At 41.8% G+C, this 144179-nt stretch overlaps 2 protein-coding genes and 2 long non-coding RNA genes across 6 annotated transcripts; 2 read left to right on the top strand and 2 right to left on the bottom strand.

Moving 5' to 3' along the window:
* Positions 1-76032: 76032 nt before the first annotated feature.
* LOC140632428 (uncharacterized) lies at positions 76033-81245 on the bottom strand. Its single transcript, XR_012029978.1, has 3 exons — positions 80059-81245; positions 77230-77845; positions 76033-77099 (listed from the first exon to the last, which is right to left on the bottom strand). It is a non-coding gene; the product is annotated as an uncharacterized lncRNA (long non-coding RNA).
* Positions 81246-84951: 3706 nt separating this feature from the next.
* On the top strand, positions 84952-87081 carry LOC140632427 (uncharacterized). Its single transcript, XR_012029977.1, has 3 exons — positions 84952-85006; positions 85377-85481; positions 86418-87081. It is a non-coding gene; the product is annotated as an uncharacterized lncRNA (long non-coding RNA).
* Positions 87082-88128: 1047 nt separating this feature from the next.
* On the bottom strand, positions 88129-121552 carry FAM114A2 (family with sequence similarity 114 member A2). The gene is made up of 14 exons (XM_072824414.1): positions 121477-121552; positions 116699-116943; positions 116234-116333; positions 115521-115613; positions 114187-114278; positions 113561-113695; positions 112917-113075; positions 112160-112283; positions 106441-106520; positions 98541-98663; positions 97896-98035; positions 94667-94739; positions 91307-91360; positions 88129-89458 (listed from the first exon to the last, which is right to left on the bottom strand). Exons 2-14 carry the CDS (start codon positions 116927-116929, stop codon positions 89357-89359), a joined length of 1506 nt encoding a protein of 501 aa, XP_072680515.1. The 5' UTR covers positions 116930-116943; positions 121477-121552; the 3' UTR covers positions 88129-89356.
* On the top strand, positions 121478-140952 carry MFAP3 (microfibril associated protein 3). Of its 3 annotated transcripts, none has more exons than XM_072824415.1 (4): positions 121520-121625; positions 127373-127737; positions 133362-133826; positions 136629-140952. In XM_072824415.1, the coding sequence occupies exons 3-4, from the start codon at positions 133532-133534 to the stop codon at positions 137420-137422; spliced, it is 1089 nt and encodes a 362-aa protein (XP_072680516.1). In that variant the 5' UTR covers positions 121520-121625; positions 127373-127737; positions 133362-133531; the 3' UTR covers positions 137423-140952. The 3 variants fall into 3 exon arrangements, with proteins under 3 accessions (XP_072680518.1, XP_072680516.1, XP_072680519.1); XM_072824418.1 differs by lacking the exon at positions 127373-127737 and adding an exon at positions 129035-129143 and having other exon boundaries at positions 121585-121625; XM_072824417.1 differs by lacking the exon at positions 127373-127737 and having other exon boundaries at positions 121478-121625.
* The last annotated feature ends 3227 nt before the right edge of the window (positions 140953-144179 follow it).

The following is a 144179-nucleotide window of genomic DNA, read 5'->3' as shown; positions in this document are numbered from 1 at the left end:
AGTGGAAAGAGCATGAGCCCAGATAGCAGGACTTGATTCTAGTCTTGGGTCTGCCACTACCTTGCTTTGTGATTTTAGCTTTGTCTATTCCCTACTAACTCATCTGTTCATGAAAAGCATTGCTAAGACTTCTTCTGGCACCTTTCTATGCATTCATCCATATGGTTGCCATGTCTTTATGTGATTCCAAGTTTAAAAAAATGAAATTTCTTCCAGGAATAAGATGCCCCCTCTCTCATCCCATAGGTTGTCAAGGGTAACAATTCTTTAATTCTTTCTGTCCTTTCGCAGTTTTAGTCCATTCAGGTTACTATAACAAAAATATTATACACAAGATACTTAAACAGCAAACATTTATTACTCATGGTTCTAGAGGCTGGGAAGTCTGAGGTCAAGATGCTGGAAGATTTGGTGTCTGGTAAGGGCCTGCTTCCTGGTTTATCTTCTATGTTCTCACATGACAGAAGAGGCACAGAAGCCCTTTGGGGTTTCTTTTAGAAAAGCACTAATCCTGTTTATGTGGGCTCCACCTCATGACCTAATCATTTCCCAATACCAACACATTGGAGATTAGGATTTCAACATATGATTTTTGAGGAGCTGAAAACATTTAGGCTATGGCACCCACATATAGGCATCCCTCTAATATGTTTCAGATAAAGAGAGAATCTCTTTCTTTGACCACAATTTCCAATACATCACTAAGTCCTGGTATTTCTGCCTCCATAGCTGAAATCCATCCTCTTGGCCATATCCTAAGAACTATGTGATAGCTCCTCACTGGTCCTCCCACTATCCCCTTTTCACCCTGCAATTCATTCTCCACACATACCCAGTGTTTTTTAAAACTTAAATCTAATGGGGTTTAGTTGTACCTACATACTTAGATGCAACTAAACCCCATTAGATTCCTCCAGTAAACTCACTACTGAAAAAAAAAAATCCAAATTCTTTCCCTTAGTTTGCAAGGTCTTTCAGAACTGGCCCAGCCTCTCTGTCTCTCTCCATAAGCATTATTCTCTTCCTTGGTCCTGAAGCTTCTGCCTCAATGGGTTCCTTCTGTCCATCCAGAAGTCTTTGTACTTCCTGTCTCCTCTACTGAGAATATTCTTCCCCCACTCCTTTGTATGGTATACTTCCTACTTTTTTAGATATAGTCTCAAACATTACCTCCTCAAAAAGCCTTTCCTGGCCACTCCATGTACAGGAAAATCAATCAAACCCAGTCTCTCTTTCTTACACACACACACACACACACACACACACACACATCACAGTTCTCATGATCATTTCTCCTTATTTCTATCAAAGCACTTGCCACCCTGCAATTATCTCATTAGTTTGTCATCTGTCCAGTCTACTAGAAAAATGTTCCATGACACGAGAAACCTGTCTGTCACCCTACTCCCAGTACTTCAAAGAATATCTGGTAAATAGTAGACATTTAACAAATGTCTGTTAGATAGTGAATAAGTAAAGGAATGAATTAATCCACCACTGTTTCTCTTATTTCTGTGTCTTTTAATACTTGGATAGAGAGCAGGGAAGGAAGGGACAAAACAGAAATAGAAGGACACTAAAGAGTAATGACCATGATGGTGAGAATTCAAAAAACAGGACAAGGAGAAGTGGTTAGCTCTCAGAGTTGTACTCAACATAAAAAAAATTCCAAGTTTCTAATAGTCCAACCCAGAAATGGGCTGTCTTGTAAGTGATTCACTCCCTCAGAGTGTGTCTGTGTGTGTGTGTGTGTGTACAGGAGCTGCACAGACACTGCCAGGGCTATTGCAGATGGGATTTACACATCCTAAGGGAGCCTGGGCTAGGTGGCTTTAAATGATGAGCTCCTGGCTGGAGCAGCCCCAGACCGGCAAGGATGAAAGCACTAAAACTCTAGCGAGGTGCTCCCTCCTCTAGTAAATACACAACATACGTTCAATTAGTTTCTCTGCTCCAAAAGAACTGTCTCTTAGTGCCCTCAGCAATGAGATCTTGCTAATTGAAAACATTTCCCTCTATCTGCTTGAGAGAATTGGACTAAACTAGGCTACTGAAATGTAGTACATAGGGCGAGAGACTAACTGGGACGGGGAGACACAGTAGAGCAGAAACACAGTCTGGGGCAGTGGGGACAAGGGTTGGTAGGTTGATAGGTCTCATTTCAGAGACTCTGGAACTTTCAGTCTTCAGACAATGCATTTTACGAGAAAATGGGTATATCCAGCTTAGGGGTAACATTTTTCCCCTTCTCCTTGGAATGATTCATTTCAGCACAACAGCAATTATAAAAATAGGACCTCTCCACCCACTTGTAAGGATACCAAATTGTGACCCAACCATCTTGCTTCTGAAAGAGGCAGCATTGGTATTTGAACTGTAGATGGTAACTTTGAGACCTAAGCTGGATAAGAGAAATAGCCATCAGAGTTCACAGAGGCAGCAGCAATAAGAGCAGTGACAGAAAACAGCAAGAGTAGCAGCCATCGTGTATTAACTGCCCTGGGCCAGCCTCTTTGCAATCTGGTCTTACAACACTGAGTCCTTTCATAATATTCATGACAATTCCATGAACAAGAACCATTATAAGCCCATTTTACAGATTAGGAAACTGAGGCCTTTGGATTTAAGAGCTTGCCCATGATCACACAGCTAATAAGTGATAGAGGAAGGAGGGCCCCTGGTGTGCCTCAAGAACCAATGCTCTGAGCCACAGAAATAACTGTGGGGGACCAACCAGGCACTCCCCACAGGCTATTGGAGCTACTGCTCTTCCCAAGACCTGGCTCTTCTCTGACATCAGGGTTTTTGAAAAAAAATCTAAGGTCCAGAAGATAGTCACTGGTTCTTTGATAGAAAAGAGAAATCTTTGGAAAATAATGTCTTTTGGTGACCATGGAGGATCTCTCCTCCTATCTTTTAAGTACTTCTTTCCAACTGTGATGGCTAGTTTTGTGTCAACTTAGCCAAGCCATTGTGCCAATATTTGGTCAGATATTATCCTGGCAATTTCTGAAAGGAAGTCCATGGAAGAGACCTACATTAAATCAGTAAAATTTGAATAAAGCAGATTGCTTTCCAAAATGTAGGTGGGCCTCATCCAATCAGTTGAATATCTGGCTAAAACAAAAGGCTGACCTCCCTGCCACCTCCCATCAAGAGGGAATTATCCCAGAAGACTGACTTCAGACTTCATCTGTGTTCTGTTCTGAATGTTTGTGTCTCCCCAAAATTCTTATCTTAAAACCTTTACACCCCTCCCATGTGAAGGTATTAAGAGGTACGGGCTTTGGGAGGTAATTAAGATTAGATGAGATCACGAGGGTGGAGTCTTCACAAGTGGCATTAGTGCCCTATAAGAGTCACAAAACAACTTTTTCCTCTTTCTGCTCTCCACCAGGTGAGGATATCATGAGAAGGCACCATCTGCAACCCCGAATAGAACACTCACCAGAACCCAACACTGTCAGCACTTTGACCTTGGACTTGTAGCCGCCAGAACTGTGAGAAATAAATTTCTGTTATTTTAAGCCACCCAGTTCATGGCATTCTGTTACAGAAGCCCCAACACTCTAAGACAGTCTATAATATTAGCTCTTCCTGGTTCAATAGCAGACTGACCTTAGATGCAAACTGCCACCTCTTCCTGAGTCTCCAGCCCACCAGCCTCCATCATCAGAGTGTGGACTTGCCAAGGCTGCATAGTTACATGAGCCAATTCCTTAAAATAGATCTTTCTTTCTAAATATACACACACATGCTATTGGCTCTGTTTCCCTGGAGACCCCTACTATGCTAACTGAACTTTCTGATCACAGAAGAATTACCATGTTCCATCCAACAAGTCAATCACTTATCCATTCATGTCAGCCACATGTTTGATCTTATAGGACCACACTGCTCAAATTGAAACGTGCTCAGGCATTACCCAGGGAGCTTATGAAAGTATAGATTCATATGCAGCAAGTCTGGGGCAGTGCCTGAGATTCTGCATTGCTTTAAGGTAATGCTGGTCCATGAACCATGCTTTAAGTAGCAAGATTGTAGGGACAAAAGCAGAAAAACACCTGAGTGTGCCCAGAAACTTTCTTAATCTATCACTAAGTCACATTTTTAAGACACATTTTTTAAAAGAAAATTAAATTTGGTTTTCTGGTTCAATCCTATCTTGGCAACATTGCATCTTCAACAGTGTAAACTGCTGCTCACCTTGGCCCAAAAAAGCTCTGTCACATTGTTCTCCAATCCTACCCCCTTTCCTCTTAAAAAGAGACCAACATTTGGCAATGCATAAGGAGAAAAACACAATTAAACCCCAAAGAAAAAAACCCCCACAGTCCTTCCATTTCAATTAGAATCAGCGGCTGTTGGAAATAGGCAAATTTAGAGCTGTAATACCAATGGAAACAGTGAATTCTCAATTGTGATCAAAGGCTTCATTTAGCAGGCTGAAAAGCAAGCATGAGCTTAATTGAACAAGAGAGAGATCGCCTCCAAAGCATCCAGGCATAATCAAATAGCCTTGAAAAATATAATGCATCAGATGGAGGGGAATTAGCCCTGGGCTCCAAATGCCCTCGCCTGGCCTATAGAACACCCCCCCAGCATCAGCAAGGAGAGACCTCAGGGGTCACCTGGTCCCACTCCCCAGGATATGTGATAATCTACCTTAGACCAGGGCTTTCAAAACCTTCACTATAATGCACAGAAATACATTACATTTACATCCGGCCCAGTGTACACACATCACAGTAAAAGCTTCACAAAAATAACTGGTATCACTTCCACATGTAAAGTCCTCCAGTACTTGTTCTTATTTTTCATGCTTTTAAATACTGTCAGAAAGGATGGATTTCAAGTCTCACTAAGGGGTCATGACCCACAGTTCAAAAAACACTACCCTGGGCAGCCCAGGTGGCTCAGCAGTTCGGCACCTGCCTTCAACCCAGGACCTGATCCTGGAGGCCCGGGATCTAGTCTTATGTTGGGCTCCCTGCACGGAGCCTGCTTCTCCCTCTCCCTGTGTCTCTGCCTCTGTGTGTGTGTGTGTGTCTCTCATGAATAAATAAATAGAACCTTAAAAAAAAAAAAACACTACTCTAGGGTCCCCCAGATAAGCAGCCAACCAGCCTCTTCATCTAACAATTGAGTCCCCAGCATCCTCCAAGCTCTGCGGACACTGCTTCAAAATCACAGGCAGGTGGAGGAGACAGGTGTTAAACAAATGATCATGCAAGAACATATTTAACACTACAGATTTAGGCAAATGTGGAAAAAGCGCATGATGGGAGATCATAATGGGGGCACCTATTTGGGACTAGTAGGATGACGAGGTGGACCAGAGTCCCTATTGAAGGAATTTTCAGCTGGGATGAAAGGATGAGTAGAGAGCAGCCAGGAAGAAGGGGAGTATTCTAGGCAACTGTGTCCCATTCCCGGAGGGGGAGGGGTGGTTAGTTATCTGGGGTTATCTGGGGTAACCTTAAGTGGTAATAAAATACCACCTGCCCAGCTCAGGTTCATCAAGATTTCACCATCCGTCAGACTCTGGGCCAGGCACCTCACAGTATCACTAGATCTTAGTGGAGTCCAACTGCTCCGGTCTGAATCCCAGCCCCAGCCCTTATAAACTGTGTGACTTGAGGCAAGCTAGTTCAGATTTCTCATTTGTAGAGAAGGGATTATTCATGGTGCCTGCCTCATCAAGTCATTGCTAGAATTAAGTGAGTTAACACAAATGGAGGGGCTTAGGAAAATGCCTAGTGCGCGGGGAAGTACAGAATAAATTGCTAAATAGAGACGGACTCAAAATCCTTAACAACTTGCTTCAGTAAGCACCACTTGTCTGTTGGCACATGAAAAGAAACCCATTTGCCATCCCTGAACTAGCTGATTTCCAAAAGGGTTATTTTTTTGTCCCCATTCTAATATTTTAAATCTAGCAGAACAGAGGGCTGAATTTCTCCACCCCTCAGGGCCCTGGAGACAAAGGAGACAGGAGACAGGGAAAAAGGGAACCAGTCTGTCTCCCCGCCCCTAGCTGCCATATCTGAGCCTGCAGTCATCACCAATCTCTCCTTGCTGATGAATTTTCTAGTTTAACACCAACGATACACTTGATTTCTCCAGAGAACTATAATAACAGAATTACAGTACATTTACTTGATGCAGAAAACCTCTGGCTAGATAGTAAATTCTAGGCCTCACAATGTTGAAAAATCTTCAAGCTTTCAAGAGGCCTAAACAGATCCAAAATGCCAGGTTCAAGTCACATCAATAATTAAAATTAAATTATTGTGCTGAACTGAAAGTCATCTCCAATATCACATTTTTAAAAATGGTTCTCCAAAGATAAACTCAACCTTGGCTTCAGGGAAGCATCTATTATAAAACCACAGAATCAGAGACAGGAAAGCAAGCTGTTCCCATTGTGCCTTTGCTGTGTCTAATTCCCCATGATGGACAAGGGCAGGGATGCTGGGCTGGGCATTCAAAACAACCACTGCTGGGAAGAAGTGATAAAAATGAGAGGCAGACTTCACATTTGTAGGGCTTGCTGTGGTTACTGTGTATACCCATTTTCTCTGTTGGTCCTCTCAGTATCCCTGCAAGGTAGATGCAGCAGGCATCTCTCGTCCCATTACACAGATGAGGCTTCTAGTAGCAAAATGACTGGAGTCAGGACATGTGGCCAGTCAGTGGCACAGATGGGATGAAAATTCAGGTTTCCTGGAATAGAGGAAAGATGGGAGGAATGGAAAGAAGTAGGAAAAAGGGAAATAACTTTCTTTCCAAAATAGCAGAAAAAGAATATAAAAGTTTAAAAGCAAAAGGCATTTTTGCAATGACTATGAGCTGTTAGAATTATGCTTGTTCCTATGCATTCTTTAGACAATGTTATTATGCTGTTACTGATATAAAATAGCTACCAATAGTGAACAATTTATGATGGGCTAAATATTGATCTAAACATTTACATGAATGATGATGATCCCCATGTAATCCTCACAACAACCTTCCAAGTAGAAATTATCATTTCACAGTTGAGAAACTCGGGTTCAGAGAGGTAGATTGTTTGCCGAAGCTCACACAGCTAGTAGGAAATAAATGGACTTGATCTTAGTCTGATTGCCAAGCCCATCTTCTTAAGCACTTTACTATGCTGCCTCCAAAGATACCCAGCGGGAAAAAGGTAAGCATGAATTGACCAAGCTGTAGCAAATGAGGGACCTCCATATCAACCAAGGATTAAACTAAATGCTACCCAGTTCCTGTGTACCCTGCAGGCAGCCTTAGTGAGCTAATAAAATTGTAACCTCTGTTATTCATTTAACAAATACTTTTTAAGCTCCAACTATGTGTCAGGCACTGTGTTTAACACTGGGAACATAGCAGTGAAAAAATAAAAATCCCTGCCCTTATGAAATGCCCATTCAGTAGAGGAACAAACAAAAGCAAAACAAGTAATACAAATATTTTTTTAAGATTTTATTTATTCATGAAAGACACAGAGAGAGAGGCAGAGAGAGAAACAGACTCCTTGCAGGGAGCCCGATGCAGGACTCAATCCTGGCGCTCCGGGATCACCCACTGAGCCAAAGGCAGACACTCAACTGCTGAGCCACCAGAGCATCCCAAGTAATACAATAGGTTAGCTGGTTGAAAGTACAACAGAAAACAGCAGCAGGAAAGGGGAAAAGGATGCAACTTTTTAAAAGATGGCCAAGGAGAGTTTCAGAGAAGAAGAAGGTGATCATTGGATGAAACTCTGAAGCAAACAGTAAGCCATGTAGATGCTAGGGAAAGAATATTCCAGGGCTGAGAACAAGTGCAAAGGTCCTGAGGTGGGAACAACAGAAGAGATCACTAGAGAATAGAGTAGTAGGAGATGATGTCAGAGCACACAGAGCCGGGTGACATGTGGGGGCTTGTCGGCCATCATTAGGACTTGGGCTTTCAGTGAGAGGGGAGCCATTGGGGGTTTAGCAGAGGAATGACGAGATCTAAGATCCAAGTCATATTTACAGGATAACTCTGGCTGCCACTTAGACAACAGATTCAGTGGGCAAAGGTGGAAGCCAGAAGGCCAGTTAGGATGTAAGGGGGATGGTGGCTTGTTACTGATAATTATTATGATGTCAGAATGGCTCTTATTCATTCCTTGCCAATACCTTCCCATAAATTACTTCGTCTTCATAAAAATTCCTAACAGTAGATTGATTATATGCTGTTAGATAAAGAAACTCAGACTTTGGCTTGCTTAAGTGGCTTGTTCAGGGTCTTACTTAAAGTCCCTCAGCGAGTTCCTGGCACAACTGTATCTTAAATCCAAGATGTTTTCCTTCCACATCCAGGACCGAAATCCCCTCCCATGCCGCTTCCTTGCCTCTCTGACTTCTGCAGTATCCGAGGATAGCCATTTGACCACCATAGCTGCTTGGCCAGGCTGTAAATGACATTGATATGTATCAGATAACCCAGATCCCAGACAACACAGAAAACAGAATCCAGCAAAGGAAAAAAAGCCATCGAGACCCATCCTCACAGCGGCATGAGCCTCTTGAATCAAGCATAACGGGAAGGGAGAGCCAGAGAGTCTTAGGATGTAAATTCAGTGTTTATTCAGCACTTCTTTGTGCCCAGACAATATGAGATGCCATTTGGGGAAAAGGATGAAATAAAATTCCCTGTTGTCAAGGAGATTATGATGCTGTAGGTAGGAAAGACAGTGTGCATGCAACCCCGAAGAGATGACCTGTCACACACACAGACAGCGCATTCAGGGGTCAGTAATAAGGCTTGAGACTGGCCAAATCTTCAGGGAAAGGAGCAGCTTGAGAAAAGAACCCTTCTGGATGCTTTCCAAAGGTAGTCTCCAAATTCCACAACTTTCTGTATTTTTAGAGGTGTGTTTACAACCATCTTAGGAAAGCCTTCAAACACTGTTGATAACCTGTTGGCCTGCCATGCAGCTTTCATGGGTCCATTATTCCTTTCCTCATTAGTTTGTCTCTTTGAGGATCCAAAACATACATGCTACCAGAAGTGGGATTTTCAACATTAAGGCCAAGAAACCAAGCCAAACAAGTCTCCTTAGAAGAAGACCAACAAGTGATTTTACCTGTCCAAACTATAAAGCTCTCCAGTGGCCTTCAAAGTCAGGAGTTGGTAAACTATGGCCCATGGGCTGGCCCTCCTTGTTTTGTAAATAAAGTTTTATTAGTATACAACCATGCCCTTTGGTTTACAAGTTGTCAGTAGCTGCTTGATGCTGGAACAACAGAGTCAAGTGGTTGCACAAAAACCACATGGTCCACAAAGCCTAGAATATTTACTCTCTGGCTTTTAAATCTGCTGACCCTTGTTGTTTTCCAAAGCCCTCATTCTAGATGTAGGAAAACAGAGGTCCAGAGAAGTTTAGGAAACCAGTGAAGTTTATTCGAGGAGTTGTGTATCACCTAGTGAAGATAAGAGCAAGTCACGTGAGAGCTGGTCATCCTTCAGGCACGCGGTTGTTCACTCAACGGGTATTTTTTGTCATCCTATGCTTCAGGCCCTGGGTGAAAATGCTGCCATACAGAACAAATATAAAGCGCTTGCCTATAGGGTTCCTACCCTTGAGGGATTAGGGGAATCCAGCACATTAAAAAAGTAAAGAGGAATAACTACAAAGTGTGCACAGTGCTAGGAAAGAAACTAAGAATGACAGGGCAGGGTGTCATTTGAAGATTGGGGAGATATTTTGGACAGAAGATAAGGAAAGGCTTTTCTGAGGAGGTGACATTTGAGCTTGGCCACGAGAGATGAGGCAATAAAGAGTAGATAGAAAAGCATTCACGTGGAAGGAACAGCAACTGCAAAGTCCAACAAAGTCCAACTAGGGTGGCAGGTGCAAGGAACTGCAGGAAGGTGTCTATGGCCAGAGTACAGGGGGAGAAGAGAATGGCCTGAAGTCAGGGTGGAGGAGCAGAGATGCCAGTGCTGGGTCATGGCAGTGAGTGTGAATGACCAACTCTTGCTTGAACATATTTCCCCCATAGTGACGCATCACCATCTTCTTCTTCATCATCCCCATAATGAAGTCTTCAAAGGCCCAGGAGGAGAAAATGTGGTCCCTGGATTTACTTGTATGCTACAGAAAGCCATGCTGTGTTAATTTCAGAATTCTTAACTGTGTTCTACACCAGAGCCCTCCTAACCATAGCCCACCAGTGCTCTCACCACAGAGCACTTCTAAAGACTGTGAAGGAAGGCCTCACCTTCTCTGGCCCACAGGCAGCTCTCCGTCCTAGTTTGGAGAGGTAGATGCCCTGGTAGTTAATTATCTGTAACCTTCCACATCTGGATTTGAATCCTAGCTCTTTCAGCATGACCTCACACAAGTAGTTTACATGTTTCTGGGCCTCCTAGAGGGGGGTAGTGGTGGTAATAATAGCTATGTCCCTGAGTTCCTGAGAGAATTAGGTCAGACAAGATGGGCCTGAGCCTTTGCACAGTACCTGGCACATGCTCAATAATTTGGTAAATAATAATTACTAGGAGTGGGATACATAATGGTAGAGCTTACCACTGGATCTGTCTTGTGGGCCAAAGACAGAGAGAGGTCTCACCGCTAACGAGTTGTCAAATATACCAATAGAGAACTGAAGTCCAAAGAAGTCAAGTGACTGGCCCGAGGTGACACAGCATTAGAAGTCTGACATGCTTCCTTGGCCCCTCAGTGCCTACTTAGCCTCTCATTACTTTTCACCAACATGGCAGCCTCAGTTAATATTTGACTATCAACTTCCACGCAAATGCCAGTGCACTTTGAACACAGGGGTGGGGACAGGATGAAAGAGGTTATTTGAGCATCCCTGCAGAATTCATTTCAAAAGAGTCCAGGTGAAGTACCTGCTACATATCATAGGTACAAAGTTGGATCATTCATGCTCTCTATACCCTTGAGGAACTCACAGGCTTGTAGGAAATACAGGTGTTGCAATCAGTTATAATCTTAGGGGATACAAGCTCTACAAGACACAGACAGATGAGAGAATTATTTCTTGTGCCCAGGGGAGCCAGGGAAGGTCCCAGAGAGGAAATGCCACCTGAACTAACTCTCAAAAAGTATTGAGGATACCAGGAGGAGTTTGGTTTGGCTCAGCAGAGAGGGCAAGAGCCAAGTGCTAAGTTTGGAAAGACGGGCACAGCTCATGGAGGGCCCCAGAAACCTGAACCAAGGGGCTTGCATTTGATGGGCAAAGGGAAGCATTGGGCAGGGGAATACTCAGCTCACAGTGACATTCAGCAAGATCACTCTAGCCAAGGGAAGAAAGGTTGGAGGCAGCAGGGCCAGAAACAGAAGCAACAATTCAGAGCATCCACTATAAATCCAAACCTAAGCCAGGTCAGTCATGAAGAGCAGAAAAGGAAATGCATTCTGGAACCACTGGGCAGAAGAATCAGCAACATGTAATGACAAATGGGACTTGGGGACAAGGGAGGGAGAGAAGGGACATGTGGTAGGCTGGGCCTGCCTTTCACCAAGATGGGGAATCCAGAGAAGGCACAAGTTGGGAGGGAGGGATGAGGAGGTCAGGACCCAGCAAAAGCAGCCACCAAGCACAGGGGTTTCCAGCCATGCTGTTTTGCTTTTCACTCTGTGAGAATGTCTTGTAACACCTCTGTGGCCTAAAGCAGATGAAACCAGAGCCACTCCAGGTGGATGGGAAGAGTACCCAGCTCCTCATTGCCCCCAGGAGAAGTGAGAACCTTTCAGCCCTACAGATCTGACCCAGCAGCATATTGGCTGTGCCCCGAGACCAGGAGAATGCCGTTGGGAGAATCAGTGCTGTGGCCTATGGGGCTCACCCAGAAGGTGAGGTCCTGCAGCAAAGGCCCATGGGATGCTGCAGCAAACCAAAATTAGATCCAGGGCCTTGGATGCAAGTTCATTCTCCACTACCTGACAATAGGTGCTTTACCTGGTCCTATCCCTCCCCTCAAAATTATGCAAGTGTAAGGTTCTGATCTATGCAAGGAGAGAGGCAGAGCTGTTTGAGAGCTTTGGCTGGCTGGAGGCAGGCTCTGCAACAGCTCTGTTCCCGGGCCCTTTTCTTCCATTTTCCTGTACCTGGCTTGTTGAGGGAAGCCACCCTAGACCCCTACAGCTGTGCCCTCCACCAGCTGGGGCAGGGAGCCAAGGCTGTGGCACCACCACCACCACCACACCAGGCTGCCTTCCTATTTTCCTGGGGCCTGATTATTTTAAGCCGCCGCTGAGGCCTCACCGGGCTGTGCCCAGTGTTATCTCCTATGCACAGTCACTGCCTTGTTAAAAGGCAATCAGAGGAGCTGACTTTAATAAATGTTAACACCCTCGGTATGAAGTCTGGCAATTAAAACTCCTCCCCAGGACCTCTGAAACAAGCCTGTGGAAAATCCCCCATCTTAATAAGCTCCTGTCATCAGAGGACACTGAGAGAAAGGAAGGATAAAAGGGAGGCGTTAAAAGTTTCCAAAGGGAGGAAAGCAGCCAGAAAGGTTCTTCTTTCCCAGCAGGTCTGGGGCAGAATCTGAGAATTTGCATGTCCAACAAGTTCTGGGTGACATTTGAAGGCTGCTGGTCCAGGGACCACAGTCTGAGAACCACAGATCTAGCCCAATACCATCACATCACAGGTAGAAAAACCAGACAGAGACTGGGACTAGTCCAAGATCTTACAATGACTGGCTGTAGCCCCAGCTCAAAAAAAATCATCATAAGTTCCTTGAGAGTGAACCTCAAACATGTTTTAAATGTTTTTCCCCCTATAGGTACATAGTGTTTATTCATCGCCATCAGCACCATCATCATCATTATCCTGAAATGAGATCTTTGGAAGTCAAGGGAAGACACAGTTGGTGGTTGGCATGCTGAGGAATGGGCAACCTGCCTCATCAACACACATGAAACCAAATTGGAAAGAAGTTCCCCTTAAGTGAGTTCTTTGATATTTCCAAATGACAAGGTTCTTCCCTTTGTTTCTTCTTCCTTTAGATCAGATTAAAGATGGAGATTTTCAAGACCATCAGGCATCATCCAGTCAAATCTTTTCACTGAGGCCCAGCGAGGGCAGGAGGTTGTCCCAAGGTCACATAGCATGTTGAGCAGCAGAATAGTTTCCCACTTCTCAGTCCAGCACTTCTTCATCCCCTGGGTCCTCCTAGGATCCTCACACATGAGAATGCTCTAGTCTAACCAATATTCCAAAAGTCAGCCTCTCCAGAGTGAGGGAGTGAGGCGCTGTCAGCCCACATCCCCGCAGGCATCACACACGCTCATTAAGGCTGTAAAGTTGCATTTTTCTGTACCACGGAGAGCGCTCTCCTCCTGCCCAACACCCCTGGCTGAGCCATGGTCCTCCCACCTCTGGGCTGTCACAGTGGGATTCATGGGGGTTGGTTATTATTCCTTTTGTCTGGAACTTAGGAGTAAAATCCTCTCAGCTAAAAAAAACGTAGGATTCTGGGAACAGAAGGCAGTGCCATGGAGTCATTAAGAACATGGGCTTGTGTATTTGTTTCCTGGGGCTGCTGTAACAAAGTACCACAAGTTGGGGAGTAAACAACAGAAGTTCACTGTCTGCCAGTCCTGGAGGCCAGAAGTCTGAAATCAAGGTGCTGCCAGGGTTGGTTCTTTCTTAGGGCTGTGAGGGAGACTGTCCCTGGCCTCTTCTTCCAGCTTCCGGCAGTTTACTAGCAATATTTGGTGTTCCTTGGCTTGTAGAAGCATCACCCCAATTTCTGCCTTTCTCTTCACATGGCATTCTCCTTGTGTGCACATCTATATCCAGATTTCTCTTTTATGAAGACATCCTTCATTCTGGATCCGGTATGACCTTGTTTTAATTTAACAAATTACATCTGCAATTCCCTATGCCCAGGTAAGGTCACATTCTGAGGTGCCACGGGCTAGAACTTAAACACATATTTTGGGGGGACACCATTCAATCCCTCACAGCTTGGATCACACACACGATTTGCCTCGCTGATCTCCTACCTGCCAGCTAGGAGATCCAGAGCAAGTCCCAGCCCTTTGAGCCTCATTTTCCTCAGCTGCAAAAATAGAGGATTGATTAAGGAAAACATACACAGTCACAAAATGGCATCCAGTACCCCAAACTGGTAAATCTGGGGAACGCTAGCATGGCCAGAGCTCCAGCTCCACTGCCTGCCAGTTCTATGGCCATGGGTGTTTTAACATATCTTTAACATCAGATTTCAGCTTTTCTCATTGTGAAAATAGGGATCACAGTTATATGAATCCCACAGTTGACAATAAGAGCTGTTTCATAAGAAAAGCACTTTGAATATTATCAAGTAGGGCCCCTGATACTGGCAGTGGCTATGGAGAGTGCTAAATAAGCTCTGTGGGGAATAGTGAGTCTGCACCACCGGGAGGGCTAAGCCACCTATGCAGGACAATGAAGGGCAAATTTGCAACTGCAAGTCAGCAGCCCCAGAAGCTTGCAAGCAGCAGGAAGCTGACCCCTCAGTGGGTTCTGGGCCCAGGAACTCTGGGAGAGACATGCTCTGGCAGAGGTTAATTCACCCAGATCCTGAGTGCTAGGGGTGAGGCCCAGATGGTCACTTCCTCTGAGGCTGGGGAGAGACGAGGGGGAGCAGCCTGGGGTCTGCCTTGCTCACTCCACCTCCCTGCCATCCACAGAGCTCTGCAACCTCTAGCTGGCCCATCAGTGAAGGGAAGAGAGGGGTGGGGCCTGACACCAGGTCGGGAGGCAAACAGACCTGGTTAGAATCCTGACTACATGACCTTGGGAAAATTTCCTTCCTCTCTGAGCCTCAGCTTATCAGCTGTGAAGTATAGATGGCTGCAGCACCTGCCTCATTCCTGGAGAGTTAAGGCATGTAAGGAGTGGAAAGTGTTTAATGTTATACCTGCTCCGTGGAAAGTACATTTTTGTTGTTGTTTCAAATTTTTATTTAAATTCTAGTTAATTAATACAGTGCAATCAATATTGGTTTCAGGAGTAGGATTCGATGATTCATCACTTATATACAACATCCAGTGCTCATCATGTGAAGTGTCTCCTTACTGCCCATCCCCCATCTAGCCCATCCCCCACCCACCTCCTTCCATCAACCCTCAGCTTGTTCTCTATCTTTAAGAGTCTCATATGGGACAGCCCCAGTGGCACAGCCATTTAGTGCCACCTGAAGCCCAGGTGATCCTGGAGACCTAGGATCGAGTCCCACATCAGGCTCCCTGCATGGAGCCTGCTCCTCCCTCTGCCTGTGTCTCTGCCTCTCTGTGTGTATGTATCTCTCATGAATAAATAAATAAAATCTTAAAAAAAAAAAAGAGTCTCATATGCTTTGCTTCCCTCTTTTTTTCTTCGCATGTATTCATCTGTTTCGTTTCTTAAATGCCACATATGAGTGAAATCTTATGGTATTTTTCTTTTTCTGACTGACTTATTTTGCTTAGGATAATGCCCTCTATTTCCACCCACGTGGCTGCAAATGGTAAGACTTCATTCTTTTTGATGGTTGAGTAATATTCCAGTGTGTGCACACCACATCTTTATCCACTCATCAGTCAATGGACCTTTGGGCTCTTTCCATAATTTGACTTTTGTTGCTAATGCTGCAGTAAACATCAGAGTGCCTGTACCCCACTTCAAATCTGTATTTTTGTATCCTTTGGGTAAATACCAATTGCTGGGTGGTAGGGTAGTTCTGTTTTTAACTTTCTGAGGAACCTCCATACTGTTTTCCAGAATCAAAGTATTTTATTAAAGAAAGGAAAAGAGAAAGAAGAAACAAGTTCCAATAGTAGAAAGAGTTTGGGTCTAAGAATTATGAATCTGCCACCAACTTCCTATGTGATTTTGGACAAGTCACCCAATCTCTCCGGGCCTCAAGCTTCTGTAAAGTGAAAGGATGTGCCTGAATGGCTTTCCAGGCCTGATATCACATCTGTTATCAGAGACTGACTTGGTCACTGTGAAGCATGTCAGAGCCCCAGAGGAGGGAGGGTCCCAAGAAAGCAAGGGCAGCAGAGGAGGGGCAGCTGTTCTAAGGGTCAGGGATAGCCAGGCTCCACCTAGCACTCCCCTGCCCCTGGAGCTCATGGACGTAGGGCCTCTCCCCACTCTCCCCTGCCTGCATCATTTCAGTCCAGTCTGATCCATTCAGAAGGACCTCTTTCTGCTCCTCAGATACCTAAGGCAGTTCCCACCTCAGAGACTTTGCACATACAGCTGCTATGTCTCCACATGCACTATGTGTGCACATGTGCACTTACACACACACACGCGCACGCACACACACACCACTCTCTCTGTCTCTCCAGTTCCACTCCCTGCAGGAAAATTCTGTCAACAGCTGCCTGAAGGAAAAAGCCCCTAGAAGTCAGGCAGCCCTTGCCTTTGTTCCAATGTACCCATGCCAAGGAAACAGCATCACCAAGAGCTGCCAGCAAGGGAAGCACAGATATGGAGAGGCAGGAGGGATACACAGCTTCCTGGAAGGTCAATTCTGGCCATTTGGGAACAAACTCTGTATCCCCCAGATGAGACAAATCTCATCGTACCAGGGCTGGGAACTTGTGCTTTGGAGAACCCATTAAGAACCTGAGCTTCATAGAAAGTCCAATGAGAGTTCAAGTTCACACCCAGCTACTGATTTAGGGTTTAGAGCTGGGACTTTGGGGTCAGATCCAGGAAACTTTAACTGAGAGCCTCTCATACACCAGGCAGTCTTTCAGACTCTTGGGACCCAGCAGGGAAAATCAATGGGCCAGGATTACTGCCTTCCTGGAACTGACCTTCCAGCAAGAGATGATAGACAATAAACATAATAAGAATATGGTATGTTTCAAAAATGTAACCAAGTGGGATGTATCTCCAGAATAATCCAAGGTTAGTTTAGCATCTGAAAGTCAGTAAATGTAATATACCATATAAATAAAATAAAGGCTCAACATTGCTAATCATCAGGGAAATGCAAATCAAAATTGTTATGAGCTGTCACCTTACACCTGTTTAGATGGCTTTTATTTTAAAAATAATAAAGGTAATAAATGTTGGTGAGGATGTGGAGAAATTGGAACTCTCGTGCAATGCTGGCAGGAACACAAAATATTGTAGCCACTCTGGAAAAGAGTATGGATTTTCCTCAAAAATTTAAAAAGAGGGCAGCCTGGGTGGCTCAGCGGTTTAGCGCCACCTTCAGCCCAGGGCGTGATCCTGGAGACCCGGGATAGAGTCCCATGTCCGGCTCCCTGCATGGAGCCTGCTTCTCCCTCTGCCTGTGTCTCTGCCTCTCTCTCTCTCTCTCTCTCTGTGTCTCTCATGAATTAAAAAAAAAAAAAAATCTCAAAAAAAAATTTAAAAAGAGAACTACCATATGATACAGCAATCCCACTTCTGAGTATATATATCCAAAGGAAATAAAAACAGGATCTGCACTCCTATGCTCATTGCCACTTGACTCACTATAGCCACTACATGAAAGTAACCTCAATGTCCATCAACAGATGAATAGATAAAAAAAATAAATAGTATATACACAATGGAATATTATTCAGCCATGAGAAATAAGGAAATCCTACCATTTGCAACAACATGGAGGGACCCTGATGGCATTTATGCTAAGTGAGAGAAGTTAGACAAAGAAAGAAAAATACTGTATGGTATCACTTATAAGTGGGATATTAAAAAGCTGAAACAGAGTAGAATGATGGATACCAGGGGCTCAGAGTGGATAAAATGGAGAGATTGGGCCAAAGCATACAAACTTGCAGTTAGAAGATGAGTCCATTCTGGGGACCCAATATGCAGTGACTATACTTAACAATATTGTATTACAAAGTTACTAGGACACTAGATCTTAAATGTCTACCACAAAAAAGAAATGACAATTATGTGACATGATGGAGGTATTAGCTAAAGTTAGTGTGATAATCATATTGCTATATATAAAAATATCAAACCAACACCTTAAACTTAAACAATGTTTTATGTCAATTGTATCTCCATTTTTAAAAAGAACACCTGATCCAGCATGTTCCCCAATATTTCCAATATGTTCAGCTCTGGAGGTGCCTGCAGAAGGGCTGAAATATCACAAGGACAATGGACACTGTTTAAATCAGAGCAGTGCTTGTCCTGGTTCTGTCACTAACCAGCCCTGGAGCTTCTGAGCTCCAGAAGTCACCTCTGAGTTCTAAAGTACCCTCCAACCTCAGTGTTCAAAGATTAAGTATCAGAATAAAATATAAATCAAATCATGTCACCCAGACCATTGTCCTGGACTTTAAGTCCTGAATAATTTGGCTTCTGCCACTCTTCAGCCTCATCTTGACCACTGTTCCCTGTGACTTTCTGCAGTTCCTTCAATACACCAAGCCAGTTCGGAGTCTCTGCATTCACAGCTCTCTCTGCCTGGAGCATAGGCCCCCAGCCCCTACCACAACCGGCCCCTTCTCGCAAGCCAGGTCTCCACACTAAATCACCTTCTCAGAACTCACCCTCCGATCATCCACATAAAACATGACACCACAGGTTTCTTACCACTTACTAGTCTCTAAAATCCATATTTATTTTCTTTTTTTTTTTTTTTTTGGCTTCCAACCAATCTTCTCTACGAAACTGCAGATTTGATGAGAGCATGGACATTCTCATTCAGTACCTGGTGCTCACAGATTTTCAATGATTATTTGGTGAGTAAATGAATGTTCTTAACTGAGCAAGAACCATAATCATTAAGGAAGAATTCATTTGTCTGATGAACTTATTGACATCTAGCTGGAAGCTGAGTCCTGAGGTCACAGGGTGGATAAAATTTGATCGGGAGGAAGGCAGGAAGGTCACCCTAGCATCCGAGTCTCAGAGAGTAGCAGAAATAGGGTTGCTATAAGGGCAAAGAGATTGTTAAGGTCTAATCCCAGACCCCTGTCCCTTATCCCCACAACATACGCTCTTACCAACTCATGTTTGCTCCAAACTCTGCCTCCCGCAAAAAAAAAAAAAAAACAGCTTAACAGCTGAGCTCCCCAACTCACACCATAAGATTCCAGATAAGGGGAAAGATCATTTGTTACAATTACTGAGTAGGAGCTTCCATACGGCACCCTGCTGAGAGCAGGGAAGCAAGACGGATCAGAACAGACGGCTTATTAAATTATCCACTGCATCAACTCAGTGAGCAATCCAAACGGCTTTATTTCTTTTCCCTGTTTTTTTTTTTCTTTTTTTCCTATCCATGGGTTTTTCACATTTGCTTTCTTCTCTCCACTGTTTAGGACTCCCCTTAGGTGTTCAGATCACTGCTTTCCTTCTGCCAGCTGCTGTCTTTTATCATCTACCTCCCTAAAATGTCCCTGTCATGTGGGGGTAGGTACAGCAAGAGTCATGTTGCTGGTTGGACTCAGCTTTTGATGTTAGAAGGCCCACATTCAAGTCTCGGTTCTTTTGTGTGATCCGGAGCAAGCTGTGAATGTGTCTGAGCTGTGGTTTCCTCGTGGTTTAAGGTAGGGGTGATAACACAACTACCTTGCACCCCAGGATGGAGCATAGCTTAGAGAGAGGGACATAAGTCAACCTGTTTTCCAAACTGCCAAAAGGGGAAACAATTGTAAGCTGTCTGGACCATGTCAGCCCTTCATCTGGGACATAAAATTATCTGAACAAGTGTTAGGACCAGTTCTGACTCCAGAGTACTCTAGAGAAATGCTCTCCAGAAGAGCTTTTCATTTTGATTAATGGGTATCCACGATATAAACAAATTGGTGAAAGAATGTGTTGGTCTACCTACCAGTTACTCCCACTTTACTGTGAATCTGGTTAAAGGCATCATTTTCCTAGGTGAGTCCTACGTGGAAGAGAGAATAAACCTTCTGATAGAGCAGGTAGGAAGGAAAGGAATGAAAGGAAGGAAGGAAAGGTTAGAACCTAGGAATATTACCAAAGGGAATTTGGGGGGAGGGGCAGAAATCATCCCCTAGATGCTATCTGTGTGACCTTAAAGTAAACTCAAATCCTCAGATTCCTCATCTAAAAAATGAGGATAATAGTATCTACCTCCGTGAATTATCATTAGAATTCAATAAGATGAAGTCCCATAATTTCAGCAGGACCCAGGGGAATGGCTCAGACTACTTCATATGACAGCAGCTGGAATAGCTGAGGTGGGAACTAAAGGACTTACTTTTAAGACGACTCACTGACACCAGTAGAACACTAATGCCAACCTGTGGCAGGGAGCTCAGCCAGGGCCGTGGGACTCAGTTTGTCTCCATGAGTTGAATGGGCTTCCTGACAGCATGGTGACCAGGTCACAAGACCGAGCATCCCAAGAGGCAGGATGGCATGGCATTTTTATGACTGAGCCACAGAAATCACAGAGCATCACATCCCCTGTGGTTTGTTCATCCAAACACTCACAAAGACCAACCTAGGTTCAAGGGCAGGGGATATGGACTCCACCTCCTGATGTGAGGGGTTTTTTTATTTAAAGATTTTTTTTATTTATTTGAGAGACAGAGAGACAGAGAGACAGCATGATCAGGGGGAAGGGCAGAGGGAGAGGGAGAAGCAGGCTCCCCAGTGAGCAAGGAGCCCAAAGCTGGACTCGATCCCAGGACCCTGGGATCATAATTTGAGCTGAAGGCAGATGCTTAACTGACTGAGTCACCCAGGCATCCCTTGACATGAGATTATTAAGATTCAGAGAAGCATATGGGATAGAAAGATCTTTGCAGCTTTCTTTGAAAACTACAATCTACCACACCTCCCAGGTGCCACTTCCCCAGACAGTCTTCCCTCATTCTTCACCTCCACCCAACATATTCCCTCCCTTTCTGCCCAATGTTCTTGTGGCATTCACATTACCCTGAACCTCTCACTACCTTCTTACTATGGAAAATAAATGGCTCAAAGATGGCAGTACCAAAGCAATTAAAGATGCCTCACAATTTGGTCCTGCTGTTACTATTTGGATATACACAAGTCTAAAATATAACTTTGTTCATTTGGAACCTCTTGAACCCTCAATTCCTTCATCTACAAAACAAGAAGTAACAATAACTACATTTCAATGAATTTTTTGAGAATAAACAAGTCAAACTTCATGAAGCACTTACATATGAGTAAGCTTGGCTTCTAATAGACATGTTAGCTGTTATTCTGATGTCACAAAATTGGAATTTGCAACAATTCATACAGAAAGGAGATTTATCTTAACCTAAAAACATTCTTGTTTTATAACCAATGAAAGTTAAAAGTACAGAGAATATCAAAGGGTAGAATAGAAAGGGAAAGATACTTTAAATATTTATGGCACAACAGTTTTAAGCCTTTCACATGGAGGAGACGGGGCTTACATAGCACCTTCAAAGTTGAGTTGGTTTGGGAGGGCTGTGGGGAGAGCCCTTCCACAGATGGCAGAGGAGGCATGAGTGAGTCTAGAGAAATAGGCCAGTCTGAAGAGCATGGGGGAGGATACTTGCAGGGCAAAGAGAATTATACCATGCTCAGCAGGACTGCACAGGGAGACAGAGAACATTCCAGCCATCTTCTAGCTCTTAAAGTCTCTGCTCCTCCATTAGCAGAGCTTCTTTAGATTACCAGCAACAAAGTCTGACTTAGGCGGTCTTAAATCATGGCAGGAACATAGTAAAGAGATACTGGAATATCAAGAAGGGCAGGAGGCAGTTTGGCTCTAGGGGCCTGGACAGCAGGGAGCATGTGTGGGCTTCTTACCAGAGTGCTGCCATTATGGGAACTTGGCTCCACCCACCAAAATATGTGCCTTCAAAAGCCCAGGGCCAGATGGCTTCCCAGGGGAATTCTATCAAACAATTAAAGAAGAAACAATACCTATTCTACTAAAACTGTTCCGAAAGATAGAAAGGGATGGAATATTTCCAAACTCGTTTTATGAGGCCAGCATCACCTTAATTCCAAAACCAGGCAAAGACCCCACCAAAAAGGAGAATTATAGACCAATATCCCTGATGAACACAGATGCTAAAATTTTCAACAAGATACTAGCCAGTAGGATCCAAAAGTATATTAAGAAGATTATTCACCATGACCAAGTGGGATTTATCCCCGGGATGCAAGGCTGGTTCAACACTTGTAAAGCAATCAAGTGATAGATCATATCAACAAGAGATAAACAAGAACCATATGATCCTCTCAATAGATGCAGAGAAAGCATTTGACAAAATACAGCTTCCATTCCTGATCAAAACTCTTCAGAGTGTAGGGATAGAGGGAACATTCCTCAGCATCTTAAAAGCCATCTACGAAAAGCCCACAGCAAATATCATTCTCAATAGGGAAACACTGGGAGCCTTTCCTCCTAAGATCAGGAACATGACAGGGATGTCCACTCTCACCACTGCTATTCAACATAGTACTAGAAGTCCTAGCCTCAGCAATCAGGCAACAAAAAGAAATAAAAGGCATTCAATTTGGCAAAGAAGAAGTCAAACTCTCCCTCTTTGCAGATGACATGATACTGTACCTAGAAAACCCAAAAGACTCCACCCCAAGATTGCTAGAACTCATTCAGCAATTCAGCAATGTGACAGGGTACAAAATCAATGCCCAGAAATCCGTGGCATTTCCAAACACTAACAATGAGACTGAAGAAAGAGAAATTAAGGAGTCATTCCCATTTACAATTGCACCCAAAAGCATTCCTTTGGTTAGGAATAAACCTAACCAAAGAGGTAAAGGATTTACACCCTAAAAACTACACTACACTTCTGAAAGAAATTGAGGAGGACACAAAGAGATGGAAAAATATTCCATGCTCATGGATTGGAAGAATTAATATTGTGAAAATGTCAATGCTACCCAAGGCAATTTACACATTTAATGCAATCCCTACCAAAATACCATGGGTTTTCTTCAGAGAGTTGGAACAAATAATCTTAAGATTTGTGTGGAATCAGAAAAGACCCCGAATAGCCAAGGGAATATTAAAAAAGAAAACCATAGCTGGGGGCATCACAATGCCAGATTTCAGGTTGTACTACAAAGCTGTGGTCATCAAAACAGTGTGGTACTGGCACAAAAACAGACACATAGATCAATGGAACAGAATAGAGAACCCAGAAATGGGCCCTCAACTCTATGGTCAACTAATATTTGACAAAGCAGGAAAGACTATCCACTGGAAAAAAGTCAGTCTCTTCAATAAATGGTGCTGGGAAAATTGGACAGCTACGTGCAGAAGAATGAAACTAGACCACTCTCTTTCACCATACACAAAGATAAACTCAAAATGGATGAAAGATCTAACTGTGAGACAAGATTCCATCAAAATCCTAGAGGAGAACACAGGCAACACCCTTTTTGAACTCGGCCACAGCAACTTCCTGCAAGATACATCCATGAAGGCAAAAGAAACAAAAGCAAAAATGAATTATTGGAACTTCATCAAGATAAGAAGCTTTTGCACAGCAAAGGATACAGTCAACAAAACTAAAAGACAACCTACAGAATGGGAGAAGATATTTGCAAATGACCTATCAGATAAAGGGCTAGTATCCAAGATCTATAAATAACTTATTAAACTCAACAGCAAAGAAACAGACAATCCAATCATGAAATGGGCAAAAGACATAAACAGAAATTTCACCAAAAAAGATATAGACATGACGAACAAGCACATGAGAAAATCCTCCGCATCACTTGCCATCAGGGAAATGAAAATCAAAACCACAAAGAGATACCACCTTACACCAGTGAAAATGGTGAAAGTTAGCAAGACAGGAAACAACAAATGTTGGAGAGGATGTAGAGAAAGGGGAACCCTCTTGCACTGTTGGTGGGAATGTGAACTGGTACAGCCACTCTGGAAAACTGTGTGGAGGTTCCTCAAAGAGTTAAAAATAGAGCTACCCTACTACCCAGCAATTGCACTGCTGGGAATTTACCCCAAAGATACAGATGCAGTGAAATGGCAGGACATCTGCACCTCCATGTTTCTAGCAGCAATGTCCACAATAGCCAAACTGTGGAAAGAGCCTCGGTGTCCATCGAAAGATGAATGGATAAAGAAGATGTGGTCTATGTATACAATGGAATATTGCTCAGCCATTAGAAACGACAAATACCCACCATTTGCTTCGACATGGATGGAACTGGAGGGTATTATGCTGAGTGAAGTAAGTTAATTGGAGAAGGACAAACATTATATGGTCTCATTCATTTGGGGAATATAAAAAGTCGTGAAAGGGAATAAAGGGGAACGGAGAGAAAATGAGTGGGAAATATCAGTGAGGGAGACAGAACATGAGAGACTCCTAGCTCTGGAAAACTAACAAGGGGTAGTGGAAGGGGAGGTAGGTGGAGTGATGGGGTGCCTGCGTGATGGGCACTGAGGGCAGCACTTGGCGGGATGGGCACTGGGTGTTATGCTATATGTTGGCAAATCGAACTCCAATAAAAAATATACAAAAAAATGTGCCTTATTTATCTACCATGTGTGTTTGGTGCTGCAGATACAGAATAGACACTGTTTCATGGCAGAAGATATACTTGGTGGTTAAGACCCCAACTGGAAATGAGAGATACAAGCCTTCAAATTCCAGTTCTACCTCTTCTGTGCTGTGTAACTTTGGCCCTGCCTCCTCAAGCTGCAGGGAAATTTGGCTTATAATGGGGCCTATCTTATATATAATGACATAACTACAAAGCTTACGTGAGAGCCCTCTTAATAGAGCCTCCACAAAGTGCTTTATGCCCAGTGAGCCCTGTGTCTACAGGGCTATGAGTTTTACTATATCAAAAGGAAAAAGTACTCTATTGTCACTTTTACTTGCCAGTGCCAGTATGATCCAGGACCACAAACATCAGAATCACCTGGGAAAACCTGTTAAGAATGCAGCCCCTAGCCTTACCCCCAGATCATCTGATTCAGCAGATCAAGAGAAAGGTCTGAAGTCTACATTTTTAAGCTGGTCCCCATAATCTAAGTGATTTTGATGCATAATTAGTATAAGTACCAGTGCTTTAGACTAGAAAATACTCTTACTTAAAAGCAAGGAAATTGATAACTATGGAAATGACTCAACTTGAGATCTCACAGTGAGAATTACTGGGCATATTAGTTTTATTGTGTGCATAACAAATTGCCACTACCTTAGTGACTTGAAACAACATAAATCTATTATTTCCCAGTTTCTGTAGGTGAAATGTCTGGGCACATCATAGCTGAGCTCTGTGCTCATATTTCATTGGACTGAGATTGAAGGGTTGACTGGGCTGCCATCCTTTCCATGGCTTTGAGTTGTCTTTCAAGCTTACATAGTTGTAGGGAAAAAATACAGTTTCTCACAGTTCTAAGACCATGGTTCTCATTTCTTGCTGCCTGTTGGCTAAAGGTCACTCTCCTCTCCTGGAAGCCATCCCCCATCTCTGCCACATGGCCCCCTCTACCTCTGAAGCCAGCAATAGAACTTCTTCACATTGAATCTTCCTCATGGTTTCAGGATCTTACTCCATCTCTAACTTCTAGACCTGAATTTAAAGGACTCATGTGGTTAGGTGAGACCCATCCTTTTGGTTAACTCAAAGCCAACTGATAAGTAATCTTAATCACATCTGCAAAGTCCCTTTGCTAGGTAACATAACATAATCATGAGTTTGATAGCCAGTCATATTCACAGATTTCATCCACACTCAAGGAAAGGAGATAACACAAGAGTGAGGGTTAACAGGGATCATTTTTGAATTCTTCCTTCCACATTGGAACTATAACCCAAGACTCTGACAAAACACAACTTCATCAGTCATGCTGACTAAAAAATTCCTAAATCGATTTGTCTCTCCAAACCAAATAATGCAAGAAAAGTTCATCAGTGTAAGATATGCTTATAATTGTGAATTCCAGGCATGCTAAGGATGTCAGCTGTAGATTCCTTGAACAGCCACTTCTCTTGGTGAATCTGTGTGAATAAATTGGTAGTCCATACACTCACCAAATGGAGGGCAGCTAACACACCTAAGTTGGATCTTACACTGACCATCCAAGCCAAGCACTTGCAAAATCAAGCACTCAAACAGAATCACTAGAAACCCAGCCTACTACCATAGAAGAAGACCTTAGGTCTTCTATGTACATTGTCCCATTTAAGAATCAAAGCAACCTTATGAAATAAATAGCCTCATTACCATTTTATAAATAAAGAATCTGAAATTTTGTTATGCAACTTTCTCAAGAAAAACATAAGTAGCAAGAGGCAGCACCAGGATTCAAACCTAGGTAAGGTAATTCTAATTTTATACCACAAGTTCTACCCACAGACACAATATCAATAAATGTTGGGGGGCGCCTGGGTGACTCAGTCAGTTAAGCATCTGACTCTTGATTTCCACTCAGGACACGATCTCAGAGTCATGAGATCAAGCCACACATCAGGCTCCTCACTGGGCATGGAGCCTGCTTAAGATTCTCTCACAGCCGCCCCCCCCCGCCCCCCCGCCTAGTGTGTGCTCTCTGTCAAAAAAATAAATAAATAAAATAAATACTGGTTCTTTCTTTGTGACTTCAACCATACAATGTATTAAAAAAAAAAAAAAAACTTAACCAGCAAAACAGGCCAGTTGTCCCTCATGCAATCTTAAAAAATAATAAAGTACTACATTTTGTTCTTGCCCTAAGTAAAACTAAATCTCTCCAACAGTGTCAGATGTATTACTAATTACACAATTACATTATGCAGTCATGCCGGTAATAAAATTCTTGGAGTGCTTTCAGCAAATTCAAGTTTGGGGAAAATAATGGCTTGCTTTAAAATTATTTACTAAATTAAGCAATTCTTTACTCAACATTGTTTTTAATAATTCAAGTACAGGATGTTTTATTATGAACGTTTCCCAAAAACAAGTTAAAAAATAATTCCATTCTTATTAGTATGCATGTGGTTGCTCCAGTAAAGTATTTTTTAAGAAATATTTAATGTTTCTGCTTTGCCAGGGAGTGGAGAATTTTTCACTCTTTCTGTGATTCTTTCAAATGAGATTAAGTTGCCTCTCCTTCCTGCCCCTAAAACTGGCAGAGCCCAGGAGGAAAGGCCACAGTTTCATTTACTTCCCTCAGCATGTGAGCACAGATGTTTGCAAATCCTTGGGAGGAAGGGGAAAAAATTGCCATGAAAGGTTTTTTACCGCTTTCCAAAGATAACTGCAACATCCCTCATCCCACACTCTGTTTTGCAATATGATTTTGGCACCTCATCAATAAGAAATAGAACCTACTTGATCTCTTAGACCAGCAGAATATGGCAGAAGTAAAGTGGACCCAGCCCTAACCTGGCCCGGCAGATTCTGATTCCTTCCTCTTAGAACACCCACTGTTGAAGTAATCACTCCCAGAACCTCACCACCATACCGTGACACATCCAAGCCACACAGACACACCATGTACAGAACTCTGGTTGATAGCCAGCTCATACTGCCAACCATGTGAGGGAGTCCTTTTGGATCTCCAGTCCACTCAAGCCTGCCGATGCCTACAGCCCCAGCCACCATCTGACCGCAACTACAGGAGCAGCCCCATGTGAGAACCACCCAGCTGAGCCCATTCAACAAAAACATGAGAGAGGATAACTTGTTGTTTTAAGCCACTGAACTTTGGGGAGGTTTTCTTTTCTTTTCTTTTCTTTTCTTTTCTTTTCTTTTCTTTTCTTTCTTTCTTTCTTTCTTTCTTTCTTTCTTTCTTTCTTTCTTTCTTTCTTTCTTAATGCAGCGATAACCAGATACCCTTTTCCCTTTAGTCATATGCATAAACCAAGACAAGTCTTGGTCACTAAATCAGTAACTATGTACCCATGAAGGAACAATTAGAAATTTGTTTCTATTCTTTGGGCCTCTGTTTTCCTATCAATGAAACACAGAGGTAGGACTAGATCAAGGGCCATAACCTAGAAGTTATCATGGGTAATCATTGGTAAGAGACAATACTTCTAAAAACCTGAAAGAAGCTATACACTTACATGTGATGAAGCCACTCTGGCTAACTAAAAACCAAGTTTCCTTGTTGGGACTGTAATTATATGATCTAGTGTGTCATTACTATTTCATTCTGCTAGTCAGAAGCTGGTTAGCAGTCACAGATGGCTTCGATAGCTAAAAATGAATAAAGAATTAAGTTGCTGAATTCATTTAGTTTGTTCAGCACAAAATATTCATTTATCTTTTTGTTTTAAAATGTGAGCTACCTGGGGTGTCTGGGTGGCTCAATCAGTTAAGCATCTGACTCTTGGTTTCAGCTCAGGTCCATGATCTCAGGATTGTGAGATCATTCCACACATTGGGCTTCATGCTGGGTGGGGAGCCTGCTAAGGATTCTCACTCTCTCCTTTTTTCCTTCCCCCTGCTCATGCTCTTTCTCTCTCTTAAAAAAAAAAAAAAAAAAAAAAAAAACCTATAATAACAATAATGTGAGCTTCCTAGATGGGAAAGGAGTCCTCAAGGATGAAAAAAAAAACAATCACTAAGCAATGTGACCAGTAATGATGCTCATAGCTATCATGTATTGACCATTTACCATTGACTGGTCCACATACAATACTGTTACAAGTATTAATTCATCTGATCCTTCAAATAACCCATGAAGTCAGTACTATTACCATCTCCACCTGACAGAGGGAAAAACTGAGACAAGAGACCAACCATGTGTGTAAAGACACACAACTAGTAAGTGGCAGTGCCGGATTCAAATCCATCAAATTTCAAAGTCTATATTCTACTGTCTCCCAAAAAAATCTATATTTGTGTCTAACTCAATTAAACACTCCCAAAGACTGTTCCTTTCACCTCCCTTCCTCTTAGTTCATGTCAGGAGGACAGTTGGTGTTTGCATAAGTGTGCAGGTCTTTGTCATGGAATAATATTGGACTGATTAGTGTTTCCTGGGACTGGTCGGCCTCACTCAGGACTGAGTTGTCTCACACTGCTTGGGGAGGGGGTGCAAAGGTGCAAATTGGTACTAAGCCTTTGGAGACTTATCTCAACATTTAATAATGTTGGAGATGTGACTATACTCTGTCCCAGAAATTCTGTTCCTAGGTATATGTCCCAGAAAAATTCATGTACATGTAACAAGGAGGTATTTACATGAAGGTTTATCATAGAGTGTTTATCGCAGAAGCAACCTAAACATCCATCAAAGAGAGAATGAAAAGGTAGACCGCATATTATTGTCATTCATGGGACTACTATACAGTATTTAAAGTGAATCCATTAGAACTACATGTTTCAATATGGATAAACATCAAAATAATAGAAAGGGAAAAGGCACACTGCAGAATGATGCATACCATATGGCCTATTTCTATAAAGTTATAAACTTTTTAAGTGGTAAACCTTTACATATTACTTGTACACACATATATACATAGGGAATATAAAAAGCATTATGGGAATATTAAACTCCAATCATGATCATGGTTTGCTCTGGGAAGGGAGGAGAATGGGGAATGGATTAACATAAGAAGCTTACAATTTATTTGAAATACTTTATTTCCAAAACTTGGTGGTACGTACATGGATGTTCATTATATTGTCAGTTCATCTTAGATGTTTGAAAGATTTCATAATTTTTTTATTGCGCAGAGACCCAGCTTCCACACCATACCCGGCCTTTTCGCTGTAAGAATTCTCTACTTAGTCATTTCTCCACTGCTGCCACCCTCAGGCCCCTAATCTGAGTTCCTTCTTTTCTTTTAATTAAAGGATACTATTTGTTTAGAGTTTAAAATGCAAACAGTAGGGAGATGGTTTGCATTTTAAAAGAAGCCCAAAGTAAGAAGGGTTTTGAAGACCTAAAGAAGTAACCTTATAATGAGAATGATTCTCTGTGGGTTCTGATGAGCCTCTGTTCAAATTATATTCGGTCACTCTACTCACTGGCCCCACATGTGGATCATAGAACCCATACCCTAAGCTGATGAGACCATCCTATTCCCCTTCAATACAGTGATGGGTTCAGGGGTAGACATGTGATCCAAGCATGCTCTGAAAGAAACTACCCTTTGCTAGGAATGCTGGCATGGAGATATGGCTCTTCCCTGCTGGGTATAAACCGGAGAATATGGTATGTCTTAATTTGCTGCTCTCATCTTGGAACCTGAATGCAAGCTTAAGGAACAGAAAATGGAGTCAAGAAATGAAAAGAAGTAAATTAGTTCCCAATGACATTAAGCTCCAATATCAGACTGTCCCTGAAGCCATCCCTATTCCTGAACTTTAAATGACCTAAACCTTTAAATTTTCTTTTTTTGTTACTTGAGAAGTTTTCTGTCACTTACAATGGAAAGAATCCTTCCCACATGGGAAGGTCACCAAGCTTCCCTTTGATTTCCTTCAGTTGCAGGGACTGCTCTATCTCTTAGTATTTCTTCCTAGTTCATTTTTTTTCTTTCCTCTCCAAGCCACTCCAAGGGAGACATCAAGGGACAGCTGAGAGAAGAGAGGAAATGACAGATGTGAAGAGTGAGACCATCCACAGCTGCTGGGCTGGCTGACATTTACGGAAAGTGTTAAATCACTAGGGTCTTCCAGGTTGTTTAATATCATATATTGATTTGCTTTTGTTTCCCTGAAGGGAAGAAGGGTTTGACGAACAGCCAGTGTTCCCACAAGAGCAAGTGCCAGAAGGGTTTTACCGAACACAGAAGAATGGAAAGTCGGAAAAGAAAAGAAAAAAGGAAGAATGATGGGCTGTGAAATTGGAAAATAATATGTACTTCACTGGGGCTGACTTGGCCCTGAACAAGCAGGTGAGGAAGTTGAAATTTATCTTGGACATCTTGCCACTTCCTCTAATAGCATCTGTAACCTCTTTCCTACCTCACTGCTCCTCTCCCCACAGGGGTGCCATCTTGATTCTTCTGGAAAACAAAGGTAATTAGAGTTGTTCTTAAGTATTTTTCACACATTCAGCCCTTGGTCCTTTCACATTCTCTCATCTAATAAGGATTTGTGAGGTGTCTATCATGTGCCAGAGTAATCTTTTTATTGTTATTGTTGTTGTTGTTCCTTTTAGAACACAGTTTGAATTTGTAATTAAATTTGTAATTATAATTTAAATTGCTAATCCCTTCTATTTCTGAGAGCATCTGGTCTTCACAGCGTCCCCACATGGTAAGCACACAAGAGATTGTTCTGCTAGACACCAAGGGAGAACCAGAACGTCCACTGTGTCTGCACACCTAGTCCAGTACTCAGCATAGAGCAGGAGCCCAGTCCGCAATTCACAAATGAATCACAGGAACATCCTCTTCACGGAATAGGAAGCACAAAAACTCAAAAAAGAGACACACCAGCCCAAGTGAAATCCATGTGGATTCAAACCCTGGATTTTTAATACTCCCTTAACCCAATACTGTCTCCTGCTACATCCCATCCCATCCTACAGCACTCCACTTCACTGTAACCTGCCTAGCTGCAGTCTTCTATCTTTCTTCCATGCCAGGTAGAAAGGAGGTAGCATGACACACATAAGACACGCATAGTATCCTCTGCCAGACATTCATTTGATGAGCACCACACCACAGAGCAAAATGAGAGGGGCTGACAAAGGAGACTTCCTCATAGATCCTCTGTCTGGGTTTCTTTTGACCCACTCAGATCTAATTTTCTGGATACTGTCAACATCATCGTCATCATCATCATTATCATAGCTGATGCTTTCTGAGCTCTTATTTTGGATTAGGTACTATCCCGAGCTACGTCACATGTATGAACTCCTTTCCTTCACCAACAACCTTATGGGGCTATGTTATAATGATGAATATGGATGAATTATCCTCTCTTTGCCAATGAGAGAAGCAAGGCTCAGAGACAGGTATAAGGTTATATAGCTACTTTTTGGCAGATCCTGGATTCTGTGAATTCAAGTCTCTCTTATGTTCCCTACTCCCACCAGGGCCTGTACTAATCAATAGACAATTAAACAAACAAACAAAAGACATCGGATTGTCCAGCACAAGCAGCCCTTCACTTCTCACCTGCTTCTTTTTCCTCTGTAACAAACTTGCTGTGTGACTTTGGGCAAGTCATTTAGTCTCTCTGAGCTTGAATCTCTATATCTGTACAAGTGAGGAGCTGAACTAGAGCTGTCTGGCCTCAAAGTGTCCTTCCAGCTCTGTCATGTTTTCTGATTCCTTCCTTTCTGTTCAAATGCCACCTCTAGTTCTGGAGAATGAAGAATGCCATGGTAAAAATGAAAAATACCTAGCATTACCTCTTTGCAGGAATCCTTAAATGAGACTGAAGCATGTTGTTGTAGGAAATCACAGAATCCTAGAGAGCCAAGAGAATATTCTAGTTACAAATTAATTATAAAAAATCTAATAGCTATCATTTATGGGGACATATATTGTTCCACTGAGCTCTTGAACAACCTTGTAAGATCTGTGATCATATTATCCACGTTATACAGAGGAAGAAACGGAGACACAGACTGGTTAAGTAACCTGCTTAAATCTCCACAGCTATCAAGTATTGGGATTCAAGTGGGCCTTACTCCAAAGCATCTCTCATAAATCTCATCCAAGTGTCCAACCCAAACAAGAATTTGTCTTTGAAAATCCCAATTAACAGGCTCGTGTCTGAAGAACTGCAATAATGAAATTTTTCTGAAATATTCAACCTTTTAGAAGTGGTGATCACACAGAACATGAGAGACTCCTAACTCTGGGAAATGAATAAGGGATAGTGGAAGGGGAGGTAAGTGGGAGGGATGGGGTGACTGGGTGACGGGCACTGAGGGGGGCACTTGATGGAATGAGCACTGAGTGTTATGCTATATGTTGGCAAATCGAACTCCAATAAAAAATATACAAAAAAATAAAAAATAAAAGAGAATACTTACATACTTACATAAAAAAAAAGAAGTGGCGATCACAGGCAAACAAAACCTATAGCCTTAGGTCCCACTTAAAGAGAGGAGAAATATGTGTACCTTTTTCTGAAGTAGTCCACCAAAAACAAAGCAACTCTGCTTTCCTCTTGGCATCATATCTGCTTAGAGAAAAAAAAAATGATGCTAAAAACAGCAATAACAAAAACAATAAACAAAAAGCAGGGGAAAAAATAAATAAATAATAAAATAAAATAAAATAAAATATAAAATAAAATAAAATAAAATAAAATAAAATAAAATAAAATAAAATAAAAAAGCAGGGGCACCTGGGTGGCACAGTGGGTTAGCATCCCAACTCTTGGTTTCAGCTCAGGTCATGATCTCAGGGTCATGAGATCAAGCTCCGAGTTAGACTCCTTGCTCAATGCAGAGTCTGCTTAGAGTTTCTCCCTCTACTCCTCCTTCCCTTGCTCATGCATACGTGCATGTGCTCTCTTGCTCTCACTCTCTTTCTCTCAAATAAATAATCTCTTTTATATTTTTATTTATTTATTCGAGAGAGAAAGAGACAGAGCACAAATAGGGGGCAGGGCCAGAGGAAGAAGGAGAGTCAGACTCCCTGATGAGCAGGGAGCTGGACTCAGAGCTTGATCCCGGGACCTGAGCTGAAGGCAGACACTTAACTGACTGAGCCACCCAGGTGCCCCAATAAGTAAATCTTCTTAAAAAAATGAAAAACATTTTTTAAGTGCACCAATCAGTCTCTTATACAATGTCAAAATCATTAGTCTACTTATTGATAAGAAGGCAAGCCAGTTGTCATCAGGATGACCATCAATAGACAACTGTATTAGACCGTATTCCTTGCCTCTAAGCAAAGACAGGTATGATGGTAATGATTCCTATTGCAACCACCAGGACAGGAGGGCAGCATATGGAAGAACTATGCCTCTAAGACTAGGTCTCCCAGTCTTCCCCAACATTGAAAACCCGTATATTATTAAAAATGCTACTCTCTCTTCTCTGCAGCTGCTCAAATCCTCTCAGATTCAGGTATTTCCAATCCCTGCCAGAAAGCCTTCCTAGAGTTTTCCAGTGCCCACTGGCTTAGCTCTTCATTGCATTCTGATTCTTCTTGTGGGATAATTTTATCCTCTCCATCAAAGAATGTGTGCTTCTAATTCTAGGTTGGCAATGTGAACTTGGGCTAGTCACTTTCCCACTCTAAGCCTCCATTCTTCATTTATAACAAAGAGGTTGGATTAAGAATGGCAGATCAGTTTTCTTTCATGAGCTTTCTCCATTCATTTGTTAGCGCCTGTCCAGAAGTGTGATGCTAAAGATTATGAAGTCAGCTCTGAATGCGGCATAAAAGATTGGTGTCAAGATCAATTGGTGATGTCTGCCATGGGCTTAAGAGGGGTAAGAAGCAACTCCTGTGCTATGGCTGTGGCCATCTATGGAGCAGATGATTGCTGAGGTTCCTTTGCTCTGACATTCAGCATTTCTCTTCTTTTGCATCCATGATATGAAGAGTGCATTCAGTCAAACTTTCTCAAATTTTTACTACAAAGTATTCCAAATGGAGACAAATGGAATAAAGATATATAGAAAAGCATAATGAAGGAGTCACTGGTTCTAGACTTACCAGATCAGCACATAAAACCAGCTAGATTATATTTCCCATCTTTGGATGCCTTGAGATTACCTGCTATATTTTTCAATAAACCTTCCTTTATCAAGCTAAATTGAGTTAATTGCTGTTGCTTGCAACCAAATTAACTCTGCTTCTACCAAGAACTTAAAATAGTCACTACTTACTGAGCACTTATGGGTACCAGGCATTGTGCTAAGAGCTAGACTTAATTACATCTAGTTTCCATTATCATCCTAGGAAATAGGTGTTATTACCCCCAGTCCACACATGGTGAAGGTGAGATTCAGAGAAGATTTGGTACATTTTTACCTAACCACAAGGCCTGTGTTTCTAACTATACGTTTGCTAAACAGCTTCCAAATTACATTCTGGCAATTTTAATCTTTAAGAAAGGAAGGAGTGTCAAGACCAACTGGTGCTACAAAACATGCCATGTTTATTCTGCAACCTCACATGCCTCTTGGGCACAGCACCATATACTTCTGAAGATGTACATGTACCAGTTGAAAACACAGAAAACTGAACAGGTCCATCAAAATTTACTCATTAAGGGCTATTCTGACATGTTATCAGAAATCATTTTGGATAGCCTCCTGGAATTGCCAGCTCCCCCAGCTGGTGACTGGGGCACCTACTCCATCTCAGCAGCTCACATCTGGCTGTGGCAATGTGACTGCGCTCTGCAGAGCAACCTCCTGGCTTTGAGTCCTCTACTCCTGCCTTCTTTCTTGGAAAGCCTCCCATCGTGCAAAGAGGCAACCAAAAGTATTCCATATGCTTATTTATTTGGGGGCAACTTAGAATTGGTAATGCTTAATTCCTTCTTCTGTTTTTTAATGAAGATTTTGATTCTAGGGGCACCTGGGTGGCTCAGTGGTTGAGCATCTGCCTATGGCTCAGATCATGATCCCAGGGTCCTGGGATTGAGTCCTGCATCAGGCTCCCTGCAGGGAGCCTTCTTCTCCTTTTGCCTATGTCTCTACCTCTCTCTGTGTCTCTCATGAATAAATAAATACAATCTTTAAAAAAAAAAAAAGTTTTACTCTAAGACATCAAATTGGAAAGTTGAGCAATAATAATGTGCCCAAGAGTGGAGAAATAGTATGCTATTAACAAGTGCCTTCAAATTAATCTGAGGATATTTCCAACATGGAAATGCACCTCTTAACACCCTTATCTTTTTGGGCCCATGCACCTGGCTGTGGAAGAGATTTACACTTGCAAATTTTAAGCTCTAACAGAGTAGTATTTCTGCTTCGACCCAAGCTTCAAGCTGTTCTTTAAAAGAAGAAAAGAAAGAAAAAGAAAAGACTTTGTTGTATATGGCATTGAGATTTGTTCAGGGCAAGAAGGTGGCATTTGCAGGGATGAAGGAAGAAAGAATATTTAAAGACTAGCCTAAGAGACTGGAAGAGTTTATCATTCATGGGACTTCAGAATAGACGCAGTAGGAAGAAAGACTTTTCTATTTCTGCAAATTTAGTTTGTTGTTATTGTTTTATTTGGTAGGGCTGAGTTTAGATTTGATCAAAAAAGTCTGCAGGTGAGAGGAGGGAAGCATAAGAACTACAGGAATAATTACAGCTGTTTATTAAAAATGTACCATATGCCAGGCACTGTGTTAAACTCTCTACTTTGTATTATTTCATTTAGCTTTAATCTCCCCAGCAACCCAGGAGGGAAGTCCTATTACTACGACTGTTTTACAAATGATGAAAATGAGAGGCAGACATACTCAAAGAGTTGCCCAAAGTCACATGGGTAGTAAGTGTCAGAGCTAGGGCATTCTGAGTCCAAAGGCTCCCCTACCAGCCCCTTTGCCATGCTATCACTTCAGAAAAGGTCCCAGATCCCAGAAGTTAGTCCTGACCAATGTCAGGTGACCAGCACAAGAAAGGTGACCCTGGTCTCCAGGGTGAAGTACATCTGTTCTATATTATTCTCTATTTGTCCAAGAACCCCACAGACTTGGAGTCTTTTACAGCTCAAAAAGACCTGAAAATCAACTCTTTTTCCCCACTCCATTTTACTATGAGGCCATTAAGATGCAGAAAGTCAAAAATAACCTGTCCACGGTCAGAAGCAAAAGCATTGTCTCCAAAATCATCCTTTCCTCACTTCCATATCTCCGCTGCTTAGTCCAACACCCTTTACCACTTGGAACTACCTATCACAGCACAGCTACATCCAATGGTACTGTTCTTATGCCCACTCCCTCAGCAAAACTCATCCACCAGCACCCTAACACTATAGGTTTCTGCTAGTTGACCCCTGTTATATTAAGAAACTGAAAAGAATCTTAGAATGTCAGAGTAGGAAAGTCTTAAACATAATCTCCCCTCTCCGCATTTTAAAGATAGGAAACAGTATCCCAAAGGAAAAAAAGGGATTGATAGTGACCATGAACCTCAAGGAGCATACAGAATAGGAGTACAGGAAGAAAAGATATCAAGACCTCTCATAATAATTTTTGAAATTGAGAAAGAAATTAAGCTTTCCTACTACATAATATACGGGCCAGCACTGGTTCCCTCAGTCTCAGGTGAGGACTCCAATGGGTTCTGAAAGGAGTTACACAGCTCAGAGAAGTCAGAAGTGGGTCTTCTCTCATTTCCTTGGGTTTAGAGTATTACAATGTACTGAAATTTATATAATCCACCATGTCACTAAGGTTGTTCACTGATAATTAAGACTGCTGAATACTGGAATGTTTATACTCCTCTATAATAAGGTAGGAAGTGATCATGAAAATCTTTAGTGCCCCACTGAGATTAGCTGATTATTTTACAGGAAAATACTGAACAGTTGTTGAAATTAAAGTAAAAAGAAATTAAATGAAGCTACTCATTTTTATTTGGTTTAAAAAAAATAACTCTTGCTATGGAGAGAGCATTTTGAAAACATGCTGGAAATGCCCCATTTCATATTGCCTCAGTTGTATGCTGAATAAAAACTATTTCTTAACCTGTTTAAAACTCCTCCAAATTAGTAATTTCAGTGGTTTTAAACCAGTTTTTTAAACAAATCAACTAACTAGAACCTAAGAAGACAGAAATTTACCAGCTAATTTCAACCAAAACCTTTATGTAAAGTAGTGGATAGAATTTTAGAATGAGCATCATGATTTACAAAGTACATCCAATTGCACCTATTGGTGGATCAACACACCTCTCTGCAGTATATTTTTTATTTGGATAGTAAAAATAAACTTAATTTGGTCAAGAGTTCAGAAATATCAAAGTCTTAATATTTTTTTAAAAGCATAGTGAAGTATTAGTTCAACCACATTGACCTCTCTAAAATATTAATTAATAATTAATAACTATTTTACAGGCTATATTAATAATATTTAACTGAGTGAAAAGATTTTGCTTTTATTTTAAAATATCTCACTTCTTGGGATGCCTGGGTGGCTCAGCAGTTGAGCGTCTGCTTTTGGTTCAGGGCGTGATCCCAGGATCCAGGGTCGAGGCCCACATCAGGCTCCCTGCATGGAGCTTGCTTCTCCCTCTGCCTACGTTTCTGCTTCTCTCTGTGTGTGTCTCTCATCAATAAACAAATAAAATCTTTTTTAAAAATAAATAAAATATCTCACTTCAATTCTCATGCTTTTAAATTTTCTATTTGCTTTAGATTTTATAATGTGCCAAAAATCTAGTACAGCAGTAGTTGAGTGTAATTTTAGAATAAATGTGCATATATTTGAAGTGGGTGCACAACAATATTTAACTGAGAGAGCAACCGGTCAAGTAAGTTTGGGAGCTTCTGGTCTAAAGTATCATGGCGGGGGATGTGAAAACCCAGGGCCCAGAAGCACTCCTGGCCTCCAGTCATCTTCGCCAGAGTCACTGCAGTTCAGCTTCAGATGCCAGGTTCCTGCCATGGCAGCGGGCAGATAAGAATAACTAAGCCATTTGAGTTTCTGAATCCAGAGAAAACCCCAAGGGTCACCCTCCAGCCCTATCTCAAGCCTAACAGGCTACGAGCTCTTAGAAAAGCCTCACAGAGTTTAAAATTTTGTGCTGAGCATGTTAATCCTTTCCTTGAAAAATCCTCAAAATTTTCCTCCTGCCTGAAGTTTATGGTCCATGGATCTTTTCCCATTTTCCACTGGTTTTCTCTTAGCAAATATAGAATAATCCTTCTGGAAGGCAGTTGGTTAAAGACTTTAAGAGTACATCAGCCCAATGGAATATAGACAGCCGTTAAAATAATGAGGAAGGTATATTATTATTGATATGATTAATTATGTCCATGATGTATTATGAAGCAAAAAAAGCATATGTAAGAATATGTACAAAATATATGTGCCTAATAGCTTCCCTCAAAATACACACACATACACTTCTAACTATAGTTTTCTCTGAGTGTTGAGTTAAGGGATGATTTATTTTTCTTATTCATCTATATTTTTTGTTACAAATTTGCATCACTTGTGTTAAGGAGGGGGGCTTTATTAACTGCACTGATCCAAATAAACATGCCACTAAGCAGCTCCTAGTAAGGATTTTACTTGCAACAGTAAGAATGACAACTACTACTTACCACAGGATGGTGGTTTTGTTTTAGAAGCCCTGTTTAATCCATTATATCCTTCAATCTTTACAATGATAATCCCAAAGCAGCATCTGAAATTATTTATCTCCTACTTAAAACCCTTTCTAAGCCTATCTACTATTAGAAAAAAAAAAGGTCCAATTTGTACCACATTCACATATTATATAATCTGGCCTCATCCTACCACTTCAGCTTCATTTCCTTCTGCTCCTCACCACCATATGTATTCCAACCATCCAGTTTCTGAATTCATCATATACTTTCCTGACTCTTTTTATGCTTTTCTCTCTAGAATGTCCTTTCTGAATGTTCTGCACTATAAACTCTTGTCAGCTCTTTAAAACTGTGCTCTCTACTGATAAACAGTTATTCAGGCATTCTATTATCTCTATCCCATAGCACTTTCTTTCATTTTTCTTTTGTAGCCTACTTTTGTGAGGGAACAGTAAACCCCTCAGAATAAGAACCCTGTTTATTCAATTCTGAATTTTTAACAACAAGCACAATTCTTGGCACATAGGAGGTACTCAATGACTAGACACTGCCCTGAGGAAAAGAAAAATAACTCTGCACAAAACATAGAGAAGAAAAAGTTAGTTTAAGGTAGTATTCCCAAGAGACCTGGCCAGCTTTGATAAGGGAAATCTTAGTCATGACAAGACAGACCCAAGCTGGAGGGGAAACATCTGGCAGATGCTGTTTGAGCCATCCCAACCAATCAAGACACCTAAAGGTCTCAACCTCTCAGAGAATCTCTGCCCTCTAATTACAAGTCAGAAACCGGATCCATTTCTCCAAAAGTTTGGGAAACCTAGACTTGTTTGGAGCTTTCCGTGGTGCTGAAGCTGTTCAACCGTCATTCACCCATTTCCCTTAACTCATTCAATAAGGAATTATTGGTGTCCTTCTGTAAAATGATTGTTCTAGGCTCTAGATTAGAAGTGCAGTGAGTGGTCAACAAGATAAATAATAGTTCTACATTCCTGGAACTTACATTCAAGTAGTAGACAAAGATACTAAACACAAAGAAAATATATATACACCCAGTTCTGGTAAAGGCAATGCAGAGAATTAGAATGAGGTGGCATGATAGATAAGAAGTGGCAACTCCAGACTGGATGGTAAGGAAAGCCTCTCTGAAAAAGTAATATTTACAACAGGGTCTGGAGACAAGAATCTGCCAGCCAAATTAAGTCATTCCAGGAAAGCAACCTCGAGGAGAATGAGCTTGGTATATTCAAAGAACAGAAACAAAGCCTGTGTAGCTGCAGCTTAATGAGTGAGGGAAATAAGACTGAGGAGAAAGGCAGAGTCATAATCAAATATGGCTTTTTATGCTAGGTTAAAAGAGTTCAATTATTTCCAAATGTGATTAATCTTGCTAATGAAGACTCTCCAGACAGAGCTTACAAATGGATGAAGGGTTTCAATCTTCCTCTGGACTAATCTTGGACCTTAATCCTTGGAATTAGCCAAACTTGTGATTTCTCTAGTTGTGGTTTTGATCCCTAAGATCATACTATCTAAAACTGAGTTTAGCACTGATCAAGCCAAAATTAATACGGGTAAAGAGTACACAGAAATGAGAGAGTAGATAGCTCCCCTAGACTCTCCTGCCTCCCTCCACACTTTTTCTCTAAGTTGTTTTCCCTAATGAATCCTTGGACATTTAATCCCATCTTGGCTTCTGTTTCTTGGAAGACCTAAACTAATGCAAAAGATTTAGGGTACTGCCAACCGAGCTAGATATTAACAGAATCTCTTGCTCCTGTGAGATTATCTACTTATGGACTTCCTTTCAAGGCAGTAATTTAGAAACCTTGGAGCCATAGGGGAGGACAGCAAAACAGCTGCTCCTAAATGGAAAGAGAAATTGAGAGTGAGAAGTTGAAGGAAGATTCTAAAAAATCTTCCATCTATTTCCTCCTATTGCTTACTGTATAAGAGGTACTTTATATTCCTTGTTTAAAACTTTAGTAAGTTCTATTTTAATGTCTTTAAAAATTAGCTCTTCTATAGCTATATTTTCCATAACTCAAAGTGTTTGAACGGAAAGTATTTTCTCATCTAGTCTCTTGAATTGCAATTGGTTGATAAAGGAACTAGTGATTGTGGATTATAAAATATTTGTGCTATAGTTTAAGATATGCACATCTTTTATACATCCTTGATCAAAAGTTATTCTTCCCAGCAGCCATGTAAATTAAGTGGAACAAGGAATATTATCCCCACTCCACAAGTGACATTTAAGAATGAAAAATAGCTTCTTAGTAATTTGTAGAATATAGAGTACCCAGACTTAGTCTTTTGGCTTGGAGCTCAGGGCTCTTTCTCCAAATCATGCTACCTGTCATACCTGTCATAGATAGCTCATGATGTGAATGCTATTATTCCTTCCTTCCTTCTCTCCTTCTTTCCTTCCTTCCTTACTATCTTCTTTTATTTTTTGTTTGGCTTTTTGTTTGTTTATTTGCTTCCCCAGTAACCATTATACTTTCTTCTCATGGAAGCACCTCTCCTCCTTTTTCAGATCATGTCTTCATTATGGGACTAATTCCACCACAGGTGCAAAAGTAAATGTGTAACCCATGATAGGCAAATCATAACACTGAATCCCCTGTGGATAGGTACAGCCACTGAAAGCCACCAGAAATCCTTGCTGACTCCAATGGTGAAAAAGGAATTTTCACATGGGTTGCTAAGCTGGCAGACTGTAAACCATATTACCATGACATGGAAAAAGCCCTAAGTGAAGCAATACAGTAAAAATCAGAGCTGAGAGGTAGAGAAACATAAATTCCCAGTGATTTCATTTGATTACCTAGATCCAGCTATGCCTGAAGCCATGTACTCTAGACTTTACAGTTGTGAGTCAATAATTATCCTTTTAAATATTTAATTGCTTGAACTGTGTTTCAGTCATTTGTCAAAAGTTTGACAAATTGGAACAATATTATATAAGTAAATAGGAGCAAAGTCATCTCAGAAAGGAAAAAATAGTAACAGTAAATAGTTTTCATGATTTAGATATACAACGTCATATGTCTTCATGCAAACACCCTCACCAATCATTTTTATCTCCCATTGCTATCAGTGAGCTGAGATAGAACTAAAATCAAAAAATTTCAAAAGTATTTTTCCTTGAGCTTCAAAATATCAGTTGGATAATTCTCCCTGGACATATTAACATCTGTACCAGAAAGAATAAAATACAGTGTCTTTAATTCTGTAGGCTCTAGATTTTGGGAGGAAGGGATAGAGGGTCACTGAAGTAAAGAGATGAAAAGTGGGCACAGGGGTATCGCTCTCTAAGGTCCTCAGAGGAAAAAGAAGAAAGACTTTAAGTCACTACTGGATAATGTTAGAATTTACAAGTAAAGTCTCCCTCAACACTCTAATCCCTTTCCTGTTTTTCTCCATAGCATTTATATAATCAACACACAATATGTTTATTTGTTTAATTATTGCCTGTATCCTCACTCAAGAATGTGGACTCCATATGGACAATGACCATACCTGTCTTGTTCATTACTTTATCCCTAGCTCCTAGAACAATGCTGGTACATACTAACAGGTAAGAGTTGAGTATTTGTTTTAAAGTATTGCATTTCTACAACTCTTACTCTATGTACTATAATAACATAAAAATATTATAGCAATACCAATTGATGGGTATGTTCAACTATTTAAATAGAGTCCTACATTCATACAAAAAGTGGAAATGTATAAGCCACATCTCCATTCACCATATAAATTGGAACTATAGCTGGCTGAATCATGAATCATGCAAGCATCACTTTTGCAGCCAAAGCAACTCAAAAGAGGCAAACAAACAGTAGAACTGTGCTATTACATTAACCAGCAGCCACATGTGGCTATTGAGCACTTGAAACATGGTGAGTCTGAAATGAGGTGTTCTAGAAGTTTTTACTTATAAAACTTACGAAACAAAACAAAACAAAACAAAAAACCTGTAGAATTTTAAAGCGTGAGTACAAAAAATAAAGAACAGAAAATATTTCTTTAATAATTTTTACTTTAATCACATGTTGTCATGTATTTTATTTCATATAATTGGGTTAAATAAAATGTATTTTAAATTAATTTCTCCTGTTTCCTTTTCCTTTCTTTAATGTGGCTATCAGAAAACTAAAAATGTGTGTCTCATATTTCTGGCTCTAACTTATATACCAGAAAATTGAAAGCCTGTGGCTTAAATGTATGCCTTACCTCCTACTTCTGTTGGACAGATTCCCTATGGGGTGAAAACCCTGCAAATTCAAGCCTGGAAAGTTAAATGATGGACACTGATGTCCCTTTCTGTCTCTGGCATGACCATTGCAGGAAGCATTAAAAAACACTGTTATAATAAAAACTTTCTCTTGGCTACATTCTTTTTTCCTTGAGCCAACTGTTTAATGTCTTCACAAGGTGATGCATTTTTAATGCCAAGGATTTCCAGGAGTGGAATCCCTGACAAAGCCAATGTCACAGAGGGTAGCCACAAAGAGCCCTGGGTACATAACAGTTTGGACCCCTTCATTTTGATGTCACTGAGTTTGATATCTATGAAAAATCTCCCACATCAAATTAGCAACATTGAAAAAAATTTGGCTTCTCTCAATCCTTAATACTTTGCCACAATGCAGTTCATAATGTTCTTTCTTCTTGGGAAGCCTGTTTCATTCTTCATTGATTTTAAATGTTTTCTCATCTAGTCATATTAACAAGGAGTCTTTAATGGTGGTGTCTTTTGGTGTCTTTTCATTTCGTCTCTCATCACCCAGAAGGGGATTACATTTGGGTTCACATTGGTCTTCTTTCTAATTCATCAACACTCCCAGAAACAAAGCCTTCTAGTACAGTTTCAATCCTGGTTCTCAAGAGACAACAGTTGGAATGATAGAATGAATCCATCTAAGCTCCCAGGAATACTATCTATATTGTTCAGCCCATTTCTCAAAACCAAAAGAAGCCCAGAGGAACTGCTCTGATTTCCCACAATCCAAGGTTCAGATGCCATCCATGACCCCTTCCCTGCTTTCTCAGGCTATGTCCACTGGCTGGACTTTTTTATAAAAGGACTAGGAGGCAGAGAGATCAGGTAGTGTGGTTAGTGTGGTTTTCAGACCAAGCATTTCAAAAATCACTGGGGAGCTTGTTAAAACCACAAATCAGCCTACAGTTGGAGAACCAGAGGAAAGTATAACCAAATGTCTGGAAAGGAAAACATAGGAAGAAGATTAAGGAAGAAGCAGACAAAAAGAGCAGGCATGAGCTTTCCCAATGGGTGGTATCATTATAACATAAGAGCTGGAGCTCCATTTCCATACCACTTTGTAAATTTTCCCACCTCAAATGTTATTCTTGAGAACACATTGCCCATTGCACAACTCTCATGAGCATATTGTCTCCCAATGTGTCTTTACCAAAGACAGCTGAAGCTTTATGCCAGTGTTTGTGGAAAACACATAAGAGCAGGCTATGTCTATAGATAAGGAGCTATGGGTTCTTGTTCAAAGGAAAGAAAGAAAATAATAAAAGGGGAATAATAAGGACCAAGAATCATAGTCTTGGGTATAAAGGCACCTGGGAATAGCAGCCAAGATGAAAATCATAAATATACATATGAATCCAAAGTAAAGAAATAAAAGAAAATAAAAAAGAAACAAGCTTTAGGAAAGAGTATAAAGACACATAGTAAAGGAAAAGAAAAAATATTCATCTTGTAAGAAAATGATATTTGGGAATAATAGCTCTGGATGAAAATTTAGAGTCATGAACAGATCTCATCTGAAAGCACTGGTGCTCCTGTGGATAGGTTCACTCCAAACCCAAGAAAGACAAATACCATACCTCATGTAGGGTTGTCCCTCTCAATGCCTAATTCAAGAGGTTTAGTTTGAGGACCATTAGTCAGGGTTGTCCAAGGAAATTTACCTTGAGAGAGAGAGAGATACTTACTAAAAGGAATTGGCTCACATGATTATGGAGGCTGAAATGTCCCAAGATCTGCAGGGAGTGGACAAGCTAGAGACCCAGGAGAGCCAATGGCATAAGTTCCAGTTTGAAGTCCAACAGGCTCAAGAACCGGGAAGGGCTTATGTTTCAGTTTAAATCTGAAGGCAGGGGATCCCTGGGTGGCGCAGCGGTTTGGCGCCTGCCTTTGGCTCAGGGCGCGATCCTGGAGACCCGGGATCGAATCCCACATCGGGCTCCCGGTGCATGGAGCCTGCTTCTCCCTCTGCCTATGTCTCTGCCTCTCTCTCTCTCTCTCTCTCTCAATCTGTGTGTGACTATCATAAATAAAAAAAAAAAATTAAATCTGAAGGCAGGATAAAACTGTTGTCTTGGCTCAAGGCAGTCAGGCCAAAAAAAGGGCCACTTTTTTGTTCTATTCAGCTCTTTAAATGATTGGATGAGACCCACTCCCAATTCAATGTTAATCTCATCCAATCATTTAAAGAATGATTTACTCCCAAACACCTTCAAAGATGTGTACAGAATGTTTAACATGTACCTGGGCATCCCATGACCCAGCCAAGTTGACACATAAAATTAAACATCACCAGTACTCTCCCAACCTGTTACAAACACACCTCATAGCAACCTCAACTGCAGCTCCAACTATATATATAGGCCCCAGGATTTAACTTCAGAATAACATTATCATCAACTTCTACCCAGTAAAAGCTGGTTTTTCTAGAAATACATCCCATGAATTAAATAAGAGGCTTTGAACATCTCACTTAAGTAAATCACAGCTCAATAAAAAAAAAAGAAGAAGAAGAAGTGGAATGAGGACAATGTTGCTGCCACACTATCTGCAATGAAACTCCCTTGTTTCTACAGCTGTGAGAGCAACAGCAGTCTATGGATAAATGCTCAATTGTAGAGGCTAGAGTCCTGAGCTGAAGAGCCACTATGTTAGAAAGGATTCCCCAAGACCACTCCTAGTGTTGATCATTCACTAGAATGACAAGACTCAGCACATAGCTAATATTTATTACAATAGAAGTTATCATAGAATACAAGGCAAAATGAACAAAGGAAAAAGGCAAAGTCTAGAGGAAACTAGGAGCAAGCTTCCAATAGTCCTCTCCTAGTGGAGTCACATAGGATTGTGCTTAATTCTTCCAGCATCAAATTATGACATTTATGAAGTGCTCTCTATCAGGAAGTTCATTAGGGACTCAGAACCCAAAGTTTTTACTGGGGGCTACTCATATAGACACCCTTTGCCTAACACATTCTGAAATTCCAGATTCCCAGAACAAAAGCAAACGTGTAGCATAAACCACATCATTTGTACAAACAGTTTAGGCACAGGGAGAGAATCATTTATGGAATTATGGAAACCTCTCAAAATCCAATTTTTCAGACACCAGCCAAGGGTCAATTGTGTAAATAGGCCTCTCTAAGGACAGCATTCTTTATCAACCTTTTCCTGCACAGACAGTAAAGAATTCCTGCACTTATCCACAAGGTCCATGCTGAGAATGATAATGGAGAAAAGGTAGTTGCTTTGGAAGAGGATACAGGGAAAATGAAACAACCACAGAAGGTTAGATAAGGAGTCAGACTTACTTCTACTATAATATAAGGAGAATGGAGATATGGTGCCCCCAGCACAGAAGCCTGTAGGGGGCTGGAGTGGTACCAATTATTTCAGTGGTTACACAGGAAGATGACAGAACTTCTCAGAGTTCCGTCATCTGTGGCTACTCTGTCATAACACATGGACAAAGATCACAAGGTCCTCACTGAGTGACTGAGTATATCCAAAGGTCCTATCGACACCAGTGACCTGCTCCAGCAAAAACATCAAGTCTGAATGTTCACTTGTACTACCTGCACTGGGTTGAGCAGAAGTGAACCTCGCAGCAGGATTAAGGGAGATAGACAAAGTTTGCAGGGTTGTAGCAAGGAGAAAGAATGCAATTACCAAATACTAGCAATTGAATGAACTGATCTTCAGGATGTTACTACTTAATTATTTATTGCACACAAGTTCTATTGATGTTAAATAGGGTAGAATTTGTTTTTAGTAGAATTTCTTTGGTTGTAATAAAGTATATTTTATTATTCAGAAAATAAAATGTAAAACTCACCTTTAATTCAGAAACATTGCAAATATATTTTTGCTTTGTTTGGTCATGAGGTTAGAACTGAAAATGTGTATCATATTAGAAGAAAACTCCCCTTAAACCAACAAAATATAAGGGCACTATGGACCAGAGATCTTTCAGCAAGGGGTTGGGGGCAGATCTCTGGTAATATATCATGGCTCTTGCTTTAGGATTGGGGTTTAGGGTATTTCAACTTTTGATTGTTTTTATCTCTTAAAGTGAGAGCTGAAAATTCTTGGTATCATCTAAAAATAACTGCAAGGACAAAAGAAAAATCTAAATGCAAAAATGCCTTGGATGGTGCTGATAGCTCTCCATCTCAGAATGAAGAGATTTTCTATGCTTATGCCCAAGTGGTTTTTGCATTTTAGCTAAAGAGACAGTCCCTTTAAACATGTAAATATCTTTCATAATCCAAAAAAGACTTCAGATACCAACCCCAGGGGAAGATTGAAAAGCAAGATGGGCCCATCTGTTAGCTTAATAGCAAAGTGCTGGGGGGGAGGGGGGGAATAAACAGTGCCTTCCAAAGAGTCTTATTTCTTCTCTCTGATTCTATTATAGTGATAATTATCTATTAAGAATTTGTTTTCTAAAGTCTAAAAAGTTGAAATCTGAAATTAAGGAGAGCTACCATCTTTGTTAGGTTAGACGGGATCTAGGGAATTGCGAAGAAAAAATGAATTTCTGCCTCAGTCTATGAATGATAAAAGAGTCTGTCCAGAGATGTAATCATCCAATAAATAGTGCTGTGTCCCACACTCATGGGAAAGATACTCTAAAAGCTTTCATCATTGCAGGCGTCTTGTGTCTTCTTCCATCTTCCTTATCACTAACAAGTGGTAGAAATAGCTGTATTGGGTATTTACCTTTGGGGGAAAATCTTGTTATGTTAAAATGCACTTGATGATCCTATCTATCATAGATCTGAGTGTAGAAACACAAAACACAGAGGAAGGAAACTAGATTGTGTTCCTGCTGAAAAGCAGTGGGTGGGTGCAGAGATACTGATCATGTTATCTTCATCCTTCAGCTTGGCTGGGGGATGACAGTTTTTCCCATCACCCTTTCGGTTCCCAAACTGTATTAGACATCTTCCTGGCTGTCTGTAATTTCTCCCCCGCACCAGATTTCTGTTCTGCATTAGAGACAAAATGGAGCAAGCCTAGCATATTCTCACACTTTAGAATGATTATGGCCAAAAATCTATTTGATTTCTTACAAAAAAATTTTCAGGGTCAAAGTTAGGAAAAATATGGGATACTGTAGTGGTTATGTAAGCAGACTCTCCCCCATCCCATGATTCTTTGGGGGGTGCTCCAAAGGGATGTGAAAGGAAAACTGGCCCCTACTTTACTCAGGGCAATTCCACCCTTATCTGTATGTGTGTGCATGCATCTGTATGTGTGTATGTATATATGTGTGTGCATATGTATCCCTCATACAATTTTTTTAAGACTTGCTTAAAAATACTCCAAAAGTTTGTAAACCATTTATGGAGACGAGGAAGTAGTGGACTAGGAATCAAAAGATGAATTTCCTATGTGGCCTCACACAAGTAACTTCACCTTTCTAAACCGTTTACCCTGATCAGCTAAATAAAAGGGGTAGCCTTTCTGATGTCCAAGGTTTCCTTGAGCTTGGGAAGTTTATACTGCTTTGATGAAGGAGGGAGCACTCAGAGGGAAGGAGTCAAACTGTCATGAGTATAGAGAACTCTCCTCAGAAATAAGAGCAGTCATCAACACCTTCAGAAAAAGTGAATTGCCTTTTCCTATATTATATGAAATGTAATACTCGCTGAAATGCTACTCCAAGTTGTGTCTGAATCCCCAGACACTTTCTAAGACTGCTGCAGGGTTAGAGAAAACAGTAGTCCACCCCTTGCATTAAATGTAATGGTTTCTTTTCCCTGAAGACTCTTTGCTTCACTTCTGTGCCCCTCCCCCAACATTGCTTTGCCCAACACTTAGTCTACCTATGTGCAAAAAAGTTCCATATCATCCAGGAATATTTCATAGAGACTATGCACTGACACGTAGGATTGATTAGTAACCAAACCTCTAGAAAGATTCAGCCTATTAGGAAATCACAAATGAGGCCAAAGTATTTCAATCCATCAGCCACACTTTCCAGAACCTTTCCCTCTCGAACTCTTTGAGCACATTTGACAATTGTGTGAGATGTTATGCTAGAAATCAAAGTTGAGACATGAGGAGCCCCTAGTGTGCAATTAGGCAGAGAGCACGCACTCATATATAGCACTGAGAATTCTGATAGGTGAGGGCGGGGACATCTTAGACATCACCTCCTTCTTATGGCTAGCAAAATGCCTGGTAAATAAATAGTAGGTACTCGATAAAGACTTGTAGATTGACCAAATAAACCTATGGGAATGTAGAAGGGAGAGAAATCCGTTTTGACTGGGTTGTGTGTAGAGGAGAAAGCAATTGGAGCTATACTACTTATTCATCAGAAGACTCTGATAAGGTATGAAATGCCTAATAGGGTTGGGGTTAGGATCTCCAGATAAAATGCTGGACATCCAGTTAAATGATAATTTCAAACAAACAATGAATAATTTTTTAGCATAAGTATGTCCTAAATACTTCATGGGACATACATAACCAGTTAAATCTAGCAACCTTACTTGGAGGGAGAATAATGAAGGTAAACAGTAGAGAGCTGTGTCCTTAATAAAAGGTACCACTAATCCCAAAGCTCGTGTGTTAACATTGTTCCACTTTCCCATACAGTCCCATTTCTGTGGTGTTCCATTAGTACTACAATTATTTTTCCCCTCTTCTGAATATTCTTGTGAAATCCTTGACCAAAATGGATTGAATCCAGATAGGCTATTCCAAGGAAGAAAGCGCAATAGAGTTTGGCTGACAAAGATAGCCTGTTCCATCCAGCCTAAGGCTTGGATATAATAGTAACTATAGACCCCTTCACAGTATCTGCAAAGCTCCCCAGCATCTCCTTAACTACTCCTCAGGCCATGAGCCCCTAAAAGCCATGCTTGTACAATATGACTCTGTCCCCAAGTTACAGATGCTTGACTCTTTTCTTTTGGAAATAGAATTGAGAGATTCTAGAGTAGGCAAGTCTCTTGAATAAAGGAGATACAGATTTAGGAGGTAGGGCATGGCTATAAACTAGCATTCCTATGGTCCAAGAAAAAAGAGGAAACTGTTCTTCAGTGTTAATTATAAACTATAGACAAGAGCAGACAACAAGAAAGGAAAGTAAGTCCAAAGACCTAAAGTCTCATTGTCTTCATTTGAGCCCCTTTCTAGGATCCAGCTACATCTCTACCTGTGAGTTCCATGAAAATAACTCACAGCCTTACAGTAAGTTCCCCCTTTTACTTGATTTAGTTCAAGTTCTATTACTGACAGAGTCCTGGCTAACACTGCAATTAATTCATTTTTTAACCTATCTCTTTTCACAAGGGATTTCAGGCATTCATGAATAAAGAATGAATGGTCCTTGTGTTGATTTTAGCCTTTCTGACAGGTCTGAGGTGCTGTCTCATTGTAGTTTTGATTTTTATTTCCCTAATGATGAGTGATGGTGAGCATCTTTTCATGTGACTACTGGCCATCCATACGTCTTCTTTGGAAAAATGTCTATTCATGTTTTCTCCCATTTTCAATTGGATCATTCACTTTTTGTATGTTGAGTTTTATAAGTTCTTTATACATTTTGGATACTAACACTTTATCAGATATGTCACTTGCATAAATCAACAATACAAGATACAACAGGTGTTGGCAAGAATGTGGAAAAATTGGAAACCCTTTTCCACTGTTGGTAGGAATGCCAACTGGTGCAGCCACTCTAGAAAACAGTATGGTTACTCAAAAACTTAAAAATGTAACTGCTCTGGGGCACCTGGGTGGCTCAGCTGATTAAGCATCCAACTCTTGATTTCAGCTCAGGTCATGATCTCAGGTTCATGATATGGAGCCTTGCATCAGGCTCCCTGCTCAAGGGGGCATCTGCTTTTCTCCCTCTTCATCTTCCTCTACCCCTCCTTCACCCACGTGCGTGTGTGCTCTATCTCTCCCTCTCAAAATAAATTTTTAAAAATCTTTAAAAAAATAGAACTACCCTACAATTCAGCAATTGCACTACTAGGTATTTACCCAAAGAACACAAAAATACTAATTCAAAGGGATACATTCACCCTGATGTTTATAACAGCATTATCTACAATAGGCAAGTTATGGAAACAATCCATGTCCATCAACTGATGAATGGATAAAGAAGATGTGATACACACACACGGACACATAGTGGAATATTACTCAACTACAAAAAAAAGAATGGAATCTTGTCATTTGCAATGATGTGGATGGAGCTAGAGTATAATGCTAAGCGAAATAAGTCAGTCAGAGAAAGACAAATACCATGATTTCATTCCTATGTGGAATTTAAAAAACAAAACAGATGAGCAAAGGGTAAAAAGAGAGAGAGCAAGGCAAGCCAAGAAACAAACTCCACCATAGAGAACAAACTAGTGGTTACCAGAGGGGAAGTGAGTGGAGAGATAGGTGAAATAGGTGATATGGATGAAGGAGTGCACTTGTTATGATGAGAACCAGGTATTGATTGGAGGTGTTGGATCACTATATGGTATACCTGAAACTAATATTACACTGTGTATTAACTAACTGAAATTTAAATTAAAACTTTAAGAAAAAAGAAAAGAATGGATGATCAGATCTGTAGACGGTAGACAGACTGATTTCTTCCTGAGAGGCAGTCTCTGATGGGCAAAGCAGCTGAACCACCCACCCTTTGCTACTAATCCATCTGTTCATTTTAAATTGTATCAGTTGAGCACCTATTCAGTTTCAGGGTCTGTTTTGGGGGCTAGGATAAAATAGTAAGATACCACAAAGTCTGACCTCCTGGAGCTGTATGTGGGCACACATACACACACAGGCACACACAAGGTGGTAGTAATCCAGATTTAGAGGATATGAGGGAGGAAAGGAAGTTCAAACCTGAGATGTATTTCAAAGGAAGAAATGGAAGAAGTTGAACCACTGAATGTATGAAATTAAACACAAATGAAAAGATGATTTCCATGTCCAAGAGAATGGAGCTGCCACTTTAAATAACAACAACAACTAAACATTAGGAAAGATTCAAACTAATCTTCCATTATGCTCCATTACAACACAATTGTTTCTATCACTATCTCTAAATTATCAGCCTTCCTCCACCTCTCAACAGAGCCATGTTCTTCCCAGATATCAAAAAAGTAATTCAAAAGCTACCTCCTCAGACCTAATTAGAAAATCAGAAAGAGGGCAGCCCCAGTGGCTTAACGGTTTAGTGCTGCCTTCGGCCCAGGGTGTGATCCTGGAGACCCGGGACCGATTCCATGTCCGGCTCCCTGCATGGGGCCTGCTTCTCCCTCTGCCTGTGTCTCTGCCTCTCTCTCTCTCTCTCTCTCTCTCTCTCAAGCTCTCTCCCCATCATGAATAAATAATAAAATAAAATATTTTTAAAAAAAGAAAATCAGAAAGAAGAGATTTCTAGGGTTAAAAATTAATAGAATTGATGGTAAAAAAAAAAGAAGAAGAAGAAGAAGAAAAATATATGGAGTTCATAGAAAAAGATAAATATCTCAGTATAAATACCCCAGAAGAAAACTGGACCACATATGGACAAGGAAGTATATAATAGTCAGTTGGTAAACTAAGTCTCTTGATCCCTGTAAACACCCCTAAATACATACATATATACATACATACATATGGTTATTTTTCACCTATCAGTTGGCAAAAAAAAACAAAAACAAAACAGTAATATTCAGCATTAGTGATACAGTGAGAAATACACTATGGTGGACAGAAGGGGGAATTCTTAACACTTAATAGAGAACAGATAGGGATCCCTGGGTGGCTCAGCGGTTTGGTGCCTGCCTTTGGCCCAGGGCGTGATCCTGGAGTCCCGGGATCGAATCCCGCGTCAGGCTCCCTGCATGGAGCCTGCTTCTCCCTCCTCCTGTGTCTCTGCCTCTCTCTCTCTCTCTCTCTCTCTCTTCTCTATCATAAATAAATAAATCTTAAAAAAAAAAAAAATAGAGAGGGCAGCTCCCGTGGCGCAGCGGTTTAGCGCCGCCTGATGCCTAGGGCGTGATCCTGGAGACCCGGGATCGAGTCCTACGTCAGGCTGTCTGCATGGTGCCTGATTCTCCCTCTGCCTGTGTCTCTGCCTCTGTGTGTGTGTGTGTGTGTGTGTGTGTGTGTGTGTGTGTGTGTCTATGAATAAATAAATAAATAATCTTTAAAAATAAGTTTTAAAAATTAAAAAAAAATAGAGAACAGTTAGACAATACATATTGAAATGTTAAATATGTTCACTCTGTGACCCAACAATCCCATTTACAATTATTCCTCAGGAAATAGGACAGTGGCACTTAGTTTTAACTACAATATATTCATTGTAGCTGTGTTTACAATAGGAAAAAAGAGAAACTTTTCAATATATAAGTTACAGATTGGTCAAATAAACAAGGTACGTATCTATGCAATGAAATACTGCCCAAATAGTAATGGTGACAAGTCTATATTCCATTTACAAGCATAGGAAAGATGTCTATAACTTGCTATATAAAACAAAGCCATTACAAAGTAATATCAAAATTGTGGCCCCATTTTTCTCATTTTTGACATATGTCCCTATTTATATGCATATATATGATCAGGAGAAAAAAACTTATAAGGATGTTTACCACAGTATCAACAGTACTAATCCCTGGATTGGTCAGATTATAATTGACATTTACTATAGTCTTTGAATATGTATTTTCATTTTCTGATTTCTTTCAAAGAGAAACATTTTTAACAGAAAAAATAGCTATTAAAAATGATCACTATGTAAAGACTTCATTCAATACTAAGAAAACACCATAACTTCAATAGAAATAATTGGCCAAAGGATGTTAGTAAGCAATTTTAAAAAGAAGCTTAAATAACATACAAACATATGGAAAATATTCAGCTTTATAAGTAATCAAAGAGATGAAACTTAAAATATTTATACCTTCCAAGTTAGCAATTCATACACTTTTGCTAGAGTATGCAGAGTAGATAGATAACATACTAGAGTATGCAGTGTAGGCAAGAGGTATTTAAACAAACATGATCAAGCACTGTTAACAGACATGTAAAGTTGTACCACTCTTTTGGAAAGCAATTTTGCAATATTTTCCAAAAATCTTTAATTCTTTAATTTATTCATACACTTTGATGTAATATTTCTACCTTGGGATATTTAAAACAAACAAATCTAAGTACATATATGGATATATATATGTGTGTGTGTGTGTGTGTGTGTGTGTGTATCTCCCCACATAAAATGTTTCCCAAATTGTATTTATTATAAATAGAAATTTTAAAGCAAAATAAAAATCTACAAATGAGGGAATGCTTTGGTCTATCTCATCTAATGTCATGAGACATTAGATACTATATTTATAAAGAGTTATATACAAATTATATATATACATGCAAAAACTATGTAAAAGGAAATAAAGGAAAAGCAAAATTATAACAAATCATCTGGAAATAGTAGGACTAATTTTTTTCTTCTTATACTTTTCTGTATTTTCTACATGTTAAACCATTTCCCACCCCCCCACACACCAGTTTTCTTCTCTAGGTTTGGTAGATTTTCTACTCAGCACTTAAATATTGTTTGCCATTTATAGTCATGCCAGTTTTGTCATTTTCTCTTGTCAAAAACCTTCCTTGCTTCCTTATTGGAAGGATATCTGGCTCAAATGATACATTAGTGTGACTCCCACAGACTCAATAAGCCTCCCTCAATCCTCTATTCTGCCTCATTTCTTACTCCTCTCCTAAATGATGCCCACATGTTCATTTCTGACCATTGGTCCAGGCTGTCTCCCTGCCTGAAAGGCCTCTCACCCATCATCCCTGTTTCTCTAAGAGCTAGCAGTCCTTGTATGGCTTGGAGAAATCCTACTCCTTCAGAAAGCTTGCCTTGATTGCTCGGGCAGTCCTGATCCCATCCTTCTCTATTTTAGTCTATACTGCTTATACTCACTTTGGCCTTTACCTTGCAGGACTCTCTAGCTAATCAGGACAGCATTTTTCAAGTAGGCTGTTTATTGGCTGGAAGAGCCCACACACTGACAACATATTGAAAATTTCTGAATACTTTCTAAAATAAATCAGAAATTTAAGCCAAAGAAAAGTGGCCATACAGTGCAGCATCTTCCAGATGACCCCCAAATCCTCTAAAGGGGGACCCTGATGTATCCACGTCTTTCTCCACCAAAGCCAGATTCTTCCCTGATCTGAAAAACCTATCTTAGCTATATTAGAACCTTCTTGTAATGGTCTCATATCACCATTCAGAAAGAATTTACTCAAATAATCTGCATAGGAGGGAATGTTTCTAGATGTTAGGCTCTCTGGGTCTTTGAAACAATCTCAGCATCAGTGGGGTCCTATCTTCACCTGCGAGGGAGAAAAGTAAAATCTGTGCCCAAGCCTTCCTGAGAAGTACCCCAGGTATTGGGTAATTCACAAGCACAGGACCTCACCCCCACTGAGACCATAAAGGTAAAGGAACAAGAACTGACGCTTATTGATCACCGGTCACAATAATTGTGATCATCATCCTACTAAGACCCACAAGTTGTAAGCCTTTCATGTGGGCCAAGAACATAAGCATACATTTTCCAGTCCTCCCAACAATACTGTGAGGTGGGTACAACACCTCCACTTCTTCAGGTAGATATGCGGGATCTCAAGGTCAATATCTTACCCAAGTTTCCATACACTAGACACAGAAGCTCTGCCTTCAAAGCCTATGATCTTTCCACAAATCCATGAGCCTCTCTGTAAATCCTTCGTCTCTACTCCTGTGTGTTCAAGACCACCTGAATAGAAAAATCCTTCCATATGTTTAACCTAATTCCTTCATGCTGCAGCTTCAGGTCCTTTCCTCCTGTTCTGTTCTTGGAGGAACTTGGTCCTGGGCTTTGAAATAATTGCTCTTCTGCAAAGATTGTTAAATCACCCCCTTGACCTCTTGTTTAGGTTGTATCATTCTAGATACAACCTTCCCAGGCCTGATTTTTGGGGGCCATTAATCACTTCCATCCTCTTATCCCTAACTAACACTCTTTGATTCTCTGCAGTCCCCTGACATGCACTCTCCATTTTGAAAGGTACTTAAGAATTCCCTGGGTGGGTTTTTTTTTGGGGGGGGGGGATGGGGAGAGGCATGATGATTGGGGATAGGAAACTTTTCATCTGTTCAAATAGAATGCCTTGTTTCTGCAGTAAAAGAGCTCAGAGGAAAGCTCAGAGAGCTGGGGCCGGGGAAACAATGTATAGAGTGAAAACAGGAGTTCCAATGAAGATGAATCAGATACATGGGATTAAATTTCTCTGAGGCCTTTAATCTTACAGGAAATGTGCTGGATAAAATATATTTGGATTTGATTTATCACATGCAAAATGTTTTCTTCCTTTTAAGAAAATAGGCAAGATGCTGAGTACCCTCCCAGGCCACACTCACTGTCAGAATTAGGGGTAATATGGCTTTGGTGGGACTGAAGCAGGAGTTAGGTCAAGACTCAGTGCCTGAGTGAGGCTCCCTGGAGCCAGCATTTTCCAGCCAGATGCCTCCCATAACATCAGGCTGGGAATCAGGATCGCTGGCTCTTTCACTGACAACCCTGGCAAGTCCCTTCATTGCTCTGGGCCTCAGTTTCCTAAATTTAGATCCAACAGCTTCAGACTATATAACTTTAAGAATCCTATCCAGGTCTCACATTTCATAATTCTCCACTGAATATGAGCAGTGTGCAAAAGGGAGTCCACCAAACACTAATCCTACAGGATGCTGGGTGAAAGGACAGTTCAGTGGCTCCTGGCCCCATAGGTTTGGGAAATGCTGCATATGTGAACTCCTCATTCAAGCCTAACTCAGCTTAACCCAATATTTCCCTCATCTGACACCACAGAACGCTGCTCTATGTACTACCAATGATTCCAGGAGTTGTGTTTTGGGAAACATGTAAAATTCTCTACCTCATCCTCCTCCTCACCATTGGAGTTTTAGCATCACATGTGCCTCTCCTGCCCAGTCATGTTAGGGCTTGAAGTGTATCACCTAGGAGCTCAAGAATGACTCTTTCCTTGGCTTCTATTTTGGAAAAGCCTAACCTCCCTGAGGTGATGTATTAGTCTGGAGGGCTGCCACAACAGAACACCACAGACTGGCCAACTTAACACAAACTTATTTTCTCAGAGTTCTGGAGCCTCGGAGTTCAAGACCAAGATGCTGTTGGGCTGGTGAGACCACACCTTGGGGCTTGCCGACAGCCACCCCTTTGCCATGTCCTCTCACGACCTCTTCTCTATGCATACACATCCCTGGTGTTTCTAAAGACACCAGGTCCTATCAGATTAAGACCCCACCCTTGGGACACCTGAGTGGCTTAGCAGTTGAGTGCCTCCCTTCAGCCCAGGGGGTGATCCTGGAGTACCCGGATCTAGTCCCACTTTGGGCTTCCTGCCTGGAGTCTGCTTCTCTCTCTATGTCTCTGCCTCTCTGTGTGTCTCTTATGAATAAATAAATAAAATCTTAAAAAAAAAAGAGACTCTACCCTTATGATCCATTTAACTTTAATTACCTCCTTAAAGGCCCACCCCCAGATACAGTCACACTGGGGTTTCAACAAGCATGTTTATGGAGGGATACAATTCAGTCCATAACAGGAGGATTCCTCTGGATTATTACAGAGTTGAGAGAAGGGGGTGAGTCTCACAGTTTAAAAAGTAGGAAAGAAAGAACAAATATTCTCCAAGGCTGAATGGATGAAGGACAGAGGTCTATGGGTGCCTCCAGCTCCTTGCTGGGGAATCAAAGGGGCACATCTTAAGAGGCTGTGCACTGTTATTCTGTGTGACTTTCATGGGTCAGCTTAAAACAGAAGGTGCAGAGCCATCTGCCTGCATGGTCACATAGACTTGAACAAGGAGGGTGCCTACCGTGACTGTGTAGACACAAGTTTTGAGCCACCCAGCAAGTACACGAGACCTCAAACACTTCCTCATGCTCAGGGACAAGGAAAAGCCCCAGAGATGACTGAAATTGAATTCCTCACCACCCAGAAAAATGAAATCTTGCAGCAGATTCAACTTCTTCTAGAGAAATAAAATAACTATGGCGTGTACCTCTGTTTGGAGTCAATTTCCCCCCTGAAGCTCTGATGTTACTAGCTATGGGCAGGTGTATAATCAAGTGGAGCAGAATGGGAGGCAAGGCCATGAAGGGCCAGCCTAGGCCCTAGCGAAAAAGATTCAGGGAGGGGCAGTTCCCAACAAGGAAACTCATTATGTGGGATTTGTACTGATAAGCAATGTAGTTGATCCTGACCCCTTCAGGACAGCCAGCCCCCAGTAATTTACCCTGGTAGCTTCTCTCCTTGACTCGGTTGGAGGTTACATTGCTTTCCAGCAATAACGAATTACCACAAACTTGGTGGATGAAAAAAAACAGAAATTTATTCTTTCACAGCTCTGGAGGCCAGAAATCCAAAGTCAAGGTATTGACAGAGCCACACTCCTGCCAGAGGCTCTAGGGGTGGACCTGTTCTTTGTCCTTCCGGCTTGTGGTGGCTGCCAGCTGACCTGCTTGAGACCTCCATCTCCATATCCCCTTCTGTGTGTCTGTCTCAAAACTTCCTGTGCCCCCCTCTTATAATCTTGAAAGGATATGTGTGATTTCATTTAGGAGCCACTGAATAACCCAGGAAAAAATGAATATCTTTTGGGAGGCATTTCAATCTACCACTGGCAGATCAAGGCCTTGGGAAACTTGGCCAAGTGTGACCCCATCCCACCAGCAGCCAGCCTCACCACATGGTTCCAGTAAGAGGCTTGACACAGAGTGAGCTCTTGATATTTGTCAAATAAAGAGTTTGTTGGACAAAACCAAATATAATGATAAGTAAAACCATGGACTAGGGTCACTCTTGAGAGAACTTACCCAGTAGACCCTAAATTTTTTTTATTTTTGTTGACTTAAGTCACACACAAACACAGAAAGAGGGGCATGCATGGAAAGTATTTGAAGAGAAATTCCAGCTTTTTAAATTGCTAAGTGAGGAGAGTGAAAGAGAATGCCATTTACTTTCATTATCATTTCATAAAAGAAAGAACATTTTAACACCAAAAGGAAGGTCACTGCCTCAGAAGAAAGGAGAGTCCTTAAATTAAATAAATCTAGCCTCATTAAAAATTCACTTCACAGTCTTTTTTTTTTCCTCTCTCAGTTTGCCACAGACAAATGAACATTCCATCATAGACCTACACAGTTTGCAAATGGACATTTAGAAGAAACTGCAGGAAAAAATTTAGGAAGGGAAAAAGTCATCTAGGGATGAAGGAATGAGTATCTGTTGTGTAGAGAGCCTCCCCTCTCCCCCAAATGCCCCAAACAGTGACCTTGCCCTGCTGTGAAATAGGCACAGAGGCCTCCTGCCAGGACCCCTGGAAGTAAACATGGGGAGTCCCTGGGGCTGCCACCTGTGACATTAGACCTGCTGCTATCAGACAGCCTGGACCCCTTCATCCAGCCTTTGCCTGTCAGGCTTTTTCTCTCTTGAGACCAACTCAACCTCTGCCCACTTCTTCCTCTTGCAAATACTGTCCCTTCCACAAGGTCTGTTGCACTCCAATGATGTCCCAAAGACCTCTGCCATGTGAGTGCCTGTCACTCATCCTCTGCCAGCCTCACCAGAGGCAAGTCTTGTGCTGTACGAGTACACAGGCTCCTGTGCATATGTGTGCCCCCTTCAAGAGCCTCTCCTCTCACTAGGGGAACCAGCCCCGAGCAAGGCCAGCAGCATCCACTTCCTAGGGAGGTGCTGTTCAGTAGCTCATAAAGTTTCAGTTCTGCAAGATGAATAGTTCCAGAGACCTGCTCTACAACATTTCACTGATAGTTAACAATACAGTGTGTACTCTTAAAAATTTGTTGAGAGTAGATTTCATGTTATCTGATCTTACCACACTGAAAAAATTAATAATATATATATTTTTTAATATTTTATTTATTTAGAGAGAGAGCATGAGCAGGGTGAGGGGGGAGGGAGATGGAGAGAAAGACTCTCAAGCAGACTTCCCACTGAACACAGAGCCGGACCTGGGGCTCGATCTGATGACCCTGAGATCATGACATGAGCCAAAATCAGAGTCAGGTGCTTAACTGACTAATCCACTCAATACATATATTTTTAAAGCTAGACCCTCTGACCCAATAATACCCCTCTAGGAATTCTGAGAAAACATCAGAGATTCATCTGTATTTTGGGTATAAGAATGTGCATTCGGGTTAAATGCCACAAGAAAGCCTAGAGAAAACTGGAAATATCTACATAGTAGGATCTCTTGCAACTATTAAAGACTAGCCTGTAAAAGAATTCTTACTGATATTAAGAAAATAGTCACAGTGGAATAAGTTGAGATATTCATTGGTATTTGTTGTCACTGCATAGAAGAATTGGGGAGAACAGGGACTGTTTTTTTTCCACCCCCATACAAGCCCAGGCTGTGCTCACTGGCCTCAGGGGAGATTTGTGTGGCAAAGCAACCTCCCTTCTGAGTTTTGGTCCTAAATTCTCAATTCACTAGGGTAATTTTCAGTTCTGCAAGATGAATAGTTCCAGAGAAGCTATGAATGTGGAAGGAAAGACGTGAGGGAAGAGAGAGGCATAAAGTCTGTGGGAATGGTTTGCCCCTCGTCCCTTCCCAGCCTCCATCCCTACTGCACCTCAGGCAGATGGTGGTCCTCAGGGAACCGGTGGCAGCCTGCCCCCAAGAGTTCTACCCAAGTTCCAGCCCCTATCTGCCCCATCCTGACAAAGATTACCTTGCCAAACCCAGCACAGAACCTGCAGACGGCCTGCCATCAAGGGACTCCGCATGAGTGGCAGTGAGCCTACATAATGGCACATGCAAAGGCCCTGAGACTAGGCTGTCACTACTTCCAGGCCAGTTCTAGTGAGACCCAAGGGCTGACATGGGGAGCCCATGAGTGAGGCAGAGTGGATGCACAGAGTAAGGAAATAGCTGATTTCTACAGAGCTAATCTGCGTCTTCTTCTATGCCAGATTTGTGGAATAAAACCCATAATGACTGAAGGAACAATATGAAAGAAAGAGGTCACAGCATGGTGTGGTTTATATCACCCCATAAGGAATGCAAAGCCATTCTCATTTTCCAGGTCAGGAAACTGAGGCACAAAGTAGCGGAGTAGCTCCCTGAAGGCCACACCACTAACAAGCAACAGGATGAGGTTTTGAATCTGAGTCATCCAAGTCCAGAGTCCAGAGTGTCCCTCATCTTCCACCATCCCCATTGTCCACGTCCTACCGTGCAAGTCCCCCTTTGTAGAGAAGACACCCAGAAGCAGATGTACTAAAAGCTTCATAGCAGAACCTCGGTAGTAATCATTTTTCTCTACATTCTTGTCCATATTTTCTGCAATTAACACTCATTTCTTTCATAATTAGAAAAAATTAAATTGTATTTAAAACAGAATAGAAAGGCCTCTGTGTTCCCCGAGGTCCTGAGAATCTCCCAACGCTCAGAAGGGCCCCCAAGGGACAGCAAGTCCTCCTGCAGCACAGCCCCTAGGTGCTAAGGACCCTGCTTCTCCCCCAGCAGGACCGAGTCCAGCTGCCTCTTTGGGGCCCAGGGGAGGGAGCCACGTAGACATAGGGCTTAGCTGAGTAGCTTTCTCCCCACTATCAGAGTCCAAAAGGGACCCTGAAGGGCAGCTCCTCAGTGCGGTGTTCCCCTCCCCCGCCCCCTGCAGTCTCCTGAGACCCCGCCCCCTGAATCCCGTGGCTGGCTGGGTGGGCAGCCTCCTGGGTCTGTCAGGCTGCAGAAGAGCCAGCTGTGCAGGATCTGCCGTTCCAGACCCAAGGTTAGAAAGCATCCTAGCCCAGAAGAAACCCCCATCCTCCCCCCACTCTGAGTCCAGATTAGAACTGGTGAAGGAGGCTCACACACTCCTGAATGAGGACGGTTTATTGAGAGCTCCCTCAAGAGGGAGTAGAGAAACTCCCTCTAGGGTCAGAAACAGGTGTAGGCAATGCCCAGTAATTTCAATCATCCCTGGGGACCAGGTCAGCCTCACACCAGAGATGCCTTGGGAGCTCTTGGCTGCCCAACCACTCACCCTCTGAGAGCTGTATCCTCTGTTGCCTATCCACAGTGGGCTACTTATTCTTGGTTGTCCCAGCTGGGATATCTTTCCAGCTGGTTCCAAAATATTCTCTTTCCTCTTCCCAATGGGTAGTCTGCCTTGAGCACTCCATTCCACAGTTCCAAGAACACAGGAAGCCCTTTCTTGCCTCAGGGCCTTTGCACTTGCTATAGCCTCTGCCTGGAGCACTCTTCATAGGACAGGCTGAGCCTTCAGGTCTCAGGATGGAGTCACTACCTCCAGAGCCTTCTGACCACCCTAAGGAACGAGCTAGATCTTGAGTACAGCATTCCTAGGGCAAAGGTCACAAATTCACAAAAACAGAATGAAACTTGCACTGTGTAGGTGGGTGAAAAGCCATGGCACTGGCTTTGTGGTCTGGATAACCCTATTATGCCAGGCCAGAAAGTGGGTGTGCCTCCAAAGGGGGCAGCTGCTGTGCAGCCCCAGTGAGGGTGCTGCCTTTCAGAAATGGAGCCTGTGCTACTGAACTTCTAGTTCTCCAAGAAAAGCCAGAAAACTGAATTTCTACCCAAACTCTTTAGATTGTTTATATCAACTTCCATGTGCTGCCATGGGCACCAACAGATGGCCCAGGTCTCTGTTCTAAGTCCTCGTGGTTGAGCTCCATGCCCTGCAGCCTGAATCCCCCTCCTGGGCTCATGCCCCCTGCCCAGCTCCTGGTTCCCTACCCCACACCCGAGGTCAGGCCTTACTATTCTCATGCCTGTCCTCAGCTCCACTAGGATACTACTACTCCCTAGGATATGCCTGGTGTCCTGGCTCCGGCCTTGCTGACCCTCTGCCAGAGGGCAATGCTGGAGGCCCCACCCTTGACCCCACAGAAGGAAAGGGTTTGGGCCCTGGCAGGGTTTTTCCAAGGCCGCCACCCCCATGTGAGTGCCCAGCAGCCTCTGTTGCCAAATCACCAGGGAACACAGACAAATGCCACCCCCGCCCCTAGAGTCGGCGAGCTATTTCCCACCACATCCTGTCCTCCCACCCACAATCTGCAAACCAGCATGTGTGCCTCCATTTCACTAATTGCAGGCTGACTGATGGCACCGGGATTATGTTCTGGCTCCCGGGTATCAGCAAGCAGAACCCACACTGGAGCCTCAGACCCATGGGGGTTGGGACTGGGAGCTGACCCCTCTTCCAGTTCCTTTACCCTTGTCATCTGGGGCTGATCCTAGCATTTTTCCCCAGCCCTGGAGCTCAGTTCCTAAACTCTCTAGGAAGGGACTTCTGGCCAGAAAAAGGCTGTCAATCTTTGGACCTCATCAGGCCTTTCTTCCACTAATCCAGAGAGAGCTGGCAGAGACTCCAGCTGGGGAGGAGACAGCAGGGAGACAGAGTGACCTTCTCCAGCTGGTCAGTCAAGTGTGGAGATGCCCCATCCTTGGATGCCAGCTTCCAGGATGAAATTGATGTGCAAAAGCAGGGGTTTGTTCGTTAATCAACAGCTGCCAGCGAACATGCTGGCACTGACTGAGCGGTGCCCAGGGGCCAGCTGCTCTGTACATATTAGCTCATTTAATCCTCTCAGCCCCCTGATGAGGTCAACACTACCATTTCCTTTTTCCAAACAAGGAAACTGAAGCACACGGCGATTAAGTAAATTTCCCAAAGTCACATGGCTGATAAGTGGCAGAACTGGTATTGACGTCCAGCCAATGAGACCCCAAAGTTGTAAATGCTGTGCTGTACTTGTCAAGAATCTGCTGTGGCCATCATTGATGTATACTGATTCTGTGGAAACATGCTCACAGTCCATTATTAAGTGAAAAAGAGAGTGGCATGAGAAGCCATAGGGTACAACCCCTTTGGGAATAAAAACACGCTTATGATATGTGGTTGCAGAGGCCAGGACATGAAAAGCCACATCACAATGACGAGGTGGTAAAGGATGGTGGGAACCTCCACTGAAGCCAGTCTACTCCACTCATTGCCCAGGTGACTACTTTCAGCAGTGGGGATAGGTGACTATCCCCACAAGTACTCAGTTTCCTCACCTGGAAAGGAAACTGAGTATAGTGAGCTTCCTCACTAACCTCACTGATGTGTGAATCAAACACAAAAGATCACCTAGTGTATTGTGTCAGGAAAAGGCAAAACTGTGCAGATGGCAAATAGATTAGCGGTTGCCTGGAGCTGGAGATTAACTATAAATGGGCCCAAGGGATTTTACATGGGCAATGGAAATATTCTAAAAGTGGACTATACCAATCGTTGCACAACCCGGTAAATTTAGTAAAAATCTTTGCATTAAAATGATTCATTAATCATTAAAACAAGGGGAGTTTATGGTGTGTAAATTATACCTCAATAAGGTTCTAAAAACCTTAGGTAGAACTGTTGGTACCTGGAGGTGGTTATTGCCATTATCATTGTTAATGGGATTGTTGACAGGCTTATGAAGTGGTGTTTCCAGTGAATTAAAGTGTTTTTGCTTCTCTGTATTTTTTACACTTGTACGATAAATACGTATTTCTTGCATAATAAAAAGAGAAAGGGAAAAACTCAATGCCATTAAATATCATTGAAGAAAAGAATGCTATGATCATGGGGGTGATTTTAATTTTCTTCCTTTGGCTTATTTTCTATTTTGCAACAATGATTACGTACCGCTTGGATAAAACAGGAGACTGTTGTTTTCATATAGAGCTTATTTTATATTCAACCTTGTAATAAACACCATGAAGCATGCACAGGAACATAAGACGTTGGCCCCTAGGGTCTTTCCATCTGGAGTGGAGGCAGGACAGAAAAAGGACCAATCTGGAAAGCTGAAGGACAAGGAGAAAGTCTGAGCTAAGAAGCCAAATGTTTGCCCCCAGCAGGGCTAGAGGACCCCAAGGATATGGAATGCCTGCTGGCTGAACAACCAGAGAAGAGAGCTTAAGAAGACAAAAAGGAAGAATGGACATTTCCTCCATGAATATTCATTGGGCACCGACTCTATGCCAGACCATGCTAGGAGCTGGGGACTCGTGTGAGACAGGACCGCCAGGGTCCCTGCCCCACAGAGCCATTCTCCCTACCACACTAGCCAGCTCTGAGCACAGCACCCACCAACTACCCCGTCCCTGGAGAGGGGAAGGGAAGAGTCCTCCCCCAAAGACTTCCTGCTGCCCAGGCCATCATCCACAGCTGCTCAAGGGCAAGAGTTAGGGCAGGGCCCGAGTTCTGAGAAGATGGATCCTTGTCTCAGAACTGTCACCGATTCCCAAGCATCAGTGCCTCTCTTCCAGGCTTCAGTTTCTCCACGTATATAAATGAGATAGTAGTGGTTACACAGTTATATAAATAAGATGATAATAGTCTGTGCACAGCTCTACAGCCAGAAACTTCCAGATTCAAGCGCCTTAGCCTCATAGAACTCCAATTTCCTCTGCTGAGCCAGCAGGTGGAATGATAGCACCTAAGTGGGAGAGGGTTTGGGGTAATGCATAGGAAGCACCTAAGGGACTGCAAGCCTGTACCTTCGCAAATGTACACTGGAGCTGCTGCCCCTGGCTGCCCGCCTACCACCAGACGATGGTGCTGGGAGATTCTGGATCCCTGGGCGTCCCAGCCTGGGCGATCAGAACCGAGGTAGCAAACAGAACCAGCTCCGCAACTGGAAATCTCACAGCCTAGGATGGCTAGAAGGTGGGAGGGAAAGAGCCTCTAACACGGGCTGAGGGATAGAAAAGATCGCAGTCCTCTGATAGCTTCCACAGCCCCTTAACCACAAATACTCAGTCCAGCACCGCCACCTCTTGGTGAGAAAGGAGGTTTTCATGAAAAGGCTGCTTTCTGCCTGGCTGGAGGATCTTGAATCCCAGCTGGCAAAAATGGGGTGGAAGCCTTGGAGGGGGAGACATGGGGCTGATTTCATTAGAAATATTTGGGTGGAGAAGATTTGAGCTCTGGAACTATGACAGTTGAGTTCAAGTCCCAGCTTTGAGACTTCAGATAAACTGTGTAACCTCCCCTGGCCTCCATTTTCCCTTCTATGTGATGGGAATTATAATGTCTCCTTCTAGGGTGATAATACAGGTAAAGGACACAGCGAGAAATCCATAAAGGTTATTGTTCCCTCTGACCTCTACTCCCACCACACCACACCTCTGGGATTTAGAAAGGGAGGTGAAGTGTAGCGGTTCTAGAACTCTGGTGTGTATCATCATTCCTGAAGGATTGTCAAAAATACAGATGCTCAGGCCCCTCTGATGTTGCTCTGAATCTGCTGTCTGGGACTGATGGCCTAGAAATCCGCATTTTAGCAAACTCTCACATGATCCTTAGGCCACTCTACATTTTAGAGTCACCAGCACGGTACAAAGAACACAAAGAACACAGGTGCAGGGGCTCTGAGTCTGCCAGAGGGTGTGTCCTTTAGTCTCTCTCAGCCTCCAATTCCCCACCCATGAAATGTGGCCTAGAGTCCTGCCTGCAAAGCCTCTTAGGGTAAGAGGGTATGCTTTGGAAACTGATGCCAATGCTGACATGAGAAGCAGGAACAAGCAAAATGGCAGGGAACTCCCCTTTGTAGGCTCTGCCCTGGAGAATGAGAGGCCTGGGCAGGGATGAAGCCATGGATTCAGGATGAGAATGGAAACAGGTGACAGGGGAAGAGGAGGAGCAGGGATGACTCCCTCAGGCCCCTCCTTCCAGGAATGGCCAGGATGCCTGGGGCCTGGGTGTGCGGGGCAGATGAGCCCAACACTCAACCAGAGTGGGATCTCATCTCATCTCACTAACTCACCTCATTAAGAGAAAGGGCAGAGAGAGAACCCAGCTTTGGGACCCACAGCAGCCACCATACCACGCTGGTCCTTTCTAAGAAGCCAGTAGGGCGGGGCGGGGGGGAAGTATCCTGGTTATGCCTTAGAGCATGTGCACTTCCCCAAGGACCTCCCAAGCCACCTCGCTCTCCCCTCCTGGACACCGGTATCCTGCCTAAACTCACAGCCTCCCTGCACTGGGGACAGATGGGATTTCCATTCCACAGACAGTAGAATCAAGGCCCATAGAGAAGAGAGCCCCTTGTCCAGCATCTCTTAGTAAATCCTCACCCGAAGGCTCATTATATCCTCATGACAACTATAGAGTAGTGTAGGGGAGGAAAACTTTTCCCTACCTCCCTTCTCAGTGCTTCGGCTGCTCTAATAATTAAACTGACGTAAGACAGATTAACAGGAGAAAAACAAATTTAATTCCATAGGCACAAGAGCCCACTGAAAATATAAGACTCAAAGAAGTGACCAAGGTAGGCAGCTTTTATACCTTTTAGATAAAGGAACAATATATTTGTGAAGAATTGGCAAAACTTGGGGCCCCTGGGTGGCTTAATAGGTTAAGCATCCAACTCTTAGTTTGGGCTCAGGTCATGATCTCAGGGTCGTGAGATTAAGTCTCACATTAGGCTCTCCACCTGGCAGGGAGTCTACTTGGGATTCTCTGCCTCTGCCTCTCTATCAAATAAATAAATAAATAAATAAATAAATAAATAAATAAATAAATAAAATCTTAAAAAAAAAAAGAACTGGCAAAACAAAGAAGATTGGGCTTGAAGTAGCAAATTAGTGAGAAATTAATGAGGTTTGTTAATACAGCCTTCTCAGCCCTGAATTCCCTATCTCTGGAGGTAAGGATGTCTCTCCTCCTCCTGGTTCAGGGAGAGCAGGTTTTACTTCGGAGATTTATTTCCTGTTATCAGGGGGACACAGAAAGATCAAAGTATCCTTCTTGTACTGGCTGTTTCTCAAATAACTTTAATTCAAGATAATCCATATGTAACAGGGGCATGTTTGGGGGTGGTATATTCTGCTCCCCTTCAGTAGGCAGGGCAAGAATTAGTATTTCCCTGACACAGAAGAGTAATCCAGATCAGAGATGACATGTAATTTACTCAAGAACACACAGCAGAGCTGAGCCTCAGACCAGGCTCTCCTTATCACCAAGTCACACATCTATATTCCCACTATAGGTAAGAGATTGGGCCAAGTGACCCCGGTGACCCCTCTAACTCTACCTTTTATGATTCCAGGGCCCCACTCTATTCTTGCAGGTTTATCTCCCTCTGGTTTCCTCAACAAACCAACAACAAAGGCCAGGATGGCCTCCTCTCTGTCTCTAGAACAAATCTTGAGACTTGCCACTTGTCTTCCTCTGGCTCCAACTTCCCTGTACCCTCATCCAATCTCATGGCCACTCCTGCATATTTGTGAAAAGCCCAGCCCAATTCTCATCAGGTCCAGGAAGTCTTCTCTAATCCCTGCCGTGAGAAATAGTATCCATTGGATGTGGAACAGGGCCTTGGGGTCAGAAACACTAGCCATTTACTGAGCATGTATGCCAAGCACACATTCTCTTGTTTATCCTGGGCCTCCCAATGGGGCACAGGCTGATGGTATGGCCACCCTACAGACATGGAAGCCAAGTCTCAGACTGCTGGACACAATGCACATGAGGGTGTCTGAAAGGCCGTCCGTCATATGGAAGAGAAAGCCTCCAGGGGAAATATGAAAACCTAGTGTGAGGAGGGGGAGCGTTACAGGGAAACAGGTTTCAGAGCAACATAAAAAAGAATGAGGAATCAAGCAGGGACCAAAAACCCATGAGAACCCATAGTCCAAGACCTTGGGTCCAGAAAACCAGGGGGTGGTCATTTTGCTTGTGGGACAGCAGCTGGCTAACTAACACAGGGCTTCAACAAGCCTCACCTCATGGAATGCAACAATCCCTTGCGACAAACGATGCCACCATTCTATGGGGAAGGAACCAGTGGCTCTAAATCCTAGGGAAACTCACACAGTCCACAGTGGGGCTGGGACCTGAAGCAAGCTGGATTTCAGATTTTGTGTGCTCTCTAATACACAACTGATGGAATATTTACCATATTGCTTAGAAATATTGACATTGAAGTCTCCTTTGGCTTCTGGTCTGGCCCTGCATCACAGTACCGGACCTGCCACCTTTCTGGATACCACCTGCCTCTCTCAGCTGACTCTGATGTTGCAGGACCCAGTTCTACGAAAATTCATTTGTGATCTTTCAAGTCTCTTTGTTTTTCAAGAGTTCCATATGACAATAAAACTGCTTCTAGGGCAGCCCGGGTAGCTCAGCGGTTTACCACCTGCCTTCAGCCCAGGGCGTGATCCTGGAGACCCAGGATGGAGTCCCACGTCGGGCTCCCTGCATGGAGCCTACTTCTCCCTCTGCCTGTGTCTCTGCCTCTCTCTCTCTGTGTGTCTCTCATGAGTAAATAAATAAAACCTTAAAAAAATTTTAATAAAAGATAAAATAAAACAAAACTGCTTCTAGAGTGGCTCACTCTTCAGTGGATTCATGATCAGGTGCCAGAACAAGGTCCCAGATAAACAGCAGAGAGGGAAGATGAGGGCTCAGAGAAGGACATGAAGGTCTGTGGGTCCCACCACAGATGTGAGGGGTACAGTGAGCACATGACAAACACAACCCCTGCCCCCCTGGACTCCCAAACACAAATGCTTCTCCCTCACAAGTTTGCAGAGGGTTGGCCACAGAGAGGGAAGGCACAGGAGGGCACCTGCCAGCCAGGGTCAGAGGAGCCCCAGTGCAGCCATTGCTGCAGGCTCTACCACTCTCCACAGACAGAGCAGTCGGTGAGGGGTCAGGGCACCTGTAAGGGGCTGATCTGCAGCTGCTGCCCCAAGAGTTCTGCTCACTCTCAGCCACAAGTGCCACCTACCACCTCTTGTCACCCTTCTAAGCCTAGCTCTGGGTGGACCTTCCCCAGGTCGCCTCCCAGCGAAAGTAAGCTGTCCCTCCTCTGCAATCCCACCACCCACTGTCCTATTCCCCTTCCTTGCACCCACATGATCTACCCAAACAGACCCCAGACAAGGCAGATTCTGATTCCTGCAGGGACCCCTCCAGGGCCTAGCACCTTGGAGATGCTAGAAACAGTTTCTAAAAGGATGAGTGAGTGAGGCAAGTGAGTGAGGTCAAGCAAGGACCTAGGGTGAAAAGACCCGGCTGTTCCATGCCCCTGACGCCATAAATGCAGCTCCTTAGTGACAGGGTACCTTAAAGTCCTGGGGGAAGGAGGTGGGTCATGTGGGTCAGCCTATCTTGCCCACCTGAGAAACCACCTGCAGGCAAGGCCACCAAATGCAAATGAAGGGCAGCCAGTTATGTGTCCACAGGAAGCAGTAAAAACACAGCTCTTTGTATCAGTGGTGACACGGTTATCCAGTGGGTTTAGGCAGCATTTCTCAAGTGTCCATGGAAGCCTGACTTGAGAGGCGATGGTAAGAATAGAATCTGTGGTCAAGGGAAGCCTGGGTGGCCCAGCAGCTGAGCACCTGCCTTTGGCTCAGGTCGTGATCCCGGGGTCCTGGGATCAGGTCCCGCGTAGGGTTCCCCGAAGGGTGCCTGCTTCTCCCTCTGCCTATGTCTCTGCCTCTCTGTGTCTCTCATAAATAAATAAAATCTTTTTTTAAAAAATCTGTGGTCAGGGGATCCCTGGGTGGCACAGCAGTTTGGTGCCTGCCTTTGGCCCAGGGCGCGATCCTGGAGACCCGGGATCGAATCCCGCACCGGGCTCCCGGTGCATGGAGCCTGCTTCTCCCTCTGCCTGTGTCTCTGCGCCTCTCTCTCTCTCTCTCTCTCTCTCTCTCTGTGACTATCGTAAATAAATAAAAATTTTAAAAAAATCTGTGGTCAAATTTGTCTAGTTATTACCTTACATTCTTCTCCTTTGTCTAGACCCACAGTGCACACCCCAGCAGGTTGAGGATCTGAGATATCATGCTGCACAGACAACTGTTTAACCTAGTGTTTCCCACACTTGACTTTTTTTTTTTTTTTAACAAATCCTACTTAGTATCCCAAGGAATTAGCATTCCATAGGATGCACTTAGAAAATGGGATGGTGCTGGTCATGCAGACGCTCTGGCTCAAGGAGGTCGCTTAGGGTGGTCTGAGAGGCCTTCCTTCATTTTTCCTCAGCTCTCCTTCTGCCAAAAAATACATGGATTTTATAGGTTCACAGCCTTTAGGTAATAGGACAAGATTCCAATGGTGGACGGTTAGGCATTGGCCAGTCCAGGGGGATGGGAAAGAATCTGCCACAAACTCTCTTTTGCCCTCTGTCTTTGACCAATAGACATGACCTCCAGTAAGTGACAACTTCCCTGTACCCAGGTTCTGTACATGGCCACGAGGACCAAATGAGTTGCTAGATAATGAGTGCTTAGAATAGTACCTGGAAGACTCGCAAAATCCAAACAGCATTCTATATCACAAAGAGCTCCTGTTATCTGAAGTCATATGAATTTAGTGATTTCCTTTTCCTCTCACATGGCAAGCTTGTCGGACTTATAACTTAGTATAATAGCCCCTTATGTGACATAATTATGGAGCCATATACACGGAAGGGCAAGAGAGAGACAGTAGGTACTAAGAAAGTTTAGAAAGGAAAGGATCTGTGTGCTGCAGGGTCACTCATTAGGACGGCTTTCCGGAGGAGTGAAACAGTGAGCAGGCTTGGCCTGGGCAGAAGACAGCAGGGACAGTCGCAAGGAGGGAAGAGCATCAAGTGAACACAGGCCTGGAGTTGCCAGGGGCACAGCCAGGGCCTCATTAACTCAGCTCCAGGTGAGCAGGGAGTCCGCTCCGCCGGCCAGAGACCAGCCAACCACTGGGAGCTGGCATCTCTGTTGACATTTGCTGAGGAACAGAGTCATCTCCAGGTCCTGGAGGTAACTAGAAGTGACAGATGGTCTGTTGAGTGGAATGGAGCGTTTGCTTCCCCAGCTTGCAACATGTGCTTCTCAGGCAGGTCTGCGGGCGCGCTCCCCCTCCCCAAAGCCTCCTCCAGGCTTGGTTGCGAATCAGCACTTGCAAGAAGCAGAGACCCACTGAAGCTCGCTCAAGTGTAAAGGCAGCTGGGGGAAGATTCAGCGGTATCTCAGGGAACACGGGCAGGGAGGTCAACTGGACCTTGAGAAAAACTGGGCTAATACCCTGTGCCGGGGCAGGGCTGCTGTCTCTGTTTCTCTTTTTCTCTTTGATGATCTCTGTCTCTCTAAATCTAAACATCTCTTTCTCTCTCCCTAATCTCTATCCTACGCTCTCCCTCTGTGTCTGTGTGTCTCTGCGTTTATATCCCTCCGTCTCTTTCCATCTCTTTGTGTGTGTTGTGTGTGTGTGTGTGTGTGTGTGTGTGTGTGTGTGTGTGTGTTTCCTCTGGCATCTGTGTATGTCTCTCTGTCCTTTGCTCCAATCTCTGAGTCTCTCTTTCCCGCTCCTGATTGCACGACCTCCCACGTCTGGCCTGTTTCTCTCTGTAGGTCATCTTCTCTGCCTGCTCCCCAGCATGCATGGCACACACATTGCCACCCCAACTCTAGAATCAACCTCTTCACCCCAGTGCTTAATAGCATCAGTGAAGCTCGGCAACAACTTTCTTTCAAGAGAAAAGTCAACGGGGCCAACTCAAAGGTTAGATGACTGTTCCTGTCCCATCAGTTCTGGCCAGGGAGTCATGTGACGACACTACAGTGACTTCATCTAAGAATGGGTCTGGGTGGCATTCAGGCTACACTGCAGCTTTTACAGCAGGACAGAGTGACTCGGTGAGAGGAGCACTCAGTAGGCACCATGGGATTGTGCCTCCTACCAGGTCTCATGGAACAGCTGTGTGACCTGCTGCAGGATGCTCCCATCTCCGGGTCTCAAATACCCCATCTATAAATGGGGACTTGGATAACACATTCTGTTCAGAACACTTCTACCCCCTGAATCCTATGGTGTTCTACTTCTAAAACAGGCATAGAACTGCTGGGGATTTACCCCAAAGACACAGATGCAATGAAACGCCAGGACACCTGCACCCCGATGTTTCTAGCAGCGATGTCCACAATAGCCAAACTGTGGAAGGAGCCTCGGTGTCCATCGAAAGATGAATGGATAAAGAGGATGTGGTTTATGTATACAATGGAATATTCCTCAGCCATTAGAAACAACAAATACCCACCATTGTCTTCGACGTGGATGGAACTGGAGGGTATTATGCTGAGTGAAGTAAGTCAATCGGAGGACATTTTATGGTCTCATTTATTTGGGGAATATAAAAAATAGTGAAAGGGAATAAAGGGGAAAGGAGAAAAAATGAGTGGGAAATATCAGAAAGGGAGACAGAACATGAGAGACTCCTAACTCTGGGAAACGAGCTAGGGGTGGTGGAAGGGGAGGTGGGCGGGGGGTGGGGGTGACTGGGTGGCGGGCACTGAGGGGGGCGCTTGATGGGATGAGCTCTGGGTGTTATTCTATATGTTGGCAAATTGAACACCAATAAAAAATAAATTTATAAAAAAAATAAAACAGGCATAGAGATTGGAAATGAGAGGGAAGAATGTGGGAAGTGTCAAAGGATTATTTTTTTTTGAAGATTTATTTATTTATTCATGATAGACACACAGAGAGAGAGAGAGAGAGAGGCAGAGACATAGGAGGAGGGAGAAGCAGGCTCCATGCCGGGAGCCCAACACGGGACTTGATCCCGGGTCTCCAGAATCGCGCCCTGGGCCAAAGGCAGGCACTAAACCACTGAGCCACCCTGGGATCCCCAAATGCGATTATTAAGAGAAAATCACATACTTTAAGAAATAATTGCTGGCGGTCACCTGACTGGCTCAGCTGGTTAAACATCTGCCTTCAGCTCAGGCCATGATCCCTTGGTCCTGGGATGCAGCTCAACATCCGGCTTCCTCTCTCAGCGGGGAGTCTCCTTCTCCCTCTCCCTCTGCCCCTCCCCCTGCTTGTGCTTGCTCTCAAATAAATAAATAAACCCTTAAAAAAAAGAGAAAGAAAAAAAGAAACAGTTGGTGGAACAGCCTCCAGGGCAGGGGGTGAGAATGGGGGCTGTCAATCCCAACACAGCAGAAGGGAACCAATGGTTCCTGAAGCTTGCAGAGCCTCCTATAGATACAGATTCCCAGGCCCACCTCACAGAGTCTGATGCAGCAACTCGCCCCAGGTCACTCTGATGCACGTGGTCTCAGAACCACCCCCTGCTGCCTTAGGAGGAACAGGGCTTTCTAGGAAAGGCAGTGACCCTAAACCTTTGGGCTCATGCAGGAAAGGCCAGCCAAGCTGTTCTGGATGATCCCAACCTTCCTGTCTCACCTCCTGTGTCTCCAACACTCAGAAATTCAAGCAGAATCAAAACTGCCCTGGCAGCTCAAGCCCAAGCAGGGATGGGTTGCGGCCTCTTCAAGCTGCTTCTCTGGGCCTCATTCATTTACACTAGAGGCCGTAAATCTGATGTCCAAACAAGGGAAGAGAAGACACAGGGGCAAACTGATCCTCCTTTGCCTCCATTTCATCTCCTGGGCGTTTAAAGGCTGGATTCTGGGTCAGCGGGAGGGCCTCCATGATATTCTCTCAGACTTGTATTCACTCATTTTCATTTCAGAAATTAGTGGGATGGGCAAGAGGGGGACGTTCACCTTTAGACTTTGCCAAGAGGCTCCAGATTCCAGAACCAAAAGATTAGAAGAATTGGCCACCCTGGGTCCTCCCCAGGCCAGACTGGCCTCCACATCGACAACTGTCAAATTTCTCCAGATCTCTATGTATCTCCCTCAACCTGTGGGCTACCTGGATTCCAATCAATATGTGGGAACCTACGTGGCTTGAGGAGGACCCAGACACATCTGGGCTCAAGAATTCACAATGCAGGGACGCCTGGGTGGCTCAGCAGTTGAGCATCCACCTTCAGCTCAGGGCATGAGTCCCACATCAGTCTCCCCGCATGCAACCTGCTTCTTCCTCTGCCTACATCTCTGCCTCTCTCTGTGTCTCTCATGAATTAATAAATAAAATCTTTAAAAAGGGACATCCCCGGGGATCCCTGGGTGGCTTAATGGTTTGGCGCCTGCCTTTGGCCCAGGGTGCGATCCTGGAGACCCGGGATCGAGTCCCACGTCAGGCTCCATGCATGGAGCCTGCTTCTCCCTCTGCCTGTGTCTCTGCCTCTTTCTCTCTATATCTCCCTCTCTCTCTCTCATAAATAAATTTTTTTTTAAATCTTAAAAAAAAAAAAAAAGGGACTTACCCCCGCCGAGTCAGGGCTGGAGTTCAGACCAGGACAGTGTAGGCCGTTGTGGCAGCAGAGGGCCGGCACAGGGTACTTATTAAGCAGATGGCCCTGTCTCAGAAGGAAGGGGAGAAGTGACCAGGTGAGACGAGTATGTCGGTGAGAGGGGAGCAGCTGGACAGAGGGAGGCCAGGGAACCTGTGTGTGGCCTGCGGTGGGTCCTCGCTTCTCCCTAGGCCTACTTTCCCTGTCTGTACTTTGGTGGGGTAAGAGTGTCTCTAATGTCCCGTTGTGCTCTGGCATCTGGGGCTTCACCCCCACGGCTGCCTCCTTGAGTGTCCAGCCAGCCACTAGCAGCAGAAGGCCGACGCAGCCCAGAGGCCAGAGCAATTCCTTGGACTTTCAGGTCACCCCTGGCTGTGCCCCCACCCTGCCCCCAGCCCCCAGAGTGACCAGAAGTTTCCAAGAAGCCTCAAAACTACCCGCTGTCCGCAGTGGATAGGAACACTGCAAGAAACCGCAGTGATAAGAACCGACCAGAAGATGGAGCCAAATGCCCGGAAAACCAAAGCAGTTCTATTTCGTGAGTTTTTATTCATTTTATCCTGGGCTGCAGGTGCGGAAACTGAACCACAACCACAGAGGCGGTGAGAGACGTGCCCAACGTCTCCCATCTGCTCAATGTCAAGGCTGGAAATCAAGCCCCATCTCCCGCCCTGGGGCCAGCAAGTATCCTTCTATCCCTGCTGAAGCCTCAGAATGCGGGTCAAACCGAGTTCAAGCTGAGAGGCCCTAACCGGGTTAGAGCGCGCCCGCGTGGCGGATGGGCCGGGGAGGCCCTGAGGGGACGCGGGGAACCTCTGAGTGGATGAGGCGGGGGCCTCCATGCGGTCCACGTGTGGATGGATAAACACTATTGTCAAAGACTCCTGGCCGAAGCTCTCCTCCCGCCCCATCCGCCTCACAGCTAGGCTGACTCTGGGCAAATTCTTAAATGCTCCAGGCCTGGGTCCTCGTCAGTAACTCAGAATGATGGTGCTACAGGCCTGTTGGGTTGTTTGGAGGGTTACATTAAGTAACCGAGGGCAGCCCGGGTGGCTCAGCGGTTTAGCGCCGCCCTCAGCCCAGGGTGTGGTCCTGGAGTCCCAGGATCGAGGCTCACGTCGGGCTCCTTGCATGGATCCTACTTCTCCCTCTGTGTCTCTCGTGAATAAATAAATAAAATCTTTAAAAAAAAAAAGTAATTGAGAAGAACACTGAGCATCATGACTCTGGTATGGTAGGAGCTCAGTAAATATCCAGGTTTCATTCCTGTAAGGACAGTTCTGTCCAAAATGATCTAAACAAAATGACAAAGATGAACATGAAAGGCTTTACTGGTCTAAGTGGACAATTTCTCCTTGTGACATTCCTCCTTCACTCGCCTTCTTCCCATCCTTCCGGGGCTCCGGCTCCTGGCTCCCCAGTCAGCCAGTTCCTGCCATTAACTGATGCATTTTTTTTCTTTTTCATGCCGATCTTCTCCTTGGTTCTGTGTGACAGGAGAAGAAAAGTCAGACCCTGCTAAGGAGATGCCACAGAAGGGAAGGGCTGTGTGGCCAGAGCAAGGAGGAATGCCCAGGCGGGCCATGGGGGGCCCAAGCCCTGACCTCAGACCCTACTTCACACCATCTCCAGAATTCAATTGCTATTCCCGGTTTCCACTTCCCTCTCCACTCCAGGTGAAACACCTGCATCCGTCCACACCTGTGACCCTCTCGCACAGATTTTTCAGGACTCCGCAAGCCCACGCTAATCTCTGCCTTCTTGCATGGGATTCTAGGCTTCTGCTTCAGAGAGAGACCTGAAGCTTCCTTCTGGAGACAGAGGAGGCACTTTCTTTCCTTGTCTCCTCCATAACACGGGTAGCTCAAGGCCAGGAACCACGGGCTGCTTAGGGCAGTAGAGGGAGCACTGTGCTGGGAGTCAAGAGACCTTGCCAGAGGCCTGGCCCTCTCTGAGACCTGAGATGGAGCGGCCCTCTGGGGTGACATCAGCCCTCAGTCAGAGCCTCCCTGGTGAGTTCATTTCTGCCCTGGGATTTAGCAGCCCTGAGGACCAATCCTGCTCTCTTTGACTCTTGGTGTGACCTCTGGCAAGTCCTTTCCCCTTCAGGACTCAGTTTCCCTGATGCTTTCGGTGCTTGAGTCCAAGACAGTGTGGTTGGTGCCTCTTGTAGGCATTTTGAGTGGGATCCTTCTCGTTGTTTCTGCCGTCACTCTCACTGCTTTCATCCTCCTGCCAGGGAGACACAAAGTCAATGTGGGGGTCCTGGGGCTGGGCCAGGTTCTCCCATGGTGTCTGGAGCCCTCACTGCCCTCAGAGGATGCCCCCTCCTCCAGACCCTCAGCAAGGTGTGGAATATGCTCAGGGCGTCAAAAGGGATGAGTTGGGCAGCCCCGGGTGGGGCTTCGCCTTCGGCCCAGGGCATGATCCTGGAGACCCAGGATCAAGTCCCACATCGGGCTCCCTGCATGGAGCCTGCTTCTCCCTCTGCCTGGGTCTCTGCCTCTGTCTCTGTGTGTGTGTGTGTGTGTGTCATGAATAAGTAAATAAAATCTTAAAAAAAAAAAAAAAAGGGATGAGTCATGAGGTGTGCTAGGGAAGTGAACAGATTCAACCTGGTGCAGCAAAGACCAGGGAAGAGGACATCAGAACAGGGAGACATAGGTTTTTATCCATATTCTGACACTAACTTCTAGAAGTCTCTGAACTTAAACTCTAAATGGTCGCTATCAGACCCTTTCTAGCAAGTGTGGGAAAGGAAAGGGAAACATAAAGATCCCCAGGCACTGAGAGGCTATGAAGGGAGGGGAGAGAAGAGGCAAGCAGAGAAATGATGCTTTAGCATCTGACTTCTCCTACTTTATGACTTCTCGAAGAGTTGCCCAAGGCGGAAGGCAGCTACCGTAATTTCTCTCTTCACAAACTTCAAAGAGATGTTTGTTCAGAAGGTAAATTTCCAGAGGGAAAAGGAGGATATTAAATGGAAATGCTACTGCTCAGACACAGGATTTAGATGCAGGACTTAGACAAATGACTTTGTTTCCCTGACCAGCTAAAGTGAGCTGGACTGGGATTGGCAGCAGAGTGGCTCAGTCTAGAGGCAGGAATACTGTCCTCGTAAGCACCCTCACCCTATGAAGCCCACAGTCCCTTTCCCCAGGCCTCTCAGCCCTACTCAGTAATTTGCATAGGTGGGTTTTGAATCCACGCACACAGCCACCTAATGTTGATTGGTCCATTCACAAAGCACAGAAGTCACTTCACAGTTGGCCAACAGCTTCATCCCTGCATCCTCCTATTCCTGAGCAGAGACGGCTTCTCCTCATCCCAAGCCCTGACATCTGCCTGTCAGAAGCAGCTTAAATCTGGGCAGCATAGTCACCCCAGAGAGAGTCTCCACAGAATCTGGTGGCTGTGATCTGGGCAAGCTCACTTCCAGACTGCTCTGACCCAGTGAGGGTACCAGGCCCTCACCATCCTGCTCCACTTTCTGTTGCTCATCCTCATACGGCTTACTCTTCAGAGTCCCCTTCTCCCACTATTGCTCCTTCTCTTTCTCAGCCTCTTTGCCAACCCTGGAGGGGATGATGGAGAGGAAACAGGCTCAACGGGGAGGCTAGCTTGATTGTGTGACCTGAAATTCTCAGTCTGCTCCTCCCCATGTCCTCCTCCCCGGGCCCCACTTCTCCTTCCTGCATATGTGGTTTTTTCAGCTTTCTCAAAGCACATTCATATCTATTCTTCCACTTGAACCCTACTGCCATTTGCAGTACTGAGTAGGGAAGGGGTTGTGGACCCATTTTACAGAGAAGGAAACTGAGATCCAGCGAAGGAAAGAGTATCTCTAAGAATATATGAGGAAGTTGGTCCCATCATGGGTGGACAATCATCTCAAATTGCTTCCTCCTGGTCCAGCGTCCCTCCCCAGCCAAGTAGGGCATGATTACCAATGAAGGAATGATCCCAGCTCACCCATCAACATTGGATGGTGGCCCTATACTTAAGCACTTCCCCAGGAAAGACCTGGAGCCTCCAATAAGCACTGCATAGGCTGGGGTCAGCCTTTGGGGCTCACTTGGACTGTGGGAGGGTATGCACAGCGCCTGGTGTGCTTAAGGACGAATGGTCTCCATGAATGGTGTATCTGCATGCAGCATGAATGAGCGTGTGCATTCTACAAGCCCCACATGTAAGCTCCCCAGTGGCTGTCTCTGCTCATAACTGGTGTGGCCTCACATCCCAGGGCTACTGCTCTGTACCTCCAGGTTTCCTGAGAGATGTTTTCTTTCTCTGTAAATACTTATCAGACCTCTGACAGCTCTGAAGAGTTTCCTGCCGAGCTGGCCCCCTTTCCTGTCACACCTCCAGTCACTGCCTCCTTAACCAAGTGACCAGGATACAGAGAAAAAAAAAAATCCCAAGTAAGCAAGAGCCCAGGAACTCACACTTTAGGACAGACGCCACCTTGATGGAGATCTCTTGCTTCTGTCACACCAAGCTGAGAACAAACAGGGTAACAGCAGCCAGCCTCTTCCCGGCATGTTACAGTTTACAGAGGATGATAAGGGACATTGTCTTCTCTGATGAGCACATCAGCTCTGTGCAGTCAGAGCACCGTTAGCTCATTGGCCAGATGAGGGAACGGAAGCCCAGGAAAGTGAGAGCAATGTCCCAAGAACCCACAGAGGCAGTGCTCACATGCATAGAACTCTCTTTGCTTCAACCCTCAGGTCTCTCCCAACTGAAGAAGGAAGTGGGGTCAGGTGGAGACCCAGGGAGGGTGCAGAAGATATGATATCCATAGACTTTCCTTGTTTTCCTATTGTCTCCCTCAGCACGGCCCACACACAGGCTCCAGGGACCCACAGACCCTATACCTGTACAGAGCAGAGACAACAGCCGCTGAGGCCCACCCCTCCATGCTTCATGCCCCCAGCCCTGCCCTATGCCGTCCAGAGCCACTCTGCTGCATGAGCCAGATGTGTCCTTTCTTAGCCTTGGTCTTGTGATTCTCTCCTAAGAACACTAGCCACTCTTCTGCTGCTGTCCCCACCAGAAAACTGGCCAGGGTAGCAAAGAGGAGGCCAGATCAGAGCTAGCCAGGCTTTGAAAATGGGACCTCAGAATGTAAAGACTGGAAAGGATGGTTGTGTAGATGTGAAATCTGTGCCTGCCCCCGGAGAGTGGGGGGCAAGGACTTGCTCAGAATCTGCTGAGGGGCAGAAGCCAGGTCCTGGAAATACAAGCACCACATCCAACCAGGCCTCTGCTCAGCCTCTGCCACCCCAACCACAGGAATTGGTCTCACAGCCCCTTGACTGGCCCAACGATGCCCTTTCTCCCTGCCAGGGGGTCTGCTCTCTGATTTGAGAGCTGTGTCTGGACTTGGAAGGAGGCATCCACCTCAGCAAGAAGGAGACAATGAGTTTCTCAAAGCCCAACAACTCAGAGACATAGGTACTCGCTGCCAAGACAACCTTGACTCAGACTCTCATGGTTGCAGAATTATCACGTCTGCCCGCCCATCGAAGGCTAGAGGAATTGGACTTTCTCTGCATGCCCCTGGCGTGTGGTCCAGTGACCAAAGCAGTTGTTAATCCTCCCTTGCTCCTCTACCCAGTGCTGACCTGAAGTGATAGCCTAATATCACAAACCTCGTTATTTTAGACTCAATGGTCCCATCCAATTTCATCTCAACTCTCTTGCATCCAAGGCCCAAATTCCATAGTCGTAGCAGGAACCAAGGAAGAGAAGGTGAAAAAATATCCACTTAATGTTCTGGAGCTGGAGGCAAACTTGTATGTCTATGCTGAGCTAGCAGAGTCCTTCTGGGTCCTTCCGGATGGGTTTATATTCCCAACATCTTCCTGTTTTCAGCCCTGAAGTGGGCAGACAGTTGTCTAAATGTCCTCAGGCACACAGTCTGGAAACAGACAAATGTTTCCAATCAAAGCCTGGGACTCAATCCTACCACCCCCTGCGCCCCCTTGGTCTCCCTGCCAGCTGCAGGGCACACCCTCCATAAATCATGGACTCATTCTATGCCAGCCTGGAACATTCTCCCCTCAGACTCAGTAATGCAACTTCTAGGAAATGATCACTTACATGCTCAAAGATGTGTGTAAAATGGTATCAACTCTAGCATTATCAAAGTAATAAAGCTAACAGAATAACATTATTAACACATGCATAGTACTTGTTTCATTTCTTAAATGCTATTCCTGTATTTATTTAATCTTCACAATGGCCCATGAGCCATGTACGATGATTGTCCCCAGTTTCGAGCTTCATACATCGCCTCTCAGTAATTGACAAAGAATTAGGAACAACCTGAGTGTTTAATAATTGGGGATTGGCCAAATAAATTATGGAGCTTCCCTAAAATGAAATATTACGGAGCTATTATAAATAAGGTTTAAAATATTTAATAAGCCAGAAACACGTTCATAATGTTTGGTAATATTAAAAGCACAGGAAAATAAACTACACTCCATACAATCGGATTTTGAGTGAATGAACACATGCAAGAAAAAGTCCTCTAGGGAGGTCCTTGGCAGGGGAGGCTTTCTGGAAGAGACTGGTAATGAGCAGTTTCAGAAAGCTACGTAAGGAAGCGGGGCAGGGGCTGCGTCCCCAGCAGGAGCTGCGTGAGCTATCGCTGCTCACAATGCCCAGGTAACGTAAGGAGGCCCAGAGTGGATACTGAGCTTGAGATGACCAGCACTGGCTCAGAGTCCAGAGATTACCACTCACTCGCTTCTGACTCTGAAACTAATGAGGGTGAGCATTGCCAAGTCCTCTCTCTCTGGGCCTCAGTTTCCCCATTTCTACAAAGGCGATCATAACCCCTTCCCTGACTCTCCCATAAGCCAGGTTGCAGATGCAAAGCTCCAGGGAAGGCTTGAGTTGTGGGATTCCTGAGGTGACAGGGGAGCAGAGCTGTGGCTTTTTCTACTGACTGACTGCTGGGTCCTTCCTACAGGATGCAGGCTGTGCTAAATGCTTACAAACATGTTCAGCGCCAGCTTCCGGGGCATGGCACCAATACAGTCACGTAAGGCCCACACCCAGAAGTGCCTACATTTGGGGGTTTAGTGCTCTGTGGGCACCATGCTGAAATGCCCAATAATTTTATCTTGAATTTAGCTTTAGTAAGAAAAGCGGGACAGTGAAATGTGTGCTGGGGGCTTGGGGGCTGGAGCCTTGGTTTACACACTGTCCAGGGCACTTAAGTCTCGAGGGAGGAACCACAGGCACCTGTGAGGATCTACGCTCACCAAGAAGGTACCCCTGTGCTTGAGGAAGCACAACATACGCTAGCAAATAAAGAACACCAAGACAGCCAAGAGAGGGACGGTGGAAGAAGGGGGAAAAGCTTTACTCTTGCTGTTTGAACAAGGAGCCCTGTGTTTTCATTTTGCAAATTAAGTAGCCAGCCCTGGGTAAACCCAAAACACCTCTATGAGGAATGTGCTTATTTTATTCCTTTTTACAGGCAAGGAAGTTGGGCTTAGAAGGTACATTGCCCCGGGTAAGACAGCTGGAAATAGCTTAGGCAGGGTTTGAACCCAGACCAGTTTAAACACACACACCCCCCACTCACCGTGTCTGTGGCCTCATCACTGTGCTATAGGAAGTCAGGTGATGCACAAGTCAGGCAAACCTCAGAGCAGCAACCCATGATGCCCTCTAACCACAATCAGCCATCACGACTCACACGGGGGTCAGCCCCTCCCCTGGATGGAGAAGGGGGAGCCTGGCTAGGTCTTAGAAGGGCATTAGGAGAGCCCTCACACCTCCACATATCTTTTCTGTCGGCTGAGAGGCACCTGCTTGATCCAGGAGGACGGGGGTTTCACCTGGCTGTGTGAGATTCCACTCTCAAGGAAACTGAGCGGGCCGCAGAGAAGAGCCAAAAGGAGGATACTCCTCCTGACTCCCTCAGACCTCGAATGCCCATCTTAAATTTTTTTTTCAATTTTTATTTATTTATGATAGTCACACAGAGAGAGAGAGAGGCAGAGACATAGGCAGAGGGAGAAGCAGGCTCCATGCACCGGGAGCCCGACGTGGGATTCGATCCCGGGTCTCCAGGATCGCGCCCTGGGCCAAAGGCAGGCGCCAAACCGCTGCGCCACCCAGGGATCCCGAATGCCCCATCTTAAAATGGGAGTGAAAATACTTATGTGGAAGTTCTCTACAAATGCAAGGTGGTACAGCTATCAGCAGCCCCATCTGACATCGCCTGCACTGACTGGCAAGGACTGGCCAGAAGTTGGCTACTTCTACTGTATAGACGCTTGTACCTTGTACTCGTGTGTGTGTGTGTGTGTGTGTGTGCATTTAAAATTCCATACACTTTATCACACGAGTAGGTCCATGTGTCCATCACAAGTAAGGCAACCCCATCACAAGGATCCCTCCCGTTGCCCTTTTAAAGCCACACTTACCTATCTCCTCCTCCACCCCCATTCCTAACCCCTGACAACTATTAATTGGTCTCCATTTCAGGGTGCCTGGGTGGCTCAGCGGTTGAGCGTCTGCCTTCAGCTCAGGGCGTGTTCCCGGGGTCCCGGGATTGAGATCCACATCCGGCTCCCTGCATGGAGCCTGCTTCTCCCTCTGCCTGTGTCTCTGCCTCTCTCTGTCTCTCATGAATAAATAAAATCTTTTAAAAAAATGAGTCTCCATTTCTATAAATTTGTCATTTCAGTGTTTTATGAATGGAATATATAGTATGTAACCTTTGGGGATGTTTTTACTCAGCATAATTGCCTGAGATTCACCCAAGTTCTTGCATGGATCAATAGTTTATTCCTTTTAATTTCTGAGTAATGATCCATGGTGTGGATGCAGTTGAAGCCCTCACCCACTGAAGGCTATCTGCAGTTTCCTGTTTGGGGCTGTTACAGATAAGGCTGTTATGAACACTGGTGTACTCCTCTCTCCTTTTTGATCACTAATTGATACAGATGCTCTTACTTCACAGAGATTTGTGTTCCTGCTGTGGCAAACATGACTTGCCACCACATCATCTTTTCCATGCCAACTCCAACTAGCTTTGGATAACGGGCCCAGATGCTCCCCTACAGGTATTTACCGCTAGACAGGAACCTCCAACCCCTTTCCCTTAAAATAATAAAATAGAACAAACTGGAGCCAGACAACCTGGGCTCACACTGCAGGAGCTCTGTCATTTACAGCTGTGAAATCCTGGGGAAGTCACTGAAACCTTTGTTTTTCATAACCATCATAATAAAGTAGCTAATAGTTGTTAAAGGTTTCTGACAGGTTATGGTGGCAGTGTGATGTCATAGTTGAAAAGAGAACTTAGGTGCTCAGCTGCCTGGGTTTGCATCCTGACTCTACCACTTGGTGACTGTGTGATCTCAGGCAAGTTATTTAACCTCTATGCCTCAGTTTTCTCTTCTGTAAATGGGCATGCTAATAGTGACTATATCATGGAGTTGTTTTGAGGACTAAATTGGTCCACGTAAAATGCTCAGAACAGGTGTCTGGCTAGTAAGCATTATGCACATATTGCTGTGTGGCAGGTGCTCTTCTAAGTACTTCATACAGATCGTTTTATTTAGTCCTATCAGGGACTTTATAATACAAGTGCTATTCGAGATGGATTTCCCAGATAACCAAACTGCAATCTAAGGGGCTAAGTCACCTGCTCTTGATCACAAGGCTGGAACATAAGGGTGCTGAGGTCCATTTTGGGTCTGTGCTCACTCCCAACTTTTACACCATCCTGCAGGCCCCATACACATGGGCATCATTGCCCTGCCCCCATACAGCAGTCGTGAGGATTACAAAGAAAAGTGTATTCGGTGGTGCCTGATACTCAAGTTGCTCCATACTCGTGAGTTTCCTCTTTTTAACATCCACTGGTAGTGGATGAACAGGAGATCATGCTGTAGTTTTAATATAAATGGCAGAAATTGGCCTCTTAAGACACAAGCCACCAGAAGTACAGTTGAGAGTTTTGATGGATACATCTGGCACACATGTGCAAAGCTGAACTGGCCCAACAATCACAATTAGATTTGAGACATGTCCATCCAACTCAACCACAATTCAATACAACAGGGCATCTGCCCCTTGGAGAGCTCTGCAGCTAACAGGCAGAGATTGCTCAGACAGTGGCACCAGCGTAAGCTTGCAGGACAAATGAGTTCAGAGAATATTTCAATTGTTAAAAAAAAAAATTCCTAAAGAGTTGATTGGGGAAGCAATAGTTAGAAACGAAGGGACTTTGGGGTTTGGCCAGATGATGTAATCACAAGTAACAGAGGCTGCAAGTTAAACAGAGAAATGAGTGCATGCAGCTTGTGGGAGTATCAGGGTACAGCTGAGAAGTGATATTACTGGGCAAGTTCTCAAAATTCTCCTCATATATTAGCCAGAGACCTTGATGACACATTAATTAAGGCTTGTTATTTTTAGAACTTCCTCATTTCCCAAATGCTTCATTTTAAGTCTTTTATGAAAATGAACATCACCTTTATTGGTGAGACAGAAGAGATTTCAATCTTTGACATTTCTGAAATACCATGCTTGTTGAGGGGCCCCTGCGGGTACAGTTTTAATCTGGGTTTTCCCAGTGTGAAAAATATTCCCACCTTTAAAACTCAGAATACATCTAGAAATAAAGATAATCTATTTCTCAAATGATGACATCAACAGCAACTACTTATAAAACATCTCTCCTTCAAATAGGTCTTTAGATAAAAATAAGTATGAAAGAGAGGGTCTTCATTCAGGGTAGGACTGACAACGTCTTGTTTTCTGATTGTAGGCCTAGAAAATCCACATTTGTGCATCACACTGATTTCAGATTCCTATGAAGGCCAGCCACGTGGATTACAGATTTACTCTTCACAAGCCTGTCAATGTTGGTACCTATGCCTTTATTTTTTATTTATTTATTCATGAGACACACAGGGAGAGAGAGAGGCAGAGACACAGGCAGAGGGAGAAAGGCTTCATGTAGGGAGCCCAACGTGGGACTCGATCTGGGGTCTCCAGGATCACGCCCTGGGCCGAAGGCAGGCACTAAACCGCTGAGCCACCCGGGCTGCCCGGTATCTATGCCTTTAAAGAAAACCTATCAAAAGCAAGTAAGGTAAAGCTTGTCCTCAACACATCTGCATGCATTATATAAAGAAAAAACAAGAATTACTTTGTACATGTTTCTATTTCTTTTAGACCAAATTAATGAAGTTTCTTTTAATCACAGCCTTTAAAGATCCCAATAGTAGGAAGAGAAGCATCTTACCCCAATTACAACTGAACATTTTACCAATAAGGTGTTAAGTGAATTGGGAAGGAGGAATGTAGTATACTTTAGGATGTAGCTGTAAATCTCAGACACGAGAAAATTTAAAAGAACAGCACCAAAAGACTAGGTATCATCAAGAAACTACATCCTGTAGCCACCCCAAATGGAATGAAGCAAGCACCATTCAAAAATCAACACCATAATTCAGTAGGTTCCAAAGCATCCCCTGAATTTACCTTTTCACCTGCCAACAAATTTTTATGCTTACTTTTCTCTCTCCATCAAGGAACTTTCATTTTTTTTTTTTTTAAGATTTTATTTATTCATGAGAGACACAGAGAGAGAGGCAGAGACACAGGCAGAGGGAGAAGCAGGCTCCATGCAGGGAGCCCAATGTGGGACTTGATCCCGGGTCCCCAGGATCACATCCCGGGCCAAAGGTGGCGCTAAACCACTGAGCCACCCGGGCTGCCCAGAACTTGCATTCTTTTTCACCGTATTTTAGGTGAAAGGTAAGCAATTGTCACTCAGAATTAACTGGTGTTTTCATTGTTGCTTCACGAATGGTCTCCAAAATACACTGAAAAACATCTGGGTAGATAGGGGAGGCTTGACAAGGACGATAAGAAAAAAAGTGGCAGTGAGTCACATTTGCCTTTTTTAAGGTCTAATCTAAAACCAGTCTGGGGAGGTACCTAAAAAGAGTCACTGTTCTGTTCCCCATATCTAAATCCCTCTTCTTGAAAGAAAAACCATAGCTATGTTTCTAGATTGAAAAGTAAAAACTGCAAACCGCCATTGTACAGGCATCTGAACAGACAGACAGCAGTGTGAGCAGTTCCTAAACCTTGTTCAGGGGATCCAGGTTCACACACAGCAACTGCACTTGAGACAGCAAACCTGGACTGGGGACACCAGCTTTCATTACCATAGGCAACTGTTTTTTCTCTGAAATTTCAGAATTACATTAGGAAGGGTGAAATTTACCTAAAAAGATTAATGTTCACAAAGTTTTCTGATCATATTAAAACAGAATATAAGCAGAGTAACATTTTAGTGCTACTGGTGTACCTTTTTAGCCCAAATCTATTTATAAACTACCCATGCCCCAAATAAGGGTATGGAAATAGTGCTGAGATCAGTCAATGTTACATCTTTGTTCTGCTATTTCTTTGGTCTGAAAAAGATATTGGGGCTCATGTTTGGAAAAGTAAGTGAAAGGATCAAGTGACACAATTATTAATTTTTATTTAAACGTTTTAGAAGATGAGTGGTAGAGCTCACAAAAGTTACCTCCAACAACAAAGTTGGAGAATTTTTTTTTAAAAGAGTGGATACCAAATAACTTTTAGGAAGATAACACCTTATTAGCCTCTTACATTGTTGAAGAGAGCAAAAGAAGGCTTAAGATCTAAAGGATAAAAGTTGTATTTATAAACATGCTAAGGAATACATTAAAACAAACAAAAAACAAAAATAAGGAAAAACATATTGTATCTTACAGGTTAAATCCTGTTATAAATGATTTCTATGGGACTCTTATAGTCCCCTTCAACAGCATTTAAATAACAAAAACTCCATTACTGAAAGAGCTTCAATACTCCTTTGGAGCTGGCTATTACAGAATTTATCCTGCACATAAGGTATGCATGAAAAACATCCTGGAGAGACTTGGAATACCTGCAAACATGAAATTGTTTCTGTAAGTTGCACTTATTGGTCTGGAACCCCCCTGACTGGGGTCAATTACAACTTGAAGCTTGTCACCTTAGGGTAGGAGAACAATTTAAAGCCAAAGGGCACTTTGCTGTAGTTAATTCATGTGGCTTCAAGTACATTTCAGAAGTTTCTCCTCCATGCCAAAGACCTATTGAGAATTAAAGAGCACATGAAACTTTCTAACCAAGTCCTAAGAATCTAGGTAATCATTACAGTTTTACTGTTTTCTTAAAGCCACAGATTTTATTATAGAAAGGAGAAAGGTCATGGCATCGACAGATCAAGCACAGGACTTCTAGAATACTAAATTGTTTCTCTCTTGCTTCACAACCAATTATATCAGCGGGCTGCAAAATCATACAGAACCATAACAAGACTGTTAGTGTTTCGCATCATGTCCAATAAAGAGCAATATTTTTGCCTGAGTCTCCCATTAACCTTTATCTAGAGCTATTATTCTTGAACTTTCCATAAAAATTTCTTCTCAAATAATTTAACAATTCTAACAACTTAGAAGGGCAGTGTGAAGACCTGAATATTTCACCCAAGCAGTGAAGGCAACAAAACTCCTTTAAACCTGCTCTCCTGCCCAAATTTTATACACTAAAAGAATCCTTTCTCCTTCCCTTCTGCAGGGGTACCCAAAAGAGAGTGGCATTTCTTGGCCACCACAAGTTCTGGGTTGAATCCTCTCTGTTCTTCAATGTTCTGACAAAGACCCTGGGCCTGTATATAGCTCATGCCTCTGGTAATTCAGTTTTGTTCTCAATGAGAGAGATCTCCAGCACAGGTAAGAGCAGCTGAAAGGCATCCTGAATATAGGAAGCACTGTTTGATGCCTGTTGAGATTGAGAAAAAGAAAATATCACAGTTACTTAAAAGGGAAAATATATTAAAAGACAACAACAACAACAACAAAAAAACAGATTAATTTGTACAATCTAACTGAATCTCTGGGCTGGCAAACAAAAGCACAAACTAACCATGTTAGTAAAAGTTACAGAGGCAAGAATGAAATAGCTCTTAAGAGATGACAGTACCAAAAACAAATGTCAGCATTTTTTGTCCAACTTGTCCATCAGAAATGGTAGCTATTCTTTCACATTCTGCTCAAATTCGGCATTTGAAGCTTATTTAATCCTTTACTAAATGCTAGAGTCTGTCACAACATTCTAGTCACTTACTCAAAGGACTCTGGAAGGCTATGAAATCTTACACCAATAGGATCTTCAGTCCATTATGATAGCTCTTCTTCCATGAACCCAATACAATTAGTGAATACAAGACAGGTACTACAAATATGTACAAGGAAAACCGCTTTCAAAGATGATACAGTATAGATATATTTCTATCTGGCACAACAGACATAATTATGAGAAGCATCATGGAATCACCATGCTCAGAGTTTGCCAGACTTCATACATCTGACAAGTTCTGATCTTCCAGAAGAATAGAGAGTTCATTACATTAAGATAAAAACATATAATTTCAAGGACAAGGATGTTTCAAATATGTAATCAAGAACAATCAACTCCAAACAGCAATAAGGAAAGCCCATAAGTGAGTTTACCTTTTTCGGATTTATCAATAGCATATAATCCTATTTAAACCTTAATGTGACATTTGCTGCCAAATTTTCAACCAAAAGAGACCTCAGAGATCATCTAGTTAAATCTCTTATATTGCACATAATGATAATGAGATTGTCAAGAAGGTAAATGCCTGGTCCAGAGTCATAAAGCAAATCAGGGGAGATCCAGGACAGGACTAGACTCCCGGTTTGCAAACTTCTCACCTATACCACTCTGCCATCTACTAAATCACTAACTTTTAAAAACATTGTTTAAGTGTTAATTATCAGAATAATTACCCTGATATTCAAGAAAACTGTGCAGCTAAGGAATTAAAGGCATTTCCTTGATAATTTTAAAAGAATTTAAAACTAAAGAAGTAACAGTCTAATAGTTAATTTTTTTCAATTCATATTTAAAACCTAACCAATTATCTCCCCTGACTTACATAAACACATTTTAAACAGATCATCAAATGTTCAAATAGTTTACACAATTAATTTACAAGACAGAGTTTTTAAAACATGGCAGGCAGAAAGTGTCACACAAGGAGACAAATAATTGATCATATGATCTTACATCCCCCTTTTCCATGGACTTAAACCACCCACCTCCTTAAATCTAATGAACTGATGAGGATTCTATAAACACAGTACCTTTGATAAAACAAAGCAAATCTCTTGGCAAGGAAATGGCACAACAAAATGTTTTGTCTTGTTTTGTAACAAATCTCCCCTATATAAACTTTAGTCCTTTTGGAAGCAGTATTTGCCTGTTTGTCATTTTCAGCCCTTCAAGTCTATACCTGGTCTCCAGAAGGTGTTTCATTACTAAAGATTGTCCATCAGCTGCCAGTGGGTAGTACTAACTACTGAAAGCCTACTGCTGCTTTGCAGTTCATGCAAGAGCTTCATCATTATGCTTTGTAATAATGAAAAGGGAATATGCATCAACTACACACCATTTTGGTCATACCTGCATCAGTATGGCTAAACTACCAATCTGGTGAAAAAACAAAAACAAAAACAAAAAAAAAACAAAAAATAAAGACTGAAGAAGAGCTGATTAATAAAACATTATACCCTAAAAGTTAGAGACTTATAATTAACTACTAACCTCCAGAAATACTGCAGTGATTAGGGGATTAAGGATGTCTGCCTTTTCTTTGACCTAGAATAAAAAAAAAATACATGGTTAAGTGAGCACTGCAAATTAAAAAAACACAACAGTAGACGCAGTGTGATCCCACTTTGAAACATAAACACACACACACCCATACATAATATAAGTATAGAAAAAGTCTGGACTGAGAAAGAGCAAAATATAATCTCTGGAAGTGCTTTAAATTTCCTTTTATATTTTCCTATGCTGCCCAACTGACAGTGTATTCCTTTATAGTTTTTGTTTTTTAAAATTTTATTTATTTATTCATGAGAGACAGAGCGAGACATAGGCAGAGGGAAAAGCAGGCTCCCCTTAGGGAGCCCAATGTGGGACTCAATCCCAGGATCCGGGGATCACACCCTGAGCTGAAGGCAGATGCTCAACCACTGAGCCATCCAGGCATCCCCAGTTGTAGGTGTTTTGTTTTGTTTTGTTTACTTTAAAAAGTATTCATTTTGGAAGAGGGGGTAGAAATGATACACATGACCAGAAACTTCAGAACAATTTTAAAATGGAACATGCAGATAAAGAACATGTGCTCAAAATATTCAATGGTTTTTAAGATGGGCTATGTGGAAAACATGGAAATAAATAATGGAAAGTTAACACCGCCATGTGTTAGCACCTTATAGTTGATTTGCTGGGTTAAAGTATCTTTATGAAACACATGGAAAGATTTGGTTTCAGAAGATTAACTTCAGGAATCCCAGAAGCTCTTTTAAAGACAATATTATGGAATAAAGAGATAATCCCAGGATTATCCCTTATGGGAATAATCTAAACTCGTAAAGTAAGAAAAATTTGGGCTATGCTCTTGATAAGTTTAAGAGCCTAGAATTTGCTGCCACACTGGCACTTAAATACTTATTACAAAGTGATTTTTTTTTTGATTGAGGTATAAGTGACATACAATACCATACTAGTTTCAGGTGTACAACATGATTTGATATCTACATATATTATAAAATGATCACCACAATAAGTCTAGTTAACATGTGTCACCATAGTTAGAAAAATATTTTTCCTGTGATGAGAAGTTTTAAGTTCTACTCTTAGCAACTTTCAAATATACACTACATAATTATTAACTATAGTCGCTATGCTGTACTTTACATCCCCATGACCTATTTAAAACTGGAGTTTTATACCTTTACATCCCCTTTACCCATTCTGGCCTCCCTTCACTCCCCCACCTCTGGCAACCACCAATCTGTTCTCTGTATCTATAACTTGGTTTTACTACAAAGTGATTTTATTTACTCATTTAAAATGCCTTGATTTGATCCTAATTCACGGTTACTGATTTCTGATCATATTCTACAGTTTACACACCTTCAGTAAATTTTTACAATTCCTTTAAAAAGGAAAAAAATTACTTTAGCTGTTTTAATTACAACTCTCCTCTTGGTTGGCAACTGTAGAGTATAAGGATTGCCACAGTCTAAGTAAGGCACTGCTCCCTAAAACTACAGCCAAACTTTGGGGGCTTTATTTTAGCAAAGTCTACATTTCCAGTACAGATATCAAAGAGTAGCAGAAAATATACTGCAGATTTCATAAAAAGAGAAAACAAAAATAGATTACAAAAATCTGCTAGACACAGAAAAGATGATCCAGAAACTCACACGAAAATGCGTAACGCCCCAAAAAGATAAAAGATCTTGTAAAAGAAGAACCAAGTTGAAGATTTACACATCTTGATTACAAAGCTACAGTAATCAAGACAATATGGCACTGGTATATGGATACACACACATAAAATCAACAAACAGAAATTAGAGTTTAAACCAGTTTATCTATGGTTAAATGATTTTACCATTCAACAGGGAAATGCTTTTCAACAAATGGTGCTAAGACAACTGGATATCCACATGCAAAAGAAGGAAGGTGAAACCCCACTTCACAATGGATCATTGACATAAATGAGCTACAACAAAACTCTCAGAGGAAAACATAGAGGAGTACATCTTCATGATCTTGGATTAGGCAACGATTAGTACTGAATGGTGATAAAAGACAATGATGACAAACTAGACTTTGTCAATATTAAAAACTTCTGTGCAGAGACACTACCAAGAAAGTGAAAAGACAACCCATGGCCTGGAAGAAAAGACATGCGTATCATGTATCTGATAAAAGAACTTGTACCCAGAATATATAAGGCATTCCTAAAACTCAGTAATAAATAGTAATAAAAAGGCAATTAATAAATGACAAAAAAGTAATGAAATAATCCAATTTATAAAATAATTTTTAAAAATAACTCTATTTGAAAGTAGGAAAAACTAGAAGACATTTCTCTAAAGAAGACATACATATGGCCAACAGTACATGAAAAGAAGTTCAACATCATTAGCCATCAGGGAAATGCAAATAAAAGCTGCAATGAAATACCATTCATACACTGTTCAAACAATGAACAATAGCAAGTGTTGAAGAGATTGTGGAGAAATTGGAACTTTCATACACTGCTACCAAGAACGTAAAATGATACAGTTACTTTGTAAAACAGTCTGCGAATTCTTCAATGGTCCATAACACCCATATGACCCAGCAATTTTACTCCTACCTATACACCTAAGAGAAATGAAAACACACATGCATGTTTGTAGCAACATTATTCATTATAGCTGAAAAATGGAAATAATCCAAATGTCTATGAATTAATAAACAGAAAAATAAAATGTATATGTCGGTGCCTGGGTGGTTCAGCGGTTGAGCATCTGCCTTCAGCTCAGGTCATGATCCTGGAGTCCCAGGATCGAGTCTCACATTCGGCTCCCTGCAGGGAGCCTGCTTCTCCCTCTTCTATGTCTCTGCCTCTCTCTCTGTGTCTCTCATGAATAAATAAATAAAACCTTAAAAAAAATGTGTATATCCATAAAATAGATTATTTGGTAATAAAAATAAGTACAGATACATGCTACAATGTGGATGAACCTCAAATACATTAGGCTAACTGAAAGAAATCAGACACAAAATATCACATGATGTATGACCCCATACATATGAAATGTCCAGAATAGGTAAATCTAGAGATGGAAAGCATATTAGTGTTGCTTAGGGCTAGTAGAAAGTGGAGTGGAAGAGAATGCAAGTGGCTGCTGAAGGCATGAGGTTTTCTGAAGGATGAGGAAACCATCTAAAATTAGATTAAGGTCACAGTTGCACAACTCTGTAAATATATTAAAATCAATCTACTAAATGGTACACTTGAAATGGGAAAATTTTATGGTATGAAAATCTTAATAGAACTGTTTTTAAAAAGCCCAAAGAACAAACATTAGCCCAGTAAGAGGCAAGAATTCTTACCCCAGCAGTTGTTAGGCAAGTGGTGAACTCTTTAGACAGAGAAGACAACTCTTTACACAACACAATTGTCATCCTAGGAAAGAAGTGAGCAAAGTCAGGAGGGTTCCTTGTTCGGTTTTTTTTTTTTTTTTTTTTTTAAATAAGCATATTTAACAACTATAAGAAAACAAATCATTCCTGGGAGTAAATGTGAAAGAGGAAAGCTTTTTTTAAAGGGAAACACGCCTTCATCAGTTACCTAATTTGGGGACCCATTTGAGCAAGCATTCAAGCTACAGAAAGAGGTTTAGTCCTTGGAAAAACATTTTTCTGCAAAATCCTCTAGGAAGTACTAGATTTTCAAGTTCTATCAAAGGAAATAACTAAAATACATTTTAAGGAAATAAGGTAGTACTTAAAAGATACTACATTCTGTTCACGAATGTAGTTAAAGTAAATATGCATTCATTCATTCAACAAATATTTATTGGAAGTCTTCTATTTACCAGGTACTGTCCTAAGCATTGCAGATATATCAGTAAACAAGTGAAAGCCCAGTTTCCATGGATTTTAACTTACTTGATAATTAGCCGGGCGACTATACATATGTGTGTTTATACACACATATACCTACTGTACACATACACATATACATATATGTATACATGTAAACCCAGATATATAAGTAGAAAAGTGGAAGTAGCCACTTTTCCAAAGAACAGGCTACTCTGGGAGTGTGAGTCCCTCATCTTAAGGAAGGTTTTTTTTTTTTTTTTTTAATTTATTTTTTATTGGTGTTCAATTTACTAACATACAGAATAACCCCCAGTGCCCGTCACCCATTCACTCCCACCCCCCGCCCTCCTCCCCTTCTACCACCCCTAGTTCGTTTCCCAGAGTTAGCAGTCTTTACGTTCTGTCTCCCTTTCTGATATTTCCCACACATTTCTTCTCCCTTCCCTTATATTCCCTTTCACTATTATTTATATTCCCCAAATGAATGAGAACATATAATGTTTGTCCTTCTCCGACTGACTTACTTCACTCAGCATAATACCCTCCAGTTCCATCCACGTTGAAGCAAATGGTGGGTATTTGTCATTTCTAATAGCTGAGTAATATTCCATTGTATACATAAACCACATCTTCTTTATCCATTCATCTTTTGTTGGACACTGAGGCTCCTTCCACAGTTTGGCTATCGTGGCCATTGCTGCTATAAACATCGGGGTGCAGGTGTCCCGGCGTTTCATTGCATTTGTATCTTTGGGGTAAATCCCCAACAGTGCAATTGCTGGGTCATAGGGCAGGTATATTTTTAACTGTTTGAGGAACCTCCACACAGTTTTCCAGAGTGGCTGCACCAGTTCACATTCCCACCAACAGTGTAAGAGGGTTCCCTTTTCTCCACATCCTCTCCAACATTTGTTGTTTCCTGCCTTGTTAATTTTCCCCATTCTCACTGGTGTGAGGTGGTATCTCATTGTGGTTTTGATTTGTATTTCCCTGATGGCAAGTGATGCAGAGCATTTTCTCATATGCATGTTGGCCATGTCTATGTCTTCCTCTGTGAGATTTCTGTTCATGTCTTTTGCCCATTTCATGATTGGATTGTTTGTTTCTTTGCTGTTGAGTTTAATAAGTTCTTTATAGATCTTGGAAACTAGCCCTTTATCTGATATGTCATTTGCAAATATCTTCTCCCATTCTGTAGGTTGTCTTTGAGTTTTGTTGACTGTATCCTTTGCTGTGCAAAAGCTTCTTATCTTGATGAAGTCCCAATAGTTCATTTTTGCTTTTGTTTCTTTTGCCTTCGTGGATGTATCTTGCAAGAAGTTACTATGGCCGAGTTCAAAAAGGGTGTTGCCTGTGTTCTCTTCTAGGATTTTGATGGAACCTTGTCTCACATTTAGATCTTTCATCCATTTTGAGTTTATCTTTGTGTATGGTGAAAGAGAGTGGTCTAGTTTCATTCTTCTGCATGTGGATGTCCAATTTTCCCAGCACCATTTATTGAAGAGACTGTCTTTCTTCCAATGGATAGTCTTTCCTCCTTTATCGAATATTAGTTGCCCATAAAGTTCAGGGTCCACTTCTGGATTCTCTATTCTGTTCCACTGATCTATGTGTCTGTTTTTGTGCCAGTACCACACTGTCTTGATGACCACAGCTTTGTAGTACAACCTGAAATCTGGCATTGTGATGCCCCCAGATATGGTTTTCTTTTTTAAAATTCCCCTGGCTATTCGGGGTCTTTTCTGATTCCACACAAATCTTAAAATAATTTGTTCTAACTCTCTGAAGAAAGTCCATGGTATTTTGATAGGGATTGCATTAAACGTGTATATTGCCCTGGGTAAGGATGTTAAGACAAAACCAACCCCCTGTTGTGGGATGCTGCAGAGCACTGAAGCTGTAGGTGAAGAAGGGGTCTGGAAAACATCAAGGGCCTTTCCCAATCCTAACAAACTAGACACTACTACACATTTTTTTTCTAATGAAAATTCTCATTATTTAATTAGATTTATTTAGAAAGCAGTCCTTTTTTGTCTCTTGTGACTATCTACTTAATATTATTTCTGAAATTTTTATTCCAAATCAGCAATATGGTGGAAAAGGGGCTTAGGGATTTAGCCTGGCCTGGGATTAAATCCCAGTCTGCACAAGCTGGGTAGATTATTTCATTTTTGAGTGTTTCCTCATTTTTTTTATTTTATTTTATTTTTTATTTTGTGTGTGTTTCCTCATTTTTATTTTATTTTTTATTTTGTGTGTGTTTCCTCATTTTTTTAAAGCTGGACTAATCACTTACCTTTAGAGTTGTTATAAAAATTAGAAATGATACACATACGTCCCTTAGCAGTCCCTTAGAGCCTAGGACATAATCAACATTCAATAATGGGTATAACCATTATTAAGAATTGAGGCTTTAGAACTATTCTGTTTTTACTTTTGTAAAATTTTATTTTTATTAAAATAACGTGAGACCTAGTTTTCAGATTATCAATAATAAAAATTAATTAATAAAACAACCAGTTAATAAAAACATTTATAATGTAGAGTTATGGCTCAGTGAAAAGAACCCCTCTGGCTACTTAATAACTAAAACCCAAAATGAACAAACCTCTAACCTGTGGATGGTACAATGTGAATAGCACCTTTTTGAGAGCAAAGTTTCTTAAACTTTGGAAAGAAGCTGAGAAAACTCTGAGCAACTTGTATCTTTTATAGGGATACTCTTTATACTTACTGGGAAAGAGTTCTGCTTCTTTCTATGGCTGTCACTTCCTGCTTCTGGCCATGCAGAACCAGAGCCGCTGTTTTGTGAAACAGTTCAATTGAGCAGGCAGTCAGCTCTGCTAGGCTCCGGATTGCAAATGCATGTATATCCTGAACGGAAAAACAAGACAAAGCACTGTTTTTTTATTTTGGGGGGTTTTTTAGCCCAGAGGAAATGACATCACTTTGCTTCTCTCATCCTGTAGGATTTGGTATCTTGAAAGCAGCAGAGACCAATGGCTGCCCTTCAATAAACCTCTTCTACCACAGCAGTGAGGTCTTTTAACAACTGGACTCAAAATTACAAAAACAGTAGCTTCCCTGAAGTCAGGTGTGACCAGGTGACTATGTTTTGGCCAAAAGATTTAGATCAAAAGTGTCTTGTTGCAGCTTCTGGGAACTTTCCCCATGATATAACACACAAACACACCCTTAGTCTCTTTTCCTTCACTCCTTTCATTCCATAGTCTGGAACAAGGTTGCTGCCATACTCTTGGATTACAAGGGTTAAATGACGAGTAGTGGTGCAACAAAGAAAAGGTGCCTGCATCCCTGATTGTGATACCCACATCTCCACACCGTTAAAAGAGAAAAAAAGGTTTAACTGCTCTGATACCTCTATTGAATTTTTACTGATTTGCTCAATTTTTTCTGTTTCCAACTGTTTCTCTCCGTCTTCCTTCTCTTCTGATGGTTTGGCCAGAGATGTACTGATCCATTCGTAGGCAGTATTCCTTGCCTAAATAAGAAAAAGATTACTGCCCATCAACAGTTCAATTCAGCTCACCAAGAGGTAACAGTATGCATTGTGCACCTACCAGGAACATGTTAGCATCATGGCTAGCATCATGTAAGTCAATGCTCTGTTCTCATCCAAACATACATTTATCATACATGTATCTACTTACCTTACCACTTCTCTTAGAACACCTAACACTACTGTTCACTCATTCCTTGTTGAAATTCTCTAATCCTTTGGTCTTTTTGAAAACTAGGGTAAAATTTACATAAAGTGCATAAATTTTCAGCACACAATTCAAGAAATGTTTACATGCGTATGTGCCTTTGTAACTGTGACCCAGATCAAGATACAGAACATTTCCATCACCCCACAATGGAAGGTACCCTCATGCCCATCCCTAAACCCTTGCCCAAAGGTAATCACTCTTCTGTCTCACTGTAAATTAATTTTACCCATCCTTAAATGCATACAAATGAAATCTTAAGTCCATTCTAATTTGTGTCTGACTTGTTATGCCTAACATACTGTCTGTTAGATCCATCCATGCTGTTGCAAGCACTAGCAGCTCATTCTTATTTCTTGCTGTGTGGTAGTTCATTTTATACATATATCATAATTTACCATTGTCCTGATAATGGGCTTTTGAGTTGCTTCTTGTTTTGACTTTTATAATACCACCAACTTCCAGTTCTGCCTCCCCCCTTATAAGCATTCCTCCTCAGACTCTTGTATGTATAGATCCTTATTTTTCAGCCCCTTAAATACCAGCATCACCTGGAGTTCTAGCCTGGCTCTCTACTTGCCTAACCCAACTCCCTCTTCCCTTTGCCCATTCTTTTTCTATAATTTTAAATATTCCCTACCTGCTGCTGACTCCTAAATCCTTATTTCCAGCACTGACCTCTCAGGGAAACAACACATTCCAGCTGCTTACTGGACATATGTATCAGGATATTTCATACACTTATCATTCCTCTTCTCTTCAATGGCTCCCCATCAACTAGACCATGTTCTTTCATGATTGAAGAAGTACCCATGACCTAGACCTCCTTCATCTCTGACCACTTTCATTTTAAGATCTAATAATAATGACCTATAAATATGCCTGTTCTTCACTCATGCTATTCCCTTAGGTTAAAATGCCCTTCCCCACCCTCTTCTTTTCTCCAAATAAAGGTAGCTCTTAGTTTTCTTTCAATCCTCCACCCAGACAGTGTTTCTTCCAGGTAACTTTCAAAAACGTTCCCGGAGACTGGGCACCCAAACAACTCTTTTCTGCATGTCCACAGTCCCGAGTACCCATTCATCTTAGTACTTACCAAAATTAAATGTGTCTATCTCCTATACAAACATTGCTATAGGATAGTTACAGACTGTCTTACTTGGATTTACACACCCACTATCCAGCACACTACAAAGGACACCTACTGTTTTTATCTAGCCAGCATCCATATCTCCTTTCTCTTGGTAGTAGTTTCCAGATTTTTCTCAGTTCCTGTGGTTCGGGTGGGGTTGCTTCCATCCTTTGGTTCCAAGGGTTGGCAAACAATTCAGGTTTTTACCAAGAATATTAATCCCCCTGTCCATACAGTGATTACTTCATGGATGGAAAAGTCACCCCAACCCAGGTCAATGGGCATTAGCCTCAGGACAACTGATAAAATTATTGGGGAAGGGAAGCCTTCCTTCTGTTGGGAGTTACTCAACTGGAAAAAAGTTACCCTTAAGTTGTCAGTAGTTATCCTACCACCATCTGGAAAAGATTCTCTAAGAATAAAGCCAAACTAAAAGAACACAGAGTCAAGAGACTGGTGTGGGGACTGGGGTGGGGATAGGTGGGTAGAGAGCCATGCCTGAAGTCAGTCTTGCCCCTTGATATTCTGGTTTCTTGAGCTAATGAGTGCCCCTTTTTTCTTAAGCCAGTCTGACTGGAGTTTCTGTCATTTGCAACTGAGTGTGTCCTGGCATCTAAGAAAAGGTTTATTGTCATTAAATGAAGGCATCCACTTGAGGACCTCTATATGGACAGAATGTGCTCAGAGCTGTAACCAGGCAATAGGAATCCACGTAAGATTAGGAGAGTCATTCCAGCTGAGAACTGAGAGCCCCATGCAGGCTACATCATGAACGAGCTAGAGCAGAATCTATGTACGCAGATAATTCATTTCAAGGTTCTTTCTCCTATGACACAGGAACTCCCATAGAGTTCATCTATGAACACCTTCAAGAACAATCTGGCTCTGATCTATAACTCCCCTATGCATTAACTCCTCAAATTAGGGGGATCCCTGGGTGGCTCAGCGGTTCAGCACCTGCCTGTGGCCCAGGGCGTGATCCTGGAGACCCAGGGCGTGATCCTGGAGACCCGGGATCGAGTCCCATGTCGGGCTCCCTGCATGGAGCCTGCTTCTCTCTCTGCCTGTGTCTCTGCCTTTCTATGTCTATCATGAATGAATAAATAAGTTATATCTTAAAAAAAAAACTCCTCAAGTTAAATAATAATAATAATTGTATAAAGATTGGAAACAAGAAAACCCGAAGTGTGCTAAGAAAACTGTGAAGCAACTAGTAAAACCAGAGCAGGCAATGCATTTATTCAGTTCATCCATTACAAATATTTACTACACACTGTCCTAAGCGCTGGGAACAGTAGCGACTAATATAAACCATGGTCCTACTCTTCTTACTCTAGTGCAAAAACATAGCAAGAAACAAATAAGTGAAGAAAATAAAATGGAGAGATGGAGAGTATGGACTGGATGAGAAGGCAAACTAGGTTTGGATGGTCAGGAGGGATCTTGAGACGTGATACCTGAGCTGAAATCTGAAGTTTAAAAGTTTAAAATGCAAATATTTAGAAAATGAGTGTTGTAAGCAGAGGGAAATCAGGTGGGTGTACTCAAGGAACAGAAGGAAGACCAATACGGGAAAAGCATGGTAGAAGATGATGTTGGAGTGGTGAGATTTTTAGAGAAAAGGACAGTGAGAGATGAGGCTGGAAAGAATCCTAAGAGATGACTAATACTCTAAATAAGTATGGAAAATGTTCTGCAATTCCTTTCAAGAAATAAAACGAGAGCAAAACCAGGGATTGATTTATCTTGGATTAAAAGAAGGAAGAAGAGGATCCCTGGGTGGCTCAGCGGTTTAGCATCTGGCTTTGGCCCAGGGTGTGATCTTGGAGACCCCAGATCGAGTCCCACATCAGGCTCCCTGCATGGAGACTGCTTCTCCCTCTGCCTCTCTCTCTCTCTCATGAATAAATTAATAAAATCTTTTTAAAAAATAAATAAATAAAAGAAGGAAGAAAAACAGGGAGACGTAAGAGCACACAAAAGAAGAAAATTGGTATCATAAATGTAGTATACTTGAAGGAGCTATTTTAGCAGGCATAGTACATACTCAAAATGACCACTCTTGTAATAAATACATTAAGTGAAGTCATTATGAACTACTGTGCCAATTCAAGGTAATTTATCAGACCTTTCAAAAATCAGCAATGCTACCCAGACCTCACACCCACAATTCAGTCTGGAACCTCCCACTGGTGAGACCCGGAAACTTAGGAATTAAAAGCCACCTTTTAAGAGGTTAGCTTCTCCAACCACTTATTTTATCACTTGGGGTGGGGGAGGCCTAGAAAAGAAACAAGATTTGCCAACATCACATGTGTCAGAATAAGAATCAGAACTGTCTTCTCAGACTCCTGCTTCATTGCTTTTCCCCTCTATCACAGTCTCCCATATAAATCCTTGTGGAAAATCAGGCCCTCGTCTTTAACTATTCTATCTCTTATGACTCAACACCCAAAATGTAAACAATGTGAAGATTGCTTTCAGAGAATGACCAGAACTACTAAACATCTAAGGGGTTACTTGCCTTTTTAAAATGATTATATGATCTCCTTGTACAGAAATTATGTCTTTTCCATTATAGTTTCCCTAGTACCTAGCAAAGTAAGTTACATAACATATGTATATTTATCAAATACCAAAATGTATACTATATAGGAATAGCTTCTATAGATAGGACCATCAATGGTGAGCATGTACTATGAGCCAGGGACTCCATAAAAGCTTTGTGTGTATTATCACATTAATTCTTCACAAGAACCCTATATCATCCCTATCTCACAGATAGAAGAACAGAGGCAGAGAGGTTAAACAACTTGCTCAACACCACAAAGTAAGAAATAGTAAGTCTGGGATTTTAAGGATCAATAAAGCAAAGATCCAGCCTTGAAGAAATTTGAGATTTAGGAAGGAACGTGGAGCACCTGGGGGACTTAGCTGGTTAAGCATCTGACTTGATTTGGGTTTGGGTCATGATCTCAACATCTTGGGATCAGGCCTGTGTCAGGCTCCACATTCAGCAGGGAGTCCGCCTGAGATTCTCTCTCTCCTTCTGCCCCTCCCCTCTATGCACATTCTCCTTCCCCCTCTCTCAAATAAATAAGTCTTTAAAAAAAAGATTTAGGATGGAAGATAAGATATACACATTTAAAAAAACAAATGAAAAAACCTATGATAAATGTATAAAGATATATATGCATAAGGTTAAGTGAAAAAAGCAAAGTGCTAAAGAACATACAGAATATGTTAACTTTTGTATAAGAAGATAATGAATATATCTGCTTATCTTTAATATACATCTACTTACCTAAAAAAAGAAACACAAGAAGGACATGCCAGAAAGCAAGAAAGTTTAATATCTAAAAGGAGGGCAGCCCCAGTGGCGCAGCGGTTTAGCGCCGCCTGCAGCCCAGGGCGTGATCCTAAAAGACCTGGATCAAGTCCCACGTCAGGCTCTCTGTATGATGCCTGCTTCTCCCTCTGCCTGTGTCTCTGCCTCTCTCTCTCTCTCTCTCTGTCTCTATGAATAAATAAATAAAATCTTTAAAAAATAAAAAAATAATAAAATTTTTAAAAATATTATCTAAAAGGAGAAGGGAAAATGGAGCAGATGGGAATTATACAGTTTTGACTTTTCAGAAACATGACAATACTCTATATATTTGAAAATTAACATGGGGGAAAGCAAATAAATCATACATTCTTTCCAGGGGTTGGTTTTATAGTAGCATGGGCAAAGAAATGAAACTAATTCAGATGCATAAAGAACTGAGGAAATAAGGACGTGTGCTAATGTTGGAAAATTGGATTTCTCACTGTGTTAAAAGAGAGATACAAATGTGTCATGAGGAAAGGCAAAGCAGGAAGAACCATGTAGAGATGGACTGAAATTGGAGTTACCAGGGTGAACTCAGATCTCTAACGTATGTACAATATACAAATATAGGGGTGTGTGTATCTGAGTACATTTCCTAGCTCTGCCCACAGGGCCTGGAAGCAAAGACACCCCAGCAGTGATGAGCTCCCACATGTTAGCCTGTAATACTAAAAAGAAACCATGGCTCCTTGAAGAAATGGCTAATTCCAGGGCTGGCATATGGAAGGTACAAAGTGAGTCCAAGATATCCTGTTATGCCAGAAAATAAGGAAATACTCCAAACAATGGTAAGTGCATGTCACACAGGAGTCCATTTGAAGGACAACTTGAATACCAAAATAATTTAAAACCGTAATGAATTACAAACCAAAGGAAAGAAACAGAAACCCATGAGATCATATTAAGTAACAGATAATAAATAAATAAACAAGAGAAGGGAGAACTCTTAAACTCTTAACTAGAGTAGAATGCCAAGAGCCAACTGATAAATGTGGGGCGAGTGCTAGGGTTAAAACAAATCATCATTTTGCAACCATCACTGGAAACACTGGTGCAGCAAGAATCACAGATGCTAAATCTAGAAGGGAAATTATGATGAGGATCAGGGTATCTGTCTTATGTCTCTGCACAGAAAGTTTATTAGTAACAGAGGGAGTCAATCATAACCACACAGTGAGAAATCAGGCAACAAGGCACAATGAGGGGAAGATGTGCCTTGGGTCCTGTGCATTGGGTGTGACAACATGGGAAAGATACATCACTTAGGAAGTAGCTTGCTTGGAAATGCATAACCTGACGTTAATCGTGAGAGAACATCAGACAAACCCAAATGAGGAATACTCTATTTTTATACACAGGGGAAGAGAAATTTGTATTTCTCATAATAAAAAATAAGGAAAAGTGGGGAACTACTCCAGATGAAAAGAGGCTGAAAGTACATGACAACTAAACACAATCTGTGATCATGTCCTACCTCCAATGTTAGAGGAAAAACTTTAATACAAAGGATATTGTTGGGCCAGTTGCCAAAACCAGAATGTGGTCAAGTGGACAACAGATTAAGTAAAAATATGGTATCAGGCGCGCCTGCGGGCTCAGTCAGTTAAGCATCTGCTTTCAGTTCAGGTCATGATCCCAGGATCCCAGGATCAAGCCCCACATTGGGTTCCCTGCTCAGAGGTGAGTCTGCTTCTCCCTCTCCCTCTGTTGCTCCCCCTGCTCCTACTCTCACTCTAATAAATAAAATCTTTTTAAAAATATAGTATCAATGTTAAGTTTACTGTGGTGATAACTACCGTGGTGACATAAGGCAATATCCATATTCTTGGCAGGTGCATACTAACATATTTATGACTAAAGTGCTATCGTATATACTATTAATTCCCCAAAATAGTCCCAATAATAACAATGTGCATGCATGAGCGTGTGTGTATGTTTGTGTAGTGCTGTATGGGGGGAAAGGGAAGAAGGGGAGATGAAAGGGAAGGGATAGGAGAGGGAATGAGAGAACAAAGGCTCAGACATGACTGATGAAATGCATGAAGTAAAATATTACTAATAGGTGTACCTGCATAAAAGATACATGAATGTTATTTCCTTTATCTGTGCAATCTTTCTCTAAGTTTGACATTATTTCCAATTCAAAAAACACTATGATGATACATGTCAGAAAGTGCTGTAGTCAAGTACTACAGTTGAGATAAGGAAGATGAGTGCCTAGGGGATGATCTAAAAAGTTCCTTGGGGAATGCAGCATTTTAAATGGAGATGGGAGAGTGGGATAACAAATCTAGCATCACATTCCTTACCCTGCAGTATCCAGATAACTGTAATGGCTGTCCTGGCCAGGCAGCAGTGTGTACCTGCTGCTAACTAATCCGGAAATGTATCTGGAGATTTTGAGAGGAGGGTACAGAGGCAGCAAGCAGCCCAAGACCCAGCGGAGAGTATCCCATGAGTTGGCAGTAGCATATATGCTATATGTGTACCGCTCTGGAAACAGACCCTCCCTACCCACTTTGACTAAAGCCCTTCCACGTTCCAAGTGTGTGAAGGTAAGTCAGACATCGCCATCAAAGACCAAGGCCTAAAAGCTGTGGGATTTTCATTTTCACATGCTAAAAGGTCACTGGGCTCTGGGAAATGATAACCTCCATTCAGGCCATAAGGGCAGGGGCCACATTCCATTATCTCTGAATCACTTAGAGACCTAAGAACAGGAAAACCCCAATAGAGGCTAGCCACTGGGAAAACGAAGGCTGGGGAGCACCGCCAACGCTGTGGTCTCATGTGAGCTTTCAGATAAGCAAACATTCCAAATGAAAACAGCGGAGGATGGCAGATGTGTGGGGCAGGCTCCACTGGGGAGGGCAGATGTGAGATCTGCATGTTAACCTGGGAATCCAGGAGGCAGGCAGAAGATAGAGAACTCAGGATATATACCCAATTTCGTGACATCCTTGCCAGGAAGCTAGAATCTTACATTCTTCATCCGGTAAATTGACATAAGTAAAAAAACGAAAATCACCAAGAAGTAATAACTTACCTTGGTAAGTTTCTCAGGTTTGGAGGAGACATGCAGCTGGGAAAATAGCTCTGTTATTTCTTTGGTAAAGTCTTCGTCATCTAAAAACAAAACAAAAACCAAGTCCCATGTAAGACGCAGCAGAAAGACTGATGGGGTGGGTAGGTGCTGAGGAGGAAGAGGAAAGGCACGGCAGGAGCAGCAGCAGCAATTTAAATGAGCAACGTGCTTCAGTGCTTACAGAATCTTCTATAGATACCAATGAATTTTTTCGATGGGCTTATAAAAAGTGTCATTATCCCATTTTAGAGATAAAGAAACTAGGCCTTTAAGTGGTTAATTTACTTCCCCAAAATCTCATAGCATAGATTAGGAGGCAAACATTGGCCTTCCCACCCCAGTCCAAATCCCGTGCTCTTTATATTATATTCCAGATGTATGAATGAGAACTGGTGAAAGCAGTACTATGCCTGTGTTTTGAAGAAAGTGGAGTCAGGACATAAAACATGAACACAACTTAGCCAAGAGACAAGGAAGTCTCAGTGAAAAAAGTAATAGAGGCAGAGTTAAAAGAAAGCATGGCAATAAGTTTAACATGTTTGGGAGTCCTATGTAAGGGAGAGGTAAGAATAAAGCTAGAAAGTTAAGGAGAATCCAGGTAAAAGAGGGCCTTAAAAACAACAGTGAGGAATTCAAACTTTTTATTGAGGGAATGAGGAGATGCTGAATGATTTTAAAGAGAGACAGATATGTCCAATTTAAATTTCAGAAAGATCCACTGGCGCACTGTGAAGGATGAACTGAAATGGAAACAAGAGGGGGGCAGGGGGAGTGGGCAGGGAGGTTGAGGCAATGATCGGGGATACAGGTGGAGATAATGATGGATAAGAAGAAAGGAAGAGGAAAAGGGATCCCAGAATGTTGGAAGGAGGAAAGAAAGCTGTTGGTTAAGAAGCCTGAGAGATGATGGGAAACATAGAATATTTGTATTTGAGAAACATACAGGCAAACAGGTAAAGTCAATATAAACAAAAACACACACACACACAAATAGCAAGAAATGCTGTTTTCCTTTCCACTCATCTAAATCTTACTCAATTTTCTCAGATCAAGGAAGGCTTCTCTCAACTGTACAATGTAGGGAGAACTCTTGTATGTAGAAATCTTCTAGCACTTACAATCTCTAAGTGTATTTCTGAGTCACCAGTTCATAGTTTACCAGGGCAAATTATTACTGCTTTATACCTGTTTTTTCCCCCAAAACCCTTAGAAAAAAAAATTCCATCTTCATTCTTCTCTCTCCATCTGCTATCCTTTTACCTTTCTCTCTTGGTGTTCAAGACAAAATTCAAATGGTTTGGTGATCCCAGGTGTAATATGGCCTGGGAAAAGCTGATCTCCTTAATACTACAGCTGTCACTACATAAATCCTCTTAGCAACTCCTAATCAAATCCCACTGTCTAAAAACCTAAAATCTAACAGGCATTTTGGTTTTCTAGCAAAGCTTCTAAATTATATGGGAACAAGGGAGTATCTGAATCTATACTGGGATGCTTATACCCCAAGGAGTTCACAAAATAACCCAATAGAGTACTGGGGGGGGAGGCAGGGAATAACTTTTATTTTTGGGCAGCAGTGTGTACCTGCTGCTAACTAAACCATCCTTTAAAAACTTCTATTTTAGGGCAGCCCGAGTGGCTCAGCGGTTTAGCGCCACCTTCAGCCCAGAGCGTGATCCTGGAGACCCAGGATCGATTCCCATGTCAGGCTCCCTGCATGGAGACTGCTTCTCCCTCTGCCTGTGTCTGCCTCTGTGTGTGTGTGTGTCTCTCATTAATAAATAAAATCTTTAAATAAATAAATAAATAACAAAATAAAAATAAAAACTTCTATTTTAGAGTATACTTTAGAATGTAAGTAATATATTATCATAGTAGTACATGTATATAAACATCAAATGTACATACATTAGGTCTAAGTACTCAAAATCTTTTACTGCTAAGGATTGATCCAAAAATGTTTGGAGATCGTGTCATGTACTTCCTCCAGACCTAAGTATAAAATGTAGTTGTTGCATTAGGATAAAAGTGCGAGGATGGAAATGAGGTAGGGCTAGTGTTTTGGAGGGATTCAGGAGAGGCTAGAGTCTCCCTCTGAGGCAAAGGGATCAGATGCATAAGATAGAGGGGCAAGAGCTACGGCTGTTGATGTAAAGTAAAGATGATCAGCATCACCAGAACCAGATTCTATGGTTTTCTCTCCCCTCTGCTACCACTGCCTTTTTTTTTTTTTTTTAATATTTTCATTGAGATATAATACCAAGATCAGTGTTGCGTTTTTATCCAAAAATCCCTGGAGAAAACTGTTGCAGAGCGTAATGTGCAGCACTTGGGTGCTTTCTTTTCAGAGTCCTGATCTCTAGCAAACAGGTAAGGGAGAAAAATGTCATAGGCACAAATCCATCTGTTCAGAAATGCCATTAGAGTCCTCAGAATGGTATTTAAAGATCAGGATTTCTGATTACTATGCAAAGCCAGATGTTGACTAAATTGAGCAAATACTGTTAATGGTATTATGTACAAATAAATAAAGTTTATAAATAACTGGGGATTGCCACATTAGGGCTTAGTTAGGAACAATAGAGCAACTTACGCAAAACAAAATTAATTTATAGATTTCCTGCTAAGCATAGATCTTTATTTACTTATCCCACCCTAATAATGAAAATAGTAGTCACCATCTGTTGAGTGCTTACCATGTGTCACACCTTAAATATTTCATTTAGTCCTTATAACAACCTGAGAGGAATTAGCATCCTTTTCTTACAACTGAGAAAACAGAAGTTGAGTGTTAAGGAATTTTCCAAGGTCACATGGCTTAGGAAACAGCAGATCTTGATTTTGAACCCAGGTCTAACTCCAAAACCCATCCTTCTATCCATCATGCTATACTGTCTTCTCAGTACTTCAGGGAAGCTTTAAAAACTTATACTCAAGAGCCATTTCATACCAGGACCAGGATTTTTACATAGAATATATAGCAAAATGTTATATAACCAGCCAATATGACTTCTTAGAATGCAGTGCAAAACAAAAATGGGAACAAAGAAGAGGAAGTTTTTCTTAGTATAGAATCCATACATTCTACTTTACTTTCCTCTCTCATAAGAAAGGCCCTAAGACTCACTCAAAGTGCCCTTTTAATACACAACTTGAATAAGACTGGTTTCCGGGACACCTGGGTGAGTGGTTGAGGTCTGCCTTTGGCTCAGGGCGTGGTCCTGGAGTCCCAGGATCAGTCCCACATCGGGCTCCTTGCATGGGGTCTGCTTCTCCCCTCTGCCTATGTCTCTGCCTCTCTCTCTCTCTCTGCTTCTCTGTCTCTCATGAATAAATAAATAAAATCTTAAAAAAAAAAAAAAAAAAAGACTGGTTTCCAACCAAAGCTGATTAAAGATAGATAGTAAGATTCAGAGGGTATTATAAGCAAGCTCACTGATAATGAAGAGAATTAAAAGATGGGCAGATTAATGCACAAAAGAACACAAACATGCACAATTCTGAAAAGCAATAGAGACATTTCTAAAAGACTAGCATTTTAGGATAATGTAATATAGTAGTTCTCAAAAACACTTTGGTCTCAGGACCCCTTTATATTCCTAAAACTTTTTGAGAACCCCATAGAGTTTTTTAAATAGAAGTTCTATACCTGTCAACACTTATTATATTAAAAATTAAAACTGAAATGTTTGATTTATTAATTCTTTAAACACACTTGTTGACATAAAATTTTTAAGAAAAACAAATATATTTTCCAAAAAAGAAAAACTTTAGTGAGATCAATGCCATTGTTTTATATCTTTGCAAATCTCTTTAATGCCTAGCTTAAAGACAGCTGGATTCTTGTATCTGCTTATACATTCAATGTGTTGTGATATATTATTTTAAGCACATGAAGAAAATTCAAGCTCACATAGTTGGAAAGATGAGAATGATTTTAATAGCCTTTGCACATAATTGTGGATATTCTTTAATACTACACCAAAGTTCAAGAAATAGTTATTTCTTAAAGGTTAGTTACAATGTACAACCTGAAATCATATCATAAAATTTTGAATTCAGTTACATTAAATCAAAATTTACTGGTCTCTCTCGCCCACGTATGACTTTGTAACATCACCTTGTAACATCACCCGTAAGTTATCCAGAAAATACTGGTTCTCTGAATTATGCAGATCTAAACGCTGACACATTTGAATACCCCTAGGAGATCAAATTTGTTACTATCACCACCAATTTCATCAAAAAAATCTGTAAGCAATGGGAAGCTGTCAACCTCACTACTATAACAAACAGAAGTTTTACAAAATTCTAAATTTTGCGTAATTTAAATTTTACTAGCCACAAATATTTCTTTCCTTAAGGTGTCCTGAAGGCTTATTTGATTCATTTTTAAGAAAATATTTACCAAATATCTAACTCTGAACAGTCTCTGTGACTGCAATCTTTTTATATAAAAACTGTGTTCCATGAAAAAAACAGGTACTCTAGCTTACAACCCAAACAATAACAGTACTTCTCCATGAGACAACTTCCATACGATTCACACAAAATATGAAAAATAAGTGTATTCAAGGGTCAAGCCTTAGTAAGATTAATCATTGTTACTGCTTCATGAGACAAGGTTAAATGAACACTTTAAAAATTTTTATCTATTTTTTTTCTTACTATGAATGCATCGCAGTTGAAAACAGCATTAGTACAGTTTGGTACCACTGTCTTGATCTGTTAAGACACCAGTAATTTAATCACCACTGCTCTTGCACCATCAGTACAAATATCAAAATAATAAATTAAAAAAAAATCTTGGTTTTATGATGCAGAGTTTTGACGTATGGATTCCCTGAAGAAATCCTAGGGACCAAGAATCTGTAGACCCCACTTTTCAAACCACTGACTTAATCTACCATATGGGTGATTGGCCCATGTGTCTTGATGGACACTGAGGGAATTTTTCTAGTCACTTCTAATGTTTATAACTCATTTCATTTATTAAAAAAGGCAAAAAAACCTGTATTCATTAAGTCTAGTAAAAAAATGGTCAGTGTGTAAAACATATTAGAAATATTTCCAGTTAAACTTTAAAATAAAACAATCCTTAAAAGCTTAAGATTCAGCTACTAGAAATTACACTTTATGTAAACTACCTTGTTTCCTGATAATTTTGCAAAAATGAGTAGTTACTAATATTTTCTGGAGTATGCAGACACTAGGAATATGGCATAAAAAAACTATCGAAAATAAAAAATACAAATTATCACCTACATTTGGGATAACTGCCACCTTGCACGCCTGAATTCAAGATGAAGACAGGGATCACAGAATTTAGAGAGGCACAGGAGCAGTATCTAAGGATATAAAAGAAGCTCACAGGGATGACCAGCCTGACTGAGGCAGGAATCTAACAAGGGTGACTCTCTAACCAAAAAAGCAGGCAGATCTGTGAGTCCAAGATGAGACCTTGGGGAAGTCGCAAACAGTTTGGGGGGCAGGAGCAGGGAGTGGGGCAAAGATATGCACATAAGGCCAACTGCTCACATCAATACCTAGTCAGGGGCAAGGCAGCAAAAAGTAAAATCAGATTAGCGTAACTGGAGAAAAAATAATTTATGTTGAGGGCAAAACACTGCATATAAACATGCTACATCCCTTCCACTCAAATGTTGGACTTTCATATTACCTTTTTTCTCTTCTTCTTCTTCCTCACAGAACTCTGCTAGAGAAAATGCTTCCTTGAGTTGCTCCAATTCAAGTTTTAGAGTCTGTAGTTCTTCTCCACTTAAAGAATTAAGAATAGATTTCACCTGAATAGATACAAAATAATAAGAAACTGTGAGAGTACAAAACAGAGAAAAACATTTTAAATGGAAAAGAGACTATAGACCAAATTAAAATAAAAATTATGAGTTCATCAGCCAATACAAACTATTCCTTAAGAACCTTAATACAGAGGCAAGCCATTACAGAAAGGTAGGGAGAAATTATATTAAAAAAAAAAAATAGAAGCCAGAAACATCCAGAAATTATTAGTGCTTAACAATTGCTAAGAAATTAGGGGGAAATTAAACAGTTTTGAATCAATTAAAAACTAGCAGGTAATTGTATCCAAATTGGCAGCATAAGCCAGAGAGACTACAAAAAAAAAAAAAAAAGACTAACACAAAGGCAAAATACAGATGTGCTATTAAGACCTCTTGGTGAACCTGTCCTTTTCTGTTTAAATTAAAAACAGTAACACCTGACTCATTCTGTTTCTAGCAATTAGTTCAAACATTAGTTTGTTTTGCTATAGTATTTTTTTTTTATTTGCTATAGTATTTTTAGAGTCTCCAGCCTCCATGTGAAATACATTTCACCTTCCAATTGTACAGAGAGGAAACTATGCAGCACTCCTTTGCTTGGAGACCATCCATCTGAAATCATTGGTTTGGAATTACCTTTATTTCACTTTCTCGCGAAAGCATCTCCAGAGCTTCCAGATGCGAAAGGCCTTGAAATTCATCAAAGAGGAGCCCATAATGAGTTTTCTTGTCCGTTTCCAAGGTAACCTCATTGGAGGTCCATAGCTCTTCTTTCTCCTTTGCCTCTCGTAAAACCTGAAAAAAAAGGTAGAGGAGTACCCTGCAGTCAGTAATGAGAGCTCAAGGGTGAGTTCTGAGAGCTGAGGGAAGCAAAGCTGAGATGGTAACAGGACAGAGTGCTACCCTTTCATTCCCGGCACTGCAATTCAAATCTGATAGGCTAAGGAGCTGCTGGGAAAAAATGGTCACACATAATTTGATCCTGGACAGGGTAAATAACACCCAAGGAACCAGGTGTTTCTCTGAAAATGCTTTAAACATTAATGTACTCAACAGCTCTGAAAGGGCTTGTCACCTTCTACTGCTCCTGCAGAAAAGAAAGAGGAGGAGGAAAAAAAAAAAAAGGGCATTTCTCTAAGCATTAGAGCTCTCACCAGCCACCTCCCACCCAAAAAAGCCTTACTGAAAATTCTTCAAAAGGAAATACTAACAAGGTCTACCATACGCAAAAATACAGATCAAAACAGAAACATGAAGTAAACAGGTGAATACAACAGTACCTGAGACAATGTAGAATTCCGGTTCATCAGACCCTTGGTTCTTTTAAATCCAGGATCCCCTTCTGCTATTACATCCATGGTCTTTTTCCCAATGAATTCTAAGGCATCCAAACCCCCACTGATCACGCTCTTTCCCTAGGAAACACATTCAACTCCATTACAGTAATACTGAAAAAGACATCTGCACATTTTGATTATATAAAATAGTGGCTCCAATACCAAGCACTGGCAAGAATGTGGAGCAAATAAAACAATCATCCACTGCTTGTGGAATGTAAACAGGTTTAAACAGTTTGGACAACTGTATGTCAGTATCTACTACAGGGGACCATATGAAAATCCTATGACCCAGCAATTTTACACATGGTTGCATACTCAACAGAAATGTGTACAGAGGCTCATCAAAAGACATATAAAATGGAGCAGCCCAGGTGACTCAGCGGCTTAGCACCGCCTTCAGCCCAGGGCATGATCAAGTCCCACATCGGGCTCCCTACGTGGAGCCTGCTTCTCTCTCTGCCTGTGTCTCTGCCTCTCTGTCTCTCATGAATAAATAAATAAAATCCTTAAAAAAGAAAAAAAAACACTATATTCACAGAGTACAGTCCACCATCCATTTTACTCACTGTGGTTTGAACAGCAGTAGAGATGGTTGAAAATACACCAAATGGCCCAATCAATGAGGAAGAATTTGCATTCTCATTGGCATTTGTCTCTCCTATAAAAGGAAGGGGATGTGTCAACATGAGGGATGATCCAAAATAGTTTTGGCTTATTAGCATCTATGTGAAATTTTAAAAGTTTGACCTTGCTTCCTATACACAGGGTAGCCTGAGCCCTTTTTGTTTTATTATTTTAAACTATTTACCTATTTTAAAATGAAAACTAACATAGTTCTTTTCATTTTCATTTCATTTCCAAAATAAAATCCAGTCTTTTGAATTACTGATATATGTAACAATACATTACACACTACATGATTCCATATACATGATCTTCTGGACAAGATCAAACTTTAGGCAAAAAATAGATTAGCAATTGCCAAAATTTAAGAGTAAGTGATAAGTAGGACCACAAAGGGGCATGAATAGTCTTTTGGGGGTGATGAAAATATTCTTATATTTTGATTACACAAACACATAGAGGAAATATTCTATACTGAATAATCACAATGGACTGTGATTATACTGTATAAGCAGGATGTTATGTTCGTTGAAACACGTAAACTATATACTTAAAAAGAGTAAGCTTTACTGTATATAAATTATACATTTACATGTAATTTTTATATAATTATAAATTATAAATCAGTAAATCTGACTTTTAAAAATATGGCCTATTTTAAATTTTATCCTAGAAAATTATGCTTATTGGAGAAAAAAAGTGAGACCATCAAAGAGAGACAAGAGTGAAAGACAATAAAGCCCCTGAGAGATGGAGAAAGCAAAACCAGGGCCTGAAAAACTTCCTGTTTTCTGGTCCCAGGCCATCTTGATCCCTGGTTATAATTTTGTCTTTTGTGGCTTAAGTGAGAATACATTGATCAAAGCAGGTATCCAAAATTAAATTTCACCCTCATAAAAATTCAAACACACAAAAAAATAACCTTCTAAAACTAAACACATTAACATATTTTTCATATCACAACAGAGTCAAATTCAGCTAACCCTTCTTGGGCTCTTACTCATTTGTGCCAAACACAATGCTAGGCAATTCTTGTATTCTACATTCATGGCCTTATTTAATATTTGTAACAGTCCTCTGACATACATCATCCCACTTCATAGATGACTAAAGTGGCTAAAGGACACAGAACTCTGTTAGAGGAAGATTCCAAACCCCATTCTCACCAGTACCATGATGCCCCAAACATCAGACACTCAATAAATATGTACTGAAAAATTGGCTCAACTGTTCCATTTGACCCATAATTCTAGGTCTTCAGTTTCCATATACTGACCTGCTGCATACTGGACTTCGGTTGAAATTTCACTGGGACTAGGAATTCCAAGAGAAGTCTCTGCCTTCTCAATGACATTTGAAATACCTTGTCCTAATGAGAAAAATGGTAACATTTTTCAAAAATCATAAACTGAAGAAACAAACCAAAAACAATCCTGCAGATTTTTTTTTTAAAGATTTTATTTATTCATAGAGATGCAGAGAGAGCGAGGCAGAGACACAGGCAGAGGGAGAAGCAGGCTCCATGCAGAGAGCCCGACGTGGGACTCAATCCAGGGTCTCCAGGATCACACCCTGGGCTGCAGGCAGCGCTAAACCGCTGCGCAACCGGGGCTGCCCAATCCTGCAGATTTTTAAAGTCACTATGGCCACAGACACGTTATACTGACCATACACAACTGATGTTCATTTCCGTAATATTAACAAAAAAAACAAAACAAAACAAACAAAAAAACAAGCTTGATTTACCACCACACAATAGTTTTAAATTAACAATGTCTGGTTAATGAGAAAACAAGAAACTCTAATAAGAAATGCTAATGAGAAAATGCTGCAAATTCTAGGTATACTACAAATCAGCCCATCATTCCTAACAAATTCTCAAACTACAAAGCCCTTAAGTAAACATGGAAGAGGAATTATTAGGTCATTTTCAATACAGATCTGTAGCAACATATACCCAAAAACTGATAAAATGGTGGATGATCTTACCTACTGTAGCTACTGTAGCTGAGGCTGAAGAGAGTAAGGACTTGCCCCAGCTGCCCCAATATCCCCATCCAGTCTGAGGTACATCTTTGGAAACAGTCTCCTGTTCTTCCCAGTAGGCAGAAAAACAAAAGGCAAAAGAAAAGGGAAAAAAAAAATAATAAAGAATAAGAGAGAATACAGAGAAGGTATCTAATTAGCCCAAAGTAAAAAAAAAAAAAACCAAAGTACAGGTGAAAAAATAGGTATTATTAAACTAAAGAACTGTACTGCTTGCCTGACAGATGCTACATCACTTGCATTTAGGCACCATGTAGCACAGGCATTTATACTCATGCCTTACTCATAAAGGCATTTATAAAACTGAAAAGATTGTGTTTTACGGCTTTTAAAGAAAAGAAATAGATACAATATCCAAATTCCTTTTAGCTCAAACTTTTAATCCCAGTGTTTTAAAAGATACTCTACTTTGCCTACAGCCTGTGATGCCTCAACAGGGAGAACTTCTGAAGTCTCAAGGTCACTGGAAGGTTTGGACTCTGGTCTTTTCCTAGTGATAGCTGCAAGCTCTGATTTATTCTCTGGCTTGGCACTTTGGTCAACGAACTCAGAATTCTCAGACAGCTCACAGTTCCCATCTTCAAGGGTGGAGGTTGCTTCAGTTACCACTGGTGTCTCAGTATCATCTTTATCTGACATGATTAGATCATTGCCTGGTAAAATAAAAGTCAAAGAAAAAAATTAACCTTCTATGCTTTTTTGATTTGTTTAAGCTTTTCATTTTGAGATTATCATAGAGTTACATGCAGGTTTAAGAAATACAGACAGATCTGTATATCCTCCATCCAGTTTCTTCCAATGGCAACAACTTGCGTAACCACAGTCTAATATGACAACCAGAAAATTAATACAACCATCTTCAGATTTCATCAGTTTTACAGGCACTCATGTACATGTATTTAGTTCTAAGACATTTTATCATACATATATATGTGTGTGACCATCTATCTACACACTCAGGCTACAGAACAGTTCAATCCCAAGGATCCCTTGTGTTGTCTTTTTTCAGTCACATCCCCCCCGACCCCACCCCCACCCACCCAGAGCAACCCCTAATCTGTTCTCCATCTCAATACGAGACACTATATAAATGGATTCATACAGTATGTGACCTTTTGAGATTAACTATTTTCACTCAGCCTAAGTCCTTCAAGATCCATCCAAATTGTTTTATCAATAGTTTCTTTCCTTTTTTTTTTTTTTTTTTTTTTTTGAGTAGTATTCCTTGGTATGGATGTATTTTAGTTTTACCATTTACCCATTGAAGGATATCTGGGCTGTTCCTGGTTTGGGGCTATTACAAACGAAACAGCCAAAAATATTAACATACAGGATTTTGTGGGAACATAGCTTTTATTTATCTGAAATAAATGACCAAGAGTATAACTTCTAGATCATGTTAAGTACTTGTTCAGTTTTATAAGAACTGCCACTCTTTCCCAGAGTAGCTGTACCATTTTATATTACCACAAGTGATGTATGAGTGATCAAGTTTCTCAGCATTCTCACCAGCATCTGGGAATGATTTTTTTTTCCTTTTTTGAGCCATTCTGATTAGGTGTGTAATAATTTCACTGTGGCTTTAAGCTGTATTTCTCTAATGGCTAATGATACAGAACATCTTTTTTCATGTGCTTATTTGCCATCTGTATATCTACTTCAGTGAAATACCTATTTGTATCTTTTACTCATATTCTAGTTGGATTTATTTTGTTGGGTTTTTGTTTTTTTTTTCTGTTTTGAGAGCTCTTTATATATTCTGGATTCAAGTCCTTAGTCAGATATGTGGTTTGGAAATATTTTATCCCAGCCTGTAGTTTATCTTTTCATCTTCACAGGGCCTTTCACAGAGCAAAAGTTTTTCATTTCAATGAGGTACAATTTATCAATTTTTCCATTTGTTGATTGTCATTAAAAAATCTTAGTCATTATTTCTACCTCAATTCGTAAATTAAATTATAAAATTTAAGCCATGAGATAGAATCTAAATCAACCAGCTTTTGAACAGCAATGTTAACCAATTCAATCCCTTCCGTAAGTACGGCTCTTTGGCAATTAAAGCCAAGATACTACTGGTGTTTTTACAAGAAGCAGATGCTGGTTTCCAAGACAACCTAGTATTACCAAAAGAGAAATAAATGTATCTCACACATACACACTTACACCAAAGCCTTAGGTGTATATATACACATTTATTTTATACCAATATTTACCAAGTGCAGAATTAGACCCAATCCAAACCATCAATATGTTTCCAATGTAGTAGAAGAGACAGACATTAAGAACTAAGACAGCTTGGCAGGGGCACCAGGGTGGCTCAGTCAGTTAAGTGTCCAACTCTTGATTTTGGCTCAGGTCATGATCACAGGGTTGTGAGAGTGAGCCCCGCGACAAACTCCATGGTGGGCATGGAGTTGCTTAGGATTCCTCTCTCCTGCTCCCACCTCCGCCTGCATGTCTGTCTGTCTCTCTCTTTCAAAAAAAAAAAAAAAAGAGATCTAGGACAGCTTGGAAACAGCACTTTAAGTAAGGTATATATAAAATGTTAAAAGAACAAAGTCTGCTGGAATCATAGAATATGATTCACACACAAAGTATCTGAAATAAGCATAGAATAGTGACCACAAACTGAGAATGTGACTGCTAACTCCAGCCTTTAAATGTTTCTATTTGGCCTGCATAGTGTTTAAAACTTTTATATTAACTGCTAACATTTAAAAATCAGACTTCGGCAGGGTGGCTCATCGGTTTAGCGCCACCTTCAGCCCAGGGCATGATCCCCGCATCAGGCTCTCTGCATGGAGCCTGCTTCTCCCTCTGCTTGTGTCTCTGCTTGTGTCTCTGCCCCCCGCCACCCCATGAATAAATAAAATCTTTAAAAAAATAAAAATCAAACTTCATATATGAATACAGATTTTCTACTTCTCTTGTAAAGTTGAAACATCTGGTAACATGTCACCACTATTAACATGGTAATAATTAGCTCATGCCAAAGAGTTGCTGGACCTTTTTAGACAGAAAAATGTTCTCCAGTTCCCTACAATCTCCACCTAAATCCATTTGACTTGTTTGTTACTAAGCCCCTGTATACATCTGAACTTGCAACACCTGCCTAAAAGGGCACTTGGGATTTTGACAGATAAAAGTGCCAATGAGAAAATTCAAAGGTGGGAAAACAACACATAGGAAGTATAAATGGAATAGACAGACTATAGATAGACATGGACTATCGACAAATAACTGTAGTTAATATAGCAGGGAGAATGATGAAAAAGCATAAGGCTGGAAAGTTAGATGTACACACCATGGAGCCTAGATCATATATGATATACATACATTATACACTCCCAAAACACAAAGAAAAAAACCCAGATGCAATTACCCACACACATACAAACCAACTCTGAAATATCCATTCATTTGCAAACATTTTTTTCAGTCCCTACTACATACCAAGTTTTGGAGACCGAGAATTAATTTATGGCACCATTTCTGCCCTATTGCTCCAAGAACCTAACAGGTAAGACTACACACGCCTTGAACAAAGTGCAATCACTGTTTTGTGTGGCTAAATATGTACTTTTTTTTTACACTATCATTCCCCTTTCCTTATATGCTCTTTACAAATTACAACACATAATAATATATATTTTTTAAATAGTATGCTATATACAGCTGTCTCTCTTCTCTGGGGTTTCAGCTACCTACGATCAACCGCAGTCTGGAAGCAGATGATCCTCTTTCCAAGGTGTTGTCAGAAGGTCAGTAGCGGCCTAAGGTAATGCTCTATCACAGCGCCTACATCATTCACCTCGTCTCACCTCACTACGTAGGCGTTTTATCATCACACCTCTTGGGATAAATCACCTGCAGTGAAGGGGCAATTACTGTACAGTTTATGTGACATCCATATTACATAATTCGTATTTTACAGAAGACCCGAAGAGCATATTCGAACATACTAAACACTAGGTCTATTCCTTCACTTGTGCAACAAAGGTCTATTTTTTTTTCTAAAGATGTATTTATTTATGATAGACACAGAGAGGAAGAGAGAGAGAGAGAGAGAGAGAGAGGCAGAGACACAGTCAGAGGGAGAAGCAGGCTCCATGCACCGGGAGCCCAACGCGGGACTCGATCCCGGGTCTCCAGGATCACGCCCCGGGCGGAAGGCAGGCGCCAAACCGCTGAGCCACCCAGGGATCCCCGCAACAGAGGTTTAATGAGCCCCTAGAATGTGCTCATTAGACATTTGGCTAGGTGGAAAAGCTGCTTATATTATAATGACCAAAAAAATATATATATATATGTGTGTATATATATATATATTATAATGACCATGACTTTTATTATCATAATGGCTGTGCTATCCCTGTTCTCAGTGGATTCACTATCAGAGAAAGGAAAGGAAAGGAAAGGAAAGGAGAAAAGGAATTAAGAAATTAAGAAAAAGAAATTTTAAAAAAGAAAGAAATTTCAGGTGTGAGGAATTGCACTATTTAAGGTTTTTGTGAGTTTCCCAAGTACCCCGCAGTGAGCGTCTGTGAACGGAAATACCGCAGAGGCACCCGGCCGAGTCCTACGCCTCGAAAGCACGCGCGCACACGTTTAGCTGCACACACACGCCGCGCCCACGCTCCTCGGGCTCGTCGGGCCGCACACCGCCGAGGGGCGACGCGCTGGGTCCAGGGCCGCGCGGGCGGGGCTCGTCTCCCAAGCTCCCCGCGCGGCGGTCGCTCACCCGGCCGCACCCGACGCCGCCCGCCGGGGTTCCCACGCGGCCCCGACGCCACCCGCACAAGCACGCGAGGGGCGCAGGGCGGACCCCGCACGCCGCCGCCGGACGAGGCCGGGCGGGCGGAGGCTGGCGGGGCCACGACTGTCGTTAACAGCCCGGTCCCCGGGCGGACGCACGGGTGGGCTCAGCGTCCCGACACCCAGGTCGGGTCCACGCCGGACGCCCGCGGCCAACCCGCGCTCCCCACTTCCACGACGAGCGCCCCTCACGCCAGCGTAGCGCTTCGGCAACCCAAAGCGCGTCCAGCCGCGAAGTGCCTGCCGCCCGGCCCGGGCCGCTCCTCCCCCTCCGCAGCCGCCCGCACGGCCTGGCCGCGAGTCCCCAGCCGGCCCGCACCGCGCCGGCCTCCTCCCCGGGAGCCCCGCACCCAGCCCACCGCCACCCTCACCGCCGCCGCCGCCGCCGCCGCCGCCGCAGAGGAGCCGCTCCTACTGCCCCGGAAGTACTCGCCTTCTGTGCGGAGGCGGCCCCGCCTGCCCAAGAGCACTTCCGGGTCAAGCCGCGGCTCCGGCCAGCGCTAGCTGAGCTGCGGGTCTGGTAAGTGAGGCTTCAGTCGGGGTCGTGCCGGGAGGCACTTGGGGGGGGGGGCGCGGAGGCAGGAGTCTGAACCGGTGGGTCGGGGTCCGGCGTGGGGGAGACGAGGATGTCCCCGCCCTTTTGAAGGCGAGGCTTGAGCTGCAGGAGTTCCGCCGTCGTCGCTCTACGGAGCATCAGCTACCAGCCGGGCGCTACCTGGGCATCGGGGGGACAGCACTGGGTTACGAGCCACCCCCGGCCCTGCTCCCAGTTTGTTGGCGGTAACCAAGTCAGCAAGCAAACACTATGGTCTAACACGGCGGTGGAGGGAAAATGATGATTCTGAACACTTTACGGAAAATTAAACAGCATCATGTGATACGGAACGGGGAGGGTGATCCTTAGGAAGCTGTTGAGAGCATTGGAGGCGGAGGAAATAGCAAATGCAAAGAAAGGCCTCGTGGTGGTAACAAACTTAGCAGGGTCAAGGAAAAGATAAAAAAAAAAAAAAAAAAAAGGCCGCTGTTACTTGCCCAAAAAGAGGAAGGAAGATGAGGCCAGAGACTTCAGTGGGCCGAATCTTGTAGTGTCTATGAGCCAGGACGAGGAGTTTGACTTTTATTTGGAAACAACGGGGGAACGATTGAAGGTTTCTCTGCAGAAACTTCATATGCTCTGATTTAAGTATGACTGTTAAGATTAAGGTGAATCTCTTCAGTTGTCTTTGAGCGGTGAGAATGCATGCAACCGGGACTGAGAGCCAGAAAGAGGCACTAGAGACCCCTTCAGTGTACAGATGTGAAAAGTGAAGTTCCAGGGAAGGGAAGGGATTTGATCTTTTAAGAACCCAAGTCTCCCGACCCCATCTGTTGCCTTCAGAATTATCATCTCAATGTCCGTATATAATAATTGTCACTTCCTAAAACAGCTAGGGCCTTTGCTTTTCATGGTGGTTCTCTTAAACTTAAGGGCATCACTGTCACCTGGTAGCTGGTTAAAAATCCCTATTCAGGGGATCCCTGGGTGGCTCAGTGGTTTAGCGCCTGCCTTTGGCCCAGGGCCTGATCCTGGAGTTCCAGGATCGAGTCCCACATCCGGCTCCCTGCATGGAGCCTGCTTCTCCCTCCTCCTGTGTCTCTGCCGCGCTCTCTTTTTCTCTAGGTCTATCATGAATAAATAAATAAATAAATCTTTTTTAAAAAATAAAAATAAAAATCCCTATTCAAAAGAAAAAAAAAGATAACAAATTTGTAAAAGTATAAAATAGGTAGTCTTCTCTGATTTCCTGTGGTAATGGAAATTGCATAGAATTTGGGGTTCAAAAATGGAATCTCGGTAAGTCACTTAATTGTGCCTTGCATTTAAAATAGTGCTAATAGCAGCAGTTTTCAAACGTTTTGGTCTCAGGATCCCTTTACACTTTTTAAGACGTATTGAGAACACCAAAGAGTTTGTGCATGCGACTTATATTTATCAGTGTTTACCGTTCTAGGTATCAAAACAACTTTCAGTTATTTATTTGAGATAATAAATTCATTACGTGTTAACATACATAGCATTTCTATGAAAAAATATTTTCCAAAACAAAAAATCATTGCAAGTCGTTTTAATATTTAATTAATATTATTTAATATTATTAATTTAATATTATAATAATTAATTAATTAGTATTAATTAATAAATATTTAATATTTATTTAATATTTAATATATAATAGAAGATAGCTAGATTCTCGTTATCTCCTGAATTCATTCTCTTATGTTAGCACTCATCATGTAGCTTCTGGAAAATTACACCATATTGTGTGAGAATGAGAATGTAAAGGCAAATAAGATCCTAGTATTATTATGAAAATCATTTTGAAAAAGTCTCAGGGACCCCAGGAGCCCCTGTACCACTACACTTTGAGAATCACTGGATTGCAATATTGTCATGACAATCAAAGGAAATATGGGCTTGATTTGTAAGTCATTAAAACTATGCTCATGAAAAAGCAGATGCTCGGCCTTACACTTAGAGATGCCAAATCAGCAAGTCTGAGTGGGACCAAGAAATATTCATCTTTAACAAGCAGCATGGGTTAATTTGATATAAGTTCTCAAAAATTGCAATTTAAGAAAACCAGGTACAGATCAAATTCACTCTAGACTATTTTCCCCACTAAAATTTTAATTTTTTTTAAATTTTTATTTATTTATGATAGTCACACAGAGAGAGAGAGAGGCAGGCTCCATGCACCGGGAGCCCGACGTGGGACTCGATCCCGGGTCTCCAGGATCGCGCCCTGGGCCAAAGGCAGGCGCCAAACCACTGCACCACCCAGGGATCCCCCCACTAAAATTTTAAAAGCTATGCTTCCATATCTTCAAAAATCTCCATTAACACTTTCCAGAGCCTGAGACTCTGGAAAGCCAGTAAGAAGTTGGTAGCAAGTACCTTTCTAACTGCCAAGTTGATGAGCATCTGAATTCAAAATGTTGAATCCAGTCTTATGCTAAAGAATGAAAAAGTTTTTAGATGCTGATCTGTAAGCTTACGGTCTTTTGGACAAATAGATAACTGATAAAAGAAGGAATCCAGTAAGTCTTACAATTGAGTACTTTTCAATGTGCTAGGTGACTGACCGAATAAAAGAAATTCATCCAAAATGAAGAGGGTAAAAGTTGAGCAGGCTTCTAGAATAAGGTGAAATTTGAGTTGGATACAGTACAGAGGGTGGAATTTCCACAGGAAGATACTAGTGGGGAGGAGCAGGAAGTTTCAAGTAAAAGGGACAACTAGAACCTAACTTTAAAGTAAAAAGTTATTTGGAGAGATTAGAGAGGGAAACGAGTGTAGTTAAGGCTTTGAGCCATGACTGGAGGAAGCTGGGAAGACTATAGGATTTAAGCAAAGAAAGGAATGATAATGATAATTAGCCTCTAGCTGAGGAAAGAGGCCCCTACAAGAGCATAGCTAATTGGTGACAGAGGTGTAACTGAAGACCAGATTTCTAGACCTATTCATTCCTTCAGCAAGCCATTACTCTGCACGCAGGTACCGCTGGGCTTCATCTGGCTATTTCTGTTCTACCACCTGAATATGGATATCTGACCAAAATTTGAAGCTTCTCTCTTGAGCAGTAGAAAATCAATGGATTTTTAAATCACCATGACTTTGTTGGATTTATGTTTAGGACCAGTTCTAAGAGGAGCAGTGTTTGGAGTATAGTTGGAGTTAATGAGACCCATTTAGAAATTAAAAGAATAGTATGGTGCCCAGATAAGGTAAAAGGACTGTGAACTAGGGTGGGAAAACATCTAGGAAGTGGAATAATATTAACAATAGCATGTATTTATAATATACCCACATTAGTTCATCTAATGCTCACAACTACCCTATGAGGTCATTACTGTTAATAATCTTATTCAGTATATATGAAAACTAAGGCCTCGCAAACCCACAGCTTCATCCAGGTATGGGATCAGGCCCTTCAGTCCAAGCTACTAACCAAGAAGCCATGATGATCTTGTAACTTTGATCTTGCAAAACAAAGAATTATATTGTGTGGCCATGATCTAAGATATGTATATATTGGACAAGTAGATGTGAGGGTGAGAATGAGAAGTTCTGTTTTAGTTATACCAAGCTTAATTTTTTAGACTATAGAGAAAAAAAAAGTAGGTAAGATGATCGTAAACCTAGGCCTGTTACATCCTACATCCATATCTTTGTCATTTGCATTCAGTAATTTCAGCAAATGCTAATGGCAAAAGAATATAAGTCACAGGTGTTTTTCAGGGGGCCAGAAAATACATTGAAGTTTGAGCTGAGTGTCCAAACCAGTTATGAGGTGTGTGATAGTTCCAAGTTACTACTGGCAGCATAAGGGCTATTTTAATTAGGAACTTTTCAGAAAATGATCCTCAAAATTATGATTTCTGTTGGAATATTACTAACCTTTTTATGGTTCAGATCTCTATAATAATGGTTGAGTATAAGCAGGAGAGTTTTATGTTTGCTCTTTGCAACGGATGGAAGAGTACTAACAATCTGCTTTTCAGTTGCTTTTTTTCCCCCTTGCCAATTCAGAATGCCACTTTGACCATTTGTGTGCCAGGCGTGGGGGAACTTCATTTTTCAAGTGTAACAGTGCCAGGAGAGAAGAGTAGATAAGCTGTAAATACAATCTAGAACACATCTAATTATGGAGAATAAAGCACTAATATCCCAGTATACTTGAGACCAATACCATCTGGGCATCAGTGTTTTTCCCAACTTTGTGTTATCCCAGAACTATTTCTGCAAACAGCAGTTTCCTCAGCCAACTTAATATTGAGCCACAAGAACGGAAATCAGCCACATTACTTCCTTATTTACTTCTGTTGAGAATTGAAGCAGAATGGAAATATTTCTTCTCTCTGAAGTTGGCAGGAACAGCAACAAAGCAATCTGTCAGGGATGACAGCTTAGGGGCTTTTCTTTGTTTCTTTGTTTCTTTTTTTTGTGATACAGCCAATATTTAGAATGGTTCTGTCAGGTAGAGTCATCTATGTTTCTGATTATTCATGATCCTAGAAAAGCTTATATTTTACTGTACCTAAAAGATGAAAAAGGAGTTGGATTAAATTTGAGTAACACTTTTCTGTTATTCTTTTTAATGCTGAAGAAAGCTAATGAAACATTCTACCAAGTAACTTCACCCACAAACATAGCATAGCCCTTTATAACTGTTTGTAAGAAGGTGGCACTTTGATTTTCCTTTTTGAACTCTTTCCTCTTCTCCTCTAAATGTCAGCTGCAGCATTAAGAAATAGCAGGCAAGGGTACCTGGTTGGCTCAGTTGGTAGAGCATGCAGCTGTTGATCTCAGGGTTGTGAATTCAAGCCACATTTTGAGCATGGAGTCTACTTAAAAATAATAATAACAGGCATGATATTGTCACAATAAGTCCCAAAACTAGTGTGTAAATTCCTGAGGGACAGTATCCTAATACCCTGGGCATCCCTTTAGCACCCAGTACTTCATCTTGAGCGTGGTGGGCCCCTGATTTACCTGAGCTGTTTGAAAATTATTACACCAGCGTGAGTAGAATGGTTATAGTCAGTGTAATTTTTGTTGAAATTAGCAGACTGATTCTGACACAAGGAAATTTAGTATGAAGAGCTGTCCTGATCCCAAAGGTGATTTGTTCCTTCACTCTGTTTTCTGTCACTGCAACCTTCTTGGACCCATACCTTCACCGCTTTCTCTCCCAGCTGCTCAACAGCATCAGCCTCTTATCTGCAAATAGACTGTGTCTTGGTAGCTCAGACTAGAAGTCCTTTGTGTTTGGGATGCCCATGGTATGATTACGAAGTGCTCAGGCTGGGCCTGCCTTTATTGACCAGACATAGAAGGAGAGTATAGGACCTATTGCTCTTCTGGCAACAGAAAGAAATCAACAGATAAAATCAACAGATCAGGCTACATCTGCCACCTTTGACCTAAGAGCAGTTTAAAAGTGTTCATAGTATTTTTCTAGACCTGTCTTGTAGGTTTCTCTAAACTTCTAATAGAGGCAAATGGTTGTTTCTATACAGAATAGGCACCACAAGTCTTGACCACATGGGCAGTTTGTGTTCCACGTTCCAGTGGATAAGGAGGAGAGGAGGTTGATATCCATGATGAGTATTGCCTGGTAGCCACAGCCACAATTTAGTCACTTGCTGAACTGAATCTTTCTTCTCCTACCTAACCATTTGTCCATTTCCTTTTTTTTTTAATATTTTTTATTTATTTATTCATAGAGACACAGAGAGAGAATGAGAGGCAGAGACACAGGCAGAGGGAGAAGCAGGCTCCATGCAGAGAGCCCGACGTGGGACTCGATCCAGGGTCTCCAGGATCACGCCCTGAGCTGCAGGCGGCGCTAAACCGCTGCGCCACCGGGGCTGCCCCATTTGTCCATTTCCTTTCTTGTTTTTACATTTAGTCTTAATTTTTGTGGTTCTTTTTTTATTATTATTTTATTTATTCATTCTGAGAGAGAGGCAGAGACACAGGCAGAGGAAGAAGCAGGCTCCCTGGAGGGAACCTGATGTGGGACTTGATCCCAGGACCCCAGAATCACGACCTGAGCTAAATGCTGATGCTCAACCATTGAGCCACCCAGGTGCCCCAATTTTTGTGGTTCTAATTTTGAATGAAATTGTATATGGATGGTTATTTCTTTAAAAAATAATAATAATCTTGGAGGAAGTAGAATTCTGTCAGGAGGCAGCACTTTAGTGTGTCTCTTTCTCTTCCCCTCTGTTCCCCTCGCTTCTTTTCACCACTTTCTCTCCCTTCTGCATCTGTGTGATCCTGTCTCTCTGCTTCTGTTTCATGTGGCTCAGACCTGACTGCCTCAACACCTTCTCTTTCTCAAATGGCCCTAACCCACCATGTCTCAAATCCAAATTCCAAGATCAAAGCTTCTGATTAGTTTAGTCGTCCAAAGGGTTGACTTCCTCCTGGGCCCTGGAACATAAAGGCAGGTCTCAAAAAAGGGAAAGGTAAGCCAGGCACATCATAACAGAGATTATTTACTGCAAACTCAGAATTCACAAAAACAACGTAACATCATGGTTGGACTCCCAAGTTCAGTTTAAAATGCCTGGTTGATCCACATTATTACTTATTTGCAGTAAGCGAAAGCAAAACGTGAAATTTAAAATTACAGATTGAAATTACATAATAGCGTTTCCCCCTCTCCCCACCAAGATTTTTAAATGGTTGCATAGTATTCTGAGTAAAAGTGTTCCATTTATCTTAAATAATGGTTTTATTATCAGATGTAGATTTTAGCACACTATCTAAAAAGACAATAATAATTACTAGAGGTTACTCAGTGATTACTATTGCCAGAGCCTGTGTTTTATACAGATAATTTCCTCAAACCTCACAACAGTCCTATAGAACAGGCACTATTATTTTCTCCATTTTAAAGATGAGGGTACCCAGACAGGCAGATTAAGTCATTTACAAAAGTTACAAGGCTGATTAGAGTCTGTCAGGATTCAAATCCAGGAAATCTGGCTCTGGAGACTGTACTCTGAATCTCCCTGCTACTCCGCCTTTTTCAGAGGCCTATAGTTCCACTGATCCAGGGTAATCAAAGTCCAGAATGGAACATGAGTGATAGTTCTCTCTTCTTGGAAGTGTTCAGTCTGTACCACCATTGGGCAATGCTGTGGTAGAGGAAATGAGGAAATACAGTCATAGCCTCAGTACGCCAATCCATGGGCCCTCTGCCTCAGAATCATCCAGGGAGCTAATTAAACACCATTAATTCCAAAGTCCAAGTCCAGAGGTTCTTATTCACTAGGGCTAGGGTGGAACCCAGGAATCTGTATTTTTAACAAGCTCTCTGGTGATCTTAGTAGTCAACCTGGGCTTGGTAATCCTTTATCCCTACTATTTCCTTCTAGGACAAGATGGTGAATGAAGACTTTGGGAGTTGGGGTTGACCCAAGTACTGCCTTTAGGCACTATGCCTCTTAAGTTCTCTGGATTGTTAACATTGGCTGTCTCAGTATAGTAAGTGCTAGTAAATGCATGTCAGTTTGCATAATTATGATCCCTATTATGTAACATTCTTCAGTTTACAAAGATATATCACATACTTTTTCAAATTTATTTTTTAAAGATTTTTTATTTACTTTATCAAATTTAAATGAATTTCCATGAGTAAACATTTATTGAATATGTGCTAGTTTTGAAGTATAGCAATAAAAAATACAGTCCCCGTGCTTAAGGGACTCCTAAGTGAGAGGGGATGGACTGCCAATGAGTAGTATAAGGTGAGAGCTACAGGGGTTGGGGGAAAAGCCAGCCTGCATCCAGGTATACTCTGGACCACATGGGAGGGAGAGCCAGGACTTGAGACTCAGGGAAGCTACATGAAGGAATTCCACATGGCAGTAACACTGCCAGGACACTGCTTGCCCCACAGCTCTCTCATATAGAGGCTGTTTATTCTTCTAAAGCTCCTGCATCTCAGCAGAGAGAGAGTCCTTTTTTTTTTCTATTTCCGGTGTCTTCTACTCTAGCTGCCTTGAACCTGGGGGGACATTCCCTTTCTTACAGGTAATCTACCCCACTCTTGAGCCTCCACATTCTTTGACTTCTTCTTTTTTTAAAAAAAAAAAAATTTTTTTAATTTTTATTTATTTATGATCGTCACACAGAGAGAGAGGCAGAGACACAGGCAGAGGGAGAAGCAGGCTCCATGCACTGGGAGCCCGACGTGGGATTCGATCCCGGGTCTCCAGTATCGTGCCCTGGGCCAAAGGCAGGCGCTAAACCACTGCACCACCCAGGGTTCCCTGACTTCTTCTTATTGGAGAGTTATCTCCTTCACTCACTTCAGCCTCCCACTCCAGTTCCGAAAGTCCACCTCCAGATTTGCCATTGGCCCAGACTGCTCCCCTCCAGAATCAGGAGTCAGACCCAGCACGCTCAGGCCACCCCTTCTTATTACCACAACTTGTAGCTTTTCTTCCTGAGCACCTCCTAACCAGTGATCCCTCTGCTTTTTCCTCTGTCCGTTTACTAAAACACTTCTCTTCCATTTTCTTTTTCTTTTTTTTAAAGATTTTATTTGTTTATTCATGAGAGACAGAGAGAGAAAGAGAGAGAGAGAGGCAGAGACACAGGCAGAGGGAGAAGCAGGCTCCGCGCAGGGAGCTCGATGTGGGACTTGATCCCGAGTCTCCAGGATCATGCCGTGGGCTGAAGGTGGCACTAAACCGCTGAGCCACCTAGGTTGCCCTTCTCTTCCATTTTCAATTCTTATTTATCCCTCAGGTATTGTTGTACACCTCGCTTTCAAGGGGGCTTTCTGTGACAAGTTTAGTTCCTCACATTGAGTACTACTGTAGCATCCTGTACTTTACCTTGGGCAGCATTTACTATATTGCATGTGTTTAGTTAGTGTCTGTATTCTCTGCCAGACTGAGCTCCATGAAGGCAGAGGCGGTTCTCTAGTACAAAAGGTTGGCACATAGAGCTCAGTAGATACAAGTGAATAGATGAAAATGTATACCTCTAGTCTAAAATTGTGGTTCTCTGGCACGTGGGTGGCTCAGTCAGTTAAGCATCCAACTCTTGATTTCAGTTCAGGTTATGATCTCAGGGTTGTGAGACTGAGCCCCACCCCAGGCTCCTGGCTGAGCATGGAGCCTGCTTGAGGTTCCCTCACTCCCTCTCCCCCTGCCCCTTCCCTGCTCACACACTCTATAAAATTAAATTAAATTAAAAACTGTGGTTCTGAACTCAGTGTGGAATAGGTAGGAAAGAAGAAGATGATGGCAGGATAAGAAATGAGGTGGTATTAAAATAAGGTAGAGTTGTGGGTGGTTTATTTGTTTTGTTTATTTTTGTTTTCCTGACAAAGAGAGGAAGCCTCTGGCTCAGAGCCCTTAGCAGACAGCAGTTAATAACATTGTTTTCACCATATTTATGTATACGGTTAACGTTTATTTACAAAGGTGATATAGACTTTCCTTTTAAAATAAATGTGTGGGGATCCCTGGGTGGCGCAGCGGTTTGGCGCCTGCCTTTGGCCCAGGGCGCGATCCTGGAGACCCGGGATCGAATCCCACATCGGGCTCCCGGTGCATGGAGCCTGTTTCTCCCTCTGCCTGTGTCTCTGCCTCTCTCTCTCTCTCTCTCTCTGTGTGTGACTATCATAAATAAAAAAAAATTAAAAATAAATAAATAAATAAATAAATAAATAAAATAAAATAAAATAAATGTGTGAAAGTAAAATAATGAGTTGACTTAAAAAAAATCATGCTAATAGAAGAAATGAATGAAATTGGGAAAACATTGACTTGGATACAGCCACAGGAACTTGTCATCAAAGTTCTAGGGAAGACTTAGAACACTTTTTCAGCACAGTCATTTCCTCTCACAATTGGAAGCAGTAGTTTAGAATAAAGGACAAAAGTCTTATCCATCAACTGTATATATTGTACTGAAAAAGAACTTGAGAAATTACACATGTCAAGCCCTGAGCACAGAGCCTGGCTTATGGCAGTCATTTACTACTTAGTGTTCTTTCCATTGTTTCCACTCACCACTCTCCCTCAATAGAGAATCCTGGTCTCTATCTATACATACAGTATAATTTAAAGGAGCAAGTCACTGTATAGTAAATGGGTTGGACCATTTCTGAAATCCCCTCCAATGCCCAAGATCTTTATTTCCTGTAGTGTCATTTTAGCTGGGTTTGGGGAAGAAATAGAAATAAACACATGTATTCAAGCTACTATGTATAACAAAGTTTGAAGTCTTATGTTTTACTCTAAAAAGTCCATTCTTGGGATCCCTGGGTGGCGCAGCAGTTTAGCACCTGCCTTTGGCCCGGGGCGTGATCCTGGAGATCGAATCCCACGTTGGGCTCCCGGTGCATGGAGCCTGTTTCTCCCTCTGCCTATGTCTCTGCCTCTCTCTCTCTCTGTGTGTGTGACTATCATAAATAAAAAAATAAAATAAAATAAAATAAAAATAAAAAATAAAAAGTCCATTCTTATATTTTAAAGATATAGCAAGGTATAGAAAATTATTATTATCATTCAATCATCATTTCACGGGCTAATGAAAATTAAATGACATTTACAGCTTGCTGTGATTCAGACTTTGAGGAGTTTAATGGCTAAATACAATGATCCAGTGCTTTTTATGTTCTGTGATCAAGAAATCTTTACAAAAGTACAAAGGAGAGTCATTTCCAAAACTAATTATTTTGGGCCTTTATAGGAAATAAAGCTAGGCATTTCATCCTATCTTTTATAGAAATAAGTTGAAATTTTTCTTTGAGAGTCATTGAGTTAAAAGAGGAATCAAATTACCAGAAAGGTAATCATAGCTGGGATATTTTGCTCTTTGTTCATGATATTTTATTGTCTGGCACGCTTCTCTATAGTTGTATTTGTATTTCTACCAACTAGACATTGAAGATGTCAGCTCCTCCCTGAGCTAATTTTGCAGACTTTGAGCTAAAATTTGGTATTCTCACAAACTGTTAAATATACTGTATTTTGTCTCTGAATACTGAAGGAAGTGTTAAAGGAAAATTCTTTAGTCTAACATTGTTGCCAAAGAGGGAGGTTCTAAAGCTTCAGAAGTAAATAACTACTTAAATATATGTAGTAGTACAATTTCCTTTCTAGTATTAAAACAAACAGAAAACTACCTTCTACATTATCTCTGCATTATTTAAAACTAATATATTATGTATTTGGATTGCTCAAATTTTGAACTCCATCGTTACTATTATGACGTATCAGTTGATTTACAGTATTGATACAACAACAGATGGTGATGGTGCAGGTTGAAATAAAAGATCATTAAGCTAAATATTTTAGCCTTTTTGGCTCCCTGTTGCATAAGATTTGTCAGAGTAAAATAGAATCATAGCCTTTCAGAACTAGAAGAGTCTTTAGAGAGGTCTCATCTAGTCTCATTTGATGGATGAGAAAACGGCCAAGGGAGAATGCTACTTGCCAAGGTCTTAACAGCTTGTTAGTAGCACAGTGAGGACCAGAATCTAGGTCTGCCTACCATTTTCTAATTCAGTGCTCTTTCTATGGTCTCGGTGTGAGATTTTTAGGTAGTGTTCTTTCTATTTTGCTCCCTGATGTCAGAGCCAATTATTCTAATCAATTTCACATCTATTCATTTCTAAAACATAAAAGTTTCACCCCATTATGAGTCTTTGTTGGTTAAACTTTAAATCTGGCTTTCTTTTAGGTTGGTATCCACTCACATCTTTTAATCTTGAAGATTTCAAAATACGCCTGAATCTCCCACTTGTTTGGAAAATTCCCAATACCAAGCAATAAATTACCCACCGTGCTCTTGTTATAGAATAGAAGCTTTTGAGTTCTCCAAATCTAAACAAGACTTCCTCCCATTTTTCCATGAAGCCACATTGTTGTCTCTTCACTTTAGTGGTGAGTGTTACTGTGCCAGCAGCTTTTGTTTTGGAAGATGTCGGCTTCAACGAAATGGCCCCACTGGGAACAAATAATAGTTCCTTCAATTCATCATTTCCTCCAAGCTTTGAGCACTCAGCAGGTTCCCACTCAGGGGACGATGTCATCATAGCCAAAGAAGGAACTAGTGTTTCACTCGAGTGTCTTCTCACAGTCGACCACTATGAAGATGTCCGTTGGTACAACTCAAAAGGCCAGCAACTGGATGGCAGAGGCAGAGGTAACTATGCCAGGGTATAATTAATCAAGGTTACTCATTTCCTGTTAGTTTTGTCTCCTTGAAATATTCAACAAAGAATCTTAATGATGAGGTGCTTAGGGGGAAGAGTCAAAACTTTGAAAGGCCTGCAATATTCTAGCTATGAGAAAAAGCAAACCAATTTTAATTACTTAACCAGAAGAAGAAAGAAATAATAGTTATAAATTTAAAAGATGTTCACTTGATGACAGGGAGCTAACGTCTCTCGTGTTGGTGAGCTAGTTTTCTTCTTTTGAAGGTAGACTACCTCAGGGCTGCTACAGACAGCTGTGTCGGCTGTGCACTGCACAACCCCTTTCACCTAAACTGTAATGTGAATGATAGTGTGATGGCCCTTTGTGAATACAGCAGGAAGGATTATGGCTAGACTTAGATAAATTTGTCATAAATTTTAAAATCTTGTATGGAAATGAGTCACTAAGAATTTTAGAGGAAATCCAGGATGTTTTTTAAAAAAGTGTAGCTCTGTGCATAAAACTTTTAAGTCCCTCTGAGAATTAGAATGGCACTGAGAAGGAGCTCTATAGGCTCTTCCACCTCAACGGTTTTCCGTGGTATACCTTAATTTACTTGAAAATGGGAAAGCTTCTCTTGTGCCTTTGCGTCTCAGTCTTAAAAATTATCCAGACATAATATTACAACTACGTCTCTTTTTTGACAGGTTTTTATTTTACTTGTTTTTGCTGTTGTGAACCTGTGAACACATCTTAATCAGAATATTATTTCCTAGCTAATATTCTGCTAGAAATAGCTTTTTGAAGACTGCTTGTGTTAAAGTACCTCAAAAAGAAATCATGAAAAATCAATTGGATAAAGATTAAATTAGAGGATGCTCATAACCTACACTTTCAGAAAAGGCCTTTCTTATCTTTTTCGCTAGAAAGATAATCTAACCTCTTGGAATATAAAGGATATTTGATTATTCATATTAGAATGGAAAACAGAAAAAGAGACCAATGGTATTTTCTTCTAAAATATACACTAAACATTTTAACTTTCTGTAAACTGGGTAACTGCCCGCCCGGGAATTAAAGAGTTTGAATTGTTAGAACAGAATATTTTTAATCAGCTTCTTAAAAGTATACATCTATTGACTCAGGATCTCTAGAGTAATGCCCAGAATGTATATTTTGACGTGATTTGGGGTTTCACATTTGGACACAATGGTCTAGACTCCTACTCCCTTTGGGCACTAGGATCCTCACCAAACACTTCTGAGATTTGAATTTTTCAATCAATGTGATCATTACAGACTGACCACATCAACAAAGCTTAGGTTAGGATGAGACCAACCAAGTGGAATGGCAGTTTCATTTTCCTTTTTGCCTTTACTTTGAAAACCACTAACATCTATCATTGATGCTTTCAGTAGCAGCTCTGGAAAATTCTATTAAATTTTATGAATCTCCAGTGAAAGGAGTTTAAAGAGCATGTCAGTCTAGTATAAGGTTCATAAATCTTGAGCTATTATCAGCAAGTAAGCTAGAGAGTTTACATTGTGGTTGTAGTACAGTGGTTGATGAATGGAGTGATGTACTTCCATCATACTTTGGATTCATAGGATAGCCTTTTCATAGCTCCAAATTCATAGAACAGAAGCATATAACTACAGAATTTAGATAAATTTTGATGACAATAAAAATGGGCACAATCCAGAGTGCTTACTAATTGATGTACCACTAAAATAATTCAGAACCATAGAATCTCAGGGATGAAAGATCTTGAAGATCTCTTAACTGCAATATCTTAAGGTTGGGCACTCAGGTGGTTCTTAAGCAATCCCCCAGCCTTCGCCAAGACACTTCCTCTAGTCATGGGGACTCATGTCTACACCCCCAGTTGGCCCATCCATCCCACTTTGAATGAATGGCTTGTGTAGCTAAAGTACAGGATACACTGAGAATTTACCACAAACAGAATTGTGAGGCAGAGCCAAGTTACAAATGGGTATTGAATCAAGGTAGGTAGGCCATCAGCTTTGCTTTTTATACTCTTAGGTATTTTGTGTACATGATCCCTGAATGAAGATGCCTTCGTGTATAGAAGACAGGCAGCATGTCTTAGGTTTAAAACCGAACCCAAAGATCCTTTTGGCATCTTAAGGGCAACTTTATTCTCTTTGCTAAGCAGTTCATTTACCCTGACTTGTGACATGTATCTTTTGGCTTGTGCTTCAGTTATTCTTGCCAGAAAATCAAGACATTATCAACAAACCTTTTCTAACAAAATAAATTAACATGTGCAAGCCATGCCATATTTACTAGTTAGTAGTTAGACAATGCACTAAACTGGTAGGATTGTATTTTTTTTTTAATTTTTGTCTTGTTATGAAAAGTAAACAAATACAGTTAAATAAAAAGAAGAAAATGTAATCACTCAACTCATTACCCCAGAAATAACCATTATTTTGCATTTCTGAGGCATTTTCTTCTATTATATGAAAATGTATTGGTACATACATATAAACTTTTTTTTTTTAAGATTATTCATTTAGCATTATAGGATATAACTATCTCCCTGAAAGGCTTGCTATGTCTAGCCTCGAAATGTAGCTATGGTAATAATTTGTGTCAGGAAGGAAGATCTTGATTCTCTTTTTAACTTCAGGCTGTTTAAATTTCTACTCTGTACACAAGTAGCAGAACCTAATAGATGAGGTAAAGCACTCTCGTGAAGAGGTGGCATATATAAATATGGCAGTTGGCTTTTTCAGTAATAATATTCTTTATGCTGTAATTTTTTTTATTTCTGTTGGGTCATCAGGTGGAAAATGGTTGATTTCTGATAACTTCCTGAATATCACCAGTGTAGTCTTTGATGACCGAGGGCTCTACACATGCTTTGTCACCTCTCCAATCCATGCCTCCTACTCTGTCACCCTTCGTGTTATCTTCACCTCGGGAGACATGAGTGTCTACTACATGATTGTTTGCCTGATTGCCTTTACAATCACACTCATCTTGAATGTTACACGGTTGTGCATGATGAGCAGCCATCTTCGTAAGACTGAGAAGGCTATCAATGAATTCTTCAGAACTGAAGGGGCTGAGAAACTTCAAAAGGCCTTTGAGATTGCAAAGCGCATCCCCATCATCACTTCAGCCAAGACTCTAGAACTCGCCAAAGTCACACAATTTAAGACGATGGAGTTTGCTCGTTATATTGAAGAACTGGCAAGAAGTGTCCCTCTTCCACCCCTTATTCTAAACTGTCGGGCCTTTGTTGAGGAGATGTTTGAGGCTGTGCGAGTGGACGACCCTGATGACATGGGAGAAAGAATTAAAGAGAGACCTGCCTTGAATGCTCAAGGTGGCATTTATGTCATTAACCCAGAGATGGGCCGGAGTAATTCACCAGAAGGAGATTCAGATGATGGTTCTCTGAATGAACAAGGCCAGGAGATAGCAGTTCAAGTTTCTGTCCACCTCCAGTCAGAAACCAAAAGTATTGATACAGATTCCCAAGACAGCAGTCATTTCAGCCCACCTGATGATCTAGGATCTGCTGAATCAAACTCTTACTCCAAAGATGGGACGTATGAAAGCCGTCAGCTGTGAGCTATCCCAGTACCTGCAAAAATAGCTCTCACAAAAGGAACGTATTTCATGCAGGAAATAACATTTTTACCAAAATATAACTGGGGGTTCCCCCTTGTTAATATTAAGCACATCAGAATGTGACTTATTGCCAAAATCTTTGTAAAAATTCAGTGTTTTTCATATCTGATATTTCTCAGTCATTTTCCTCAAGCTTGATGAAATGACACAAGCTAAGATTTAAAGGAACCCGAGAGATAAGCATAATGGACAAAGTGCCACACTAAGAGTTCCATGCCTCCTCTTCTGGTCATGGTTCTTCAAATGGTTAGGGTTGATGCTTATCCTGAGGCCTCACTTTTCCCGCCAGTTAAGTTGAAGGATTTGCATTAGATGATATCTCAAGTCATTTCTAGCCTTGTAACTTCTTACCTGTCCCTGTTAAAACCACCAGATTTCATCAGCACATCTCCAAATAAACCCTTCCCTAGACTTTTAAGTACCTTTTTATGGAAAGGATCAAGCTGAGACTTTATTTTGTGATTTAAATTCCCACACCAGTGCCATAGTGCATAGACGTGTGGGTGTTTTTCAGATGTTTTGCCATATGGAGTGTGCAATTGTATGTGCTAGATTGAGTCTCTTTAGTGTAGCCAATGTCTGTATTGTTATACAGATATCAGGGAGCTAACTGCTCATTAATAAACTACTTTCCATGAGTAAATTGGTCCTTTTGGGGGATATATCATGTCTTTTTAACTTACTGAAGCATCATTTAGTTCATTGAGCTGGCAGTGATTTCCCAACTGATCTCCAAAAGTGAGCAATTTGTTCTTAAGGAATAATGTCTTCAGTGCTTTTAGAATAAGAAACAATGTCAAATCATCTATCTCTGGTAAATCATGGATTTTTGACATTTCTGTTAATAGAATTTCTCAGGCTTTCCCTTTTTGAAAGTACTGGACTCCGTAGAGGGTTCTGTGTTTGGGATCTCATCCCAGGAGGAAACTCAGAGCTGGGTTCATCTTTAGACTTCTGTCAACACTCTTGCCCTCCATGATGGTTAATATGGTGCTAAAGGCTGCATGCCTCCTTATCTTGTTTGTTTTCTTTATACTTTGTTGTTGAGGTTTTTATTTTTGTGTACTTCAGATAGAGAATTCTGAGCTCAGGCTGCTTTTGTGGTCTTTCTGAGAAGCACTAACCTGAAATAAGATTAGATACTGGTATGTGGTATATGTGAATATATTAAATATGTAGGCATAGATATAGGTACCAGTATATAGATATATATACACACAAAAATGATCTAGATATAAAGAGGGAGAAAAATTATGGATGAGGCCATCTGATTCAACTGTGTATAATGAATACTTGAGACAGTATTTCTTGCCTGGTTGAGGCCTAATATAATAGAATTGTAAATACTCTTCAGAATAATTTCTTCAGCTACAGGAAGCTTGGTGTCATATGATTTTTAAGAACTTGGCAGTGGAGCTCCATTTGGTGCTTCATGTTTCTTCATTTGGTTTCTGATTATTGAACCATTACTTGAACTAGAGGCTTCTGAGGGAAATGTTCAGAGAAGGTTTTATCAGGATTTTAATTTAAGGTTTCAAATGGAGGAAGGCAAGGAAATAGAGAGTGTAACCAGATAAACTCACACCTCCCTTTGTCCAGGCTTATCACAAATAATACATCTCTTCTGGATAGCATGAATGAATCAGTGTGCAGTTGTATCAGATGGCATTATGGATAAAGATGATAATGCTGCCGTTTCTGTCTCAGGCTGTTTCCATGGAAACCTCCAGAGCCAAACAAAAGCTACCACCAATCATTTAGCCAAAGCTTGCCTTGGCTTGTAGACTTGCATGTCTTTAAGAAATACTGTTTTCATACATTTGGCTTTGAGAGCAAGGGCTCTTCACCATTCCCTAGACCCTAGATTATAGAACACTTTTTCCTTCCTAGGCTTTTTTTCTTAAAAAATTAAAAATGCTAAAAGTCTCTTGTCTGAGGTTTGTTCCCTGACTATCCTTCAGATAGTACCTCCAATGGATCTATCCCTCAAGTTCTCACAATGGATGTGAGTGTTTGGAACCTTAAGGTAGATATATTTAACGGTCAAAGTCCTGGGAAATGGGACTTTGGAAAAATATGAGAACTAATGAAAAAAATCTGTAAGTTTACACAATACTGTATCACTATTGGTACTCCAGTGTGTCCTGGTTAAATTAACTTTAGAAACGTAATGGTGACTTTATTTGGTAACTGGGTTACTTTGAATATTCCAAATTATGGTGCCAGTGATAAGGAATTACAGTAGTCAAAATTTAACTGGAGTTGGTGTTACTTTTTTTTTTTTTGGTGTTACTTTCTAAAGCTAGTTTCCGAGAGGAAGAAAACCACACATTAATATGTTCTGTATCTAATCAAATACTCTTCATATGTAATAAATAGTCTCATGTTACGTTTTTGTAAAATCCTTAACCTTTTGAACTTAAACTACAGTCTAAAAGTCTTTTGACAATAACTGTGGTATAATTAATCTTTTGTTTCAGTGGATTTTATAGTTAGTGAAAATGCCTTTACTCAGAAAATGTGTTTAAATAGTCCTGTCATCTCATTTATAAATTTTGTATTGTGACTTAATGAACCTTATTGTCCTTATGAAATGAAATGATGGCTTTGTGAAATGAATTTACCAAAAATGGATATGTAAACATTTTTATAGATTCCTGGACAGCTGAAATGATGCCAGATGGACAGGCATCTTTTGAGCTGATACTCAACCTGAGTTTTAGGTAGTTCAATAAGCGTATCCTCACGTTGCATCTGTTCTGATAGTTAAATTCTTGATTCGGGACCAGCAAGCATTTGTATTTCTCCCAATTACCCTTACGTGAGTACCTTGGGAGTTGCCAATCTGAAACGGTTGTGAAAAGATTTCTGGCTTCTTCGCCTCACTTAGCATGCATTTTGAAGTTAAAGCACGTGGCTTTCTGTGTGGTCCTCCAGCTTCAGTGAACCCCTTGGTGTATTCCTCTCCACATCCTGCATGTTGCTTCACCCCAGATCAGACTCTGTCTCCCATGTCCCAGAGTGGCATGGGAGCATGGCATGCTTGTTTTCCAGAGCACAGCCGGCCATGGGTGCTAGCCTTGTCTCAACACACCAGCACTTATAACACAAGTAAATCATATTTCCTGAGTCACCAATAAGAGAAGACAATCTTTTCTCATCCAGGCCGGGAATTTTGAAAATGCTCAGCTTTATACATAAACTCCTACATCTCAACACATTTCATAAGTGTAAGCATTATTTTAGTGTGGTTCAGATGATGTTTAAATGGTCACCATTTTAATGAATACTTACATTATGATTTTGTCCTTTCTTTTAAAAAAAAAAGTCATGCTTGAATATATTTATTAAATGTTCAATGGACTATTTCATTTGTCTGAAATCCTCTATTGAGTATATATTCATTTTTACGTGTGATGGAATTTGATGTTAATGATTTTAAACAGGAGTAAATTTTAATCCAACTTGAATTCTGTGGTTATGCATTTTAATCTTAAAAATATTTAATAAGCATTTATATGTTTTTGGTGCTCTGGGCCATACTGAGATGGATGTGTTGCCTACGGTGTCCATGAGGATGCAGTTAGCAGACACGTGTGCAACAGTTTTTCACTTCTGACGTAAAACATTCCTGGCAAAGACCTAAAGAGGATTTAACACATATTTTGGAAAACACAATTAGTATATAAAGTCTGATGATATTTGGCACATAGGACATGTGCCTCTGGTACAAGCAAATGCCTGTAGTCCCATGGGAGTGAAGGGTGACGATGGAAAAGCACAGGATCTCAGGAGGAGACAGGCAAAGGAAACGTAACGGCACAGCTCATTACCTCAATACCACAGAGCTTTCATTCTTAGAATGAAAACCTAGTTTCTATCTCCCTATGGCAAAGATCGCTGGACTTGGATCCACCACTAGCCACTTAACAATGTACTTGGCCTCTCTGGACTTCAGAATGGAATTGATATTACCTACCTCACAAAATTTAACATAAGCATTAAATAAACATATAAGCAAACACTGAGCTAGCTGTAACATGCCATAGAGTGTAAGGGGACAATAATTGTGCATTCAGAGTGTCAGCTTTGTTAGAAGCCATAACTGGTGGTGTTGGGAGTCAACTAAAAATTCCTCCAAGTCTCTCAATTACAGTTGCATTTGTCTGCATGCCATAGAAAACCAATTGTGGTGGCTTACCCAAATAAGACGTTTATATTTCTCAAATAAGAAGTCCAGAGGAAGTCAGTCCCAGGCTGGTGCAGGGCTCAAGTCTAGCATTAAGGACTCTGGCTGCTTCTAGATTCCCCTCCACCCTTAGGCGGCTTTCATCTACATGGTCACAAAATGTCCTAGATTGGGTTCCCCCAAGAAGTGAGACAGGGAAAAGGAGGCTGAATCCAGGGTCCATTAATGAGTGGGTTACTACTTTGGGCCACTGCTGTTCAGTCCCACTGAGGACCTCAGGGAGCTCTCTCTGCCCCCAGTATATGTAACTGAAGGCCGAGGAGCTCAGATGTTTATGCACCAACTCCCATCTGTCATTGAGGGCTACTCCCAAGTTCACTAACTGGCACTTGCAACCTGCCACACATAGGGTAGCATGATCATATAATCAGCAAAACCCCTCAGAGTCACAAAAGCTTTTGGAAAAGAAGCCTGTGTTGAATATAGGAATGGTGAGTGCCAGGGGGCGGGAGCGGTTATGGGCAGAGCACTGAGAACACATGCTACACAGGACAACTCCTTCACCTTCCGCATTATGTCTACATTCCAGGCAGGGAAAAGGGTATAAAGTCAAAGGGCAAAGACACATAGCAGCTGAGTCTATCTTTTTTATCTAGAAAAAGATAGCTTTCCTGCAGCCTCACCTGACTTCTGTCACTCAGCCTCAAGAGCTGGATTACATGCCCACTTGCTGTAGCTGTAAGAAACCCTGGGGAGATGAGTATGTGTATTTTTTAACTGGACACATTGCCTTAAAGGATTCTATTATGAAGGAAGGAGGGATAGAATGGAAGTTGTAGATGACTGGTAATGTGCAACAAAATCATCTTCACATGAATTAACAGGAACAAAATGGGTTTCTGTGGTGGATAAAGTTGCAAGCCATGTTCCTTGAAGATACATGCATCAACAAAGCAAAAATCAGAAGCAATAAATCTAGATCTTCAAGCCATCACTTATATTGTCTCCAATACACATGGCTCAAATAGCAGACAAGTTATAGGATTCTGCAGGGGCATAATTGTCTTATCTTAATCTAGTTCTTCATTAACAGATGTTGACTGACCACCTGCTATATGCCAGATGGTTCCAGGGACGAGGGACTTCTCAGTGGTAGTGACTGGCAGGTAGTATCTTTAATCAGCGTTATAGAACCCTCTCCAAAGAAGGCATTGGGTTGAGACCCAACTGATGAGGATCCAGACATTCAAAGGTTAGGGGAAGAGGCATTCCAGGCAAAAGAACAAGCAATGACAAAGCTCCTAGGGGACAAGTTTGGCCTGTTAGAAAAAGAAGAAATAGGCCTTGTGGCTGGTGAAGTGAGAGAGAGAAGCAGGCAGGGGCCAGAAATATGGTTAAAAGATTTCCAAGCTTGTTTTGGCTGGCCCCAGAAATGTATTGTTTAATGAAGAAATGCGAGAAGTACCTAATTTGGAAGATGAGATTTACATATTTAGGGAGGAAAGTTTGATCATTCAATAGCACTATTTTGTCCCAAAGTCATCTGTCAGCTAAAGAAACAATTGTGCTAATTTTCGTTAAGGAATTAAACTCTTTCAGAGTTCCTTAAATTCCAATCATGTTCTTGAGTTTTCATGTTTTTGCTGGAACCTATTGATTAGGAAATATATATGTAAATATACATATGTTGCTCCATCTGCCTGGAAGATCTGCGGCTACTGCCAGCGTGCTTATTCTTCCTGACAGTTGGGAACTCTGCTTTGCCTCCTGCTCAGCTGTGCAAAAAGGAGGACTCAAGTGCCCTAAGTGATGATAAATCAGCCTTTGAGGGGCCTCCTTCCGATAGAAAAGCCACCCCCTGGGAAATAGTTTGTCCCTAAGCAAACGGGAAGTTCATCAGTAGATACTCCCTCTGTGCAGTAGTTTTGCCGTGTGGATTTCATTGCTCTTTCAGAAACTGCCAGCAGACAGGTGAACCATGCCTGAGGCTACTCCACTAGAACCCCCTGGCCCCTTGAGCACCAAAGGCCATGCCTATTCAGTTTCTCAACAAATGTTTGTTACACACAAACTCGGGATGCTACCACAAGCAAAATCAGAGGTGATCTCTGCTCTTTGGAATGTACAGCCTATTCAAATAGTTGCACAGAGGGTATATAATTAAAAACTGCAAAGTGTACTACAAAATGATTCAATGAAAGCCTAGAACAAAGAAACCTCATCTAATCGGAGGTCAGAGAAGAATTTCCTAAAGTGACACTTGAAGCAAGAGGCATTGCTTGAGGACTTATCACGTTCCTATCCTTGAGCAAGAAACTATTGGATTTAATACATGGATCCCGGGATCCCTGGGTGGCTCAGTGGTTTGACGCCTGCCTTCGGCCCAGGGCATGATCCTGAAGTCCTGGGATCGAGTCCCACTTCGGGCTCCCTGCATGGAGCCTGCCTCTCTCTCTGCCTCTCTCTCTCTGTGTCTCTCATGAATAAATAAATAATATCTTTAAAAAA

Source organism: Canis lupus, chromosome 4 (assembly GCF_048164855.1).
Source record: "Canis lupus baileyi chromosome 4, mCanLup2.hap1, whole genome shotgun sequence".
NCBI classification, from domain to species: domain Eukaryota; kingdom Metazoa; phylum Chordata; class Mammalia; order Carnivora; family Canidae; genus Canis; species Canis lupus.
This window is presented reverse-complemented; position numbering and strand designations above follow the sequence as displayed.

Bases quoted from the DNA above. Each gene is read 5' to 3' on its own strand.
- FAM114A2 (XM_072824414.1), bottom strand. From the start codon at position 116,929: ATGTCAGATAAAGATGATACTGAGACACCAGTGGTAACTGAAGCAACC. The intron at 112,284-112,916 runs GTAATTCCAAAC...GTATCTATTCAG, and splicing joins CGCGAGAAAGTGAAATAAAG to GTGAAATCTATTCTTAATTC. The intron at 89,459-91,306 runs GTTAGTAGTTAA...CAATCTCAACAG, and splicing joins TCACTGCAGTATTTCTGGAG to GCATCAAACAGTGCTTCCTA.
- MFAP3 (XM_072824417.1), top strand. From the start codon at position 133,532: ATGAAGCCACATTGTTGTCTCTTCACTTTAGTGGTGAGTGTTACTGTG. The intron at 133,827-136,628 runs GTAACTATGCCA...TTGGGTCATCAG, and splicing joins ACTGGATGGCAGAGGCAGAG to GTGGAAAATGGTTGATTTCT.